This window comes from Chrysoperla carnea, chromosome 1 (assembly GCF_905475395.1).
Source record: "Chrysoperla carnea chromosome 1, inChrCarn1.1, whole genome shotgun sequence".
Taxonomy (NCBI): Eukaryota; Metazoa; Arthropoda; class Insecta; order Neuroptera; family Chrysopidae; genus Chrysoperla; species Chrysoperla carnea.
The window spans coordinates 79,050,268-79,194,446 of NC_058337.1; the positions used below are offsets into that span (position 1 = coordinate 79,050,268).

At 28.6% G+C, this 144,179-nt stretch overlaps 6 protein-coding genes across 6 annotated transcripts; 2 read left to right on the forward strand and 4 right to left on the reverse strand.

Moving 5' to 3' along the window:
* The first annotated feature begins 31,843 nt into the window (after nucleotides 1-31,843).
* Nucleotides 31,844-32,758, forward strand: LOC123291215. Its single transcript, XM_044871609.1, has one exon. The coding sequence runs from the start codon at nucleotides 31,844-31,846 to the stop codon at nucleotides 32,756-32,758; it is 915 nt and encodes a 304-aa protein (XP_044727544.1).
* A 3,716-nt stretch (nucleotides 32,759-36,474) lies between these two features.
* On the forward strand, nucleotides 36,475-38,149 carry LOC123291231. The gene is made up of 4 exons (XM_044871610.1): nucleotides 36,475-36,531; nucleotides 36,629-36,694; nucleotides 37,488-37,670; nucleotides 37,931-38,149. The coding sequence occupies exons 1-4, from the start codon at nucleotides 36,487-36,489 to the stop codon at nucleotides 38,147-38,149; spliced, it is 513 nt and encodes a 170-aa protein (XP_044727545.1). The 5' UTR covers nucleotides 36,475-36,486.
* A 1,441-nt stretch (nucleotides 38,150-39,590) lies between these two features.
* On the reverse strand, nucleotides 39,591-58,868 carry LOC123291247. The gene is made up of 7 exons (XM_044871611.1): nucleotides 58,582-58,868; nucleotides 56,482-56,663; nucleotides 53,442-53,665; nucleotides 51,398-51,689; nucleotides 43,319-43,421; nucleotides 42,177-42,523; nucleotides 39,591-40,003 (listed from the first exon to the last, which is right to left on the reverse strand). The coding sequence occupies exons 1-7, from the start codon at nucleotides 58,866-58,868 to the stop codon at nucleotides 39,591-39,593; spliced, it is 1,848 nt and encodes a 615-aa protein (XP_044727546.1).
* Nucleotides 58,869-62,145: 3,277 nt separating this feature from the next.
* On the reverse strand, nucleotides 62,146-67,282 carry LOC123291263 (the record flags this gene model as incomplete). The annotated part of the gene is made up of 4 exons (XM_044871613.1): nucleotides 62,146-62,372; nucleotides 62,494-62,699; nucleotides 64,008-64,305; nucleotides 67,166-67,282. Coding segments are annotated over 4 exons (747 nt in total), but the record flags the coding sequence as incomplete, so codon positions are not given.
* Nucleotides 67,283-79,588: 12,306 nt separating this feature from the next.
* Nucleotides 79,589-84,497, reverse strand: LOC123305594 (myrosinase 1-like). The gene is made up of 8 exons (XM_044887365.1): nucleotides 84,416-84,497; nucleotides 84,029-84,156; nucleotides 83,381-83,959; nucleotides 82,102-82,196; nucleotides 80,307-80,645; nucleotides 80,115-80,252; nucleotides 79,944-80,050; nucleotides 79,589-79,883 (listed from the first exon to the last, which is right to left on the reverse strand). Exons 1-8 carry the CDS (start codon nucleotides 84,457-84,459, stop codon nucleotides 79,781-79,783), a joined length of 1,533 nt encoding a protein of 510 aa, XP_044743300.1. The 5' UTR covers nucleotides 84,460-84,497; the 3' UTR covers nucleotides 79,589-79,780.
* Nucleotides 84,498-99,014: 14,517 nt separating this feature from the next.
* LOC123305596 lies at nucleotides 99,015-100,138 on the reverse strand. Its single transcript, XM_044887366.1, has 2 exons — nucleotides 99,657-100,138; nucleotides 99,015-99,430 (listed from the first exon to the last, which is right to left on the reverse strand). Exons 1-2 carry the CDS (start codon nucleotides 100,092-100,094, stop codon nucleotides 99,053-99,055), a joined length of 816 nt encoding a protein of 271 aa, XP_044743301.1. The 5' UTR covers nucleotides 100,095-100,138; the 3' UTR covers nucleotides 99,015-99,052.
* Nucleotides 100,139-144,179: the final 44,041 nt, after the last annotated feature.

A 144,179-nucleotide genomic window follows, 5' to 3' on the forward strand; every position in this document is an offset into this window, starting at 1 on the left:
TATAACAATCATTCTTAAATCAATATCCAAATGATGGTCAAGGACATCAGATGAGATTAAAGGGATAGTTCGAGAGCTGTCATTTTTTGAGAACATTTTTTGAAAATATTTTAATTGAAATCGAAATATTTGAATTGACTTTGTTTGTTCTTTTGAATTATTGCTTTGAATTACTTAATTATTTTACCATTTCACTTTTCGAAATGAATTGAGCCAGGTTTATTTGACCATTCATTTATGTTCATAGTAATTATTTATAGATTAAAATTATTTGTCATGCCTTTTCCAAACTGAATCGATTTTGATAGCTATAATAACATATCAAGACAATACATTTTTATTTAAATATGGATTTAAAAGTACATTATAATAGATTAAATGCTGAGTTAAATTTAGATAAAAAATCGTGAGGGCAGCTATTCGAAAGATACGGTCTCGTAGTTGCCCTGCCAAGTAAGAATTCATGGTTTTGGTATACATAACAATTCCTTTTTTTCCATTTTTTTCACAATAACAAAAGTTGCTTCACAAAAGACGCTCTATCTCACAAACTAATTGACTTACAGACGTCAAATTTTGACACGAATCATTTGAAGGTTGGTACTATATAAAAATAATATGCATTTAATACTAGCGACGCCATTTATGTGTCAGACCGGGGACTTATCAGCCAACCTATTATGAAGAAATCAATTATAATTAATATATATTCATCTCACGTCTACAATCACAAAATATAGCCTGCTATCCTCTTTATATCATGTAGATACTACACTTCAGCTCAAAATCATCTTTAAATGGATGTTAACAAACAATTTAAATAAGCAAACACATTGATAGTCAAGCAAATACAGGATATTTAGACAATTAACTCTTTGCTCATACAATCTGTACACATTATGTGTTGTTGTTTGATGAATGTAACAAGACTTTAATGAGTATACACAGTTTAATTTAATTATAAAATTTACATGATTATTTACACTGTTATAATAATAAATTTGTATGTAATGTACCTACTCTGCTCTTTCGATGCAATGAAATTAATTATTAATGAATAAACAAATCTTAATTTATACATATTAAAATGTTTTAAAACTTTACTAAATGAAAACTTTACTTATTCATGAACGAATCTTTATAAAAACTAAGAAAGTTTGCACTTCTGCGAAAATTATCATAATTCATTTGAATAGCACCTGGAATGAGCACCGTATCCAGTGTCGTTTTGTATCAAATATTATAATGTTTTGAGTCACATACAATATAGGATAGTTGAAACCTTGTTATAGGTCATTTTATAGACATAGAATATCATGTTTGATGTACGGCTTCGCCATAATCATGATTGTTAATTGTATGCTATTAGCGATTATCTACGATTAATTAATTTAGGTTGACTATATTTGGATATATTCTTTTTGGTTTGTTTTGATAGCCGAAAAAAATCGAAAAAAAATGCTTTTAAATAAGATGTTGCTGTGTAGCTGAATGTAATTCATTGAATAATATTTTACATAAATATCCTAAAGCAGAAAAACAAATGGATAATTTATAAGCCGAAGGGAAACTTAGTATGAGATTCTGTTCAATCCATTTTATGCAAAGTGATTTTACCACCACCAAAAATTAAATTCAAAGAGATGAAGCAGAATATTATGCAATGTTATACGTTTCGCACCCTTCAACGCATTCTACAATCGTTCTTTAATCTTTTTATTCAATGACAAGTGAAATTTACAAAATTTTAAAAACCCTCGGCAAATTTTTCGGCTACGGAACCCTAAGCTCACACTTGAAACATATCTAAGAATACTCTCCATTAAATTACCCTTGAAAAGAAACTAAAAAAATCAAAATCGGTTCATCCTTTTAGGCGCTATGATGCAGGCAGACACACACACACATAGCGGTCAAAATAACACCTCTGTCTTTAGTTCATGGGTTAAAAAGGATTAGCTGAGTGACCTAGCGGCGCTGAGACCATAAAAATATACTGGAATTATTTGTTGGATTAGATTATTTTCTATTGGCTGTCAACGAGGGATACGCTTAGGCCATAGTGTCCTTTATGATACTATCTCTCCGCTGATAAACCGCTCCTCAAGTATTTTGAGAGGTTGAGTACAACTCAGAATTAGCTGTAAGTAAAACCACGGTTTTCTCCTGAAATTCTCAGATACTATGTAGATTTTTCGTTATTTTATATTTGTCTAATGCTTATTTTTTGCTTAAATCCACTGAAGTATACAGTCCCGCCCACGTATTTAAAAATATCATGTATGGGGAAGTTTCAAACACTACTGAACAACTATAGTTGGAATGCTCAAAACAAATATCGCAAATTCGGTACATTCGTATTTTGTATACAACTTTCGTAACATTTCAAAAAATTCAGACATTTTTTCAAACCATAATCAAAGTTTGGGCTCTCACAATGTATTTGTGTCCTTACACGAAATATTTTCACGTTCTTTTAAACTTTTACAAAACTTATCATCTAGCCCGTTTTGCCTTTCTTGCACCTGGAATAAAAACAGAATATTACAACGTTATAATGAATGTTAACAAAAACAACGAATTTCGTTTTCACACATGTTAATTATTTATTTAATATTTATTTATTTAATTAATAGTTTTGTATTAAATTACTAGGTTTATAAAAATGATAATTAATTAGGTTTATAAAAATGAAATTCACGATTAATAGTTAATTTAAAGTTCTATTAAAATCATTAAGGTGTGAATTATTTAAAGCTTGCATAAGATTATATAACACTGTGTCCAAAAATAAGGTGTCATTTGAATTTAAACTGCGCGCGTTTGTTGTGCCCGGCCAAACAGTCAACAAGGAATATTATTTGAACGTTATGCGTCATTTGCGAAACGCTATCCGCCTAAAAAGGCCTAGAATATATTTCTCAATTTTTCATCATATTTCCTATATTTTTCAATTCCTTCAATCTTATTTCAAGAATTATTTCGCTAATGTATACATATGGAAGAAATATGTGTATTTTTGTAATAAACTTTTTTTTTTCTAATCGCATAAGGGTGTTTTGAATTTAATTTTTAACACGTTTCTATTACAAATTTTTATACCATGTATACATGAAATATACATGGTATATTAAGTCTAGTTCCAAGTTTGTTACGCTTAAAAATATTGATGCTACCCAAAAAAATTTGGTATAGATGTTCATAGAATCACCTAATTAGTCCATTTCTGGTTGTCTGTCCGTCTGTCTGTCAACACGATAAGTTAAAAACGAAAACAGATATCAAGCTTTTAACAGCGCACTCAGGACGTAAAAAGTACCTATCTTGTAAACCGTCAGAGATAGAACAAAAGTTTAAATATAAAAATGTTCCTTATTAAAAAATAAACAACTTTTGTTTGAAACATTTTTTTGTAAACATCACTGTTTACTCAAGATGGCACAAATTAGATGCAAATATAGTATGTATTAAGATGGGATTGATTATATCAGGTATGTTTGTGTGACATGTATAGGTATATGTGTAAGGTGATAGATTAATCAACAATGTTTTTGCATGGTATTTCTACAATTAACTCAGTCAATTGTTTGTTTTCACTTGTTTTATTTCGATTTTAACTACCAAATGTTGATAGAATCGTATATTTTATTTTTCAATGTTCAAACTTTAATAAATAAACAAATTAGCATCTGCATCGACTTGAAATTCTGATATTGCATTTACATGCAATTCTTCTGTGAATTTAAAGTTAATGCAAAATGTCTCAAGCGAATCTATACGTTTTCATTAAATAATTTGTGGGTGGCCTTTAATGTAAAAGTAAATATAAAACGTATTTTCATGCTTATAAAACTATGTCATTTCCTGTTTATGGAAAGTCAATATCATTATGAGTTTGAAATACATAATATTTAAATAATTTTATCATGATAAAATTATTCACTTAATTATGAGACCATAAATATGTGTGGTTTTTAGAATTGCTACTTGGCTTTAAAAACCATAGCAAATATGAATAATAATTAAACGAATAGGATATGTTGTTTAAGTTCTGCTTAAAAAAATTGAATTATAGTTATTTAAAAATGCACACGCATTGCATTTTTTATTCATTTGAGCATATAAATTTATTCTATTTGTACAATATTGGAAATTTATATAATATGAATGCCAGATTTACGCACAGGTATACGAAGCAGAAAAGGTTTACTGAAGCTCTCATTTTCAAAGCTAAAACATTATAATCAGAAAGCGTTTTAAAATTTATATTCAAATGCACATCCTTCGGTTCATATAATGTTATTCAATATAGTTTCTAAGAAACGATATTTTGTTTATTGCGGAGTTTTTATAAGGAAGGAATGTACGTTTGACATCAAGAAATCAGTGTCAACGTTGGGTCGTTTATAAAAAAATATTAAAATCCATTTTCCCTAGAAATTAATCACATAATTTTTTTCGAGTAGTTATTAATAAAACACGGATCCGTAGAAAATGCAAATTGGCCTTGATTTGCTCTTAAACATGAGCTTCCAGGTCAAAGTCTAGGTCCCAGTTTTTTGATCAGATATGGACCTTAACTTTTCCTTTAATAACGGATTGGGGAAATATCATCGACCTTTTGTAGTTGCTATCACCACCTCAGAATGTAAATCGGTCGGTCGCTTACCACGAAACTTATTGTATACATGAGAAGAAAGAACATTTGGTTAGGCTTTTGTTTAAAATTGTTGACATCTACCTCCATAACGATACTGACATCCTAATAAAAAATCCAAATCGGTGGAAACTTCTAAAACCGTTTGTTTTAAAATTACAGCCCCTAAGATAGCCATAAGCCCAATTTTTGAATTTATGGATAACTAGCCCGATGTACTCGTCCGATTCGCTGGATTCTTCTTGCTCTCACTTATTCCCCTTCCATAAACCTGAAATAGAAATTGGGATTGTTTCTCACAGGTAAAATTCGATTGGATAGATGGCCAAAAATTGTATCTCGTTCACCTTTTTTACATAAATCTGTAATATATGCTTTGTAATGGTGTTCAAAGATAGCACAGTGAAATGTCAAAATAATAAATTTAATTAATTTTATTATTTTTTATATCTTTATAAATTATAGCTCATGTGTAATCGAGATGTATAAGCTATACTATTGTAAAGTTTCATTAAATCGATTGAGTAGTTTTGTAGTTAAAGCGTTACAAACACACAAACAAACAAAAAAACACACTTTCAAATATAAATATACGATACCTACTTAGTTTTCTATTACTGGGTTAATTTTTCCGAAACGAATGGTTTTAGAGGGGTTCATTCATTTGTACTTTTGATCTGGACGACAATATGGTTCTGTATAAATATCTTCTAGAAAATGTACGCTGTCGATTCATTTTTTTCTAAAAATCTGATGGACCAACTCTGGCTATCATTGTTCCAACCACAATGGTGATCGGCAAGGAAATTGCAAGTTACTTGAGAAGACTTACTGTATATACTAAGTCAAATTACGATAGAAAAAAAAATTAAAAAAGTTGCAGTGAGACGATCTACGGAGTGGGCCTCTTTTGATTACTTTCATGAACATTTAGGACATCTTACATGGAGGCTATTATTTTAAGCCTGCATTCCAATTTTGTTTACACTTTTTCTTGTCTATATTTATCAAGTGATAAAATTATCTATTTAATTTTATCAATAGATAAGTGGTAACAATCATCACCAAACTGACAATCTTCTCTAAAACTTTAATACATTTACATGTCAGTAATTATGAGTATCATAATCACTAGTTCTTTTGTTCGAAGAAACAGAAGGAAAAAACTTAATTGCATTAATTTGTCTTTGATCTTCTTAAATAATTTCCCATACTGTACACATATAAGGCATACAATTCAATTAATAATTCCACTTTTAATAACACAAAATAAGTATACCAACAAGAATATTTACAATAATTTTTTCTTCTTCAATTGTATATTTTTATTATTTCATATTTTTTTGCAATTACAAGTTCAAACGCCTAATTTCTCTTTATGACATCTATTCCCGGGTCAAGTTAAACAACAACAACAAACAAGTCAGCAAATCAGACAGTTGTATTTATAAACCATATATACATTGTTTTAATGTTGATAAATAATATTACAAAAAAAAAAACAATAATAAATTGTTAATGTTTATTAAGAAACTAACCAGAAAATTGTTATTATTTTACTATACCAAGAGCCAGGTTTGTCAAATTTTGATCGTACAATGAACTTCTTATATGGGCTCGGATTGATAAGGCGGTTTATACTTGGTCTACATGTAATTACAGGTAACAAAAGTGAAGAAGTTTGATTCTATCAAGTCAAGGTATTCGGCCTTACAAACATATTTTAGCTATAGAATTTTATCCAGTTATGGAAACAGCGAACCAATTCTTTTAGTTTTGACTTTGATAGATTTTTTATGGAACTGTTTTTGTACCATTCAATTTTGTTCTATGCCTGTAAAACTCCCAAAAGTCCCAACTCCCAAACTCCCAAGTCCCAACTCTCAAATATTTAAAATAAAGTAAAGTATGATATATTGAAAATGTAAGTTCTTGAATTAATTTTACTCAAAACTAAAGAATAACGCAGATTGTAAACCTTACGCCTCTTACGTCATCTACCTTATTGACATATGCTTACGAGATAAGACTAAACCTAGAAAGACAGGCTGTTGGTGTAAATAATATTAGCTGATATCTAACGCAAAATTATCAATTTACTATCTAAATGCAGGTTGGTGTTGATGAGAGATAATAACAGATTATTATTTAGATATAAATTTCATAAATTATATGTTAAATTTTTTCTATCAATGCATGTATGTTTGATATTAAACCTTCATTTCTTGACGATAATTTTTATGTAGAATCTCATTGTGGGTGTTAACTTTAATCATTACATATTTATCAAAATAATATATGTAATGTTATGATATTAGAATTTTCTTAAGGGTAATGAATCATGAAATTATTTCTCGACGAATATTGTTCAATTTTTGCAACCACTGCAGCTATTTGAAAAAATAGATTCATACAGAATATATTCGAATATATTAAACAGAATTTACAATTTTTAGTACATCATTATAATAATCTTTTTTTTTTAATAAAAGAGAATGTAAATGAATTAAGAGTATTGCAAAGGAATTTCCACCCTTCACCCCACTTTTATTTGAGATTTTTCTTTGACAAAACACACACTCAATAATTTCGGCTACCAATGCTACCTAAAACCTCTTAAAGTTTCCTTTAATAGTGTAGCATTGGTTCTATATGAAATATAGGTCGGACGAAACGTTGAGATACCGATACTTGAATTACTTTCAAAATATTCGTTGATCTAGATCTCGTATACCTTTTAAAGAACTTTTCTAGAATTTTTTGAGATCCTCTAAGAATTTGTTGCTTTCTCAGCATGACTGGTGCTTAACATTATACACAATTCTATGTGTTCGTAAGAGTTTTGGAATCTTCATGTTTTGAAATAAATATTTACAAAAGCGAAAACTATTTCGAAAGTCCTTCAATAAGCTATAAAAGATATTGAAAAAAAAAAACAAAAAATGCTGAAACTTTTAAAAACTGTTTTTTTTAATAAAGTGTAAAATATTTTTATAATAGTTTAAAATTATGAAAGAATTTAAGAAAAAATCAATTTGAACCTACGTGACACAAATAGAAATTAAATTTTTTGATAGGCTTTTGTGGCATTATTGGTGTTTTTCGTTTATTTTAAGATTTGAAATATCTAGAGTATCAGAGTATCTAAAAGAAGGAAAACAAAACGTTTTTCGTTTCGATAAACTCAAAAAATAGGTGGCTCAGTTGCCTATAGTGTGCCATCTGCCGTACAAAATTTACCAAAATCTGAGGACTCAATTTCCACCGTCACAACAAAAAATTATAGTTATAATGTGATACTAAACTGGGGGAAAATAACTAAAACATTGTCAGCGAAAAGTAGGTGTTGCGTTATCACGTAGACAATCATTACAACCAACCAATCAATTTTGATTAAATACGTCAATATGATTGCATTAGTTTGTTGTTATTGAGATCTTAAAAATTAATATCAAATTGAATTTCCATTTGAAAACCATGAAAATTGCAATAATAAAATTGATATGTTCCTCAAAAAAGTGAATCAATCAACACTACTTTTTTATCAACAGTAAAAATTATCTTTCTAAAGATAAACTTTCCAATATTGTGCTGCACTTTATTACTCATACTCTCTGAGAAAGTAAAATTTAAATACGCATAAAATTTTACATAGTTTTTTAACTTGTTTTTTGTTAAATAATTCACAGTATTTTAACAAAAAAAAAAGGTTTTATTTTTACTCTGAACAAAAGATTAAAACACAAAAAATTTGAAACAAATTAAAGAAGAAGAATATGAATATCTACCTAATAATATAATTTAAAAATTTCTCTTTATATCATTTCGCATCATCCTCATATCTATTGTCGAAGCAAAGAATCTGTTTTTGGATGTGCTGTTTTAAAATATATTATTTTCACTCTCACAATAATATCTTATTATTATTATTATTTTTTGTTTATTAAAGTTAGGTAGTATAACGGTAATTTGTAAGTTGCATTGTAATAATAATCTTTGACGTCTTTGTATATGAATCGTAATTATTTTACTCCGATTGAAATGAAATACTTGCATATTTATATCGTGATTTTAACATTAAAGTAGAAGAATCATAATAGTGATTTCGAATTATGTTCGAAAATGGTTTGAGTTATATAGGTTATATTCACTTTATCTATGTTTTTCAAACTTGGAAAATATTCGCCAACATAACCGCTTACGTCGTTATCACAATAAATAACGGTAGCTCTTTGTCACTTTATAGGACTACTATAGCAGTTCAAAGTAATTTAGACTAAATTAGACGGTTATATTACTACTGGCTTGAAATTTCTAAGGGAGAAATCAAAGGAATAGTTGTCAGGGTACCGAAATTAGTAACGTTAGTCTATCTGCTAGGCAATTATATTTATACCAAATTTTATAAGAATAAAGCATTTCATTTGGTTCTTCTGGACTTTGAAAAAGCTTTTGTTCACCTACATTCTCAAATTCTAAAATTTACTTATTTCAAAGTAAAAAGAAGAAGTTCTGTCTCAAAAGCAGTTTTCTTCAAAACTTCGTGTTAGTTATTCGGGATTTCTATGCAATACAAGCTATATAATATCAACTAAACACAATTTCAACTAAATTTCTTCATTTTTCGAAAAGCTATTAGAAAAAATTAATAATATGAGGTAACTGCGGTTTTATTGAGATTTTGACCTAATTTTTCTATGGTCAGGGTTCGATAGCATGCAAGGTCGATACAGAAATTCATAACAAACAATTCTTTTTATTTATACGCTTCAATCCGATCAATGGATATTCAAGGAAACGTCAGCAAGGAAAACAATATAGGGATAAATTATCTCTAAACCGGTTCTGGAACAATGTAGGGATAAATTATCTCAAAACCGGTACAGAACCGGATAACTCGTTTTCTGTATTTCTTGCAACAAAAGAAACCTATTTAAAATAAAATTAGCAGTCTCCCAAAATTTTTTTTATTGATTATGAAAATCCAGTATATTTACCCAACTAGATACAATGTTTTTTATTATTAAGTTTCTCTCTAACTTCGACCGTCTAGTAATATGGTAGTATTACAAAAAAGTGTTACAAAATGTAAATACATGTACACATTATATGAGCTATCTAGATGTTCTTGAGCTGGAAACGAGATATATATGTGTGGTGTTATGTGTGATACATTGTGCGGGTATATACAGCGTGCATATAGCTCTTAGCGAAATATCGACAGTTTCGTTTTCAAAGATATATTTTAGTATTTCAAAGGATTTTTTTTAATGGATTGCTTTCAAGAAGTTTTACTACGAAAGCATCGCTTAAAGGGGGTTGTGTTGTGTGTTTTTTTCTTTAAAAACAGTTTGACATCGAAAAGTTGAAAACCATGAGTTGATTGAACAAGTTTTATTATTCATTTGAAACTACAATAATAATAATAACATGTAGTCACAAAAATAAAGTTCATGAAATAACAAAAAATTATTATTATACAGTTAAGAAGTTATGTCTCATTTAGCGTTACATTGTTTCAACGGAAAAGTCAGTCGTGCTAGCCCTTCGTATTATCTTACTGAAATGAAAATTTATTGATACACTAGTAGAGCATTTTTCTAAAAGATCTAACCAAATAGCCAATAACTTTTAAGTTTTCAGAAAGTCTGCACATATGCTTGCTAAGACTGAGATAATTTTTGTATATATAGGAAGTTTCTATTAGGATTCTGAATCTGTGGCGTCGTAAAAATTTTTAGTTTTTAGAAATTATAATGGGTATTACTGCCTCTTGCACTTGTATTGTGGGAGCTTGGAATAGTAGCGTCGTTCGCCATGCGATAAGAATGTAAAAGGTAATATTTTTAATAAGGTAAGTTTTAAAAAGGAGACTACTTCACAACGTAACAGTATCCTCAATGACGTTTAAATATGCGGTGTTTTTTTTTTTGCAGTTTTGATAGCGATCAAGAACATGAATCTGAATCAATGATTTTCTATGTTGATGAAGATCACTAGCAGGTGTAAAGCCGGTGAGAGGTCCAATTCTAAATTATTGTATTATGTTCTAAATACCAAATACAATCATCACCAAGTCAACCTGCTCAATGAATCATCCGGCAAACAGTCTTTGACGACCTACCAATTTGAAATTGAAAAAGAACCATTTTTACAGATACTTGTCGAACAATTAACTTAATTGCTTGTTTAATTAACTCAATTGTCAGTAGAGTAAATAAACTTAAATTTTCCTTGTGCTATCAGATCAAGTCCACGCGTTTACCAACTACGCTTTACTACCACTTGTATCATCTCGGATTTTAGGTGTACTAGAGGTAATAATTATATTATTTATTAAATTTCTCACAAATCGTCACAGACTCATAGCCTAATTCGTAGCCCCTGTGTCCAGTCACTTAACGTAACCGACGTCGAAAGACAAAGTTCTTTAATGAGAAAAATCAGAACATGCAAATTCCTTCATTAGTTATAAGCTAAGTTGTGAGGAAAAAAACTTACAACAATCATCTGTCAATTGTCCAAGGAAAATAACTAAGCCAGTGGAACATGTCCTTAAATTATTTCGTTGATATTTTTGAAAGAGTTGTAATTTTCTTATTCTCATTGCACTGAAGACGCTCACATTGACTGCGTCGTTGCATAGTGAAGTTTGACCTACTGAAGTTGTAATAATAATAAATATATGTATGTATGTGCATACAGTATTACGCTTTATATGCTGGCTTGTATTGCTTGTTCTTTTTGGTTTGACTCATCTTTTTATGATAATATGTGATCTTACAAACTTATATTACGTTCGCTCTACGCTGGTTTGTGCAGCATTGCATTGCATTTTACATTCATGTAGGTATGTATGTACTTTTATTACTATAATAATTATTTGCTTACAGGCACGTACTTTTAATAATGAGTAATTATAAGCCTGCATTTTAAATTTTCACATTAATGCAAGCAACCACATTTTCTAAAACTTTAGGATATATTTTCAAGTTTTCAACAAATAAATGTAAATGTGATGTTTATTTTATCAAAAATAGTACTATTACGCTTTTTTGGTTACATACTTACAGGAATTAGATGAGCTCTCGTCCACAGACTTATTTTAAGTCATTTACTGAATTTAAATTTTGTATCAGATTTTTTGAATAATTTTCTTAAATAATTCGTTGGAAATTAGATATTGAAATGAAATTTATCAGAACATGAAATTAACTTACACCCTTTAGCATATTTGTTTTAAAAATAATCAAGCTCTGAAAATACATAAATTACACAAATAATAGAAAATTGATATAACACCGTCACGGGCTTATTCATTCAAACCTCCTATGAGATGTCTTCATCTCTGCAAATTACTCCACAAATTCTGCAAATAACTCTCTAATTTTAAAGCATCTCTAATAGGTAAACTTTCATTTTAAAACTTTTATAAAACATAGTCAAACCTATTAACTGCATGATACTAACATTTATGATTTTAGAACTTAATAAGAACGCTATTTATTTACCTCTAGCTTCCTAAGGTTATTCCTTGAACTGATTTTTTACTTAAAGATTTATTCTGATTATTAAAACCATATATTGAGTTCGGCGAATCAAAGCGAAGGTCAGAAGACAAAGAGAGGTGAGACCTTATTTATAGGGGCTTCGTAAGTGGCGAACATGAAATAGTTTTCATCATAACTGATGCATTCGACGCGATAGAAAAATTTAGCTGATTATTCTGGACGTCAAAATCGTAATTTATACCAAATAATTTCGATAAATACATTTTATAAGTCAAAGACTATATAATTTCCATATAAATTCCTACATTAAGAGTGCATAGTAATTGCAGGTATTTTAATGTAACGCCTTTTGTTTCTACAAAGATGATAATAATAAACCTGCATTAACAAAACAAAATCTGTAAAGAGTGAATGAATATGAATGTAAAAATTCCGTTGTTTGTTAAAAATGTTTCGTTTTAGTTCAAATGGCATCACTAATCCTTGATAAAAAATGCCAACAAGAATTTTAAATTACAAATCAAACTATGTTTCGATATGTAGTTTTTTAATAAACTCTTTAAGTTTCAAGTTAATTATCAATGTAGATGTAACATTTTGCTTGAAGTAGCGGTAAAGTTTATCAGTTTTGATTTGAATGAGCAAAAAGTTTCATGGTTCCGCTTGACTTACATATCGAAAAAAAGTTTTCCTGGTAATTATAAAAACATAAAAATGTAAACTGCTAAGACTTGAAATAAGGATCTAATTGTTAAAATAATCGATTCGTTTGTATTTGGATCGTCATTCTCCTTGAAACTTTCGATTAAGATGCTACGATCAACAATATCTCGCATTATTAGCAAATTTGACCAACAACCATTCTCGTAAAATTAGTGCGGGGCCCTTTTCCATTGATATCTGTAAATTTAATTAAGATTCTTATCAACAGGTTCGAGCTCTTATATTGTTAAATCGCCAATATATGCTTAATTTCGACAAATATGTAACATATACAACTTATAAGTTTTATACATTTAAAAAATATATGCTGCTTATTATGAAAATTCAACAACATACTCTGCAGGTAAATCAAAATGAAGTTTTTCAATCTTCATTCTCATAAATGGAAGTAATTTTGTACTTATGGTGCCAATAAAATTTGTATTAACGTGCATCGTATAAATTGCAATAAAATTAGAATATTTTGCATTAAAAGTAATTAACCATTGCAAATAAAATTTTATTAAAAAATTTTATAATACTCTAAACAGTATTGAACCTGAACTAGACCCACAAACTCAAATGAATGAATGTAGCCAGCTAATGTTTAAAAATAATTTATTTATTTCTTTATTCATATAAAATATATAATTACTACAAATAAAATTAATATTAACCTATAGCTGTTTTAATTTCTTTAATTATATTATTTAAATTTTTTTTAATTAACATTTAATATCTATTATTAAGTTTGAGTACGTACACTTTTTGTAAGTGTAAGTGTAAGTTCCAGGATACAGTATGAAATTACTTACAAAATATTCTAAAAAATGATTTAAAAAACTTATATATTAGATATATTAGGATCTTAGGCCAAAAGGCTTCCTGGCGTATGTGATTAAAAGTCCGAAAATTTTGTTATAAAAGCCTTTTGCTATAGTGTCTATTGAAATGTTACATTTTTTCGAATTTACCGTGTAAAAGTCAGAGAAAGCAGTTTAATTTTCGTTTTTTTTCAAGAGGGCGTTAGTGTAAAGGGCGTCAGTGCAAATATTATTGATATTTGTGGGGTCACAAAGGTTGTACCGCAGCTCCTATCTTGTTAATAATGTGCAAATTTAAAAAAATTTTGTTTCAAATTAAATTCTCTTCGACTTAGCAACAGTTGTTTAACCAAAAAATCAGAAAGTTATGATAGAAAATAGATAATATGATATAATCTTTATGAAGTTGGTTCAATCACATATGGACTAGACATGATAGATATGCGATCATAATAACCAAATAGTCTATTCAAAGCAAACGAAAAGAAATTTCTTTTATTCTTCGATTCGCATTATTTACACGATTATATATTCCATCTAAGTAAAATTTTATTTTCCATCAATAAAATCCATGACTTTTAATTAAAACCAATCTCTATCATAGAACTAATGATTTTGTTTATTTAACTTCAGTGATTTTGTATCAATGAATTCATATTTTAAATTCAATGCCATTATATTGTTAATACAAATATTTAGCTTTACTTTATTTCATTATTTATTTATTTATTTCATCATAGTATTTTTACCTTATTTCAATATGAAACGGCCAACTTCAGAATGAGGTTGTCAATATTTTAACTTTTTTTCAGTGTGTAAAATTGATTATAATTGGGCTGCTTTTTTTTTTTTTTTTTTTTTTTTTTGAGTAAATTTATCCGAAATAAGTTTTCAACTAAAACATTAATGTATGCTCTTATTTTTCGCGTAAAAGAAAAATTTTACCTTTAACAAGGAATGAAATAAAATACATATAAAGATGTTTTTCAGTTTTATTTTGTAATCTAGGCTTAAACTTAAAGATAATGTGACCCAATTTAGTTGTTTTAGTAAAACATAACTAAAAATATAATCATTCTTGCGTAACTGTTTTTTGATGGTTTTGATCGTATGTCATTTTTTATGTTAGAAGAGAAAAAAACGCAAAAATTATGCCGCCGAGTTTCTTAAAAGATTAATCACCATCTCATTATAAAATTTCAAACAAATAATTCGATAAGCAATTATAATCAAAGACATGTTATTTAATAGGCGTGTACTGTAGAAAATTTTATAATAATAACTTGGTTCATTAATTATCGATAATTGATCGATGTACTGTGTGTAATAATAAGTTTTTATCTTCAATTAGATTTGTAACTATTTTTCAATGTATTTGGCATAGATAGTGATAATCTGAAAGTTTCTCAATAGAGTTTGCAAAATGGAAACAAGGGGAGTAACATTCGTGTTTGATTTTATATTAGCAGCTCCTCTCAGAAATATAAATCTGAAAAACTTTTTTGTTTCTAGACAGTTATTTATCATTAACGACTTGGTACGGGTCCTTCTCCTTTTTTTCTTTCAATTAATAATAATGCACTTTTGAATCTACACAATTTTTTTTTTCAACAACCATCTCTACCAGAGGCCTGAGACACCTTTTTTGTCCTTATCCTTATGTTACATTTAAATAAAACTAATGTTTTGAGTGGCAATAACAACGGTAACCTAAAGTTAGTGAAGCAACCTGGCAAAAAACCATCACGAGCATAGCCGCTAATTTCCTCTTGTATACGCCATAACAGTTTACTAAATTCAAAGACACCAGCCTTAGTACTGTCAGCTACGCGACTAGTTCTTTGGGCAAACACTGTAGGTCGTAGTTTTCTAACCTATTTTTGCTTGACAGATGAATTTTTCATGGTTATAATGATTATGATATTTTGGGAAAATAAAAGATAAAATCAAGATGCTTGGACTCTTTTTTGACGAAATGTCTACATATTCTGGTGTTTAATGGTTTCGTAAAGTAGATACGTCTTGTCAAATAATAAATCTTAAAAAAATATGCGGCATTATTTCATGATCGATAACTATCGATTCAGTTTTTATCGATTGGTATATTTTTCTTTGTTTCCTTTCTATTTCATTGGAATACTTCCGCGATTAGTAGTAATACTGGCACCCTGAGGAGAATGAGTTTATAATTTAACTGTTACAATTATAGATAAAAATATTTTACTTTAATTTTCACACTATAATTTTAATAATCGATTTATTGTTTCTGATAACTAAACAATAACTTTCAAACATAATAATTTTAAAATAATTATAGTAAAATACAACTCTGTCTATAATATAAAAGTTATAACTAGCTAATCGTGATTGGTTTAGCGTGAGATATGCGACTTTAACTTACCTAAATACCTACATTCAAAAAGTAAAATGTATACAATAATTTATTTCGATAATTCTTATAATCTCTTATTTTTTATTTTCCATCGCAATATTCTTTTAAGCTTCAACAAAAAAAAAAAAAATTATTTTCAAAAAAGATATTACATAAACAGCTCAAATCATAAAAGTTATTAGAAATGAAAGCTCCTGAATAAATAAAATCAATAATCTAAAATAAATTATTTCGAAAATCCCTAAAATTAAACCAATCATATATAAACAAATTATTACCTAGTAAATTAATTAATATAAACATGAAAGTAAAACTAATGAAAGTGTCATTAAAAAGTGTGAAATTTATTTTAATATTACATTAAATTTATTTCATTTACAGGCTATATTATAAAACGAACGAAACAAAATCTTCAAGAGCAGCCTGTAGATTTTCAACTTTCCAGAGGAAGTTAATGTATTTGGGCCGATTTTTAAAATATCCAGTTTTACATAGTTCCACGGTTTCAAGGTCGCAATATCCGAATCAAACCTTTTCAATGTGCTGTTTGTGTGTGTGCGTGTGTACGTATGTGAGTATGTTCGTTCGGATTCTTTCGCCTCGATTATCTCGTTTTATCAGTTATGACATTAACACGTAACTGGGCTTATTCGACGCGTAATCGCGTATTTAAGAGCTGAAAGAGTTGACAGAATTAGTTGAGCCGTTTTTAAATGGTAATAAAAAAACAGGAAAACTCCGAAAAAACAGAATCTGAAAAGTGGATAAAACACATCATGTATCTATGGGGGTAATGATCGTTCCAGCATAAGCTGCAGTACATGTTGCTGCAGTATGAAGAATAACCTATAATGCCTTTGTCTTAATGTTTTTCCCCTCTGGGGAGTTAGTCGCGTGGACTACAGAGATCGCACTCACACGACTTTAGTACCACTGCACCGACTACATACTGCCAATTTCCTTCTGAAAACAATACACTTTTACAAACCGTAAAAATTTTTCAAACATGTAAATTAAAATGATATTTGAATTTTTTACGCGTGTTTTGAAACTTTTTTCTTTCATACTCGCCGTCTTCAACATTAGATCGCATTTTGTGAGCTAGAGGAACTTCAAAATAAATTATTAAAAAATATAAATAATTTGCATTGTTTTTGCAATTATTGACTATTGGAGATTTATTTCCAATGTTTCTGCTTTGACCCATAACTGAAGACATAAGTCTTATTATAAACTAATGAATTCTTGTATCATATCAAATACGACCTAGATAACTCTCATCCTTATAAATTTTGGTTCTGTGATAAAATAAATAATAGTTCAAAAACTCTTTAGAAGTAAGAAAATAATTTTTAAGAACTACCCTTTTCTTTAGGATGAAATGATTTTTTTCTCAATCAATCTTTTTTCATAGAAATTATTTTTCACTTTTTAGTTCATCTGGTTATAAGTACGTTTTTTTTTTTCGTTTTTTTTTAACAATTTTTTTTCTACTTTGTCACTGTTCTTAAACAGCTCCAAATGGTTCATGGAGTAGTGGCTGGTGATGGGCTAATCTTTTTTCAGTATCACAACGGACCATATGTTCTAAGTTTGTCCCACCCCAGGACAGCTACTCTTACCTAACCTTAGCTAAACTTAACCTAGTTAAGTCTTTAATCCTAAAGATCCTGATCAGAATAATCGGACAAACTCTTTAAATGATTGTCCTTGATAAGTGTACGATGTTTCAATTCAATTCGACGTATTGAAGTTGGTCAAAATGACGTTCAAAGATTTTGTTAGATAGATACTTACCAAGCTTATAAAAGCGTGTTAAAACCTTTCATTACCTGCTTTTTTTTGGATGACCTAGCAAGACGATTTAAAAAAAAATTAAATAAACTAGATACAAAATTTAATAAATTCTATCCACGAATTTTTTACTCGTCATTAATTTTCTAATTTAAAAATAGAAAAAAAAAAAAAAAACTTTCGCTTGTCTGCAATTTTTTATGGACATAAAAAGATAAAATTTAAAAAAATGAGTTTAAGAGTAAAATCTAATTTCTTTTATGTAAATAAAATAAATACTTATTCATTGTTGGTTTTTGTAATTTATAAAAAAAAATAATAATATTTTAATAGTAAATGTAATTTACAATTGCCGTTATAAACATTACCATTAATAATAGTAATCTAACTATTAATAGTTACTTAAATACTATAATTATGTTAAATAATTATTTTTTATTGAACTTAATTTTTTGTATTTATTAGTTCAATTAATCGAACTCCAACTAATACAATATTGACTAAAACAATATTCAAATACAAAAAAAGTAATACAAAACAAGTGAAAACAAATAATATACCTTTTGCTCACGCCACAATCGCAAGAGTAGGTACCTTTTTTTCGGACTGGCAGTAATAAGTTAGATTTTGATAAAATAAATTTGCTTTACATTTTATCACTTTGATTATTAATCATTTCACCCGGAATAAAAGTGAATCGTAATTTTTTTATGAAAAGCCACATTGATTGAATTAATTGTTTAAATACCATGCATATACAGTGTTGATAATGCAATCGTTTGTTTCTTTATGCTTTATGTTATGTTTCTTTGTAAGTAAAGAAAGATAGCCACTTTTGCACACAAATTTATAACATAATTTTTCTGCTCACTTCTTCAGCGAGTATTATTTGCTATAAACAAGCACATAAATATACCACATATAACAAATACAGTAAATTTATACCTAATAAAATACATGCGTCCTATATAATACCTAATTTACCCCTTCACGAGTAAACAGTGATGTTTACGAAAAAATGTTTCAATCAAAAGTTTTTTTTATTTTATTTTTATTTTTTTTATAAGGAATTTTTTTAACGCTGTGGCCCTACAAACCCAAGACTCAACTGACTTATGTTGCTCATTTATTACTACACACTTTTACCAAAATTATGTTCGTAGCATCAATATTTTAGGCGTTACAAACTTGGGACTAAAGACAAAATATCTTGACATATTTCATATAATATACATTGTATAAAAGTTTATCGATAACACATTTATAAAATTGGAATTTATACATATATTTTTTACTATACATTATACATTATTAATTCCATTATATATTATAAATTATATATTCCTAATATATTATACATTATACATTCCATTATACATATATGATACATTCAATTGAAATTTTGATCTAGTATAAAAAACTAAAATATAGAAAGAAACTTTTTTTTTTAACAAAAAAAAGCTAATTTTAAAGTTGCACATGTTGAAAAATGTTCAATTAGACAAAATTTGTTTTTACGAAACCAAATTCACGATGGTCAGTGCAACTCTTAAGGTGCAATTCCACTGAAGCAACACTGGATAGACGATGACACTGTTCAACTCAAAGATGTTCAACTTGTGGCATACGGCAAGGAGACATATTTTTTGTCGCTTTGTGGTCCCTCTATCTCTATTTGAATGACTATGTGTAGCATACATCAATGCCGCATGCTACATGTTGCCTCAGTGGAATTGCGCCTTTCTAATGCACATGCACTATCATCTTGCCACTTAATTACTACAGTTAAATATGAAACTCGAAAATATTCATATTTATTGTATCATATAATATAACAGTCCAGAAAAGAGAATAGGATGATAAATCGCAGTAACATTCATTTTCAACAGTATTGTTAACTATCGAAATTTACCAATAATAAGCGACAAACTTTTGAATTTGTTTCTCCCGCTCACCTTCCTCAAGTTCTTGGCTTCATTTTTCAAAGTCAACCTTTTCTGTATATCTCAACATTATTCACGAATGACACAAATACGGGATATATTTCACTCTGTAGAATGCAGTATCGAAATCTCTAATCGAGCCGTCTTCTCTAAGCACGACAGCAACAAAACTTTGAACATTAATAACTCGAAGAGTTAGAAAGGGATTACACTGAGATATGAAAGACTTATCTCGGATCTTATAAGCACTTGCCCCAAAATCCTGCATACTAATTCAAGCCAAAATATTCTCTCATTGCATTTATTAGCTAATTTATTCGAGAACAGCAATGTAAAATATTTTCTTTACTCTACTAGTTGTTCCTGATTAGTTGCGCTCCAAAAAAAAGGCCTACTTTTTCGTCCACGGATTTTTCAATTCTTTTTCAAAATTAAACAAGGATAATTTATCAATATTGACAGTTTACACTAACGCGATTGAGCTATTCAGCTAGTTTTTTTCATAACAATCTTCTATAAAGATTCCACTCTAAGCTCAGCTGAGTATTATTAGTGTACCATTTCAGAGAATGTGCATCATATAGCCACCTCCATTTTCAAGGTTTAATAAATCGTGTCCATAGTTCACATGGAAGACAGTCTTACGGAACGTATCTATTGATAGAAGTTTATAGATTATTTTTTATCTTCCAGGTCTCACAATCATACAGAAGCACATCCTTTTCATTAAACAATCAGTCAATATTTTATGACACATTGAATTTCCTTCGATTTCCCCTTAGACCAGGCTTCAGAAAATGTTTTTCTTGTAAACCTGTAAACGTCCGCATCTATTCCCTCATTAGAAGAATGATTTATCATACTTCTAAGGTATCGGAACTAGTCAACCCTTTCAAGTACTTGTTCATCAATGGTTTAATTTTCTTGGCTTTGGTCATTCACCCCTTATTTCAGTGAGAAGTATAATACATTCTATGTTTTGTCGTTATGTATTTCTCGCTATAATAGTTCGTTCGTATAAATTTTATTCACATGTTGTAATAATCTCATTAATAAATTGTATTATAAATTAATAAAAATGTTATTAATTTCAAGAGAGCAATGCCATTATTAATTAAAAATATAAATAGTATAATTAAAACAATAGCAATAATAAGGTTAAATATTTGAAGAAGAGTTGATCAAACAAATTATAAAAGAAGTTTTGAAAAAAAATTTTTAACTATTCCATGTTGTATCTTTTTATACATATGTTATGGTTCCATGTTACACTTGGCCCATTGTTTAGATAAAATTTTTAAAATAATAACCTTTTAATTATGCACTTGCTACTAAATTTAAAGAAACAACAATTGGATGACATTCTCAGAGTAATAATTTTATTATTTCGTGTCGAAAATTCTTTTTAAGTATGTATAAATAACCTTAAAATTATTGTATTAAGTGCCTTTAAACTTCAAAATCACACCAATTGTTAAATCACACAAAACAGTTTTTTTTGATTTAACAAAAAAGTTTTATTTAATATAACATTTAAAAAATACATTGTACCTTTTTTTAATTGGCATATGTTTGAAACTCGAAATTAAGGTTTATCGATAAAATTGCTTCAAAGTGTTGGTTCTATAGACACACATCTTACGCAGACTTTAAACTTTATCCCGGTTTCTAGCTTCAAAAAAAAAGCTCGCTCTATGCCATACCTAGTGATAGATAGATGAAATTAGAAAGTTTTTATAGATTAAAATCAATAATTTTTCTATTAGTAAAGAATAACAGATAACGAAACACTGTCATTCAATGTAAACTAAACGAAACTTGAACCTAACTGCGAGCCTCAGATCACTCCAACTTCGTTTGTTCACGCTTTTTGTCATTTTGATCAAAAATCCGTTTCATCAAATATCTATACAATATCATATACCTACCTATAATGAACTTGAACATAAGTAAAATTGCACAAAAGAATAACATTGATACCACTAAAATACTTATAATAATATTAACAATAAAAGTAATGTTCATAGTTTACTTATTGTAGAAATATTCTTCTTCATAAACTTATTTCATTTCCTGTTTTCATATTATCGAAACCCACTAATGTTCTTTATTCTTTATTCGTTTCTTCTTTTTATTTTAAATCTGCATGATACTATAATTGTTTAGGAATTACTTCAGTAGTTGATAGACTCAACTCTCTGATGTTAATACATTGTTCATATGTTCTTCAATGCTTACTTTCGTATATCTCAACACATGAATCTTTGTACTGAGTGTAGAGAGCTAATTTATAGTTTTTCATCATTAAAATTGATGCAAGCTAGCAAAAGTATTGAAAATAGCTTTTAGAAAATATTGGAAATAAAAATAACCAGGTAAATTGAAAACATTTAATTAATAAATAATCTTTTTTGCCCCAATTTCCTTGATCAATTTTTTGTACTATATAAATACGTATTTCGACTACCAAATGGTCATCACCAATATGAATTAGCTAATCGCAGTTACTCTTACTGGGTGTCGTACTCTTTGTTAATTTGATGGCGAACTGCTCATTCATAGTTTCATGTACCTACAATTTATACTGTTCTTGGTATCTGTCAAATTGTGATGTCAGTCATATCAGCCAATCAGCATCGTTTAAGTTCTAACAACTCAAGCCAAAAATTCATTTAAGTGAAAAAGTCAGGTGAATAAAAATTATTTAATAATGGAAACATTTCGAAACCATTATGTATGAACTGGCTCATACATATAAATGCTGGAATATGGACAGGAAATAACAACAACCATTTGACGTATTTAAGTCCACTTTCTGTGGGTAATTGGTTGTTTGTGTAACCCAAGTAATATGTACGAGATGGTAAACATGGATCTCATTGATCTTGAATACGATCAATGAGAAATAAGAATCACCAGCCCGTTACAAAATACGGAAGGTTTTTTGGTTAAATCACGATATTTTTTTTTTTAAATACAATATCATTTTTTTCCAAATGGCAGAAATCATTTGGAAACAATGAATTGGTGCCGTGTTCATAAATCTGATCTCAACTTTATTTCTGTATCCGTTGCTTCTGTAACTACACTCTTGAAAATTTTCAATTCATTTCAGAGTTTTGAATCACAATGGTCAACTTTTGACTTTTTGCACACCCAATATCATGCCTATCTCTTATAAAATGTTTTCTGAAAGTGATTAATTCTTTTTGACCAATGTGATTGTCAACTTTGGATCAAACTCCATATCGATAAAATTAAGATTTAAAAATTTTGAACATTATGATTTTGTATTTTAGTAAAAATATTTGGGAACCAGTAAAATGATATTTTGTTCCAGGCTTGTGATTTGTGTAGGATAGATTCTTTGTGGAATCAGTGATCTAGTCTTATAAAAAACATCATTGAATATGCATTTCAACGTATTGGAATTGATGAAACATTCTGGTAGCATACAACTCAGCTTCTTCACACAAATACATGCATTTAATATTACCTACATATTTTTTTCCTTCGTTTGTATCCGAGCCAGTAGCGAATCAAAAATCATTTTCATATTTTTATAAGAAGGTATTAAAAAAACAAAAAATATTTAAAATTAAAGATTTTATTTGAAGTGGTAAGAACCGTGTCGATTTTATCTAGGCGAGGAATTTGTGTGGTCAGTCACATCGTCAAATGTAAGGTTAATTTCAATAATTTTTGTAAGCAGAGACATATATTTATTTGGTATTCTTAATATTTTTGTCCATAGAAGGCATCATTTTTGATAGTGTTCTAAATTAAAACATAGTATTTTTATTGCAAGAACGACGATTATTAATTCAGCCCTAAATACTCTATTTCCATGCGCCCGCTACTGATCCAAGCACACAGTTCTATGCTTTACAACTAATATACACAAATAGAATTAGATGTACAATGACCTTATTTAAATTGAATTTAATACATAGTCGTGTAGACTATTGAACTGTTTATGAGATTTATAAACAGTTCGAAATGCATATTATGTTAACATTTCTTAGGAACATAGAGATGGATTGCCCAAATTTATTTATTTCAGGATGTCATAAAATTCGATAATATTGTTAAGGATACCATACGTCATGAAAATGCATAGTTTCACGCGTTTCTTGGTAATTATGTTGCGAATTGGTAAGAGGAAATTGTTGGTTTTGTTTCCAGAACTGGCTGGCAGAAATTTAAAAGTCTTAATTCCACACATCCATCATAAAGTGGTGTTGATACATTGCCCTGGATATAAAACGTAAGGACTGGCTAAAACTTCCTTAATCTGGGAAATTAATAAATGAATCGATAAAATTTTTATTGATTTTTGATAAATGTATATTTTGAAATGAATATTTACGTATGAATTATGGAGCTCAGAAAATATTTAGTGAAATTAATTTCTCTATGAATCTCTTTCATCTATATTTTAAAATCCTATAAAAAAACAATTGACTGAGTTAATTGTTTAAATACCATGTATATACATTGAAGATTTCGCAATCGTTTATTTTTTTACGTCAAGTAAGTAACGAAAGATATCCACTCCTTTTACACACAAATACCCCTTTCCCCTAATATCGCGGCGGTTAAAACTTAAAAATTTTGCTTTAAACCATATAAACCTCTTTTAAAAATAGTTTTCTGACGGCAAAGCAAAAAATACCCCCTCAAAGCCAGTCCATACACCCTCCAAACAATGATTTCCAGAAAGTGTTAAATTTTCCGTTTTTCGCAAAAATATGGATCAAGGAGTCATTTTACGAGTAAGCAACTTATTATAAAATCGAAAGATATATATAAATATTAATTCTTTAAAAAACAAAAACAATAATAGACTTTTATTGAATCATTTTATTGAGTCCGAATATGAGCACAAATTGCTTTTTAATAAAATTACCGAAATTAACGAAGAAAATATCTATTATAACTAATAACTCAATGGTATTCAAAAGGCTACATAAAATATATGCTAGTGACCTGATTCCCGCTATTTGCTTAGATTATAATTTTATATTTTTATATCATAGAATTTATTTGCATCAAATGAAAAATGTATCTTCTTTTAAATATGTTTGTACACTACCTATCTAGTGGAAGGTAGATATGCACATTATAATAATAACTAACAGGTTTCAATCATGGCAAAAAACATATACTTTGCAATGAAATACAGGTGGAAGCGCAAACTAGAAATAAAAACAAATGAAAAAAACAATTGACAAGTTAATTGTTGAAATACCATATATAGAGTGGGTTGATTACTCTGTCACATTACACATACATACATGTCACACTCATATAACTGATGTACCCATGTAAGACTACAATTTGCGCATATTATGCTCTCTCACGGGTAAACAGTGATGTTTACGAAAAAATGTTTCAAACAAAAGTTGTTTATTTTTTTATATGAAACACTTTTTCTAGTTAAACTTTTGTTCTATCTCTAACGGTTTACAAGATGGGTCTTGCGGACTCAAGAGCCAATTGCCTTGCTCACTTACGAACTCGACGTTACTTTTTACGTCATCAGCACGCTATAAAAATTTCAGCTTGATATCTCTTTTTGTTTTTGAGTAATCGTGATGACAGACGGACAGACGACAGACAGACAACCGGAAATGGACTAATTAGGTGATTTTATGAACACCTATACCAAACTTTGTTCACAATATTTGCATCAATATTTTTATCCGTTACAAACTTGGGACTAAACTTAATATACCTTGGTATATTTCATATACATGGTATAATAATTATACTTTTTTAAGGAAGCAGCTAAAAACTTTATTTAATCATCTTCTATGTAGTATTCTGAACTGCTTGTTACAGTTTGTAAATAAACTTCTTTTTGGTGGTATGGTACCACATAATGGTAGAATGCTCAAGTTGTCTCAACTCGACGTGGAATTATCTAAACTTCACAAAAATGTAACTTTCAAAAGAAGTTTCTTCCTACAGAAATGACTAAGTATGCTCAAAAATAACCATTTTATTTTTATGCATATTCTAAGTCACCTCCAGGCATAGAACGCTGCAGTTTTTTCATTCCACGAATACTTTGAAAAACTTTCGAAAATTATCGAAACTCTCAATTCAATCCAAATTTCCGTACGTCTGAAAGGTATATAGGTAGTAAATTGTGAAAAAACTAGGGCTTGGGTAAAACAAAGCAATTTCCACATGTAAAAATATTCAGGAGTAATAGGCTTCTTCAAATTTATTAAAAATATTTATGGTGGTAAAATATGTTTATGGTGTTATTAATTTTATCTATCCTACAGGGAAGCCTTGTGTAAGGAGGTAACCAGACCTTTATTAAAAAAGCAAGAGTAGTATAAGGTCCGCTCAGAAAGTTTAAAATGTCAAACAGACTTAATGAGGTTTGCTACGCTGAAAATGGAAACGCTAAAGCAAATGAGGTACTAAGACTGCCTAGCAGTTCATTAAAGTAGCTGAAACAAAGACTGCAGCATCGCGGAAGGAAAAAAGTCTTCTCCTATCAATATCTTAATCAGACTATGAAATGTCGATGAAGGGAGATATGAGTAAGGTTTGTTTTCCTTGCATTGGACATCCTGTAGAACGAATGCGTTCGTCATTATGAGTTGATAATGTTTATATAAAAATCATACAAAATACTTTTACTTATAAATTTCCTTTGGCATTACTAACTTTAATAATTATATTTTATCAGTTTTTCCAAACTTTTATAATCAAAATTTCTTTTAATACTTTTAGAGTTCCCAATCTGTATTTACTTTTAATACTTTTATGATCTGTCTCGATTAGAATTGACATTCAATTATGTCTATTTCATTCTTTTTAGGTCAACAATAGTACAGCTACAAAAGAAAGAATAAGAAGAAATATTCTTTGTTTTAATGTGTCAAATTGTTTTAATCGTGTTAGCCTCTAGGTAAATTTAATTAAAGATGTTTTATTTTCAAAATCTTTTTATATATGCCAATTTTAATTCATTCGTCTATAAAAGTTGTAACATTTTCATTTAGTGTTAATATTCCATTTTAGGACAAATTTTTTTAATGGTTTTCAGGTATTTGTTGTTACAATGCGACTTGACCAGAAATAATATGGGTAATTTTTTTAGAAAATGAAAAAAGAAAATTTCTAAATGATCATCCACTTTTATAAGAACCATCAAAATACACAAACCAACTTTTATCCAAACCATAAATATTTTTCTATTCTTAGATTTAATTTTCTCAGTTCAATCAAGTTCAGTAACACTTTCTTCCAGAACACACTCTTTTCTTAACAAATATATTTTTCAGAACAAGGGATTATGAGATCATTTTATGAAGTAATTAGAGTTAATTAAAAAAAATACAAAAAATACAATGGTTTCAGAGATATCCAACAGATAATCAGTTTATCTTTTTCTCGTAGTCTTATTTTTCATCGAAATGGCGAGAGTTAATTCTATAATAAAGAATTTAATAATATATTCAATGATTATTTTAGTTTTATTTTTTATTTAAAAATTCCAACAGCGCGAAATCACACAGTTTTAATAGTCTGTCAATGGAACGAAAGACCGTTTCTTGCGCTGGACACTTAGCGTCTTGTTCCTCTAACAAAATGTTCTCGAGATCAATACCTTCGAATATCATACCAAATTTCTGTCAATCTGTTATATGTAGTCTGGTTCACATTTACGATTTTTTTTAACTTTTTTGCATATTCTCCGAAAATTACGAAATAGGTGTCTTTCGATTCGTAATTTTATGTAGAAAGTTTACTGAAAAATCCGAAATGGCGCTGTAAAAAATTGCCAAAGTTATAAACAGTTAAGTGAAAAAGAAAATAGGGGGCTCAGTATTTTTGAAAAAGATCCAAAAAGATGAAGAAATTTCCTAAAATAAAGTTACGACTGCCGGAATTGTATCTTTAATATTTAAAACTTTTACAGAGCAATGAAAATAGATCAAAATGCGGCAAGTCTGGCCTACCAACCAAAAAGATTATTTAAACATATAAAATATGAATATTAAGAAATAAAAAAATTAATGTAGTTTTGAATGTAAATTAATGTAGACATGAATAAACAATAATCCGTGGTTGAAAAATTTTAATCGCAATTTTTCCATTAGTTATGTAATTGTTAACTAACAATAATTGTTTCTATACAGAATGTTAACATTAAATCTCCGATTAAACTTATTAAACTAAAACCCCAGAATTTTTTTCCATGAAGGTATTCTTAATAGGCTTACAAATAAATTGCCGTTTATAAAATTTTAAAATTTTGATTTTCAATTTGTTATTAACATTTGAAAATTAACAAATGAAAAAAAGTAATGAAAAAAATTTTTTTTTAATTTTAATTCACCTACAATTATCGATAAACTTTATGCGTATTTTTTCAATTTAATGCAATAATGACATATTTTTCGAAGTCGAATTTTCTCCGAAAGCTAACGTTTTTCAAATGTCCCACTCTATCGGTATATTTTTCAATAAGATCGAAAAACTACTTTTAGAAACAATTTTTTGCTTACAATCCAGCCGGAAATGCAAAATCTGAAATTTCCATTTCAACTCTATTCATGAATAAGCATTTAAGATTCGGTTCTTTTTTAATTCGATATGGAATGAAGTCAAATTAAGGGATTATTCGAATAATAATAATATCTGCATAACTAGCTCCATCCCCAAAAATAATAAAAACACTCCCCAAAACTACCCGTTTTACTTACTTATAAAACTTGCAAGATGGACAATTTTCAAAACTTTTGTTTTCTCATCTCCATTCACCTGGAAAAAACATCCCTCACAGTACCTTTCCTACATCTTTAGTATTTAGAAATTATCTCATATGATTTTTTTCTGTGCTGCAGAGCTAGGGCCGTTCCGATGCAAAGTGAGTATATTTCATTCACGAATGCATGTCATGCCGGTAATTACTTATTTTATAAACAATAATTATCATATAAAATCCCTCTTATAATTACCTATATATTATTGATCTCTATAAATCTGGTAAAGAAAAATTTGCACTAGTTACTATAATCTATTTAACACAAAATCAACAATTAAAATTTTAATTACTATACACACGGAAATATATCTAGAAAGCCTATAAATACAATAATCAATGATTTGTATTTTAAAATATTTTACACGTTTTTATAACAATTATTAGTATTATTTATACAGTGGCGTTTTAAAATAGATTTTTTTTTAATCCTAAATCGTATTTTCTACGATAAATAATTTATAAAAGTGATATTTACAAAATTAAAAAAATCCCCGACAATACACTTTGAACTTATAACACTCCTTCTCATATCAATATCAAAATGATGGTCAAGGACATCAGATGAGATGAAAAGGATACTAAGAGAGCTATCATTTTTTGGGACAAATTTTTGGATATATTTCAATTGAAATTGAAACATTTGAGTTGACTTTGTCCTTCTGAGTAATTGTTTTGAATTACTTAATTGTTTTACCATTTCACTTTTCGAAGGCAGGATTATTTGACCATTCATTTCCATAGTAATAATTATTTATATGTTTAAATTATAACATCCAAACTGAATTGATTTTGAAAATCATCGCCAATTTTTAGTTTTTTCGGGTACGGAAGACCAATTTCGCACTTGAAGATTAGATACTCCCCGTTAAATTGCCTTTCAAACGAAACCAAAAAAATTAAAATCGGTTCATCCATTTAGGCGCTACGATGCCACCGACAGACAAACACACATAGCGGTCAAACTAAAAGTTTTTTTTCAGAACCCTGTCGAAAATTTGAGCTTTGGACTCTTATTAAATTTATTTATTCTTAAGGATAAAAGCCAGTACCTATAGTATAAACTTTCTAGAAGGGAAATTAATAATCCATCTTAACAATGTAAAAAAGTTCTATTTTTTGGTACGGGGAAAGCGTCACCGAACACTGACACATACATACACACGCATGGGTATACGTAGGCATCAACTTAAAAGTGGGAATAAATTGTTCTGACCATCAAACGTAAGGATGTGCTAAAGCATATCATATTTTTATGCATATCTTTACGATTGAAGGTCAGGGTTCAGAATTCAGGACGATGATCAATTTGGATTTTCGAACCGATTACAAGAAATTTCTCATACTGAGACGCTAACAAACAATGAGTTTACTTATACATGAATTCCTAGATTTACTATAGGTAAGGCTAGGTTAGGTCTACGTGGTTGTCCTGGCATGTAACACACTTAGACCATAGAGTCCGTTGTGATACCAAAAAGTGGGTTAGCTCTTTCCTAGGCACTACTCCATGTAGCAATTGGAGCTGTTTAAGAATCGAAAGAGTATTTTGACCAAAAGACTTCAATCGGAGAAGTCGTCAAAGAAAGGCTGACTCAAATCAAGCTTAAAATAGTAAGAGCTTTCTTCCTTCTCCTTACTGTGATAGCACTTTGAATAATCGGGACGCAGTAATTACTGTATGCCTCAATGTCTCAGTATATTTACTATATTTTGCCTGTTTATTTTCGCAAAAATAAATTTGTAAAAACTGCGCCAATGAAAAAAGAAACAAATTGATTCGATTAAAAAAAAGTACATTTTTTATTATCATATTTAAAATTCTCTTATCCTTCATTTAAAAGCAATCTTTGTTAGAAGATATTTATGCATTGCCAAGCGAAACATTTTAGACATTTATGTTATTAAGATATGACTTCTTTTGATATATGTTATGCTGTATATACTACCGTGTGTACAAGAGAGGCTGTTAATTTAAAAGGTTTTACTACTTTTAATTCTTAAATAATCTATTGCGTTAATAAGATGAATTGTTTATATATATCACAGTACCCCAAGGTAGATACGAACTTCGATTTGTATAATGGAAGAATATATTTAAAGGGTATTGGAAAACAATTCGTTTTGGGAAAATTTTTAAATTATGTATTATTTAGCGGACAATTTTCCTCAAAAATTCTCTATGTACGGTGAACAAAAAGTTGGCTAGTAGTGTGCATTCAGGTTAACTTATTAACGCAATAGATGTGAGTGTCAAAAAACGCTTTCAGTCTTATTTTCCCAAAAAATATAGACTTATACAATGTATTTTAAGTCGCCCTATTAGCTCAGTTGGTTAAGGCGTAACCGCCGTCGCAACAAAATTAATTTAATTAATAGTTGTGATGAGAGCCCATTGTGATACCACACATATATGGTATCACAATGAGCTCTATAGCCTGAGTGTGTCTTTCGTGGACAGCTAATATGACCTAACCTAACCTAACAATGTATTGGAGATCGAAAAAGTCGGAGAAATTCTTAAGACGAGGGGTACAACATGTGGCAAATCAATTTTGAAACACAATGATCACATTCACAATTGAGATTGAAACTAGCAAACGGAATGTCCGTTGTCTCAAATTTGAATATTTAAAAAATTATAGTACTTTATAGACAGCGAAAAGATTTGCCTAGTCCCATTTTTACGACTCGGCTATATATCGGAGCCAGCTAGTTGGAAAAACATTCTAGTTGCAAAAACGAATACTCGTCTCTACCTTAAACTATCACTTTTACAAATTTATAGCTTTTTATATGTGTTAAATTCCGAAAAAGTTTCCAACAAAAGTATTAAGACACATATTTCTCAACCTTTTAAATTCTGGCCATTTTAACAAACAATAAATATTCAGATACCAAACAAAAAAAATTAAGTAGGCTTTTCATCGAAAATTAAAAATAGCCACTCTGTGGAAGTGCGATGAGGGATACGGAAATGAATTATTTCCAGTAAATATTTCTCGACCACCCTGTACTAATAAAAATGTCGTGTTTAACAAAATCAATACTATATTGTTCTTAAGAAAGGTAAACGCATGCATTACGCATATATTAAGTATTTAAAACATGCATCAATTTGATGCAATGTTGAACAAATTGCATCTAAAATGCATAATGATGATAGTAAAAAACAATCTTACATGATATTACATATTTTTGCACGCTCTGAAAACATGAATTTTCTCAAATGGAAACATTTAAATGCTGTGGTATAATCAATATAAAACCACATTTTAAGACAACACTTCAGAGTAAACAAACCCATAAACAAACCAGAAAAAAACAAATTATTCGTTACCCAACAATGAAACGTAAATTGAGTGTTTTAGTGTTAATTTTTGTGATTGGTTCAACAGCAGCTAATTATGATGGCAGCAATAGTGACTCAACAATAAGCGGCTTAAAAATGTTGCAACGATTATACCATTATTGTGAACAAAGTGATGATTTAATTAAATGTTTAAAAATACATGCTTTAAAATTCACCGATCGTGCATTAAAATCAAAACAGATCAGTCTTTTTGATGGTATTGCTTTTATACGTGACGAAAGTGACAAATATTCTCGAGCTTATCATAATGATGAAAAGTTAACCGAAAATCTACAATCGTTATCAACACATGAAATAGATCGATTACTCATCGATCGTACTCAACGCTTTTTGGATACTCACAAAGTTCAACTCTCAGTTCCACGTTTATTCGCTGATGAAAATGATAGTGAAAGTCGTGGCCATAAACATATGAAAAAATACATAGGCCCATTGTTAGCAGCGCTTACATTGAAATCTGGTTTACTAGCAATGTCATTCAAAGCAGTTGCTTTATTAGCTGGAAAAGCGTTACTTGTTGGAAAAATTGCATTGGTACTAACCGCAATTTTAGGTTTGAAAAAGTTATTATCACATGAGGGTCATGAAAAAACGACATATGAGATTGTAAAACATCCACATGTATCTCATGCTCAAACGTACTCAAGCAGTAATTATGGTGGTGGGGAGTATGAAACAAGTGGGGTAGGAGGACATTATCATCGAAGTATTAATGAAAATCAAAGCCAAGACCGAGCATATCGTAGTTATATTCCTAATACATTTCAATAAAGCATTGTAGTTCCAGACACAAATTCTGAATTAGAAGTAGAGTGTTTTTTAAAATGAGAAAACATAGTTGTTTCGTAAAACAACTGCAATATAAACTGCGTTTGCTCAGATCCAAAAATATTCAAAAACATTGATTCTCAGAGTTTCTGAATACTTTTGGATCAGAAAATAATTTATAAGAAAGTCAATTTATAAAAGGTAAAAAACCTTATGAGTCCTAATAATTAAAAATTACCTGATATAGCAGATGGGAATACTACAAAAGTAGTGTTTTTTAAATTGTCACATAAATTCAAAAATTTTACACAAAAAAATCTTTCAAACCATACATAAGGCCAATTTTGCATAATTTATTTATATTTCATGTAAACTGTCAGAAAGATATTTGACTTAATTTAGAAAACGATTCAAAATGTTTAATTATAAAAGATACATTTTCGTTTATGTTTATCCGACTTGAAGAACCATAAACTGAATCAAACAAGATATTAAAATATGTTTGTGGGGGTAAAAAAGAAGCTAACCGATTTTATTAAAAAGTCAACCATTTTCTGAAATATTTCCAATGTTATTGTATTGTAGAATAACTGTGTTAATATCCTATTTTTCACTAAACTAGCCTTTTTTATCCCCACCATCGAACTATTTTGATAACATCATGAAGTTATACAAATTTTGTTTTGAACTAATTATAAAGCTTACAACTACAGAATTACAGTTTATTTCCTGTATGAACTGAAGTTGTACCTATACCTAAAATCAGTAATCGTTTCTTCTGTAGTTTTCAAATCAGACATTTTCAAGGGAAATTTTTTAATTTATAGTTTAAATAATTAGCGGATTACACAGTCGGTTGTTGAATTTTGAAATAATTATATAACTTTTGTTTATTTATTTATTTATTTATTTATTCATTTATTTATTTGTTATAGATTTTAAGTTTTGTACATTTAATAAATAGGAATAAGTAAAATAGTTTAATATTTATTTTATACTTACTATTTACAAGCTTGTCATAACGATTGCCGTGCGTAAACAAACATCAGTTAAAAACAATTTTAAATTCTATACTGGTGAAAAATTTTACTTTACATTTTTGTTTTTTTAAATTATTTTATTTAACTGTGATCTATGACCAATTAGTTAAATATATATCTTTTAAATTGAGAACCGGGTCTAAAATACCAACTGTATACTGAATAACCTGTAAATTTTATCTAAACATCATTTTTTAGTCAGCCCTCAATCACCAAAAAACTAAAAACTGAATTTGTTTAGCTAATCTCATTTAATTTAAAGAATTTCAATTTATTGTTTCTTAATATTATGTAATTTTTTTCACAAAGCCATTATGATGCGCCTTTAATATAATAGGGATCGTTGTAATTGTTTTTAGCATAAGATTTGTAACTGATGACAATTATGTAATGCTAAACCTTAATAATACTTTTTCATTAAATAAAATTAAAAAAATTATAATAACCTTTTACTAACATCCTGCACTTACAGAATTTTACTCCTTTTAAGTTCATTTTGAAATAATTGATGATTTTAAACATCTATAGTTAATGGTAAAATTACTCTCGGCCCTTTTAATCTAAATCCGTTTTGTAGCCCCTTAAATACTACTTATGGGGCTTACAGGATGTGTAATATGTATTTATGTGTACTGTGTGTTCAAAAAGTTCAAGACGCCGCACTTGCCCACCGAATTTAAGACAGTAATGTTTGAAAAAAATGGCCAAGACAAAAAGAATTCTTGAAGAATTGTAAGATTTCGCTTGCACTGACGTTGAATTTGTCCTTTCAAGTTAAAGCAGATTTTTTAAATCACTTTTTGCACAATGGGTTCCATATTAGTTTAATAATTCTTTCATAATATTGATTCTAAGCTAATGTTCCCTTAAGCTGAGAATTGACTCTATGATACAGAAATCTCCTATGAACGGAATAAAATATCATTTTTAATTGAAAACTGTGTAAGTTTGATCATAATTATTCAGTTCATAAATTATTTCTGTATCGTAAAGTAAAAAAAGATAATATCTATGTTGTTATCACTTGATTGCCTCTATTGAAGCTTGGGTCTTAAAATACCAATCCGCTCGCCAATTATTGTTGGGTTTGAAAATGTGTTTAAAAAAAATATTAATTTATGTTCAAAAGGTATAATTTTAACGAAGAAATTTATTCAACTTCAATACGGCCTGAAAAGAGTATTCATTTTGAACAACACTATGAATATTCTCTGATCCAAATTATGTGTCATTTTAAGTTTGAAATCAACATTTTGTCGGGTAACAAAAATGCAAACCATGCTTTAAACACTGATTTTTTCACTGAATAAAAAGACAAAAGATGCCTACTCCATTATACATTTAAATAAGCTGTGTCATATTTTTTCTCCGAGTTTTTTATATTTGCGATAGTTTTCCTGTTTTTCATATAAACTTTGTAGTTTGTTTTTTCATACAAAAGGAACTTAAATTTTATAATTTTTTGTTTTTGATTTACATTTTTAGTTTTAATTTTATAGTTGTGTATGAAATTTTTATTACCTGAAATTTATGAAAAATTAACTCGCGTTTTAGTTTTTTAAACGACATAATGACCCAAATTAAAAGAAAAACAATTATTTTAATGTCTTATATAATTTCTTATCAAAATTTCTGTTGTAAAAATAGTTGCTTTTTTTTATATGTTTATGGTATGTGCGTATGTTTTACAAGATTTTAAACACACATTTTCATTAAATATTATGTTTTTTAAATTTGATCCCGTTAAAGGCTAGAATGCCTAACCAACATAATATGGTAGGTGTATATGCATATTTTTACTTATCAGGATGTCGAGATGTCCGTACTTTCTGGTATACCAGGCTTCTATATTACTAACTTTTATTTTTTTTTGAAAATTTAATGTTACCTACTTAAATAAGTTGTTAGACTTTGATGGTTAACGTTGAAACGTTTCCTCAATAAATCTATTGTGTCGAGACTATTTTTATTTACTCTCATACAGACAAAGCCAATTTTCTTTTCAATCTTTGCTTTTTTAATAACGTAACGAGCCACTGTTTCGACAATATCATTGAAATCGATTCGCACTGACTATCTTATTTGGCAATAAGCATAGTTAGCTGTAAGTGTCATTTAAATGATTTTGAAAAATATATTATTTATTAATCTTATCTTATATATTTAAACGAGCAATTCTTGTATATATATATTTACGATCTTGGAAATGGCTCCAACGATTTTCATGAAAATGAGTATGTAAGGGTTTTTTGGGGCGAAAAATCGATCTAACAAGGTTTCATTTTAAACAAACGTCGTTTTATTCGTTTTTTCATGAAAAATTGAAACCGGCAATGCAAATTATAACTCTTCCTGACATCTATTGGTGTATATCGTAGTTAATGAAATACAATGCAAATTATAACTCTTCCTGACATCTATTGGTGTATATCGTAGTTAATGATTCAAATTGGTATTTGTGTGGAGACATTTAAAACGGTCTTCTATTAGTGATAAAATTTGTGTCTTTTTAAGAACACCGAGCAAAGCTCGGTCATCCAGATATTAGTAATTAAGAAAACTAATCAGCTCACTGTAAAATTAATTAACACAAATAGATAAAAGCATCATTAAATTTTCCCATTAATAACCATATAAATAAGTATGAACATCGTAAATTCATCCAAGTACGTAATTTATCGGTTAAAAATTATGCAATCAATCACAAGTGTAATTTTCATTGTTGCCTATTGCTGTGTAAGTATAAAAATTTTTATATTTTTGATTTTTAAGTAAATAATTGCATAATTTCTTGCTTGCTTCGTTGTTGATGGCTTTTTGTTTTATTTTTAAGGCTTTTGTAGTGGCACATAGTGTACCAGAAAGAAATGTAATTGAAAATGGGAGCCACAAAGCACTCGTGAGTATATTTTCATTCGTCTGTGAGTAAGTTTTCCAAGCAATCCGTAATTTGATTATACTAATTCTCTGATTCCAACATCACTGAGCAAGAATGCCAAACATCTGTAGATTTCAAATGTGAGTTTATAACTGAATTGTTGGCTATGAATATCCGCTTTTAGTTATTCTAAAAAAGATAAATAAATAAAACAAAATGCGCAAGAACTACTCGACAAACCATTTTTGCCTTTTGTATTTATCTTGATATTCATAATTATCAAGGTGCTTTGGGGAAAACATTGACTTGCTTTGTAAGAACTTAAAAAAACAGGATTGTCTCAAAGCCTTTCTTTAAAGTGCATTATTGAGAACTTAGTACTTGGCTTCGGTTGTACGCAAACCAACCTACAGAATTTATAATAATCAAACTTAATCATTTAATTAATTTTTTCTTTAAATACAATTTTTTGAAATATAAAATTGGTGAACAATGTGCGACGCCAGGGAAGATAGAAGAAAAGAAAAACAATATAATCTAATTTCAATGAAAGGCTTCTTAATAATAAACCAGTAACGTTCTACTCGAAAATTAAAAACTGCTGGTCGCAAAAAACCTAAAACAAGCCATTAAAATGATTAAAACCTTTGTGGTCTACAATGTAAACTTATTAGTGGGTAATTAGGTACAAGTAGAAGTTAAAAGTTATAAATATCTCGGTAATTATTAGATTTAGAATACAGAATGTCTATGTTAAACTCGAAAACTAAAAAATGTCGTTTTTAGAATATATTCGTCAATCGTGCAATTACAGATTGTGCAGCAGAATTTCAAAAAAGGATCACAGGGCTTATTATTATTTATATTTGCTCAAATTGAAGCCCAAATACAAAAGGAATGTGGAAACATTGTTATTTTCATTGAAAGGTTTTTATGTGCCGAACCTATTTTAGTATCACAAATATTTGCAAATGTATTGGCCATTTTTTATGAATATGTAGGTAAACTTATAAAATTTTTATTCAAGAAATGATGTTGAAATGATGAAAGTTGAAACAATTAAAATATATTTATATAGAATTTGGCATTTAATTAAATCAAAGTGGTTTCTAAGCAATTGTGATGATTTGATTTGAAAATCTATTCACCATAGAATACCATTTCTGTTATTTTCTTTTGTTTACGTTAGCATTATTATTATTGTTTTACTCCGAAATATATTTGAATATCGATTACTAAAACTTTTTTTAATTTTAGAATACATTCGATAATCGTGCAACAACAGATTGTGCAGCGGAATTTCGGAAAAAAATTCCAGCAATATTTACAAAAATTGTAGACAGAATAGAAAAAGAATGCGGAAACATTTCGCTTCTTCTTGGCAAATTATCATGTGCAAAACCAATTTTGGTATCAGAAATATTGTCCAATGTATTAACCATATTTGATGATTGTGTAGGAAACTTTATCAAATAAATTGTAGTTAAAAAAATTTTGTTGAAATTATGAAAATTGAAAACGAATAAAATTATTAAAACATATTTTTAAAGATTTGAGTTTTTCAATTAAAATTTCATCGCCATAAAGTCAGAAAGTAAATGATTTTTATCGGATTCATTTTAAGTAATACCAGTTAACGCCATTTACTTTAGGTTCTTTGGGTCATTTAACGTTAAAAAGGCTCTTTGTGTTTAATAAAATTAGATTTTTGAGTTTAACAAAATTCATAAACAATGTTTGCACATTCTTTAAAAAAGTTCTGAAGAGTAATACAGGTTATTTCATTCTAGAGGCTCAATTTTCAATTCTTAAAAAGATGTTCCCATTATTAACAATGAGTACGACAGAGGTTCTAAATATTTCAGTATTACACACTAAACATTAAACTGTTGACATCTCGAAAACTAAACCTTAACGAAAAAATCACAAAGAGCCTCTTTGACGTTAAATAACCCAAAAACCTAGAGTAACTTTTACTTGCTTCAAAAAATGTCATTTAACTGTTTCTGTGAAGGGGGGAGAGGATATGCAAAAATTGGACCATTATGGTTTCTGGCAAGATCCAGAATATTAATCTATAAGCTTTACTAAAACATGGATCATGTGACAAAATGCGGTACTCATATTTTGCAAACTCAACCCTATCCAGCGTCCGCACTAATATAACTTCCATAAAGACTTGAGGATGCAGCTATTACTGAAACTTCGCAGATTTGCAGATTGCAGATTGTATTTGTGTAATTAAAATTTTGTCTATAGATATATAATAGGCTTCCCGACCATTAGTCATGAATCGCTTTCTTACTTATGATACTATTGCCATCAACTTGAAAAGGTAACTGATTACACAGAAAAATTCAAAGCTGTAGTTATTTTTCAAACAAAATTTTTTGAAATTTGTGTAATAAGGTCATGTTTATAGCAAATCAATCAGAAATAACTATTGTTTATAGAAATTCAAATTAATGTAATACGAGTAATTTTTTATACTATGTTGTAAATTTTTAACTGGGTAAAGAAGTTTTTGTATTTCGCCAGCGCAGTAATAATATGTGACATTTTACTGTTTCATATTGCCTGAACGATTAACTAAAAAATATTGTTCCTATCAAAATGTAGACACTCTTATTTTGTTCCTTTATTAATGATCGATAGATTTTCGTTGTGCATTATATTGTTGAAAATATTATGCTGTTACTTGTAGATCACCCAGATTTTATCACTTCGTCAGTTACTTCTTAGCTCATTGTGCAAATATATGTTAAAAAAGTTATTCTTTACTCGTTTTTTAAAAAGAGATCATTTTTAATACTGTTTTTTTTTCGTACAAATTTAAAACAATTATTTATGTTTTAAAATTAAATAAATAAATAAATAAATATTAATTAATAAATTTAAATAAAAAAATTAATGAATATTATTTCTTCTTCTTGGTTTCATTTTCCGTATAGTTAATGTTGTCATTTAATTTTTCTACAATTGGATAGTATGCTTTGTATGCTAACATATTTGCAGCATTCTGTGATGAGGGAGCTAATCCTACAGCATCTAAGCTTCTGGACCATCCACCTCCGCCTCCATATCCACCATGACCATGATCACTGGATGGTGCAGCCGCTGTTACTACAACATGCTCAGAACCACCTGAACTACCCACTAACTTTTTTAGCCCAATTATCGATGACATTAATAAGGCCATTTTTGCCACTAACAATGCTGTACCAGCTATAAATGCAATTTTCCCCATTGCCATTTGTGCCATCATACCAGCCATGGCTAAACCACCTGCTAACATCATACCACCATATTTGTCTTTCTTTTTACCACGACCTGTAACAAAAATTTTTTTATGTTATAAATATGTAAAGTGTTGCACGCTTTCAAGTCAGGAAAATCTACTTTTATCTAGCCTACGAGTGTTCCTAACAAAAACCTGCAAACTTACACCGCAAGGATATATACATTTGACAATCTGACCTCTTAAAGAATTTTTTTAAATATATTATTAACAGGAAACAAATTTCAATCAAAACATCATCATTAATTATTTCGGCAGCTGCCTGGATTAAATTTTTGTAAATGTCTCCGTAAAAAAGTCCACAAGAGTCTAGTCTCTAGTCGAATAGCGGGAAATTGATTCTAAAAGTTATGATCTTGATTTACGAATCCTTAGAATGAGCCTTATATCAATTTTATTTCTAAAAACAAAATTGACGTAATTGACAAAAGTAATTTGACAAGATATTTAAGAAAATTATATGATTATTCCGCTTCAGAATTTGTTAAAATGTCTAGTACCGTTATGTAAAAAATACTGAATCTAAAAAGAATATGCATTCGTTTAGAACTGTAATAGGTTGTTATTATTAAATATATTAAATAATATACGATTAAATTTATTATTTTAGTGCCAATATAGTTTTAAAGTGCAAATATTTATATTATTAAACAGGAGAGCAAAACATAATGAGGCTGATTCCTTATATTAGGTCAAAAAAAATAGATTTTGTAACGTCACAAAGATTCCGTGTAAAATAGCTAAGAACTGAAAGTTTATAGATATTCAAATTTAAATTTTCTTAATTTCATAGATAAAAAAATTGTATTGTAATACGTAGGTATCAACCTTTTTATCAGTATGAAAAAACAAATAGTAATTAAATAATCCTCAAGGAAGCATTTCAGTTTTTATCAGTTTCCAGAGTATCAGGAATTTCAAATTATCAGAAATTTACTTTCATTTCTATCAAGTTTTATTTTTAGCATTAGTTTTATAATAATCGTTCTTTTTGCTTTTCATTAGCTATCAAAATTAAGCCCACTAATTATGTTTCACCCTCTATATTAGTAAGAAATTGTTAGTAATTACATCGAAATGGAAAATTATTAATAAAATTTCCAATTTTGAATAATTGTTTTTGAATATTTGTACATTTTTAATAATGTCGTTTGTACTTTATCGACAACACTAGCAACCCTTTTTTGAAATCCACGTAATGTTTTTACTGTAAATCTAACTCCACCTGTAACAATTTATTCAAAAAGAAACACAAAAATGCTCAAAATAAAATATAAATACTTTTCATATTATTCGATAAATTTTTTGAAGTCTAATTGCAAAAAATACTGAAAGTTTATGGAAAATTAACGATAGTTGCTAATACATTCGATTGTGAATTTTAGTATAGTTTATAGATAAGAGATTTAACAGACAGATATAAGTTAGTTTTTGTTATTAGATGACAAGCCTTACTTTTTTTAAATAAGCTAGCTTCATGTTTGCTTTGTACATAAAGTCAAAAAACATATTCTTTAAAAAATACTAAATATCTCTTATTTTTGTTAAATAAGCTCTTGTATGACAAAGATAAAGGACCTTTGGTATTTTAGACAATATTACTTTTTTTTAATATTCATCCAAAACAAAACGAGTCGTAATTCAGACAAGAAGGTGTCGAATTTTTGTTATGTTATTAATATTATTTTTAAGTAATTAATTCTGTTATTAATAGTCGGTGACAGTTTCGATTATATGAATTCACTTTGTTATAAAAGCATACAGAAAATTGAAAGCCATTCTCTAAATTCCATTTTACCGTAGAGTCCTTACGAATATAAATTAATATAATATCAAATTGTTTCTTAATGAATCCCAGATTTTGAATTGTCAGACTATCAATTTGTAAACAAAGTTTTATTTGTGAGGTGAGTTGGTTTAACTCCCGTCACACTCCTTGCCTGACTGACAATTATGTGAACTTGGAACAGCTTTCAACGATTTTTCTTAACTCTTGATTACAACGATTACATACACCCGAAATTATACAGAACCATACGAAATATAAAATTATAAAATAACAAAAATACCTAAAATAAATGATTTTCTGTCTTATCTATGCTATCTGATTTATCCTTTCTACATCACTATGATACATAATATATTAAATAGTTACTAAAACAGTAATGGAATAATGATTTTAAAGTATGCGAATAATTCCTTTACCTTCAATCACTGGTGCAAAATTTATTTTTAAACTACGTGACTCTAAAAATTGCTCCAATTTATCAGTAATTAATTCATCTAATACAATATTCTTTTCCGTTTGATTTTTTATCGTATCTAATTGGTGTAATTTATTGTCATTTAATTTATCCTCTTCTTTTAAATGATAATTTTGATCCTTAACAATATCAAAATAACTTGATACAGATATTGTTTTGTCATTAACAATTGCATCATTTAACAATGTCACTGTATATTCTTTTAAGCATACAAAACTATCACCATTATGTAAACATTCAGAAATTTTTTTAAATACTGATTTTTTCTCATCGATATTACGTGATGGACTTGAATGAACACCGTAACAATAACATATTAAAAATAAATACAAAATAATTTTTATTTTCATTTTATAAAATTTTCCTAAACACACTATAAGAATTTTATTGGAACTGATTTGATTATGTTTTGAAGACTGATCTCTACATGAGATGTGTCCAAACTTATATACACTTCTGTGGATGGTATACTTTTACATATGTATGCGCTTTGGAGCATATCAGTTTGGCGGAAGATGTTTAGATATAAATAATATTATAAAAATAATCATAATAACAAAAAAAAATTATATGATTATTTTTTTTAAACAAAATTGTTTAATGAATTTGTAGGTTAAAACCTCTTTAATTCCGGTAAAGACATTTAAAATAATTATTTAAACTATTTTTTAATTGTTTTAACTGTTGTTTTCATGTATGAAATACATAGGTACATCGTTGTAGGTGTTATTAAGTTTATTAATAGTTTTGTACAGAATGGGATTAATTTTTGTAGAGTAAAATTTGGAAAACCACTAAATTTAATAAAACTACCACGAAATCGTATATACTTAAATAGATTACACAAAACATGATTTTTTATTAAAACCTTAAAACAGTTTTTTCGAAATTATAAAAAGTTTAATTCAAGTTTTTGGTTTCTGTCTGCATAAAACGTTGCAATCAAAATATAGTAATTATAACCGAGTTTTGAGAGTTTACGTAAGTACAGATATGACTCTGATAAATTTTAAAAGTTGTAATTTTTTTAATCAGACTACATAGTGAAACTCGAAACAAAATATAAATTGGATGATTGGAAACCTAAACTGGCCATATATAATATTATCATCGAATAATAACGTCGTTTTAACGTTGGATCCCTGATATTGATTGGGCCGAGTCCAATTTTCGACTCTCGTCAATCCTGAATTCAGGTAAAAGAAATTTTAATTTTGCTTTTGTAATCATAATGCTTTTACTTACCCTGAATTTTATATTATTGTATATATTATACGAGTTTACATTTGCTGTGATATGAGACAAATAATGTCCTTGTAAGTCAAGTACGTTTGTTCACACGGCCATCCTCTCATAAGTAAGAACAAATTTCGACGAGCGAACAAAATTGTACGCTCTTAATTAAGTCTTCTATTTGGACCAATACCTATATACTTTTTTATGGTAGAACACAGTCTACCTTAAAACGTTTTATCACTTTCGAAAAGAAGTGAACTAAAATTGTAAGCTAAGCGATCCCAGTGAAGAAAATTACACTATTACACTACAGTTAGTCGAAGGCCAAATCAGGCTGAAAGGCCAAATCTATTTGATCTCCCCTGTCTTGGCTATTCTCTAGTGATGTGATAACTGGGAGTATAGATACCGCATTATCTTTCTTTGTGTAAAGAACCTTAATATCTTAGAACATCTTTGTGTAAAGAACCTTAAAACCAAACCGACGACTTCCTTGATATAGCCTATTTGTGTTAACATGACCCTGGTATGTGAATCCTTGCCCCAGTCCTGATATAATGTTACTTATGTTTTCTTTATATTATGGTAGTAACGAGAATGATGTAAAGGCAGCAAGGACAAAAACTGTCTCAAATTTCTGCAGTGGTAAAACCCGTATGAAAAATCATGATAACATGAACGAAGTAAATTTCTTTTAATTACATTCAGGCTTTGTAAAAGGTCTGAGTCCTTATTCGCCCAATCAATATCCAGCGTTAGGTTCAATCAGACTTTATCTAATATTTGCCCGTTGAAGATATGTTACCATGATCTCCCTTTAAGGGTCAAAGACTAAGTTACTATACCACAAGCCATGTAACTATGGCATATTATTTGCCCGTTGAAGATATGTTACCATGATCTCCCTTTAAGGGTCAAAGAAGTTACTATACCACAATTTTTATTAAAAATTTTCGTGAACAATCATTTTGACCCTTAATGGTTTACCGTTTCAGAACACAACAAATCTCAAGAGCCATTCTGTATATTTGTAGTACAGAAACATGAATTTGTTGTAAGTTTAATATAAATTAAAAATTATTACATGGAACTTTGATCATAGAGGGCAAGTTTTGTTATAAAATACTCATCAAATTCAGATGATATCATTTTTTAAATTGGCAGTATATATAACATATATTTGATGTAATATTTCGCACCTAATACTTAAATATAATTTTATTTCGTGTGATGATTATGAGATAATTTTTGGTTACATTTATGGTATTTCTTATAACGTAACTGTGACAATCTTTTAGAATAAAAGAAATGTAAATTTTACATTTTACAATAGTCGAACTACAGAAACATCAATTTATTAAGTATCTAGCTAAAGCCAATAGTATCTGAGAATCGATTATAATTAAGGAAGAAAAAGAGACAAAGGAAGTGTACATCAAATTTAATTTGGCAAAGAAATACAAAGTTTTCCGGGATCAAAGCTTTAGTAGTGCATCCAATTCGAACCAATTGTTATCCCTATATATTTGATGTTTCCCTATAGGTGTTTGTTTGTTACGCTTTTAATTAATTAATTTAACTCAAAAACTACCAAATGGATTTGAATGAAACTGTAGAATAGTATAGCTCATACATCAGAATAACACATCAGCTATAATTTATAAAAATATATTTAAAAATTATAAAAATTAAAATATTCTGAAATTTTACATCTCCATTTATGATTTTCATTTTTAACCATAAATTAACGATATCTGTAATAATTTATAATAGTCAAACAATTTATAGCCTTCTTTTCTGATATACTCAATGAATTATGACTATTTCACACTTAAAAAATTGAAAAATGTAGGTATATTTTAGCTGAGTAAAACAACCCCTGCGAGTGTTATAGAAGGAGGTTAAGTGCCATCAAGAAAGCTATAGGCTATAAAGTGGTGGTCACTTTTAAGCCCATTGAAGTGGGTGGGTATTAAGCTAGTACTTTGTAATTGGGTACTTCTTGCGTTTAGGTGTCCCAAACCCTTTAATAAGTATGGATATTCAATGAGAATGAAATTTGGTACCTATAAAGTGGTGACTTATGGCGTGGAAGAAGTATGAATTTTTGAAAGTTTTTTTTTTTTGTCTTTCAATGTACGACTACGTTCTTTCTTCCTAACTGCGTAGAGTCCTTTTCTTATGAAGTTTTCCATCATAAATGTTGATCTTTGTATAAGCATATAATAAAATTCTTGCACATGCAAGAAAAACTTCATTCATTCATATTTGATGATATACTTAACCTACAATTTCATTTATTTTCTAACATTAATATTTCACTTTAATTATTCGATAACGGCAAACAGTTTCCATATGTATGAATTTAATCTTTATAGTAAGAAAATAAATTAAAAATTGTAGGTCCATGCAACATTTATTAGAAATTCGTTCTACTAAATTTATTAAAAATTATATATTTTTTTAAATTTTATACATGTAGAAAAACTGCCCAAAATATTAATAATATACATAATCTCATATGTATATCATTATTTATTTTTTTTTTAAATTAAATAAATAATAGTAAAATTTAAAAATTATAATTTAACATTAATAAAATTGTAATAATACATACAAAAATAAAAATAAAATAATGTGAACAATATCTATTTCAATAAATATAATTTCCTTTAATAAAAGAACTATAATATATATATATATTTTTTTTATAAATTAAAATTTAACAATCCATGTCATTTGTGAAAATAATTATATATATTTAAAAAAATTTAATATTGAAAACAAATTTTTTTTCTGTATGTTTGGATTGGAGTCAGTCCGAATATAGGTGAATAGGTTTGACAAAGAAAAAGTATGTGAAAATTGTCGCTTTTGTTAAAGTGCAATTTCTTTCTATCACGTAAGATGTTCATGAAAATCTCATTAAAAATTTTAAAACTCAGAAATTAAATTAATTTATGGATAGATGGTACCATCTCTTTAATTGTAAGTTTATCTTTTTCTTTTCTTTTCTTCTTAATGCATCTCCGAGCTCGTATTCGCTTCTTATCATCTTTTTCAAAAATTGGTTATCACAAATTTATCAGGTCTCGTAAATTTGTTATGATGTGATTATCTGACAATTTCTAAAATACTACGATGTGTCTTTTTTTATGTAATTTTTATTTTGGATGTTTTTAAAATATATTAAAAATAGAGAAAAGGCAAAAAAACAGTAACTTAGAGCTACTTTCGGTCACTGCGCGGGAGCAGCATGCTACAGCTCTCCTCAGCTGGGTACCAATGAAGCTGATACGGATAATGACAGTGAGATCACCACTGTCCTCTCTTTTTCTCCTGCACCAAAAATTCATGAAGAAGACAAGCCCATAGACTCGGACCCGGACCTATAGGGTCCGACAGTCCCCAGCGGTCACAGATTTTCTTTACATGATGTGTTACCTCTATGAGACATTTAATTATTTAACCCTATTTATTTATAATTATCTCCTAAATTATGTTTTTTTGTAAATTTTTTCTACCAACAATTTATAGCCAGAAAAATATTTACGTTTAAGAAAGTTTTGATCCCTCGCGGCCTATCCATTGCGGGTCAGAAAGCAGGTTTTTAGGAAGTGTTACAGTTGAGAGGTCTAAGAAAGTTTTACCTGTATGAAAACGGAGTACAAAACGATTTGTGTTCTTGCACGGCGAGTCAAACAAACCATATACTGAAATGATAAAATTAACCCTTTATGAGAAAAATTTTGAAGGCAAGCAAAACACGATTAAAGCTACACTATAATATTAACATTGACAAAAATAGGGCTACAGTATTGAAACTATGGTGAGAAATTTAGATTAGCTCTCTTTATATTATTCAAAGTATTAAAAAACAACTTAATCAAGTGTTTTGCTATAAAATATTCAGAAATTAATATTTTATCAAATATAAATGAAATCACACTTTTCGTTTACTCAAATTTAAGTTTAAACTAAGGAAAGTTCTTGTAGATTGAAAAAAGAAATTATAAATGGTTTACGAAGCCATTAAAAATGAACAATTTCTGGCAAGGTATTTTTCGACTTGTATGAGTAAAATTATAAGAAATTTTTAAAAACTTCGATACAAAACGCAAATTTTTTATGAATTTTTTTTTTCAACCTACAAGTACTTACCCTAGCTAGCTGGCTATAACTTATATTTGAGTAATTATTCTTATTATTTTTTTAATGAAAAAAATAATAACAAAGTTAATTACGCTATCAATTAAATGACCTTTTTATCATTGTAATAAATGTTTTTAAAAACAACTAGAACGTCTAATTTTTTATACTATGCAATGAATTTTTTTTTGTAATTATTATTTTTAATTATATTTAATTGTAATCCAAAAAGTTAAGCTTATATATACGATGTACGTTATATATTTTTATGGTGTCATGGTCCATATATTACTATGCGTTGTTGCGTGGAAAATAATAATTTTCGTTTTCTATAGTAGTTTAAATTAAAACAATCATCATGGGAATTCACCTGCCATAGAATGTAAGGAAGGTAATCTTGTAATTAATAATCGCTTTGTTAAAAAATATTTTGATGACTTTTCATTCTATTGGTATAAATGTCATTAAAAACGGTAAAAGTGCGCGTGTTTTAGATCAGATATTATTCTCTTATTATTGGATGAGGAAGAAGAAAACGTCGCAAGGTATCAAAATTGAGCCATTAAGGCAAAAGTGAACTGGCTTTTTATTATTCGAATATGTTACTTTTGTCCTGCAAAATGTAACTGTAGAAACATACAACAATTATACAATTTCATAAAAACTGTTAGAGACTATCCTTATAATACACCAATTAAATTTTTGTCTTTTTTAAACCTCCTCTCCTCCCATTTTGTCACATTGAGTCACGCTTAGCACGCCTCTTATAAACAAGTGAACCCTTAAACCGCATTTGAAACATATCTAAGAACACTCTCGATTAAATTGCCTTTTTCCTCAAAACCTTTTCCAAACTGAGACGATTTGGAAGATCATTGCCAATTTTTTCCGATACGGAACCCTAAATTCGCACTTGAAACTAAACACTCTTCATTAAATAACCTTTCAAACAAAACCAAAAAATTAAAATCGGTTCATCCGTTTAGGCGCTACGATGGCACAGGCAGACACACAGATAGACACACACACATAGCTTTCAAACTTATAACATCCCTTTCTTTTAGTTCGAGGGTTAATAAAACGTCACTATTTATAAACAACCTCCACTTCCCTATAAATACGCTACAATTTACTAAACAACAACAAGCTAAGGCAAAAATTTAAATTAAATTGGCTACGAACCGTAAACGTCATGATTTCTTGAAGACCCTTACGTTAAGAAAAATTACCTCTCTCTGTTTATTTAACGTATTTTTTTAATAACCCTTTACGTATTTTCTTAAGCTTACATATCAACACTACACCTCCCAATCTTCCCGGTCAAACGTTACAGTACCATTTCGTTAAGTCTAGAGTAATTTTCTCAGAGATATAGCCCGATATCTGAAGAAATGAAAATACTTACCAGAAAAATAGGACAAACCGCAAAAGCCACTTCCTGTACAATGTGTCCAATTAAGTCTGCAAAATATGGACAATTTTTTTATTATTTGTTTAGTGAAAAATGCCAGTATTGATAAAAAGTTCTACATGGTCTAGAACCCAACATGAAATAATCAGATAATATATTTTTTGCATTCGTATACGAGGTTTGACGGAAAATTTTAATTTTGTCTAAGAGATATTTCTTTCAAAGATATATGCCGATATCTGAATAAATAAAAATATTTACCAGAAAAAATGGACAAAACTCAAAAGTCACTTCTTATACAGTGTGACTAATTAAGGGGGCATCATATAATTTTTATAATTATTTGTCTTATAAAAAAGACTTAGTCTTGATAGAAAGTTCTACTTGGTCTCGCAACATGAAATAATCAGATATCATATTCGCATTCGTGTACGAGATTTATCAAAAAATTTAAATTTCTCCCAAGAGTAATACATTTATTTTCATTATATCTTTATTTTTTACACTATCGATCTACAATATTAACAATATTTATTGAGAAAAGTTTATTCTTATTGAAAATTATGGTTAGATATCCAACCATGGTAACCAGATATCTACCATGGAAAAACAAATAAATAGTTTACTAACTATTCTTTATTAGAATTGATAATTTATGCCTACAGACCGATATTTAAGCAAAAATTCTGTAGATCAAATGTAGACGTTTAGTTTTGATAAATCGGTACTACACAAAATTTGTCAGAACAATTTGTCTTATATTAAATGTCGATCTGTAAACATAAATTTTCTATGTTTATATAGTGAAGAGTTAGTAAAAATAAAAAAATCTCTTGTTACATAGTAGATGGATAATATTGAATATCTGACCGTAGTTTTCAATAAGAATCAACTTTTTTCGACAATACTTACGAAATAATGTAAGACAGTATTGTAAGAAATAAAGATACTTTATTTACTCCTGAACAAAATATAAATTTTTGGTCAAAACCTCAAATAGGATACTAAAAATTGATATCATATAATTTCATTTTCCGTTTTAGAACATGCAGAACTTTTTATCAAGAAGACATAACTTTTTTTATAAAACAAGTCGAGGTAGGATCTGGTGCGATACACGAATAACTTCCTAGCATATTAAATAGTTCCTAGCATAATAGAAAAAAACTCTCCAGACTCGAACCGAATGTTATGAAATTTCTTTTGGATCATATTGCCTTTAAAACGCTTCCATCAACACCTCAACGAAATCGATATCATTTTTTGTTCGGCGATATCGATCAGGAAAGAATTAAAAAAAAAAAAAACTCCCTGAAATGGAAACGACTGGAAACGAATGTTGTGAAGTTTGTTTTGGACTATATTGCCGTTAATACGCTTCGATCGTCACCTCAACGAAATCGATATCATTTTTTGTTCGGCGATATCGATCAGATAAGAATTAAAAAAAAAAAAAACTTTCCGGACTCGAAACAACTCGAAGGAACGTTAAGAAATTCCTTTCGGATCTTATTGCCAATGTGGGTTATTCTTATTTAATTTCTGAAGTATTATTCAAATCTATGCAGTAGTTTTATTCAATTCTAAAAGTTGAAAAAAATATTATAGGAAAAGGAGAAAAGGGATTGTTATAAAGTTTCATTCACATCCATTCAGTAGCAGGCAAACAAACGAACTCGCTTTTGAATTTATAATACATGGAGCAGGGACTTTTTTCAGAGCTGTTGAGAAAAATGAATCTTCATTGAGCAAAATAGAATGTACTTGGTAAAAGTAATACCAATAAACAAATTACTGTTAAAATAACTTTAAAGAGGCTTATTTCTATAACATAAAATGTTAGTATTATGTAAAAAAATTTATTTAAATATTAATAAACATTACTGTACAAATGCAAAATAAAAAAAATATATATATATTATACAATAATCCTTGAAACGAATATAATCCTTGAAATTTTTACAACGTGTTTCTATAAATAAATATAAAATACTTAAAATACTATCTGTGAGAATACGGCTGTGATTTTTTAAGTATGGAAAAACAACGTAAAGGGATTTATGAAGTACTATCAATTGTTTATCAAAAATATTTCTGTTCAGTCCTTGTTTTCTCTACATCAAAACAAGTTATTCTTGTTAAAAGTTTTGGTATTTTTTCAAAAAACGTATAAGGGACAAAACCCTCCACTGTTATTATTATTATTATTATTAATTTTCTTATAAAATTAACACCAAAACATTTTTTTTGACTTCTGTTTGTTTGAAGGACTCTGTGTGTATTTTAAGGGGATTTATTTTCTGTATCATTCCACGCAAAATTCCTGCCTGTTTTATTTTTCCTTTTTTCATTATTGCTAATGCTACCTCCACCTCGTGTCGTATATATATCCTGTAGACGTCCGCCAAGCGTCAATTCATCAGTATCATCACTGCCATCATTTCCGTTCACTTGGCCTCGATATATTGTTTCAGTGTATGCCGGAGAGGGTGACAGCGGTGAATGGTGATTTGGATCCGGCTGTGAGCTCTTCATCAAATTAATATTATCTCCTTTATAATGATGATGAAAATGTCCACTACCACCGACATTTAAAGGATGAGCACTAAATCGATCTGAGTAATGAACACCATTATGCCCCCCGAAACCAAAAGGTGGCTAAAAATAAAAATTGAATTTTTAAACCGATGTGAATTTCAATTTTTTTTTTTCAATAAACAATCTTTGATACCACTGGAACATGGTTATTTCAAGAGCAAATTGTTTTAGACCCCTGACGAAAAAAAGTTGTAGGATTGATATGATTGTGCGTTTGTGTTTCTCTAGCATAATTATTTAAGACTCCTAAATGAATTGCTGATTTCAATGTCATTTTTCATTTGAAAGGTCCTGCCGAAATAGTGCAAGTAGCATTTCTGTTTTTGATGAAAATTTGATCGGCTGATTTCAAATTAAAATTATTTCAACCAGGATATTATAAAGCCGCCCAGTTTCGTTCTGGGATGCCTAAGCTATGTATGTGCAATTGATCTAAAAGGGCACATCACTGCATGGACAAACTTGTACTCAGTTATCGGGATTTGAACAGGCTTGCAGCTATGTGTATTAAACAAATACGAAAATCGATATGCTAGAATACATTACGCTGCTTTTCTGCACTGACATATTAAGTGAGGAGTATTTAACGATAGGTAGAATATGGACTAGGTGTGTCAGGGTTTATCCTGGAGAAGATATTTTTAATAATTACCAGTATATTGCACTTCCATGGAAATTAATTTGTAAGAGACCGTTTTATTGTAAATTTTATCTATTTTCATAAAAATTTGGTGTGATAACTCTTATCGTGAGTCGTAGAAAGGTCTGTCACGGTCTCTAATTTTCTTTTAAAATTTGTTCTCTTTGATTTTTTATTTTGGAAATACCTCAATACTTTACCAAAATATCTGTAACACCATTAAAAAAAAAAAATCGTGGTAAAAAATATTTTGGCCAGGATAAACTCTGGATCGCCTAATCTATATTGTACCTATCGTAAAATAATATTGATTCATATGCGAAATTTCGAAATGCGTGTAAGTGCAGTTTTTCTGTCACCGGTGCCAAATCTATATAGATATGCCGATATCTATAGAATGTGTTTAGCTAAGCTGTTAAACTAATTTCGCTTACTAAATTCAAATATAGTAAATTGTACCTACTCCTGTTTCCAGCACTATTTTAGTAAGAGCTTAAAGTGGCACATTTATCTTTATAATTTATTTCTTATTTAAAAATATTGAAAGTATGGTTTATCTCTTTTAAGATTGAAAGCTATTTTTTATTAGAGCTATTTTCTCCCTTCTTTGTATCCTCTTTTTCATTCGTAGATAGTATTCAAAGAATTTTTAGAAACAGTCATTCAATTAATTATTACATATTTTTCTCGATTCAATAGACCCCCAAAATTTACTTCATCTTTACCCGATTATTAAGGAGTGCTAATGTACTATTATATATATATATGTATATATAGGATACAGGAATAATAAATTGGTTTTAAAAATTTTAATATAGTATAATAAGAGGGTTTTTTTCGTACAGGGACTCGTTAACACAAAGTCTAAAAGCAAATAAATAATTCAAAAAAATAAAAAACCCGACTGCGTTAAAAAAATCTGTAAAGAAGGACACAAGTCTAGTAGTTTACATAGTTTACATGGCGACTTTAACAGTTCAGAACTACCTTTTACAAAATTTTTAATTTATTTAGTTATCTAGGTATACTATTAGAATTCCAAAGCATCTTTTCCTACATACTTAATGAATTTTTAAGGAATGATTATCATTTAATAAAGTTGTTAGTTGTTGAATTTTTAAGGAATGATTATCAAAATAAGTTGAAAAATAGCAAACTTTTCGTTATCTTACTTGCTGTCCATATCCTCCAAACCCTGCCGGGCCTCCTCCACCAGCTCCAAACAATAAACTGCCAAGTCCTAAAGCACTTGATATTACCAATGCCAATTTACTGATTATGACAGCTTTTTTAGCTAATAAAGCAAGTATTCCAAATAAAATTGGCACTAAAGTTGCTGTATTAAATTTAAAACCCAATAAAAACGGCACCAATAGTTGTCGAGTCAAAAGTCTAGCTGAAACACAAAACACAAAGATATTTATTAAATAAAAAGTCATTCATGTTAAAGCATGCAAAATCTCTCACAGCGCCTACGACATATTAACTTAAAATTAAATATTCCTATACAAATTTCCCTTAAAATCTCCAAGCGGATGTCGTGCAAAAAAAATTCATTGTTCCTGTTTTTAACGCCCGAACCAAAAAAAGAGGTGCTATAAGTTTGACCACTATTTCTTTTTATTTTTTTCGTTTGAAAGATAATTTAATGGGGAATGTTCTTAGCTGTGCTTCAATTCCGAAATATCAGAAATATTGCGATATCTCGGCCTCCAATCATTAAATTAACCTGATTTTTATACTTTTTGCATCAAAATTACCCTAGCAACTCAGTTTCATCAAATTCCAAAACAAAATTTTATTTCGCATTTTTCTCGATTTTTTCAAAGGGGTACGTACCCCTTAAAAAAATGCAAAAAATCGAAACATTTTTTTAATCTCCAATCTCGATAAAACTCAGTATATAAGGTAATTTTGACCCAAAAAGTACAAAAATCGGGTGCATTTGTTGACTGGTCGATTAGTTTTTGAGATACGTACTAAAATCGATCCAAATAATGCGATATCTCAGAAACTCGGCCTCCAATCATTAAATTAACCTGATTTTTATACTTTTTGCATCAGAATTACTTCCTCCATCAAGTTTCATCGAATTCCAAAACATAATTTTTTTTGCGTTTTTCTCGATTTTTACAAAATTAAAAAATTAAAAAATTAAAAAAATTGCAAAAAATCGAAATATTTTTAAATCTCCAATCTCGATAACTCAGTATATAAAGTAATTTTTACGTAAAAAGTATAAAAATCGGATGCATTTGTTGACTGGTCGATTAGTTTAAGATACGGACTAAAATCGATCCAAATATTGCGATATCTCAGAAACTCGGCATCCAATCATTAAATTAGCCTTATTATACCATGCATTTATGTAATATAAGGTATACTAAGTTTAGTCCCAAGTTTGTAACGCTTAAAAATATTGATGCTACCAACAAAATTTTTGTATAGGTATACATAAAATCACCTAATTAGTCTATTTCCGGTTGTCCGTCCGTCCGTCCGTCTGTGGGCTCAATAACTCAAAAACGAAAAAACATATCAAGCTGAAATTTTTACAGCGTACTCAGGACGTAAAAAGTGAGGTCGAGTTCGTAAATGAGCAACATAGGTCAATTGGGTCTTGACCTATGGGTAAGTAGGACCCATCATGTAAACCGTTAGAGATAGAACAAAAGTTTAAGTGTCAAAAATGTTCCTTATAAAAAAATTTCAAACAACTTTTGTTTGAAACATTTTTTTGTAAACATCACTGTTTACCCGTGAGGGCGCAAATTAGGCGTAAATTGTAAAGTATGTATTATATAAATTGTATATGTATGTGCAATGTGATAGAGTAATCATCACTATTTATGCATGATATTTCAACAATTAACTCAGTCAATTGTTTGTTTTCACTTGTTTTTATACTTTTTGCATCAAAATAACCCCATCCACCAAGTTTCATCAAATTCAAAAAGCAAATTCAAACAAAATTTTATTTTGCGTTTTTCTCGATTTTTGTAACCCCTAAAAAAAATTGCAAAACCCCGCTTGTTGGTTTGAGTCTTGAGAAAGTATGCCTAGAGTCAACTGCGCTTTTTTAAATTCAAATAAAAATGAATTAAATGATTCAGCCATACTTAAATGATTCTTTATGATTTCTTCACGTGTTCATTCTTTATTAATAAATTACCTTGATCTTGACGAAGAGCCATCTTTGTGTATAGTAATAAACTTGTTGTTCTTAACTTATTAAGTCATTGACAGTGTCTTAAATATGCTAAGTTCATGGTTTTCAAACAGAGAGCAGTATGATAGTTTTAATACACGGTTACCTGCTGCTTCGGATGCGATCATAACTTTATTATTTATTTGACACTATTCATCAGATTTGGGATTCTGAGTTTGTTTGCAACCGTTTATAATAGCTTATGACAGCTTTCACTTTTACTTACACCATTTTCATACATAAAAAAACTTTTAAAAAAAATTCTGCAAATGATACCTTTTTGGAGTCGATGTCAGTCAGTTTGAACAGAACAGAACAGTTTGCTCCATTAGCTTGGCTTACACCGACTCCAAAAATAACAACAATTTAAAGTACATTATATTATCGTTATTTTTTTTACTTTTTAGTGCATATTAATTTGTTTTGAAAAAGTTTTTCTTTTAAAGTCGGTTTTATTTTTGATAAAATTTTTTTATTTTGTGATCTTTAGTGAATCGGAACCACACTAAATAATTTCTCACTAAAAAAAGAATAATCAAAACCGGTTGGCGTGATATTGAGTTATTCTTCGTGCGTACTTAATGCCATTTTAAGACTTTTATGGTTTCTTCCGAAAATTTTGAGGTAACACATAAAAAAAAATACAGTAGAATTGATAACTTTCTCCTTTTTTGTTTGAAGTCGGTTAAAAATGCATAACATTGTACTGTTTAATATCCGTTACAAATCATTCTGTATATAAAACACCTATAATTTATCAGTATTACAACTATAATATTGTCACACAAGTCTATTACGTGTGGAAAAAATAAGATAAAATATATGTTATATGAGAATAGAAACACAATCTCTACACGTAAATGCTATTTTATAGCATAATTTTTCATTACTAAAACCAGAAATTTTATTTTTAAGATTTTTGGTCATTCTTCATCATAAAATAAAGCTTACTGCTATTATTTAACTTCCAAAGTCATATAAAAAATTACTGTGTATATATTTACCTGTCGAACTAGTTTCTTTTACGCTACCCATAGTTTCTCGTATAGGATCCAAAACAAATTCTAGGACACCGCTTGCACCATAACTCGGACCCAAACGTAGTCCAAGTCCAGGATATATAGTACTCATATCCCAATGCATAGATCGTTGTGACAATGCTGTTCCAACGGCATCAAAAATTCCCCTGTGAAAAATAGCAGCCTTTAACTTTTTTCTTTCATTTATGTACATTTGTAATCATTTCTTGAAAAAAAAAAGTAAATTAAGATTCAATAGTCTTTTGTCTTTAGTATTAACAGTTTTCATTCTTAAAAAATCAAATTTTATATTATTTTTAAACAAATCTAAAAGTGTTTAATCGATAAATATTAGTTCTTAGTGGTTGATAACCATTTGTTTCTGATGAAATATAAAACCAATTTTTGTATCAATCAATTTAAGTAACATTTTCTATTACAAGATAGAAACATTTTTTTTTTTTTTAATAAATTATATTCATAAGAAAACCTTGTTTGTCTTCTTTATTTGACTTATATTTCATTCAAATGCTATTCTTCGTTCTCGAGATATGAGAGCAATCATCTAATTTGTATAAAACCGGTAAGATAACAGTCGTAAACATTTAAAAATACACAGCTCTTTTCCAGTTTTTTTCGATTTTTATGGAAAATCGAAGTTATATAATAAGTTTTAATACAGACCTTTTATGCAGAGAATTTAACGCTTATTAAAATAATAAAATATCTTTTATTGAAACTTTTATTGAGATTTTTGAAGATATTTGAAGATATCAAAGTTTATCTGGACAGAAAAGCCTCAAAATTTGCATATTCCACCTCCAATCCGGATGTAAAGTTTTTTTTTTTTTTTTTTTTTTAAATTTGGATTTATTTATCGATTATTAAGTATAACAAGTTTTGACAAAGTAAGTAAGTTTTGACAAAGTTTACCTTGTTTGAATTTTTTGAGATGAAACCCCAAGCTCATTTTACTAAATCTTATTTATAAACAATTTTTTTTTGCAAAAATAATGTGTATTGCAGATGTTGACATTGGGAAGTTATAAATATTGTTATGTAAACCATAAGATGAGAAAAAAGTAAGAAGTGCTTGGTTTTTGAATCAATTTATGAAAAATGATTTCGTTTTCGCCATATTCCCCAGTTATTCTGTTGACATGGCATGAGAACTATGAAGCATATGTGTAGCTTTTAAATAAGGTACCAATCGTGGAAGTTTAGATTTCATACTTACCAAAGTGTACAAACCTTACCCTTTCATTATATCATGGTTAAAACTATTTCATAATTTATGCAATAGCTAGAGAAACATATTCTATATGGACTATTTTGTTTTTATGAATTAGTTATATTTTTAATTTTTTTCTTTTCATTTTTCTGTAACTTATACGAAATAAAGTAATCTAACACAGCTAATATCGAGGAATGGAGTGGCAATCATATGTCAGAGATAGGAACATAACATATAGTGCATTCATAGGAGAAACTTATTCAACTTAAAAATAAAAATATTAAAATGAAATAGAAAAATATTACGAATTTCAATCACCATATGTCTGAAAGTTGCTAAAGTAATCAATTCTAGGTTGACATTATAAAGCATGTAAAAAATTGATATAAATTTAGACTTTGATTTCCTTTATATCTCAGATTCCCCACGTAATTCATTCACTTTTTGGTATAAATTTCATTTAACCCCACAACGAAGTACTTTAATCGCAATTTCTTTCAGAAATTTATTTCGCAAGTGGCCCAATGTTACCTAGAATGACTGACTGATCCTATTCTAATGTATTTATATTAAACATATACGGTGTATACTCCGTTATATTTATTCTGTCAATAAGCTTTTGACGAATCATTTATAAGATTTGTATTTTTAACTCCTGACACTAAAAAATCGATACAACCTATTTGGACCATGACAATGTTATTCTTCACTCAGTTTATTGAAAATCATCGAAGTAAACTTTTACCTATAAAAAAGGTAATTCAACAACAAACTAAACTATGAAAATCAAAACACAAGGAAAGTGAAAATAAAACTTTGAACCTTTCATTTGTATTAATTAACGAACTTACCTAAAATCAGATGGATCGCGTTCCAATATTGGAATCCCTCTAGTATGTTGTTGTTCATTATTATTAATATCATTAATTAATGTAAAGCCATCTACTAATGTATAACTTTGTTCACTTTGTAAACTTTGTAATTTATTTAATGCTGTTAGACCAGCACATGCCATTACAGATTGAGCTTGACCAGTACGTAAACATTCGGTAAATGTTGATTCATCTTGTTCGAAACTTCGTTGTATAGATAACACAATTTTTATTACACATAATAATATTAGACAAATATTATACATGATTGTTATTAAGGAACACTTCCAATTATTTTACACTGTTTATTATTCTGTCATTTGTATGATGATAAACTAAACCTTCTTTCAAGTGTGCAAATTGTTATATAGAAAATTTTTTTTTGCATTTCTATGTTCCAGAAGTTATTATATTTTATTAGCGTATCTCTATTGTTATTAATTTTGTTGTTGTAGGAGGATTAAGGTGAATGATTTTTGCAAAAAAAGTGAAAGGTTTTTGACAGCATCCTCACATTGTTATAATTTAAATGTGTGATTTTTATATGTACATTTTTTTTTTTTGAATTAATGTACTATCAAAACTCAATTGTTTTGTTCTAATTGTGAGAATTTTAGTTTACAGTGTCAGTACATTTATAAAGATTTAAATAAAAAAATTAATCGAAATTGTCTTTAATCAAGCTCTTATTCAATTCATCCAATTATGTAAAAAACATAGTTTCAAAAAACAAAGAAGAGACACTTTATAAACATGTGGACTAAGAATATTTGTACTTCTTAATCAGATACAAATGCGACAGAATTATGAGTGTACAATTCGGTAGCCTTTTGATATGATCAATCGAAATTTGATCTCAAAATTGCTCCAGCACGCCACGCTTTCCAGCTCGGCGCTAAAAGCTCGCTTTTGCCCTCGCACTAAAAATAAAGACCTATAAAATTGTGATCACAAGGAGGTAATGAGCAAAGGAAGTGAAGGCTATAACGCGGATGCCTTTGTATTTACCTGTTGAAATTGCCCAGAAAACGAGAGTAGAAAACAACTAGTTTTATCAAATAAATTTTGGAAATAGATAATCAACGTTTAGATATAGAGTAATACACTGAAATTATCTGCATATTGACAGTAAGTGCTTAGATTAAATCTGAAACAGAAGACAAAATTGATTTTATAATTTCGCCACTGGTTTACTGTATGGTTTTGGTCTAATAAGTTAGAAAAAATTATATATATGTTCGATTAAAATAAAAAAGACTTTCACTCATTTAAAGTAAGTAAATGGCTACTCTAAATTTATAAATAATTTCGTGTGAATTCTAAATAAAAAAACGTTAATTGTATTTAAAGTTTATAACAAACAATTTGATTAAGATAATAAAATAATCATTTTTCTTATTTAATTTATCATAATTAATGCAAGCTGACATTTTTTTAATCAAAATAATTTTATTAATTTTTTATACATTTATTTTTGAGTAGGGTGATCATTTTTCACTAACATAATAATTAATCAATCAAACGAACATACCTGTAACGAAGTTTGATTGGAATCATTAGAGAGCTCTTTTTTCGAGATGATTACAATGTAGTACCGCTGGTGACAAGTAGCTGTACTACATTGTAATTTCGAAGAAAAAGTGCTCAAGATATGATTATAAATTAAATTTATTGAAAAATTACAGTAAGAATGGGAATATTTTCACTTAATTTAAAACAAATGTGTTTGACATTTCCTTCAGAGGGTCATATATTTTATCGCAAATTAATCATTATTCATATACAGGGGCGAATTGAGAACTGAAACAAGTGACAACAAACAACTGACTGAGTTAATTGTTGAAATACCATGTATCGACAGTGTTGATGACGCAATCGTTTGTTTTTTGAAGTCACGTAAATAAAGAAAGATACCCACTCTTAAATAGCCACACACACATAACTGATATTCCCGTATTAATACACACTATAAAATTTGCACCTAATTAGCGCCCTCGTGGGTAAACAGTGATGTTTACAAAAAAATGTTTCAAGCAAAAGTTGTTTATGTTTTATAAGGACAGACGGACAGACGAACAGGTGTGCAGACAACCGGAAATGGACTAATTAGGTGATTCTATGAAAACATTTTTTTCGTAGCATAAATATCAATTATACACATTTATAGAAACGCGCCTATTAAAGTAAATCTGTAAATGGAATAAACATTTCTTTGAGTGTTTTTTGACGAAGTTCCTTAACGCGGCTTGCCATTGTGAACAAACTGTCCAAATTCATCAAATTTATATGTCATATGCTTTCTGTTTGTAACTAGTTTTGAATGATAGTAGTACAAAAATGACGAAATTCGTATATTAGAAATATGTCTCCAAATTCATTACTATTCTATTAGCTGATAAACGAACATAAATTTATTTAGCTAAGCAAACAAAAACAGATTATATACATTAGAAAAAAGTAAATTTATTAACAAAAGTAAGTTAATAAAATTGTAGATAATATTTATTTAACGTAAATTTGTTTTCACACAGGTTTTATAAGGTACTTCATTCCTAACTGGGGCCCACGACCGCAATCTTTTATTTTTTAATATTTTAAACTTTTAACTAAAATATTAAAATTTTGAAACTTTTTTTAAAAAACTTTCACTTTTTCTGTATAAAAAAAACCAAAACAATTTTGAATGTCAAAACTATTACATAAGACTAGGTAATAGTAAGAAAGATCAAAACTTTAATTTGTATGAAATCCATACGCCAGAAAAATGATTTCTTTGAGATACGTGTTTATTACCTAATTAGTAAAAATCTATCATTCTTTAAAATGTGGTGAAAACTTTTAAAATTTGTTTCTAATGCAGTATATCTTAATACAAGCATCTCGTCTTGGTAAAGACAGAAATTTGTTAGTCTAGGATTTTAAAATTTATAGTTGAGGTCGAGATATATTCTCAAAAGATAAAAGAAATGTTTGAAGTTTCTGCAAATTATTGTACAAGATTCTGATGCTATACATAGTTTGGGTGTCCGGTGTTTATTAATGTGCCACTACAAATTGTCATGTGCCTTAATTACAATAAATTTACTAACATAGAGTCGTCAATTTCATGATAACCTTTTACGTTACTAAACAAAGCAAGATAAAATATACAATAAAACCGAAGCGCTTTTGATTGCTAATAAAGTTATATAATAACAAAGCGAAGAACAAAAAAACTTAGCAACAAAAACAAATGAAGTATGTATGTGCTAAACAAAAATGAACGATAAAATATTTTACGTTTTAAAAGCTACAGGGAAAGTGATTCTCTGGAAAACGAAAATTTTGGTCCTTAGCCATATGAGAATTTTCAATATTGCTACATTCGAATTTCCAAAACTCTATTGGCCTCGCCAGTATATTGGAAATTAGCTGCCAAACTTATTGATAGATTAATGGAGAAGTATCAACTGAAAAATTATTAATTAAAGAAATTTTTTTTATAATGAATATTTATTTAGAGAAAATAAATTAAATAAATTATTATGTACATTTTTTTTTTAATTACAATCATTCTTTTCCGAAAATTCCAGAATATTAAGTAGTTAAATTTCCCTATTGTAGTTAATGCTTCCATGGTTTCAAAATTTGTATTTAACAAGAAGTTAAGGCTTAACTTCAGTCACATGTGCTGAATATGCCAGGTTTTGTGCTTTATCTTCCATTGACCTTCCATAGTGTCCATGATCATCGTACGTGCTTGAATAAGTATGGTGAGGATGCGCTACCACCTAGCAAAAAAAAAAAAATAATTGTATTGTTCATGAGGTTAAAATAAAATAGTAAAATCTCTGATTAACAAATTTTATAAACGTTTAGAAATCCAGGATCATACTAAATATATTTTCTTACCTCATAACTTTGTGAGTGATGTTCTTGGGCGCTCAATATTTTCTTTAATGCAATTAATCCTGAGATAAGTAAAGCAATTTTTCCTAAAAGTAATGCTTTAAATGCTAATAAAGCCAATGCACCCAAAATTACTGGTATTAATATAGCAGCTTTCAGTTTTAACAGCAAAAGTATGGGTAGTAGCAGCTTCTTTTTCTTTTTGCGTCCTAAAAACAATTATTATATTTTGTTTTAAGCATTTTATTCTCGGAGTGCATATTTAAATCGATTTATGTTACTTTCAAATCGATTATTTGCATATTTAAGGTTATTCGATTCTTTTATTTAGTATTGGAAGATGACATATTTTTCTGCATACACGTTGTCGTGTTTATTTTCACTACTAGATGGCGGACTACCACTTAATAAAGTAAATAGAATAATTTAAAGGTTTTAGTGAAATTATTAATTTTCTAATTTTAATTGTCATGTAAAGTGATTATGTCCGTCAGGTGGTTGTGAAAATAAAGACGAAATCGTGCGTGCATACGACTGCAGAACCCGAAAGACGCAGATTTAAAAACCCGGAATCTTGTTTGACCGTTTTTTAAAGTGTATAATCATAAGGCAGAAGTTCTTTTGAAATTGAAAACGTCATATTAAATCTTGACTTGGAGTTCGTAAAATGTATGCCTGAGAAAATTTTTTCTATTAGATTTGTTTAAATTTGTTTTTATCAGAACGATGAAAGTGGATTTCGGGTATTTTTTGCTCGTATTTAGGACGGTACCTTATTTTATATTATAACACAGATGACAAACGACTGGGTGAATTTTATTTATTTTTACATTTTGAAATGAAACGAAATTTTTTGACTTGTTTATTGTTTGACGTCATATACTTTATTCGGCTCACGAGTTAAAAAAAAACCAAAATTAAGATTGTTTCTTTAAAAACAAACTTTACATGCTTGTTTAATAGCAATTAAAATGAAAATACGAATAATGTCTAAAAACGACTTTACTGGTGATGTGCCTGCTTTACTACACGAATTGTTGTAAATTTTGTCTTATTCCAAGAAAAGCCATATTCACACGGTCAAAAATTTTTAGGCTTAAAGATTATGAAATAAAGTTATCAAAAATAACTTATAGAAAGTGAATTCAATTTAAAATGCTCCCCTGGCTTTTGAGAGACCTTGTATATTTAACAAAATTTTCTATAATGTAAATATTCAACGTTTAATCATTTAAGTGCTCGCAAATTCCTGTATTTTAATTTCCTTCGATTATTTCATATCTATAATTTAACGTTACAAAAACTGAATTTAAATTTTTATTTAGGGAGGTACTCGAACAACCTTAAAAATAAATAAATAATTTCTATATATATAAAAAAAAAAAAAAAAAAAAACATAAGAAAAACCTTAATAATTTGTCTGTTTAATTAATTAGAATACACCCTGAAAACTTTCAAAATTATTTTATATGAAAGTAACTAGAGAATTTTAAAATTAACAATCAATTTAATTATACCTTCTTCAACAGACTGCTTCACATCATCGAGGGTGGTTTTTGGCACACGAAATTGTATTGTATATGTACCTAGGAAACGTGCTAGTCTATCTACCAGGAGATTATCTACAACATTTTCACGTTCACTTGTTGGTAGTTTATCGATTGATTCGAGTGGTGGCAACGACCGATGATATGATGCTGTTGTATCAGTGTTGGTGGTTGTTGGCGCCAAAGCATCCGATGAACGTAATAATTTTATACCTGATACAATTTCATAGTCTCCTGGTATGCTGTCGATAAATCGAACTGCTTTCTCCTATAACCAATTATCGAAAATAAATCAATATTCGATAATACTATCCATAATAATTTTCCTATCGTTATTATTTACTAAAATATTTTATTTTTTAATTTTCCAAACCAATACTCAATATATAGTTTACTCTTCGTCTCTCTCTCTCTTATATATAACATAGCGTTATATACAGTAACACATTGGCGCCGACTCCGTGATGCAAAATATTTTCATAATAAACCATATGCCCTCATACAGATTTTTTCTGAATATGTAGAACATTCATAAAACGATTCATACTTTCAATAATTTCATGACTGAATTGACTTTTTGGAAATTTTATTATTTTATTTATTGCGATTTCCGTAGTTGATGATATTTGAGTCTTTTGAACGCAATAAAATGTGTCAACAGCTAACATCAAAAAGGAAAAAATGTGACTAACCAACTGCAAATTCGTCATCTCGTGAGGATGGCCTAGATCTGTATTTATTTGATATTTTCTATTGAAATGTAGATAGCTTGTCCAATATAAAATGTAGGTCTCAAAAAATATATTGAACTGCTTAAAAAGTATTGTTGTAGCGTTATTCAGATAAAGTGAATTCTTTCGAACAATTTTTTACCTTCATTTTCCCTTCGTTTGGAAGTTTTCGTGAATGTTGATGTAAATGTAAATATAAGTATTCAAAAGGCGAATCTTGTGCCGCTGGCTTTAAATATTTAAAAACAAAATTTGAAAAAACATGTTTGGAATAGCATATTACGAAAAATTGGCAAATTATTATTGCATTGCTGAAGTGTAGTTATTACAATAACGGAGGTAGAATATCATTGTAGGCAGATAATAAAAGATATTTAAATGTAAGAAATATGTTTTTTTTATACGTGCAATTCGCAGCAGGTTATCTTTAATGGAGCCTCTTGTTTGAAATGTATTTTCATAAATATCTTTTTTCCCGGTGTTGTCTGGAGTAGTTCAAAACTTAAATTTCCATTTGCTTAAAAACCATAGGAGATAGATAGTTGAAAATTTCTATGCAGCTTCAAATAGCGAGTCAATTTGTTTTATTTTCGTACTAAATCCATCAGCTAATATAAGGATATCATCATGGGCGATTTTGCGGAAAACATTTTGTTTGTTTAAAATTTTCTTGCAAAATTTTCGAAACTTTCGATGGGCGGCGGGTGAATGGACACTATTTTATGTATTATAATCAACACTGTCTAAATAGGGTATTTCAACAATTAACTAAATTAACGTGTTTCATAAATGATATTTTAGGAGTATGCTTTTTAAGGAGTAAGCAATAATTATTCATTGCGAATTTGGTTTGATGGTGTTTACCATTAAAGCAGAAAAATCTGATCGGGACAATTTTGAATCTACAATGTTTGTGTGTAGGAAGGTCATGCCTTAAAATTTCAATAACCGATGGCAATATAATAATAAGTTTTTTTGATTATCCTAATTAGCATTTTCAGGAATAACGATTTCCCTATCTGAAAAATAAACATTGATTTGTGCTCCCACCATATTTATACTGAATTTTTGATAAATAAATAATAGTCTAAAAAACTAAAAACACAAAATAAATAATAATTTAAAAAACTAATAAACACGTTTTTGTAACTACCTGAACTAAAAGGTAGAAAATAATTTCTGTAAATTCAAAAAAATCCTTTAATCGTTAAAAATGTGGGGTGCTTTTAAAGATATTTTATAAATTTTTTTACTTTTACCAATATCTGTCTACAAAAAACATTTACAATAATTAAAATTTAGCACTCCATACCGCTTTTTTACGATAAAATGATTTTTTTGAGTTTATAGAAATTATTTGCTACTTTTTAGTTCAGCTAGTTACAAAAGTGTGTTTTTTAATTTTTAAAATCTATTATTTTTTACCTTTGAACTTTTGTTCTATCTCTAATGGTTTACAAGACTAACTTTTTTTGCCTGAGTACGATATAAAAATTTCATATTGATATCTCTTCTCGTTTTTGAGTTATCGTGTTTACTCACAGACGGACTGGCGGATAAACATCCGGAAATTGGCTAATTAAGACTTATTTTATGAACGCCTAAACCAAAATGTTGTTTGTAGCATCAATATTTTTAAGCAATACAAATTTGGGACTATACTTAGTATACCTTGATATATATTTCGTATATACAGGGTATAAAAAACAATTCAGCGTATCATCGTAAATTTTATTTTATTTTGAAGCTTAGAAATATAGTTATATATGCACAAGAAATCGTTCAAATGTCCTCTATCAATTTTGTGACCTGATACGTGCAATAATGATTAAAAAAAACCCAAATTAGTCCAACTTGTCAATTCAGATATTACAAAAAACTCTGAATGCAGTCGCGTTAAATGAGTAGTTTACATTTTTAAGATATTTTGTTCACCACAAATCTTCGATGTCTGATGTTCAAACTCAAGCATAAATTACTTTATAACGTTGAGTTGGTTTTTATTTTGAGTTCAAATTTTCATAGTCGATTCACAAAACTATTTAATTCAAAAAACAAATTCTATCATCATTCCATGAAATAAATAAAATTTTATTAATGGGTTATGTGAGATGAGAGACGAAAATTTTGAGTAATTTTTTTAAATGTTCTGTTAAATACTTGTTTAAAAATTTATTCGTGAGAATTAATATTATTTACTTAGAGTATGGTTGTCTTAGAGTATTTTTTTATCAATACCGATTTACATTGGTTCCTCTTTGAATATTTTGTGTTTTAGACACTAAAATGTAACATATCTATTCATAAATTATAAAATATTCTTAGACTAAATTTATATCTTTAGATTAAACTGCACCAAACACTTAAATAATACAAAAATTATAAAAATATATAAACCTTTAAACATAGCATAAAATCATGATCTGCACACTTATTTATTAAACCAAAAGTTAAATCCACAATATCTCCACTAAACAAATTTTTATTTGCCGTATTTTCTTGGGTATTTACAAATGAAATTAATAAAAAAATTAAATAAATTTTACACAAATGATCATGGAATACAGAACGTTTAAAATACTCCATGTTTTTTTTAAGCAATCAAAAGCACACAAATTTAGACAATTTTTTTATATTTTTTTGGTGAATGTTTTTCAACGATGACATTCAATAAAATGTTATCAATACGAATAGATCATTGCCGTTTTATTGACGTCTGATAATGATGGTTTCTAATGATGGTAGTATTATATGTTATTATTTTATTATATGGGGACATTTTTATTAACTTGATTATAAATGTAACTACTGTTTTGTTTTTGTTTTTTTTTTCTTCGCCTTATTCACTATTTCTATTCACACGTTAGCACGGTAATACCTCTTCGACACTGAATTAATTTTTATTTTATTTGTTGCGGAATAGTCCCCCTGATACTCTAGAGGGTATCAGGGGGACTGATACTTTAGAGGGTATGAAATACGAAAATAATTGTTTATTTTGAACTTATTCTTATAGTAATAATAAATTCCGGTAGCAGCTCTTAGAATGCTTGTAAGAATTTGTGATAATACCCGGTTGATATTAGTATTTCTTATACACCAATACAAAAATGGTCAATAATCTAAGGGAGGATAGGATACACCAAAAGAAGCATTTTGATATGTAAAATATGTGACCGGAAATGCTGCCTTTCATAAATACTTAACGCCCTTCTTACAAATATACTTGACAAGATTACGTCAAAATAGATTAAAAAATTTATCACTAAAAAAAATTATCATAAACAAAGTATAATACAATTTTTTATACTCTTTTGACGTGATCTTGTTAAGTAGGTAGTATATAAAAAAGCTCCGCAAAACCAAATAATTTTACATTGACGTAAATTGACGTATTTAAACATTTTTTGTAATTAACAGTTAACAATTCGAGATAGTTTTGTAAATTAACATTAGGAAAGATGCATGTTTTATTATTATTTTTTTTTTTTTCGAAATATTAATTTATTTTATTGTAATTTTATAATTGAAAATGGTTTTTCTAAACTATAAATTCAAACGGCAGTAACGTAACGGCAGTAACGTAAAAACTTCGCTCTCGTAACGCCATTGCATGGCGAAATGATAAAATATCATGAATAATGATAAATGCTTTGTCTCTCAGCTAGCTTTCACTATATTATAATGCAACTTTCCATAGAAACCGATTGATTCACAGCCTCAAGGGAGGTTAATATTATTTTTTAATAATTAGTAAAAAAAAACATGGCATTATTAATTTATTAAAATGTTTCTTGAATATACTTTAGAATCTAAATGTTAGTTAGGTATTATTCGTTTTTAAAGGTATTTAATATTAATTCAAAAATTTCAAACAATTATGGTGTAGTCTTGCCAGATTGAAAATTTATTATCGCTGGAAATTTATCTTAAAGATAATTATTCAAAAAGTTAGACAATAGAGAAGTTACATTATTTAATATGAGATACTCGTTTTTCACCATATTAGAATAATTTAAAAATGACGCAAAAAGACTATTTTCAGTGTTAGTGTAAATTATAAATAATAAAGTTAGATTTTCGAAAGTAGGATTTTTATATCGCAAATTTCCCCTTTGTTAAATTTTTTTTAAATAATAATATTTTGTAAAATGATTTCTAAGTTTTCGTAAAGGTCTAGCAGCTAAAACAACAATGTGTAAGTTTTATTCTTGAAAATAGCATAGGAGTTTTTACTTATACCTGTAGAAGAAGTGTTTGATCGTAGCATTTATCGAATAAGCAATGAACATATGCTATCGTGTAAGTAGACACTATTTTATTTTTTTATAAAGTGGTGAGTATAAGGTAATATCGAGTTCCATTATTATCAAGTAAGTTAAATCTTGATGGTTTTATTCATGTTATAATAATATCCAATTCACGTATTATTATTAAAAGTGTATAAAGGTGATCCGTAATGTTTTTGTGATCTCAAAGAGGGTATATTGTTATTGTTAAATTTTTATACCATGTATATATGAAATATACATAGTATATTAAGTTTCGTCCCAAGTTTGTAACGCTTAAAAATATTGATGCTACGAAAAAAATTTTGGTATAGGTGTTCATAGAATCACCTAATTAATCCATTTCCGGTTGTCCGTCCGTCCGTCCGTCTGTGGACCCGATAACTCAAAAACGAAAAAAGATATCGAGCTGAAATTTTTACAGCGTACTCAGGACGTAAAAAATAAGGTCAAGTACGTAAATGAGCATCATAGGTCAATTGGGTCTTGGGTCCGTAGGACCCATCTTGTAAACCGTTAGAGATAGAACAAAAGTTTAAATGTAAAAAATGTTTCTTATCAAAAATTAAACAACTTTTGTTTGAAACATTTTTTTGTAAACATCACTGTTTACCCACGAGGGCGTTAATTAGCTGCAAATTTTATAGTATGTATTAATATAGGAATATCAGTTGTGTGTGTGTCTATTTAAAAGTGAATATCTTTTGTTATTTACGTGACGTCAAAAAAACAAACGATTGCGCATCAACACTATGTATTATAGTACCTATGTATTAATATGGGATTATCAGTTATATATGTGTGACATGTATGTTTGTGTAATGTGATAGAGTAATCAACACTGTCTATACATGGTATTTCAACAATTAACTCAGTCAATTGTTTGTTTTCACTTGTTTATTATTTACCCTTGTCCCAATTGATCTTTTTTAAAATTATTTTTTGTGAGCAAATTTCCAGTTAAAAATTCCGAATAGTCATTTTCAGTTTTAGACATCATCGCATCAATTATTTGAGAATACTTGGAGCAAATTTTTTCGATAAAATCTACATCCAAACTGTAAAATTTTGAAACGTAATCAATTACTATGCAAATAATTTCAATTTTTGAATACAGAAGCAGAACATTAAAGTCGTTAATATTTAAGTGAATATAAGGCTTCTGGTCCTCAAATTATAAAAAATCGTTCCCCTATCAAAAAAAATTAAAGATACCCATACGCGGTATCAGATTGATTGCGAATTCGCATCCGTTATATTAGTGCAGTTGATTCAAATGCAATCGTAGGTCCAACATCATTCCTGTTTGACTGCATTCAATTGAATATGCCGACAAGAAATTAGAAATTCTAAAAAAGACGTAGCGCAGGAGCTGCGCCAGAGAGGCTACAGACACATCAATTATATTCTTGAAAAATAAAAAAATTGAATATTCCATTTTTAATTTTTAAAGAACTTTTAATTCGAAAACTATACGTCAAATAAGATCTTTTTGGAGGTTATCGAAGTTTATGCACACCCCATATATCATGTACAGACCTGTATGGATGAATGGTTACATATATTTTATCATCAAGTCACATATGATGAATGTTTATTAACATATGTATTAAAGTGTTACACATGTACCATGAATAATAATAGTTAACTTACTGATATGTTCTATGTTACGTTAATAAAGATTGGATAAACATGATACATAAATACTTAGGGCCGGGCAGAAAAAGTTACTTGCAAATAACCAAAGCCTGAAAAATTCTCTAGATATTAACATGGCCATAGTCTGTCACCTCATTGGCTTGGAATCGCCTTTTTGGAATTTAAATATATTTTGAGTCTAAATTTATACTGTCCTCGTAACATCATCCCTATTTTTACACTGTGGACAGGTTCTAGATACGATGGTCTTCGTCTTGTCTTCTACCTTCAACCATAGATTTTACTTTGCTTGCGAATATTGACAAAATATGCCTACTGTAAGTATTTGGTCTAGAATCTAGATTGTATTAAGTTTTAAAGAATTTTTAATAAATACCAATAAATTTTTAGAAAAAATGGTTTTATTGTTAAATCTTGAACTCAGTTTTTATAAACCAGCCATAGGAATAACCATTTACGGTCGCTACGAACCGTCTATAATCTATCCTATTACTGGCCTTGTGTGTAGGGGTACTATCCGTCTATTGTCCAACTGGATACTAGAAAACCCTTAACTGAAGCATTTTTGTTTGGCAGCCATTTCTGGACGTATCTGGGGTCATATTTGTAGAGTACTAGGTGAAAATAGAATTAAAAATATATATTAATATAATTTCAATACGTTTATAGTTCTGTAAGCCATGTGAATGAAATATACCATTTAATAGTTCAGTCCGATAAATGAAGTTCATAAAAGCCTTAGAAAATTGGCTACCGGCAGACAGTAAAACTAATGAAATGGCAGCCAGGACGGCCATCGTCTGACTGCCAAGTGTCCAGTCAATACTTTTTTTCTTGGTAGTACTGGGCATCCCTGGCTGAATACGCTTTGATAGTAAGTTCTAAAGGTAAAGGATATACAGAAAAAATTTAATTTCATAGGGACTCGAAGTCGGAATTCTTAATAATTTGATACGAAAACCTTGTTCAAAACTGATAGTATCTGAAATTTAATAGAAATTAGAAAACTAAAAAATTAGAAAAACTTTGGATCCAGAGACATCCAGTCTCTAGATTGTAAGTTACAATTAAAATTACCTACTAAAAAATGAGATGATAAGTAGTTTTATCGAAGGTGGAGTCCATATGGTATAAAGTAAACATTGCAATAATAAACACATAGACTGACTAACTATAAGTATATACAGATAGTATTTCAATAAAAACGGTTTTTAGGTTTTGTGTTACAATTATTTCTTTATATCATTGATTTTTTTATATTTTTCACATGCGTGTGCTACTAATTTTTGTAATGCATTTTATAAATAAATCAGTACTTTTAGTTTGTTTAAAGCATCTCACTCCTCTGTAATGTTTTTCTTTAGTATTGTACTAATCCTTTAACCTCCGTATTGGTGCATGGTTAATATATGTATGAGGTCATGATTTCCATTTAAAATCTGGCGATGAGTTTATAATGTGTTTTTAGCCCCCGAAATAAAAAAAAAGGGAAGTTGAACCTCTATGTGTGTGTATGTCTGTCTATGATTCGGTCTGTCTGTCTGTGGTATCGTAGAGCCTAGACGGATGAACCGATTTTAATTTTTTGGTTTCGTTTGAAAGGTAATTTAATGGAGAGTGTTCTTAGATGTTTCAAGTGCGAGTTAAGGGTTCCATTTCCAAAAAATTTGTCGGGGGTTTTTTTATTGTAAATTTTACTTATAGTTTAAATACAATATTTTTAGCCATATTAGTGTGTACGGAAGAACAACTATGAAAGATAAAAAAATAAAGTTTGATCATAAAATAGGCATGTAAAAATAACAATGTGAGATTTTAGATTCATCAGGAATATGTCAAAGAACGTTTTGATCGACACCATGAGAAATATCATGAAAGGGGGTTAAAACTGAAAAAAAAACTAGTTTGTAGATTTTTAAAAACTTTTGTGCACTTATTGAATATAAAAGCAAGAAAAATAAACTTACATTCCTTCGGTTAATCAATCGTACGATTCTATTACATATTATATCGACTATTTAAACCGAGAACCTGTCTGTATTAGTGGAGAACTAGCTAAATCCAATTTTTATTAAAAATTGTTAGTTCTTTTTTTTCTTATATATATGTATAGAGGTTCTGTTGCGTTCCATTCAGATTTTTTAAATGGAGCCTAAAAGAATTCAATATATTAAGAATTCAAGATAGTTTTTTTGTGCACAGCATTTAAAATTTAAATATTAATTTATATTCATGGCGAAAATTTTACCTAATTTTTTTATGAAATATTTAATCAGAATGATTCTTTTTTGAGATACAACGTCCTACATGAAACATGAAAGGATTTGCTTAGTATGGTCGAACAACGAGAATACAGTGTTTTTCAGAAGTCTTTAGCCACTCTTGAATAGACTTAGAAAAATCTTGCTATTTAAGTAAGAAGATCTAGAAGGTTAGGTTATATTGGCTGTCCACGAAGGACACACTTAGGCTATAGAGCCCATTGTGATACCTAGATCTAGAAGCTTTAGAGAAAATTAGTTAATATCAAAAGAGGCATTATTTTAATCGTTATTAACTTCAAATATTAAAGCTTAGCTCAAATTTTTGGCTTCAAAATAGCATTTAAAATTCCTATCTCATGACTACATAGAGTTCAAAATACCCACGCATTTTCGTATATAGAAAAATTTTTACATTCAATTTCTAATTGTATTTCAAAAAATATATTTACTTTTCAATCAAAAATTATATTTACTTATAAAGCGATCTTCTATTTCGTATCAGCTATGTGAGCAAGTTAAACTCAAACGATTGTAAGTCAGCTTGCAATTCAAAGTGCCAAGGAGATGGCCCCTTTTGAAACAAATTAATGTATTTTAAAAGAAAGATATTGATATAGGATAGCTAAAGAGTACTGGAACATATTGTATAACAAACTGTACACCCTTTATTTTGTGGAAGCCAAAAATTAAACTGTAGGTATCCCTTTCCACTAATATTGATTAATTTGTTTGAAATTAGTGACATGTTGCAATCACATTAAATTTATCCCTTGTTGGGTAAATGGGTTGTCGTTTGCATTTAAATTTTAATCATATTTTTCATTGAGCATTTGGAATTTTTTACTTTTCCTAAAATTGAATCATTATTATTTCTAATATGATATGGAACGATATTTTTCCTTGAATCATAACTACAAGGGTATTTTGAACCACCTTTGTATTGCATATGGAAATGTATAAAATGAGTTGTAATTTGAACTTACCGAACAAAAAAAAAAAAAAAAAAAAAAAAAACTAGTGGCAAAAAAATATGTTCTTAACACGATAGCAAACATATATTTTCTTGGTTCAAGAAAAACAACAACTTACTTATTTTCCAATTCCCTTAAGTTTACTCCACAGATGCATATCTTCGAATTACTAAAATAAAAATAGCAATAAGATTTGGGGCCACGTAATATGAAATTGGACGCCACTACTGAAGTGAATCCATTCCAAGATTCCATTTGCTTAATAATATTTTATTCTCGTATCCTGAGTTTATAGATTAAAAGACCAGTAATATTTTATTTATTTATTTATTTTTCAGAAGTATACATATACTATAGTAGTATAAACGTATCATATATATTAGAGATGATATAAAAAGGATAACAGGCTAAGAGATAAAATTTTTGTCCCTGGAAAGAATTTCATCTATTCTTTCCGTTATAAATAATAATCAAAACAATCACAAAGAATGCATAATTAATGTTGCAAGAAGGAGATGCAAAATTTCCAGGATATATTGATGAAAACCATCACAAATGAAGGTATTCGCGTTTTTAAAGAATAAGCGCACTGATAATCTTTATTCCGTGTGACCCAAGACGGAATGAAAAATTTTCAAATATACCCAAGTAGAGGGTAAAAAATAACAGAGCATGACGTGTACATTACAAAACTGTAACCCCTATGCACGGCGATATGGGAGAGGGGTGAAATTGATTATTTTGCCCAGCAAAGTGGGTAGTTCACAGCCAGCAAATAATATCTCCTTCGTTTTTTGTAAAAAAATCTTTGAATTTTCTCTTTATTCAGATCGAAATAACACCGTGTTTATGTTCTATGTCAAAATAACTTTTCTGAATTCAATATTGTCTACAATCCATTTTCATATACCTAGAAAAATAATTTCATGATGGAGATGCATTCAAGTATAATTTTATTTGAATAAATTAAATTACCTTATATTATTCATTAATCGAATTAAACGTAAACGTATGAATGCATTTTATAAAATTATAAAACATATTTTTTCCAAAAACTTCACATTATAGTAAGTTAGAAACTATTCATTAAAATCACCTCGTTAAATTATTTTATAATGGGAATAGAAGCATAAAATATAATTAAAGCTCATGCAATACTTTCTCATGCTACAGCTTTTAATTGTAAGTTGATCATTATGTAGGTACTAGAGTTAACATATAGAGCTAACATGATTTAACAAGCATCGAGAGACGTACCTAATGATAGTTGGAATCCTGATTTTCCAAAAATTAGATTTTCGTTCGAGAAGGTGGCAGTAAATACTCGAGATAAGAAAGTAATTTGTATAAAACCTTAAGACTCCTATTTTTTTCACTACTAATTGTTCTTGAAAACATTCGACAGACAGTGGTAATGAAAAATTTTATTAAAATGCTGGCTAGCTTACGGTATTCTAACAAAATCTGTATTTTTCGTCAATTATATTCTCTAATACCTGTTGTGCATAAAGTGGGGACTCATTTTTCTAGCCGGTATAGTACCTACTTATTGAGTCAGTAACCATAAGTGTAAAATTTTGACCGAGTTGAACAATGTAATAACAAGACTGAACCTTGAATATTTTGTGATACTCAATTGGTGAAAAATAATAGAGGCATCAAATCCATGACAAATACTTTGGAAAGTTTCGAAAAAATTAATAATTTGAGATATTATAAAGAAGAAAAGTTTCTTCGATATTTGATCCGACACACGGGTAAATAACTATTGATTAAAATGTGCAGCCAGTCAGAACCGTTCCACAACTTGAAGAAAAGGGAGGGGGTATTGAAAATAGTAAGAAACTACGAGAGTGAGACTCAAGAGCTTCATCGTCCGGTTTATTTAAAATTTTAATTTTCAATTGTTTACATGTAAATTTTATAGTAAATGTCAAATTGAACTCTGAAGGAGAAATTTTAAACATTCAATTCATTTGTTAATCAAAGTCGAAAGAGATTTTGGAAATAATATTTAAACAATATTTTTAGGAAATACACCCTATATCGTGTTTCCAAACTTTCCCAAGGAACTCCAAATTATTGAAATTAGTTTTATTGAAATATTTTAAACCAATATTAATCTCATAAAGTATATTTTAAAATTATCTTGAGAATTACACTTTTTTAACTGCGAGCTTAAGCTGCGTTATTAGTTTGCTAAGAAAACTTTCAAATTATCAGAATGCAGAAGTTCTTATGAAAAATTTATGAGTCACTATTAAGGCTAAATGCATTTTACAAATTAAATCTGTTCTACTTTTTGTTAAATGACCTACTTTAGAATATAGAAAAAAAAAGATTTTTTCAAACCATAGCCATCTTAATAAATATAAAAAAAAAATTATATAATTTGTGTACCTTATGTCACAGTTGAAAGAATGTTGAGGTCAGTAATATTATTACCTATTCGCTCCGAGCGTGAATTTCGTTTCCATGACAACGATACACTACTTTAATTATAGAATTAATGGATGCATATATAATTGTGTGGATTGCATTGAAAACTTACATTTAAAATTTAATATTCTTGTTTCACAAATTTAAATAAATAATTACGATAATTAACATTTGAAAAATAATATTTGTACAATTTGATTTCTTATTTTCACAATTTTTAATGCATTAAGTTTAATTAATTAGTGTTTTTCAATCATTTTAATTTGACAGTTTCTATATCATTAACATGTAAATAATTGCAAATTAGTCATAACAGCCCACTTTATCTCCAAAATTTTTCACTTAAAGCGCTGGCATCGATTTTATTATCCCCACCATGACTACGCACACAACGAATACATGCAAGATTCAATTCAAGTGCATTATCACGAGAGCAACGAACGCAATCAAAAATTGTAAAAGAACCACAGAACATCCATGTACAGCATATTTCACACCACTATTCGTAAAACTCGTTCTAAAACTATGAACAGTAGTTATTAAAAAAAAATTTTTTTTTGTCATAAAGCACACACGTCTATTAAATCGTAATAATGGAGTAATACATGTTTTGTAACGCCTCAATACAAAGTCGATAAGTCTTATTCTCATCGTATTTGTTTGATGATTATTCTCGAATTTGTTTGATGATTATTTATGAAGTTCCGATTGCTTAGGCAATTTTTCTCCGAATTTCCTCCGAAGGAAATGGAGATGTTTTGTATTTTCCTGATTATAGAATTTCAGAAAAATTATATTTATATCTATACGTATAACATGTTTTGTCCTGAATGACTGACGGATCATTGCACAGCCTAAACCGCTGATCGCTGAGACCTGCAACTTGGAGGGTGTGTTCGTTATATGACTTATTTGCCTTTTTTTATTTTACATGTAAGTATATTCTTTATTTTTCCAATTAAATTTTGTAAAGGCTAGGCAACGAAGATCCACCAAACTCGGTTATAAAACAGAATATGTATCGCAATCGCGTATGATATTTTAAAAAATATATTCTGTTTAAAAGAAACAATTCTCTTTGAATTAGTGTAACAAAACTATCATTGAGATTTGTTGTTAACATTATGATACTCCAAAAAATGTTTTACTTTTATAATGCCATGGCTCACGTCAAGGGTAAGTGCTGAAAGTCCCTCTGTCCTGGAAATTCTAAAATTTTCTTACAAATATACTATCATGTCTTGGAGAGTTATAAATCGGCAAAATGCTGTTTTCTGTTTCGTAAAACCTTTTCCCTCCAACGAACCAATTGTCTTAGTGCGAACCCGAACTTCGTTCAGGTCTTCAATTTTATTTTGAAGACTTTCCTACTATAAGGCAATAGTTTCATGCATAGAGGTAACAACAAACAATTGCTCATTATATTATTATTATAGACATAACCATCAATGTCTGCCTATATAATGTGAGTCTTGTCAAACTGGTTTTATCATTTATACCATATTCTAATAATAATCATTTGTAATCAAGAAAACAGAAATAGAATCCCTTAAAATTAAATAAAAAATTTATAGCTTAGTTCCAACACTTCTGATTCTATTTTTGAATATATCAAAGTTTTTGCATTGCAAGACTGTGTATAAGTAAACTCTTTTTATGTATAATTAAGCTGTATCCAATTTTTGTTACGAAAATCCCTATAACAGACAGAGAGGCAGCGTATGGAGGCTCACTAAAGTAATTTATATACAATGGATTAAAATCATCATTTGTGAAACGGGTGTTCAAATTCGCAATATCTGACGAGATTTGTTTATGACTTTACATTTAACAGTTTTCCATTTTATCAATTTGGAGTCGGTTATTGGAACTTTATCCCAGTTGTGAGTCTAATTGCCCGCCTTGCGGATTCATATACTTTTGTAAGCATAACTATTGTTAAATCTAACAGATTTAACTAACTTTGCACGGAGAGTTTTGTTTTTCGTACTTAAAACATGGTCCGCAATGCAAGATTTTTCGATACGATAGTTCTTGACATCGATTGTATGTTCCTTTTCACGAATCATCATTTGTATATCCGAGATAAAATTTATCACAATTGGAACAAGAAATATCTTAGTTACCCGATTTCTGTGAATCCAATATTGGATCCTGGGTTTGATCCAGAACGTGTTGCAGCTTCTGGCATCTAAAACCAACTTTAATCTCACGCTTGTTCAAAATTCTATCAATCCTGCTATTACTATTTTGGTTTAATATAACACCAGCCCTTTTCAGAAACTTTCTCACAGGAGGTGGTTATATCCCTGATTCCTTTACGCCATTGTCATTTTCGATGGATAAAATCTGCAAGATCAATTGAGTAACCATTGAAAATTTAACGGTTGAGCAACCATTAACATTTTTAATGTATTTTAAATCCTTAAGATAACAGGATTTGGAAAATGGAATATTTTTTCCCTATTAATTAGAGAATGTACAGCTGCAAATTTTTGACACTTGTGACAAGAAGAATCTGATTTGATGTATTTATCAGTATGAATTAACTTTCTTTAAATATCAAAACCGAATTTGTTTTTATAACGGTAAATTAAAAAATTTAAAAGCTTATAACACTCTCAATCAAATTAATTTTCAAACAAAGTACCAAAAAAAATTAAAATCGGTTCATCCAATTAGGAGCTATGATGCCTCAGAAAGACACTCAGATATACAGATACGCAGACACGATGGACCTATAATTTAAAAAAGATACTGGGATAAAAAGAAGATTGACTAATGCCTGCCGACTGAATAGTTTAAGAGAAATAAATAAGAAATAATTTTCAAAATACTTTAGTATCAAAAATTAAGAAAGCTAAATTGTTTTCTCTTTACTGCCACAATAACCAAAGAAAATTAAAAAATCTCTGAACGAGTTTGCATCCTCCATTTACAATACTATTGTAATGTCAACCATAAACTAGTCGTTAAGGTCAGTAGTTCATTTATTATAAATAATTTATATCTAAAACATCATTTGGATTATTAAATTTTTATAAAATTAAGTTTCTTTTAACCCACTACTAAAATACATTTTGTGTAAGTACCTTATTTAGAACAAAAAATGTTAATATAAAAGCCAAAGTCAAGGTGTTGAATACTTCTTGCATGGCTGAACCATATGGGGAACTAATTCTAAAAATTAACGTCACATTTACACTTGCTAATAAAGGTTGTATAATAGAAGCTTCTAAATTTCAATTTCATTCAACATTTTAATCAAGTAACAATAAGTAAAAATAAATTATTCGTTATCCCGTTAGAATTTTCTTCATTCCACTTTTCTTTACAAGAGCCAAGGATATTTGCTTAGGTCCGCAAATAATTTAACAACCATCAAAGTTTTTACTTAGCATCCAAAATTTCTTTTACAAAATATGCAGTTGCTTTTGGTTTTGTAGATCGTTTTTCGTCACTAAAATTCGTATGAAACAATCCAAATCGATGCCTGTAAATATCAACAAAATAAATCGTATTGCACAATAATTTTTGTAAAATTTTAATTTACGTGTATCCACTCTCCCATTCAAAGTTATCCATTAATCCCCACATTCCATATGCATGAATGTTACATCCTTCGTTAACCACTGCATCGTATATTGCATTTAAATGACCCTAAAATAATTTGACCATAATTATGAACTTTTTCCCCGACAATATTGTTTTTAGTATTAATCACCTTAAAGTATTCAATACATCCATCATTGTACAGAGTATCATGAAGGGTTCCACAGCCATTTTCCAGTATGAATACTTTTGGATTATTGTAGGCGTGTTTAATATACAGCAAAATGTTCTTTAAGCCTTCCGGAGAGTCCTTTAAACAAATTAAACCTTAGAATAATAATTGAAACTAAACAAAATCTTTTACCATTATTCGACTTATTTCCGTAGGTTTCCAAGTCGGATCTCGAGAAGCAACGTAATAATTCATGTCGTCAAAAAATGATGGTACTTTTACTTTGAATTCTAGTTGTGGTTCCAAATTTGTTTTTTCTTCGACTGGATTTTTATATATTCTAACTCGAGTATAATAACTAAGACCAAAAAAATCTGAGGTATTTCGTATATATTTGACTTCGTCCTTCGTTAGCAATTCTAAACGTGATACATGAAATCCTTGTTGTTTACTTTTTTTGGCTACGGTTTCTTTTACAATTTCTGGATAATCACCACCTTCCGAAAATATCGGATCACTGTATATTCCATACTAAAACATTGATTTTATGAAGCATATTCTTTTTCTGTAGGTACGTTTAAACTTTGAATATGATAAATATCAATAATAGATTAACATATTAATAAATAACTATTTTTAAAGAAATTATGTGCATTATTTAGGAAAACTTAATTAGAAAGGCAAAATTTGAATACAAAGAGAATGAAACACAACACACTTAGAACCGAAAACTAAATCTCTTATCAACTATGATATTGTGGGTAATTTTCTTTATCTTCCACTTTCAATCAAACTGTTCCTAACCACGATATATCGAAAACAGACAAATATCGCTGATTTCCAATAAAAAATATCTGCCAACTTTGCCAAGTTGAAGCTTTTAAGATGTAGAATAGAGCTACAATTTTCCACAATATTTTGCAATTTTCCCAAGCTATGTTTTTTGGAAAAATCTAAATATATATACAATTATTCGCGTTTGTGTAATTTTTGCAATTTTTCTCAAAAACTTCACTGTATGTGATATAGATATACATGTATTTGCTTAGCCCTTTCCAGTGGGGTAAAGTAAAAAAAAACGGAAAAATTAAAAAGACGAATCGATCTATAGGAAAATTACGCTTAACAACTGTGGAAAGTTTTTTTTTTGAGTAAATTGCAGTAATCTGCGAAAGAATGTCAAACATTATACAGGGCATTCATAAAGTATGGAAACAGTCGAAGAGCTCGAGAAAGGCATTTTGTTTAAAAAATGTTATCATGCAGTTGTTGATTTAACGTTGTTTTATTTTTTTTTTGAACTAAAATTAGGTACCGCTAAATTGCAGGAAGTATTTTTTCCATTTATAATGTTAACTAAGGCCAATCAATCGAATTTTTGAATATAATTAGCTTTTTGACAAAGAAAATCTTGTGTCTTTTTAATATTTGAAAACTGACTCATACGTCAGCCCAGAGGATTAACGAGAGAGAGGGAGTTTATTTCATTAGGTAAATTATTTTAAATATTGTGTCAATATTTTTTCCCTTTTACAAAACAAAGTGCCTTTCTGGAGTCCTTCGGTTGTTCTCATACTTTTCGAATGCCATGTATAAAAATTTAGACTTTTCCAAAAATATTTAACTCGCATAAATCAACATATATTGATCGAAAAGTACATATTGATTTAAATTTAAAGCTATTAAAGAAAATTTATCGCTATTTAATTTCGGACTGGTAAATTTTTTTTCTAAAATGCATTGTTTTAGGATAAATTGTAAAATACTTCAGATAAACGCAGGAAACTGAAGATTTTTTAGAAGATGTTACAAGCCAATAGCTACTGCTTGGCTTGCGTAATGTTTCTGCTTTTTTATTTTAGTAATTTACTCCTATTTTGAAACTTGCAATAGTACTACAGTTTTAGCAGACAACATATATTTTTATCGGGTGTAGTAATCTATATCAAACCTACTAATTAATTTTCCTTGAAATATTATTATTTACCATCATTTTCCGGAATGTTTTTATAAATTCCAAATCTTCAGTAGAATTCGTGGTCGGGTCATACCAATCCAGTTTCGTAATTATACCCATGATACCTTAAACCAATTTTTAAGTTAGGTTACTTATAAACAGAAATGATTTCGGGAATTCTGAAATCTGGGAAAAATTATTCCAAAAATATATCAGTGAACTAGTAGACTATAGCCCCATGCTAAAATTTTTCGGGTAAAATGACCCACCAGGAATCATGTGGAAAAAGATGCTCTTACATGTTAAAGCACCACGGCGTCAGTTTTGACGTGAGTATATGTGAGAATGTGAAGGTGACTCACTCCTGCACCAGTAAATATGTACAGCATTGCTAACAGGATACTTACTCGTTATAAGTATTCGAAGCTAATTACTTAAATTCCGTAGATAAATAAATCATGTAGGGTTTCGCAAATGGCCCGGAGATCAAAATTTTTTTCTTATTTCATAGTATTTAATTTTCCTAGAAATATTATTATTTACCACTTAGTATCCCGCAACGCCTTATTATTTGCTGGCGCAAGAATGAGACAATGAATGTGACATTCATATTCTCCCCCGTACTCACCTGCAACGTACAAAACATACGCCGGGCCGTGGTGCTTAAACTTACTTAAACATATAGGAGCATATTTTTATACCATGTATATATTAAATATATCTCGTTTATTTTTTATGTATATATGAAATATACTAAGTTTTGTCCAAAGTTTTAAACGAATAAAAATATTGATGCTGCTAACAAAACTTTGAGATACGGGTTTATAAAATCATCTAATTAGTCAATCTTTGTCTGCCCATCCGTCTGTCGACACGATAACCCAAAAATGAAGAGAGATATCAAGCTGAAATATTAATAGCGTGTTCAGAACGTAAAAAGCCAAATCGATTTCGTAAATGAGCAACACAGGTGAAGGTCTCGGATCCGTAGGCCCCATTTTGTAAACCGTTAGAGATAGAACAAAAGTGTAAATATAAAAAATTATCTTTATAAACAAATAAATAACTTTTGTTTGAAACATTTTTTCATAAACATCTCTAGTACCTACTGTTTATATTTTAAATTTATAGGTTATATTTGTTTGTTCATCACTTCATCCAAAATTCTGAAAATTTTAGCATGAGCTTGTAGTCTACAGAAGAGAGAATAAACTACCCTTTTCTCTTGTTCTTTCGTTCTTTTTTCAGAATTTTTTTCCCAAGGATTTGTAACGCCGTAACCGATACAATATTTCATCTCTATCTTTACCTTTATTTTTTAAATTATATTTATTTTTGTATAAATGATAAACTCTGGCATGAGCTAGGAGCATATTTCTTATACATAAATATACGGCAACACCCGATTCATCAATTACAGGTGGAAATAAATCAGATCCATAGTGTAATGTGCATGTATTATCAGATTGATTAATCGTAACCCAAATATCTACTTTATGAGCAAAATTATCGAATACAATGCGAGCAAAATGCACAAAATATTTAATTATCTTCGCATTTGTCCAACCTCCAAGATCACTAACACTTTTGGGCATATCATAATGAAACAGTTCTAATATTGGTGTAATATTATTCGCTTTTAATTGATCAATTAAGTTATGGTAGTATTTTAACGCCTCCTGGCTCACGCCATCGTGTAAAATAGGTGAGGGTAACAGGCGTGCCCATGAAATAGAAAATCGATAAAATTTTACTCCCAGAAATTTTAACATGTTGATATCTCGTTCGAGATTATGATACGAATCACAAGCGACATGAGCATTTGAATGATCTGGGATTCTCTCTGGATAATCGATGGTATAACGTCCCCACATAGTTTCACCTGTACCTGAAAGAAGAACAAATTTGTTTCACTAAACATAAATGAAATGACTTTAATAAAAAATAAACTAGTTACCCGATTCATTCCATGCTCCTTCAATTTGAAATGCCGATGAAGATACACCAAACTTAAAATTATATTTTTGTGTAAGTTCTTGAATTATGGCTTTCGTTTCCGGGTACCTTTCAGCGTTAGAAGCTTCCCTAAAATATTGTAAAATAAATTAAAAATAGCTCCTAATAAATATTATACATTTTTTTCAAAACTCCTTAAAAAGGTTTAATTTTTTTAAGATTTAAGTTATACTAATCCGACAACAAAAACATTAAAAAACAAAAAAAACATTACTGAACGTTTCTATTAACTTTCGTTTTTTCAGATCGCTTATTTTTCTTTGAATAATAGTTCCTATTTTGAATTATCGTAATTTTAATTAAAAAGAATGAATGAAAATGTAATTACGTTAATATCCAGAATAAAATTAAATTTTGTATTGGAAATTTCATTTTATGGAAACAAATCTTCTGTTTGCGAATAAAAAACAAAACTGGTGACTAAAATATTTTTGTAGAAAAACATTTAGGTATACTAAACCTTATCTTTTTAAATTATTTATGATAGGAAAGTTTAAAATTGATGCTGGTTTTATTGCACGTTTTACGTAATGAATATACGTGTCTGTTTTTGAGTAAACAGTTTTAGACACGGTTTCGACAAGGCCCCATCATATTTACATTCTTTCTGAATTGACTATCAAATACTGCTTGTGGTTTTAACGAATAGTGAAAAAATATAATTATTTTTATTTTCTAAGCTTCATTATAAATAAAAAGTATATTTGGAAAAATATTTAAAATAAACTGTTTGTTAAAAATTGCTCATCAAGGAAAGGAAGAAATGAAATTAAATTTTTCAACAAAATCATTCATTCGTTACCAAAAACTGCTACATGTGAATAAAGCAAATGAAGCAGAAGAAATTCTTATTACACGTCAGAGTATTCATGAGATCTGGTGAAATGTGTTTGAGATATTTATAAAATTGTCTCGCAATAAATGTCCTTCTTTAGGGGCTAAAATTGAGCAACAAAGCTTCTAAAACTATGTGTTTATTAAAAAAAAAATTGCAGAAAAAAGTTGTACCCAACGTGATTCCGCACAATTTTATACGTATATCATAAAAATTGGTGATACAGCCGTCTCAAATTGATCCCATCTTCTTGGATTTGTACTGAATCAGTTAGATTTTCGAAAAACAATTTTTAGCATAATTTTTCAAAATTTCTACAGATGAACCATAAATCAGAAATGATGCGTGAAAAATGTATTTGCGTTTGTATTTCCTAATAGGGCCATTTTGCAGCCTAATTTCATGTGAACTTTTTTTAATGTTTTTATATTAATAACAAGTGCCTAAAGCGGATAAAATAATTAATTTGTACAAATTAATTAAAAACTTTGCGTAAATTATACGAATATTTAATTCATTAAAAACTTTCCGAAAATAATAATACGAATAGTGTGCACAAAAATTTACTGTGGTATGCTTCTATGATAACCATTTTTTAACACGCTTATATTAGCTTTATACGTATGTTAGTATGCTATTATGTAACGGAAACTTTGAACATTATTTTGACCATCTTCAACACGTTGGATTAACTCGAAATTTGGCATACTTATCAAGGACAGATGACAAAAAAATTATTTAATAAGTAATATTTGATTATCCTGATCAGCATTTTCAGGATTAACTATTTCCATATCAGCAAAATATACATTTATTTGCGCTTCCACCATATTTACACTGAAATTTAGATAAATAAGTAATAGTGTACAAATCAAAAAAACGCAAAATGAATAACAGTTTAAAAAACTCAAAAATGCTTTTGCAACTAGCTGAACTGAAAAGTAGAAAATAATTTCTGTAAATTCAAAAAAATTATTTTATCGTAAAAAAGCGCAGGGCGCATTTACTTTTTTGTCTATAAAATATTTACAATAATTGAAATTTAGCACCCTACGCTTTTTGCGATAAAATAATTTTTTTGAATTAACAAAGATTATTTTCAACCTTTTTGTTCAGCTAGTAACAAAAGCGTGTTATTTAGTTTTCTTAAATTATTATTTTTTCCATTTTATTACAATGGTGAACATGGGCCGGAAAACGTTCAACTTCAAAGGTACCAGCATTTTACTCTTTATTGTGGATTTATGGCTAATCTATTGGGTTATCGTGAAAACCGAAACGTTTTATGTAAAAATGTTATCATTAAGAATGTTAACAGTTCATATGCTAAACCTTACAAATCCGAAAGAAGGAGATAAATCAGTCTTACTTGTATCTCAGCCAATTTTTTGTGCTAGAAAATCGTACAAAAAGCGATGATATATTGATGATAAAACGATGAAACCGTTATCGTCAGACAATCTTATAAACACCCCAAGCCACCTACATCATACCAGGTTTCATCAAATATATGACGAGTAATAAAAACTCCTAGACGTTTTATTTTGTTGGCCAGATTAACAATCAACGTTCAACGAACGATATTAACTGTCATTTATTTACTTTTGTATGTATTGATGTCAAGGATAAATATTATTTATTATAAGCTATAATATTTTTATGTTGAAAAAAAATCAGGCATAAAGTGACTCTCAGATTTTGTTCATAATTGGGACAAAATTGGCTTGTAGTCATGTGTATTGTAAAATAGAATTCAAATATTAATTTTCTAGGTTTCTGTATTCAAATTGTAGGGAAACGAAAACATGCAAGGAAGCAGTCACCTTTCCACCCTTCCCTGCTCGGAACGCTCATGAAATGACAAAATAGATAGATTATATTATAAAAATTATATACTAGAGTAATCGAATTGTTCATATCACATAATATAAGTCTAGAAATATACCGTTCATAATCTCACTTCCGTTCAAATAAAACTTACTTGAGCCCACAGACGACCTTGAACCTTGGTCAGAACATAATTTTCCTTGATTCCGTGAAATCATGAATGTGAACAACAAGGAAAAACAGGGAACATAGAATATTTTCGATGTATTTCGACAAAACCATAAAATGCTACCATGTATTTGAAATTATTTATGTATGTGCGTTCGATGGAAGTGAGAAGTTATCTGACCTCTAGGCATCCAGAAACGAGCATACCACCTCGCCCAGCGTTTTGACGAGTTGGTTACACCTGAATCATAATCGGCATATCTCATTCTTCTCTTTAAATCATAAAATAAATACATAATTTTAGGCGGCGATTTTCATGTTACTGGAATTTAAATTTCTTACAAGTGATACAAGATTTGTATCGGCTATATATTCAGTAACAAGCAGTATGGTAAAAAAGGGAATTTTAATTTGATAATTGGGTTAAAATCAAATAACATTTCGAACGAATAACAACACCACTTACAGTCGCCATGTTGCAAAAAAAAGTCTGAAAGTGTGATATATAATACTAACCAAATGGTAGCTGAAACCGTAAACGAACTTTTATAAAATCTGCTTTGGTAAGCTTGAAATCGGCTTTTCGGCTGTAATGCGTATTAATTTAATAAACATAGCTATATGTAGGTAAAAATTCAACTAAACTTCTATTTATAAATATACGCAACTGTTAAAACAGAACTGACAAACAAGTTGACTATCCGCTACGATTTGTTTTATAAAACGTTGTTAACAAAGATACTGATTGAAGGCTGAATGTAAGTCAATATTTTCTAATTCCCTACCTTCTTCGGTTACTTCCAATGTTGGATGATCCGTGAAAAATAATTATTGTATCGTGACCGAAAAATTATTGTACTTTCAATAAAATTATTATATGATTTTCTCAAAATTATGAAATTATTACGCTTGAAGATTGGTGATGAAGATTGGGGGCAGGAATATCATCCTAGGCCACTTCATTGCCTTTAGTAGAATCCCTGGTAAAGCCAAAAGAACTAGTTCAACAGAGTTGCAAGCATGCATTGTGTTTTGTTATTATAAAAATTATAGTGTTATTTTTTTCGATTGTACAATTTTATTACCTTTGAAGGTTTGAAATAAAGTACTTCAGTCGCATATTTTTATTGACTCTAGCCGCAAATAGAGCATTTTAATAAGTTAAGCGTGTATATCTGTGTGTTTTTATTAGAAAGATGACTTGATCGAGAGTTCTAAGCTATGTTTTTAGAAAAGCTGTTAAGGTATTCCCCAGGAAAAAACCGCATTTTGTGGTGTTTTAGATACCTTGCTCTTCTCCTCCAAATTGGAATAGAGCGATTATTCTTTTTGATATATGCTTCCTGGTTTCATTAATTAAAATATGAAGTTTTCTCGTTCTTTCATATATATTTTGTGAATTTCATTTGTTTTAAGCCACTAGAAGTAACTTTCTAATGAATGAGTTATAGTTAGTATGAGGCTGGTGTATATTTTTTTGAAATTATTCCCAATAAGAAAAAAAATTGTGAGAACCTAGTCAGTATGTATCCACATAGAAATTGATAAATATCTGCTTTTTTTTCTTACCCCAATAAGAATATAATCGATATTTCGACATTGGCTGTCACTGAATGAAGCAACATTGCTTGAAGCTTTTGATATTTCAGGCGTTTTCCTGTATGTTGACAGTGCTGCGGATTATATTTTCATAATAAAAAAGCATATATTCATCAATTTTAAGCTGGCGACGTAATTACAGCTTTATCCAACTTAAAAACGTGTCTATTTAAATAACACTTGTTCTCAGTGGAGTTGACTAACGAAAGACGCCCACATAAATTTTTAACTTCAATTTAATGTAGAAATAATTATCAAAAAGTACTCTAATACTCAAGGAAAAAAGGCGTAGTTATTTTTTGGAGAGGCTCTTTATTCATTAATTGTATTAACAGGTATTCAAAATGGAACATAAGTATTCACTTTCAATATGGATCGTCAAATATAAATAATAATGCTGATAATAACTTTATTGTTTGAGATGGAGGTATAATATAAAAGAATTAATTCAACATAATATAATATCTGGACCGATAGTTTGAAAGTAAAATTTGTAATAGTTTGCATTGTCTGAAATGAAAGGTTCAAAAGGTTACAATACCTATTTTATTCACAACTTTGTATAGAAATAAAACTTTCATTTATATGTATATTATCAAATGAGTATAATTTTGTTTTCATTTTCTATAAAATAATTATAATTAACTACTGTTTCCTAAACTAACAATTTGGTAAAATTTGAAGGAAAGTAAAATTGTCATTAGCCATGGAATTTAAATGAAGATCATTTCGAATCGTCTCACGTTTAAGAACGCCCGATCGCTATAGTTTGAAAACGCTGAAAGATGTTTGTCTGTTATTGCTATTCGATGGCTATTTTGGGTATTATTTATTTTGGTTATTTTGGCTGGCATGAATACCAGGGTTGAACAGGCTTTCTAGGGTTCGCCACTATTGTGATGGATCGTGTGGGCGTTTTTGCCGAATAGTTGCCGACTACGAACGTTGCCGGACAGCTGACTAGTCGGAACATCACTTATATAGACTAATAGTGACAATACCACTCTTTTGCGCCACGCAGCCTGATAAAAAGTTTATAATGTCAACTTTAAAATTTTTAGTTCTTAGTAGTTAGTATAATGAATAAGACTTTGCACTGCCTGTCCTTAGGTTGACAGCATTCGGATCATAGTATAAGTACAGAAATAAATTGCCTGAATCAAATTTTAATATCGTTATTTCTTTCCTCTCACTTATATGTGACTGCTGTAGCCAGTGAAACTGCCTTTTTATACGCAACCAACATTACATTCTATTAAGAATACTTGCATAAAAATTAATTGAAATATAGTATCTTAGTCATTTAATTAGATATTTTGTGTGTATACATTTATTACATACTTTATAATTTATGAAACGGTAATTGAATAATGAATGCTATGCATATCTTAAGACTATTCGTTTTTATAAACCATGACATTTAAATACAGGAGCGCATCCTTCAGTGTCTTAGACCAGTTGATATTTTAGCTATTCCGAACGTTCTCATGGAACGAGCATAGGGTTGGTGCCTAAAATTTTTTATTGCCTTAATCAACGATTCAAAACATTGTGTGAAATCAATTTATAGATAACATAAAAACTACGAAAATATGAAGGATTTAAATGTACAAATAGAAAGAGGGGATAATAGCACGTGGTGATGTCATTACTTGCGCCTGTCCTAAAGACTACATATCAAAAGTTGTTTTACAAGAAAAATATAGATAAAATTATTAAAATTGTTTATACTTTTCATGTTTATAAATCGATTTTAATTTCATATAACCGATCATTTCAGGCAACTATCGTATTGTATAAAATATTATTTGATCAATACTTTAATCAATTTGAAACTCCCTAATCTAATTAATCCATTTTAATCCATTTAATCCATTTTCGGTTGTCTGTCTGTCTGTCTGTCGTCTGTTATCTGTCCATCTGTCATCAAGATTACTCAAAAATGAAAACAGATATCAGCTTTTATAGCGTGCTTAGGACGTAAAAAGTGAGGTCGAGTTCGTAAATGAGCAACATAGGTCAATTGGGTAAGACCCATCAGGTAAACCGTTAGAGATAGAACAAAAGTTCAAATGTAATAAATGTTCCTTATAAAAAAATAAACAACTTGTTTGAAACATTTTTTCGTAAACATCACTGTTTAACCGTGAGAGCGCAAATTATGCGCAAATTGTATAGTATTTATTATATGAGAACATCAGTTATGTATGTGTGACATGTATATATGTGTAATGTGACAGAGTAATCTACACTGTCTAAACATGGTATTTTAACAATTAACTCAGTCAATTGCTTGTTTTCACTTGTTTACTTCTAACATTCGAACGCCTCATAAATAATACACACATGGACAATTAAATAATATCTTTTATTATAATTTCATTAACTGTATATAGTTTTTTTACAAACTGATTATACCTACACGTATATACACAACAATATACCCAAGTACAAACAGCACGCGTAGTTTATTTGTTTGTTGTGTTTATTTGTTTGCATTTATCATATTAAAAGTATTATTACCATTTGTTTTAAGTGTAGTAAATAATTTTATATACTTAGGTCTTATTTCTAGGGCAATAAACTGATATGTACTTGACATTTGTTACATTGATTCAAAAGTACATTTTATTACCTTAGTGCATACATGAATTTTATTTATTTTACTATTTTTAATTTTATTATTTTTATTGGAAATATATTTTCACAAGAATAGGCAGAAACTCTTGTGGATAACTTTGCCTCTAATGTAAATAATTTAATGAGTGTTATATTTTCTCGCTCAGATACCAACCATATCAATAAGGTATGCAAGATTTTGTTGTACTGCTTGATTAGTATTCATCAATCTCTGTGAAGCTCTAGTTTCAGTGAGTTTCTTGATGCTTTATTCCGGTCTATCTCCTGCTATTTGTCTGTACGATTTGGTCGATAGATAATAATTTTTAAAATAGGGAAATGGTATCGATAAGTTCATTATCCCCAAACGATATTTTCTCGCATCTTGTCTTACCAGATTACTCGCTTCCATCGATCAATCTAATCCTGAGCTTAAACTGATCAAAAAAAAAAGTTTGAATTAATAGATATTGTTGACGTGTATTTTCTAAAGTAACTTACTACAGGAGTTTTCAATGCTTCAAGTTTATGTCAAAAATCAAGCGAATTTATATGATTTGCATTTTGCTGTGTTTGTAAATGTAATCGTTCAACAATTTAAGACAGCAAATATAGGCTAGAACTGTTGTAGACCATAACTTTTAGAGCCAGAATGGCTTTGCTGTTTCGAAACCAGTACTTTGGATCGTAAATTTGAGAAGCAGAGACTTCCCATCGAATTGTGCAATGCAATGGTTCAAAAAATAATTATAACAACAATGTCTTTGGTAGTATGTACAATATACAGCCACTGCAATTAAAATACTGGCCACTATGCTACTGGGCACTTATTACTGGCCTTATTATATACGTGTAATTAAAATAAAACAAGTGAAAACAAACAATAGACTGTGTTGATTACACTGTTACATTACACATACATATATGTCACACATACGTAGCTACTATTACCATATAATACATACTATATAAGCTGCGCCTAATTTGCACTCTCGCTGGTAACCGGTGATGTTTACGAAAAAATGTTTCAAACAAAAGTTGTTTATTTTTTTATAAGAAACTTTTTTTACATTGATTTTTTGTTCTATCTCTAACGGTTTTCAAAATGAGTCCCATGGGCCCAAGACTCATTTGACCTATGTTGCCCATTTACGAACTCAACCTCACTTTTTATGTCCTGAGCACGCTGTAAGAATTTCAGCTTGATATCATTTTTCGTTTTTGAGTTATCAACACCTATACCAAAATTTTTTTCGTAGCATCAATATTTTTAAGCGTTACAAACTTGGAACTAAACTTAATATAATATATATTATTTTATATATAAATTGTATAATAATATACTTCACTGTCATAGAATATACCTTAGCAGAATTTTGAGTATTACGCACAATGCAAATATTTTTAACAAAAACTAGATATATTTGCAAAGAAACTATCGATAAATTAATTTTAATGGTAGGTATTCTCTATAAATTAATTTTTAGTTTATTTAGAAATGTAAATTACTTCCTTTAGTTTGTGGTACAACAAATAATTGTTGTGACACTAAAAATCTGCTCTAGTTTTTATAATTCAATTTATTTCAATGTTACCTGTCTATTTTTTTTTTTTGTAGAATCAATTTCAATATGTTCATTGCAATACATGAAAACGTGTTTTATTGGTAAAGAATGTTGTCGTTTTATTGTAAAGATAGATCCAAAAGTTTTCTATGTATTTAAAATCTTTTGGAGAAGTTTCGCATTCATATAATTTTCTTTTAGCTTAACTTGATGATTCTGTACCCTCTTGTTAAATATTTGTGATAAATTGACCACATTTTGGGAAAAATGCCTGCAAGATTTTATTTACCTAAAATAATTCATTAAAAAAATTGTGGAGGGCTTCTAGGTGGTTGACATAATGGAAGTAGATATAAGAACGGAACGGATATATGCTCGAAATGGTCATAGAGTTATTAAGTGTATACTTCTTAATCTTTCAAATCCACAAATATGTATTATTTTTTTACATCTTTGCAAAAGCTTTTAATGAAAGGAGCTAGGCAGTAGCAGATTGGTGACTCATGGAATTGATGGTGCACTTTACTAAACCAATTAGTCTAATATATTACTTTTCTTACCTGTTTTTCTGTCAAAAAAAGAAATTTTACGTATAAATTTGTCTTACCATAGATCATAAGCAGTAAAATAAGTATTTTTGCTACGAAATAGCTTTTACATCGCCATAAGTCTTTGTTAAACGATTCATTTGATCACGTGGAAGCCATCTAACCATAAATATACTAGATGGCTTTTATGGTTCTCTTAAAAAAACCAGGGATCATTATAGAGCATTTTCTCCTACAGCCACCCCTGGTGGAACTTTATTCTATTCTACATGGAAAAACCAATACTATATTACAAGCTTATCAATAGGATTAAATTTAAGACTATTACACAAAGTCTTAAGGACTGTTTTAGAAGTGGGAACAGGCTGGGTCTTTTGCGTGGCTGAGAAATGTTGGGAAGAATACCCGATCATGTTATGGGTACCTTTAAAATAATATGTAGCAGGGTTCCATTCCAGATTATCCAGCTTGCAGATGACCACCGTAAATAAAGAGGTATCCCAGGCCACCTTTTAATAGAGAGGTATGGAATATAATGGAGTAGAAGCTACCTAGGGGCAAAATTAGGCTATTAATGTAGTGCACATAATCTTGTATATATTAAGAAAACCTATAGTTTTATTATTCAGAAAGCTCAGAAAACGTGATAAATTAAAGCTGAACTTATTGAAGCTCAACTGCACTTTCGCCAAAAACTATAAAAATACCTTATAAATGTTTTTTATATAGTTTTATGCTTTTGTAAATCTGATTAAATTTAACAATACAGGTACTTTTACTTTATAAGGAAATTCCTTTAATCGGTCTGAAAATCTAAATTGAAATTTCCAGTATACCTATTTTAACGTTTCATGATCAGGACAATGTATTAATACCGCTCTTAGATTAACGCCTCTGAGTACCTACGCATGTGTGTATGTAATTTTAGATACTTTTTTTGTCCTCGATTTTCTCATTGAACTTGAAATTTGTCTGTTATTAGTAAAATACTGGAACTTTTTATAACTCGTAAAGTTGTCCAAATAAATTTAAAAAATCACTTATTTTCTGAGCTATTTTCTATAAAAATAATATATTCATGTATATTAATGATAGTTGACATTTATTGACATTATTAATATCTCAGTACCTACTTTTTTATGGAAAGCGCAAATTTAGGCTCTACGCTACGAATCTGTGTTAAAATAGAATAACTAATATAGCAGTGTTTAGGCACTAAAAATGTTTGTTTTTTATAATCTGGGAAATGTGGACCATTGGATCGCATTCCCACGTACAATTTGTGGAATAAGATGAGAAAAAGATAAAACTGAAAGATATTGTCAAACTTTAACACTTTGGGAAATTTTTTTAAATCATATTCTTAGAACAAACGTATTCGTGGCCACTCTGATCTATTCCAGCTCCTTGAAAAACGGTAAATTAATCACAACGACGTATTGTATTTGGATAATGAAGTGGCTTTAGATCGAAACCATGTAATATTGTTAGAAAATATTCTTCGAAACTTAGTGAAACTAAAAACAAAAGTTACCATGAGTATAATACTTAATTCTTTATCATACACATGCGTTTCTATTGCTTGACATGAAAACGACTGTTTATTGTTAAAAGTACCTATATATTTTGCACTTGAGGTTTTTGGGAGGTAACGTAGCCTTATAGGGAAGTCCACATAAAAAGGCATGAAATTCCGGTTAATTTTGTTCTATGGGAAATTCTTTTTTCGACAGTTCATTATATTTCGACTAATCCATAAAGAAACCCTTTTCATAGGTTTTAAAAAATACAGTACCCTTAAAAAAATCATTTCAACTTTTTCTATAGTTTTCCAATATCTTTAAATTGTTATTTTTATACATTTAGTGTGATCAAATAAAAAAAAATGGCGTCAATTTTTAGATAATTCTGAGTTTGGAGAAAAAAATTGAATTTAGTAGATCATTATGATACAAACTGAAGAAACTAAAATCTAACATTTTTTGATGGTCGGAAAGGGTAAAAAAAGATGGTAAAGTGGTCTAATCCGGTCTTTCACGTCAGACACCGTCGGGTTAAGTTAAAAAAAAAAAAAAAATTTAATGAGCTTAAGCGCCGTAAAAAGGCGAAAAGAATGAGCAGCGAATGAACCCGATTGGTCCATCGATGTACCCACAAATTGCAAAAGACCATCGATTTTGCTCGAAATTTCAAAACTTCATAACTCTTGTTGTTTTAAAGATTCAAAGCTGAGATTCAAATGGATTGTAGCTTTTGTGCCCATGAAGTATCACACACAATTTCAGCAATATCGAATGTATACTTTTTGCAAACCGCACCTGAATGCAAAAAACAGGACTTTTGTAAAATATCCCTAAAAAAGTTGTGGTGCGGTAACGCGCTATTTTTTTTACGCGATCATATGCTTCAATAGTTAAAGTAATACCTACTAAAGTGCCAACCTCTTATCTTTAGTAAAAGTTACTAAAATATTAATTTTAAATTACTATTATTTTAAATTATAACATTAAAAATAGGATGGGAGTAATGGGAGCAATTATTAAGAGACAGAAGTTACGTGACATTATTATATGCATTTAATATTGTGATGCACTTACTATATTGAACTTTTGCTGCCATTTAGCTGCCTTGATGGATTATGTTTTGCTCTTTCGTAAGGCAAGAGTAAAAATTTTATCGTATAATACCTTTTTGTAACTGTATTTAACACATATTCTTTGCATGTGAATTTAATTGTTGCATTTGCCGTTAACAGTTTGAATAATTCCTAGTACTTTCATAAGTGACTGTTAAATATAATTCAATTTTTATATTAATTAAGTTACCTATGTAACTTACTATACTATTAATTGAGTTGATTACTGTCAATTAAATTGCAAGTTACATAATTAATTTTCGAACATTATATTGCAAAATATTTCTTCTATTATAATATTGTGTTTTTGTTTGGAGATTTATTTGTAAAGTATGGCTGATACTACTATCGATTGTGCAATCTGCGGCAAGGACGCTTCTATTGGTTCCGTTGCTATTAAGAATCGCGGAATAAAATCGCTAATTATTGCTAGCCATCGTCGTAAAGATAAGATGTACTGGAAGTTGAAGAAGCAATGCCCCATTATCGTTCACAATTCTTGCAGAGCATCATATTTACGTGAATCAAATATCAAGCTGGCCCTGAAGAAGCAGAAAAGTGCTAGTACATCATCTCGATTAGATCATCCCGAGCCGAAATTTAGTTTCGATTATGAAAATCTGTGTCTATTTTGCACTGAAGATGCATCACCCGAGTATGAGAAAATTGTTACTCTTGCCTTACGAAAGAGCAAAACATAATCCATCAAGCAGCTAAATAGCAGCAAAAGTTCAATATAGTAAGTGCATCACAATATTAAATGCATATAATAATGTCACGTAACTTCTGTCTCTTAATAATTGCTCCTATTACTCCCATCCTATTTTTAATGTTATAATTTAAAATAATAGTAATTTAAAATTAATATTTTAGTAACTTTTACTAAAGATAAGAGGTTGGCACTTTAGTATTTATAACTTTAACTATTGAAGCATATGATCGCGTAAAAAAAATAGCGCGTTACCGCACAACAAATTTTTTAGGGATATTTTACAAAAGTCCTGTTTTTTGCATTCAGCTGCGGTTTGCAAAAAGTATACATTCGATATTGCTGAAATTGTGTGTGATACTTCATGGGCACAAAAACTACAATCCATTTTCTCAGCTTTGAATCTTTAAAACAACAAGAGTTATGAAGTTTTGAAATTTCGAGCAAAATCGATGGTCTTTTGCAATTTGTGGGTACATCGATGGACCAATCGGGTTCATTCGCTGCTCATTCTTTTCGCCTTTTTACGGCGCTTAAGCTCATTAAATTTTTTTTTTATTTTTAACTTAACCCGACGGTGTCTGACGTGAAAGACCGGATTAGGCCACTTTACCATTTTTTTTGGACCCTTTCCGACCATCAAAAAATGTTAGATTTTAGTTTCTTCAGTTTGTATCATAATGATCTACTAAATTCAATTTTTTTCTCCGAACTCAGAATTAAAAAATTCAAAAATTTAATTTGATCATACTAATTATGTTGTGAGTGACTTTCTTAATAAACATAAAAGACAAATTAATGCAAGAAAATACAATAAAAAAGTCTCGATTGTTATTATCAAACTAAAGCTTATAAAAGTGTACAAACGTATAGTTGCAGTTAATAGGTGTATGGTGTTGGCGGAAGTAAAAATTTTGTAAAAAATTGACATAGAACTTTTATTCAAAAATGTAATTATAATTTAAGTTTTTGTGAAAACTCGTATATAAGAACAAAAGTAAAGTATATTTTTAGGCCAAAATGCCCAAGGAATTATATCCAATTAATTTATGATTAAATAAACTCACTAATTATTTTATTAAAACCGTTCTTAATTTTAACTATTCATTTCAATACCAGATAAAAATCGTAATATACTTACTTAAAAGTGTATCATTTTTTGGTATTCATTTAAAATTCCAAACAAATCCGTTGTAAACTTTACATATATTGATAGTTTAGTAAACCAAGGTAATGATAAACCAAATCATATACCTAACATAAGTGTGTCGACATATGTTTTGCACAAATGTGTGTAAAATGATTTTTTATTAATACAAAGAAGATCAGCAAATAACAATTAATAAACTTAATTAAGGAAAAAAGAAGAGGTAACAATCTGTTATTGAAAATTTTTTCTTTTAATAAAAATAAATTAAATATAAAATCTGTTTAATTTGTTTCGATTTAATGTTTATTAAAAATGATTGACAGATTATTGATTGGAACGTTTTTGTCGGCTACTGTACACGAATTTTGTTTTTTTAAGAAAACTTTCTTTTGTGTATTTATAATATCGAAATAAATCTTTACTTAACTGTTTTAACAAAGAAATTCTCAGTGAAATTATAATTTAAAAAATATTCTTCCAAACCTGTTTTTTTGAATGTTGATTGGTTACTTTTCATTTCTGAGAATTTTTTTATTGTACTTTTCGAATGAATTGAACACCAAATTGCTTAAAAATTAAATATGTAATTCTATCCTTTTTCACAAAAATTGTCTAAAACAAAATTATGGCCTTAGTTTTAGTTTCCAAATTATTTATTTTTTTCTTTATCTATTAGATAGTTATATATTAGTTTCTTTTTTTTAGCGATTTAGATATTTTCTATAATTTTCGACTAAATTGTCATTATGTAATTTTCTCCAGTATTTAACTTAAAATTACATAAATTTATTTGATCTTATATTTGATATTTTAAATAAATGGGTACTTTTTCCTTTAGGATAATAAAATAAAAAAGTGAAAAATTTTATTTTATAAAAATTTTATTATAAAAATTTGTTTCGATTTTTTTTCTTATTTTTTGTTGGTTTTTCAAACCAATTTTCATACAAGTTTCATACACAATTTTTTTTTTCAAAATTAAATAACAATTTCAATAATTTATGAGCAAAATAATAAATTAAATATAATTAAACTTATCGAAAAAGAAAAGCAAAAAAATGTATAATAAATATTAAATAATATGTTATAATAATCCTTTTTGAAAGGATTATTATTTTACGACAAATTTATAATTTCGATTTTAATCTTGTTTAATTATATAAAATCACCTGAGGAAAAGAGCTTTTTGTTCGTATCCATTCATGCCTATTTTCATTCGTCTAGATTTTTTTCTCTTTACGAAAATAGAAAAATAAATTAATTATCCTATTATACACATCAGTCGACAAAAATAAATTAAATAATTATTTTTATTGTGTATTTTGTTGAGCTGCAGCATGTGCTCTGTAGGCAAGATTTTGTGCTTCTTCGGCTTTATTGAATGATCGTCCCCAACCACCGCCTCCATGTCCTCCGGCTACAACTTCGACATGTCCACTTTCATGACCACCATGGCTACCGCTCAATAATTTTTTCAATCCAATAATACCGGCTAATACAAGTGCTAATTTTGATACAATTAAAGCTTTACCAGCTAACAAAGCTAATGCACCAAAAGCCAATGGAATCAAGGTACCACCAATCATCAATGGAACCAATAATAAACCACCCATTTTCTTCTTTTTACCACGTCCTTCAGCGGCATCATTGAATGATCGTTCTAAGTCAGTGGCGGTTGGTAATTTAATCTATAATTTGAAATTCAGTAACCGTATTAAAATAGTTATAACAGTATTTATTTTAGTTTCAGATCGATAAATTAATAAAGTAAAATACAATTAATTATTAATTTGATCTAAATTACAAACCTAGTTTATCTTTAAATGTAATATCACCTTCCGGGAGATTACACACAAATCAAAACCTTGTCAATCAACTTTTGAAAAAGGTAACTAAAAAAGTGTAATACTTTACCTGTAAGGTATGTGATTGGAAGAAATCAATAATTTTTTCAAAAATTAATCCATTTAATGTATCTTCACGATCTGCTAACGATCTTGGTAAAGATGCTTCTAATTCAGCTTCATTTTTGATTGGTGCTGATGTATCGATGGTGTTTGGGTCCTTAACGAAATTCACTCCATCGAATAATGGAACTGAAGAATATGAACGTGCTACACGATCAATTGCTGTGACTAACTTTAATTTTAAGCACGATGATAAATCAGTTGCCGAACATTCTTGATACACTTTGTATAAAAATCTGATATCACCCATATATGATGTAATATCTGATGATCCACGCGGTGTTTCGACAGCATCTGGTATCGCATTTTGTTGAGTATTTTGTGTTGATCGTGCACTCACAATTGTTGCCACTAAACAGGCAGTTAACAAACACTTAAGATACATTGTTTTAAGTTACTTTTTTTTAAAACTAAATATTTTTTAGTTGATGTTACTAAGTAACTTACAAAATTATTAATGATTATGAAAACAAAATATACGCTCAATTTATACACATTGTGGATGTTACGTTAGAGTTTGATTTTAAATTTCCCCCTCGCTCGTCTCGAGAAAGCCTTTTTTCGGTTCAATTCATCAAAATACACACATATACAATATAACTTCCCCTTCTTTTTAGTTTATTTCTTTCTTTGTCACGGTTAAGTGGTATTTAGTCAAGTTGGTATGGATGTAATTTTTTTAATTTAATTTTTGTTCCTTTTTAGAGTAGATTATGTATGTATGGTATGTATATATGTATGCATGTATATATGCATACAGGTGTATATTACTTATACTATACGCGCATACCATCAAAAAAATAATAATGTAATTCTTTTTCTAGTGTTGGAATATGTAAACATGTATTTCAACCAATCGTGAGTCAAACTATATTATATCAATCATTTCTTACCGATGTTTTATATGTCTATCTCTTGATTTTTATTATAGATTTTGTATTTGACGATCTCTTTTTTAAATATTTATTTCGTATAGTTAGAAGGCATTTCAATTGGCCTATGTTACACGAACATATTAAAATACTTTTAATCTTTAGTCAGTGAGATGAAATTTTTTGTGAGTAGGGACAGTCTGTAGTAAAAGGCTACTTGTTTCGGCTTTACTGTCGTTAAAATACCTTTGACATGTTTGCCTTTATTATCATAAAAATTTAAAAATTGCAAAATAAAAAGATTAAAAAATATTTATATTTTGAATAAACCAAAGCACAAATTAACATAGATGATCCACTTCACTTTTAGACCCATAATTTTAAATGAAATACATGAATTAATCGAATACTCATATTAATCGAGCTTTTTATATTTTACATTTTTAATTTTCGTAATGCCACTAATGTCTATCTGGAGTTCCTTATTTACGATGAATTTTTTTCGTAAACACTGGAGAATTTGCAAACTTAGAAGAATATCTTGAGGCAGATATCTTGACTGTAAAAATAAACAGCTCTTAGCGAAACAGTTAATCTGAGGTTATTAAGGTAATTATTTTATCTTAAACGTGAAATAAAACTTATGAAAAACTTTTGTTTAGATCACGCTTTTATAGCACTTATTTTTAACTATAACTTTTCGATCTTCAATATGCCATCAAGAGTTAACGATGGCAATGATTTCTAAACATGATATCGAATATTACTGACTAAAGGAAATAGAAATACATAAATGAAACAAGCAGGCTTTCAATTTTTATCAATCTGTATCAATTTTTGAGCCCACAACTAAACTACCCCTTTCATAAATGTAGGTATTATTGCGAGCTAATATTTGACGTTGTATATCTTCGTTTGTATTCCACTATGTTTCCAATATAAGAAGTTTAAATTAGGTAAGGTTTTTTAAGTTAAAATTAAAGGCACGAATCATTATCGAATTTTGTACAAAAACTGGAGTTTGTTCATATTCATTATTTTGAAATTGAACTACAACAGACGCATTTAAAAATTTATAATATAAACTTCATCAAGTATTTTTGAACAACCATTAGTTTTAAAGAGAACGCGGAAACGCCCAAGCCAAAATGATTTATTTTTCATTAGGATTCACAAAACATAGACATGCTGTAAGCGTACTAAAAAATTTGCTTTCGCAAATTTTTTAAACTAGCCACTCAATAAGTTTTTCATAACACGTACGATTGCTTAGTTTGGAGAATTTTGCTTCCATTCACAATATTTTTGTGTTTATGAAGAAAATGACAGAAGTCTTCGAAATTGTTTAATAATGACATGCCTGATTTAAATTCAAAGAAGGCTTCCGGATTTTTGCACTAAGACTTATTGAATTTTGTGGATTGCCTTAATTTATTATTTTGACAGTGGCCTCCAGTACCTAGTATTTTAATAGAAGAAAACCTAACTTTTAAATCCAAACTCAGCATTCATAACGGAAAAATATTTAAATTAGAATGCAATTTGTTTAGTGAATGCAAGATTCGCTTATGGATTGTCTTAAACAAACTTTACACATTAAAAATTGATTCGATTCAAGCAAATTGATTATTTCGCTTATATTTCAAGTGTTTTTATACAATATTATTATTTTTAATATTATTACAATAAAAAAAATTGAAAATAGGAATGATTTTCAGATGAGTTTGTTTTATTTAAAGATAAAAATTTATTAATTTTAATCGCTAATTGAATAATAATTTGTAACCAGTATCATATGCGTATACCTAAATACTTAATCGTTCCCTTTACCATATGTTTTTCATATGTTGTTGGATCAATTTATTTGACAGACTTTTATTACCTCTATGTATTACCTCTATGAATATTTATTTTGTTACCTCTTAGAAAAAAGAAAGACTAGTTGTATGTCTTGTTCTTTGTATTGGCCTTGCAACAACAGCAAGGAGTCTCAATTTTTACTTAATCACAATAAAGTCGATTTTAAAGACCTAGAATTCAAATATCTGGAATTAATTTACATATTTGTGAGGAATACATGGCATTGTTTGAATACATGGCTATAATCCTAATTTTATGATGATCCAATGACATAAAGAAATAAGGAACGAAATATAAAAATGTATGAGCTCATGTAATCTGATCAGAGCGGCTAATAAAAAGCGCAAATTTGTTCTTTATCGGCGAACAATGAAATTTATTTTCTAATATTTTATATTTATAAATTTAGAATATTTAAAATTCAAATTATAATAATAAATATTAAGACAAAATTTTTGAGTTTTCTGATCAAAAAAATCTGTGTTAAAACAGAAAAAAGTAGGGTGAATTTACATTTGCAAGAGTCTTTCAAGAATATATAGTTTTGGTGTAGGTCTTGTGTTGGTTCAAGATTACTCTCTGCCTTGGTTATGTTAGTTTTGTGAGATCAAAGCCAAGACTTGTTTTTCCATCAATACTCCGTACAGAATAGAACGTAGTTTAATAGAAGCTTCAATGTAAGAATTGCCATGGTTTTATTTACAAAATATACGTTTTCGTATTTTTTCCGTGTGCGCTAAAATGTGCTGATAAAATATTGTCCTTGCAACGAATATTTTGCCTCTCTAAATCGAGCCACAAGCTTCGTGGCATGAGCCTTAATCCAGCACTTTGTCCTATTCGAAATTTTTGTTTTAATTATTTAAATAAAGAATTGATGGTTTTTCTTGATAGAAAATTTTGACTTTATCAATACTCATGAGATTTAAGACCATTGGGCTATTTAATTTCTTTTTTACAAATCTGTTCGTCTGCCCTACGCACGTCCCCCTACATTTAAGGTTAGTACATTTTTAATTTTTGATCGAGGTACTAAGGCTTCCTTATTACTAGTTGATTGCCTTTCTTGTTTCAATTTCAAAATATTACAAACTGTGACATTATAGCTTGTATACACTGGTTGTGTGGCGTGCTCGTTGTATATTTTTGAGAGTGAACCACATTTTTTTTAAAAATAGTTTTATAGTCTAATGAAAGATTTTCACTCTTTTTGTTTTAGTTTTAGTGGTTTACACAACAAAATGTTCTCAATAAGTTTGTGTCAATTATTTAAACAATTTTATGAATAAATGTGAGTGAGTCAAAAATATTTAGAATTCCGTTTCAAATTAAATTGACTGTCAATTTGATAATTGGAATTTATAAATTTTTGTTGATAATTTATGGAAACTGTATTATATACCGGAGAATCATTTTAATAAAGCCAGATACCTATCTTAAAGAAGTACACCGATTTTTTTAAATGCTTCGAGCTAAAGTTCTGTAATTTAGAGGGAGAAATACATTCCCGATATCAAGTTATTCATAAGAAGCCGGTTTCATGGTCAAATGAAGGTCAACTTATTTTTTAAAATGAAAATCCTTATCTTTTTAAACAAATTAACTTCTTTGGTAAAAATATGAAATTTTGGTTCTAAACATTCTTATCCTAGGCTTAAATTTTTTGAATTTACTAGTAATTTTAGAATTACGATTATATTTTTCATTGTAGAATGCTAATAATTTTTAATTTTTGGTAAATCATCTTAAAATTAATAAAAACTGAATAAACGAATTTTTATATTTTATAGAAAATTTATAAAAAACAAGTATAAGCATTCTAAAAGTAAAATTTGGAAAATCTATATAAATATATTACCAAAAAGTTGAATTGTTTAAAGCTGGATTTAATTTATGAAAAAAATTCATAAAATGGAAGCCTAAAAAAAATTATTTCAAACAAATATTACCTACGTATATTGTTTGTTTGCCAAGGAAAATTAATCTATTAACAATAATACCTATGATTTTCCCTTTCAAAAAATTAATTTGTTCAGCATTTAACTATTAAATAGTCCACATATTAAAAACCTCATAATGGGAATGTATTCGGCCTTCGGAGACTTTTAAACGAAAATAATTTTGTCAATATATTCTTAAAATAAATAAATCGGAATCAATTAAAATAAATCACCCTATATAATCAAATACGAAATGATTATACTGCTTCAATTTGCTTTGTATCTGAAAAATGATACATTTAATAACTTCTTATTTAAAACCCAGAGCTTTTTACGGGATAATTTGTGATTGCGTCTGTATGGTGCATTCTGCCCTTCCCACAAAATAGCCGAAGTTAATGAGATGTTTATCTTGAATTGTAAAATTATAACCAAATTATTTAATTTTCAAGGATGATAATTCTTATTAACTTAAGAAAATTTTATCTCTTTCAATCTTTCTCAATGGGAAAATATTATAAATTAACATCAAACATAATAGGTTGGCTGATAAGTCCCCGGTCTGACACATAAATGGCGTCGCTAGTATTAAATGCATATTATTTTTATATAGTACCAACCTTCAAATGATTCGTGTCAAAATTTGACGTCTGTAAGTCAATTAGTTTGTGAGATAGAGCGTCTTTTGTGAAGCAACTTTTGTTATTGTGAAAAAAATGGAAAAAAAGGAATTTCGTGTTTTGATAAAATACTGTTTTCTGAAGGGAAAAAATACAGTGGAAGCAAAAACTTGGCTTGATAATGAGTTTCCGGACTCTGTATTTTTTCCCTTCAGAAAACAGTATTTTATCAAAACACGAAATTCCTTTTTTTCCATTTTTTTCACAATAACAAAAGTTGCTTCACAAAAGACGCTCTATCTCACAAACTAATTGACTTACAGACGTCAAATTTTGACACGAATCATTTGAAGGTTGGTACTATATAAAAATAATATGCATTTAATACTAGCGACGCCATTTATGTGTCAGACCGGGGACTTATCAGCCAACCGTTTATATTTGTATACAATACCATTTTTTATTAGGTTAATTTTACTTCAAGCATACATTAAGCCTTTAACTACATTTTCTCGATTATAATTCACTTCACCAAAAAGTTAATTTTGAAATATATTTATCATTAAATAGGTAAAAATATATTAAGTTTTAATTTCCTTTGGGAAATCAAAACATTTTTCATATATGTGTAATGTAATCTTATATTAGACCGTGAGCCCAGTAATGTTATATTAGACCATAAGTTTATATATATTAGAGAGAATTTCTTTGATTAATTTTCATTCTTTTGTAGGTATCATTCAATCTTGCATACTGTAAGGTTTCGTAATCAATATAAATAAATATATAATATATTTATACTTGGGTGGTTTTATTGAGGCAAATTTTTTGAAATTTAAAGTGTGTTCGAACCTAATAGTACAATATAATTTCTTCGAATTTATATTTTTGCTAAATATAAGTTATTTTAATTCTGAATTAATAGATCGCATTTCTTAAATTAAACGGTGTACTTTAAAAATGTAGTTTTTTTTTTCAATATTGGCTTCGATAAAATAACTCAATTATATAGAATTTAATTGCATTCTAAGTGTTACCATAATGGAATTTCAGTTTTCATATTTTCACGCCTTTTGGCGCTTTTTTCTCTCTCATATTGTAAAAAAGTCATTGATAACACAAGATATTCAGCATGTACAAAAATGACAAAATGTTTACAAATTTCGAAGGTCAAAGAAGTTATAAAATTTTTTGTTTGTTTTAGTTTTTTCCAGTTTTTACGCGTTGTTGTAATATTTTTCATCGAACAAATAAAGTACACACGAAATATCGCCGAAACAGTCGAAAATCTTAATTTTCGTGAAGGGGAAAGTGGGCCACTTTCGTGGGCCACGGTATAATCTCAATTTCTTTACTATCAACCCAATTTGTATCAAAATCAGACAAAATTCTTTATAGATTTGAAAGTTCGTTATGCACTTACGATCAATATATTGTAAATGGAAAAACGTGATACTCTGCCCTCATATATACGGTAGTCCAAGTTCTAATAGCAGGACTTCAGCAAAAGGTAGATAACGTCAAAATAAGATCGATTTCTAAATAAACTTATCCCTGAAAAAGTGTTCTGTTCTAAGTAACATGAGCTACGAATCCTTCATGAAAAATTACGAAAACCTACGTTAGAGATATGGGTGTGCCATCACCCCATTTCGAGAAAAACTCATCTACTATTTGATGAGTCCTGCTGGTATAGCTTGGACCATCCTGTATATCATAAATATTGTTTATTGGAAGGTATTGGAAATAAAAGACATTGATTTATTAGAAATGCAAATTTTTTATTATAATATACAATTTTTTTATTTTGTAATTTACGAATGTAACACCTTTGCACTTGTTTGAATTATTGCATGGAAAAACCATACCAGTTTCAAGCGTTGTTACTGAAAAATAAATAATGCGACAAAAACAATTCACTTGCATGGTACAACAATTCAACGAGTTTTCTATAACTTAGACATATAAGTAATATATGTATTCATTGGAAACTTGCCCTCATACCGTCTAATTTTTTCTCATATATTTCAAAAAAAAGTACTCATTCTGAGTAATTAGAAAAACAAAACGCAAGAAAAAAAAACTTGATAGGAAGCATCTGTTTAACAAGATGATACCTTCATATAAGAGTTAAGTCGTGCATTTTCAAAGCAATACAGCATAAATCAAACCGATGTCAATTAGACGAATCACGTTTAAGAGTTGCCTTTAAGTTCCCTTTTGTTATCATTTTCATTCAATCTCTCCGTAGTGATTCTGCCAACTAATCTAGACAAATTTCAGCTTCAAACAAAATATATATTTTTAGAATAGATAGGTACTTATGGTTATCGAACAAAGCAAGAATTGAACTATTTATACAAAAAAATATGGAGACTATTTGTTAAAATGTTTCATTGTTTTCGGTTCAAATCGATAGAAAATATATGTACCTATTTGTGCATAACATCACTTTTGAATCACAGAATACCTACCTACATTAATGGACAAATAACGTTAAATACTCACTAAATTAATTAGTTAGCAAAGTAAATGAAGACTAACTTTCCAACTACCAAACAAGCAATTTGAGGAAACTTTTATTTATAAAGTCAAAATAAGGTACATAGGTTAAAGTTTAAATATATTTAAACAATTTATTTAACTAGAATGAATTTGAATAATTTAAAAAAGTATGACAGACCAAGAGCCAGCACAATAAAGAGTTAATATATACTAACTTACCGTGAAGTGTTGACCATCCGAGTGTTGACCATATTTTATAGTTTTTGTAAGAGCCTACTCTTCAAAGAGGTTCAAATATTTATAGGCGTTAATAGAATATGGGAGATATTACTAGTTTACAAAAAGGTTTTTCCTTTCCGGCAGGACCTGGCGGAGGTCTGACTTGTTATCAATCCAGCTGAAAAGGATTAATAATCAACTTTTGAGGGTTACATTAGCAAGAACAAAAGACAATAGGTTTGTTGTAAACTTATCCGCCCATGTACTTACCCTAACTTTTATTTACATATTTTGTGTGAAAAGATGCACAATAGACTTGCAAGCAGCAGATACCCTTTAAACAATTTCACTTCAGGTACATTTTTGAAAATAGACATTTTATTATAAAAAAATATTCAAAAAATTTCTGTCTGAGTTTCTCTTGAGTGGTCAGTACGAGATCCCATGCAAGTTTAGACTTGTGGTAAAAATTATTAGTGCCTTACTTTCAACTTTGATGAATAATTTTGATATAACTTCAAAAATGTAGACGAATAAGAATAAAATTGTTCGATATCTGCCTTGGTTTTCGAAACATCGAAAGCTGGATAATTAAACAAAATTTTGCGATTTTCGACATTTTGAAAATTACTCCAGATATCGAAAAATGATATTCTTACTTTTCGTTTTATATGCTCAAGTTAAGTAAAACCCAAGAAAAAGAATATTACGGCTATAAGGTGTCATACCTAATGTTTACTAAGTTTTTACTGTGCCTTTGGAGAAACTTGGGTGAATTTCGTATAGCAAAAAATAAATTAATTCCGGAAAAAACTTTTCGCATAACGAATCTTGACAGCCATAATGTTTACCGCCATTTAACGCCTTAATGGATTTATGCTAAGATACATAGAAACCAAATGACAGTTTAAATGTAATAGTAAAGATGACTTGATCATATACCGGACGTAAACAACTCAGTTATATAATCGGATTTTACCCTTTTTCCAACAAACAAGCCTTCGCCAGAATCGTCAAACAGCTCGCGCTAAACGCCTATTTAATATAACAGTCTATTCTTTCGATACTTTACACCTTTCAGAATTAAAAGCCACTCACGCCCCGGCTTATCGAACACCGTTTTTAAAAATTTTGTTAGTCTGGTTCTTGTTCTTATATATATTGTGTTACTCAAATAATATGAATAGTATAAATTATTATTAAATACGGTTATTAGTTTTTATTTTAATAATTAGCTTTACCTACAGAAAAAAATTTACTTTTTTTTATAGTTAGTTAAAATGTGTAAATAATAATTATTATAACACGCATTTTTCCTTGAATTTGATCTACTTTATATAAAATTATCAAATAATAGGATTCAGAACCATAAAAATAAGTAATTTTAATTTCTCTTTAATAATATAAAACAATTATCTGTCTGCCTGCTTATCTGTTTCTGTATTTCTTCCTCTCACACAAAGGCTAGCCTTCCTCGTACACAAAGACTGATTCTGGCGTAATTTGATGAATAACTACACTGAAAAACTGGTATCTATTGTAGTTTTTCTCGCTACATGAACGGTGGATACAGCCATAAAACAACATATACGCATGCATTTTAAACTCAATATTTATACTAACTTGCGACCGAAGCCAATGTTTTTTCCGTAACTTGTTGGATTTAAAGCTCGTGATGAATGAACGAACTAAGCAGAGGCTAGTGAATTGAGGGATATAATATGGTAATATTTATTTTGAAAGTTGACATTGGTGACTTTGCAGTTTTTATGAAGGGTGGAGGGGTTGGTGAGATTAATTGAGGTAACGGATTATTATGTGGTATATGTTGTTAAATTTGGAAGCTAGCGGGTAGCGGCTTGTTTATTTATAAAATGACATTAAATAAAAAAGGTTACCTTTATTTTTCTAAGAGTATATTTATTATAGCAAAAGGCGACCAACTGTTGGTACTAACTATTGCAAATCTGCTACTTTACAGTTAAAAAAGAAAAAGTTAAATAGATGCACATAAAGATAAATTGGGAAAGTATCTTTAAATAAGGATTAAAAGCGTATTGGTTTAAAACTCGTAAATGTTATGTATATACTTTTCGGTATCCGTACTTATTGATTCAGTAGTAGCGGTAGATTTATGGTATCTAATTTTCACATAGTCTGGATAAAGTATACTTTTTATGTGAACCTTCCAAGACAAAATTAAGCAATATTACTTAGCTTATACATATGATCATCCAAAGCCAATTATAGAAAATGGTGCCCTGCCAGGCCGTCAAGAGAGTGATGAAAGTTGTCTTCTTACACAATCAAACATTGTTTGAAAATAATTTGAAAACCATGCGTTAACAGAATAACTGTCTTGAGTAAAGGTAATATTAACAGAAAAAAGTATACCTGACAAAATTCTGCATATTTTTAGTCTCGTTTCACACAGCATTGGTAGACGATAAACCCCAAGCCTATTCTGAGGTTTTGGATACAACACTTGATAATAATAAAAAATCCCTTAAAGGGTTTGGGATTCAATGAAAAGTGGCTCCTAAATAGAACGGTCAGGAATAACGAATTATTTATTTTTATCCACATCCAAATTCAATATTCAGAACCTTTGAAATAAGAGTCTTAATGCCAACTTGATCATCATTTATGTTTAAATAAAAATTTATTAATAAGAAACAAATTCAACATCGCCCTTGACCGCTGAAATTTATAAATATATATTTTTTTTAGTTGCATGTAGTAAGATGATGTAAGAAATATGAGTTATCCACCATGGCATCCATACAAGTGAGATCAACTATCACTCATGTCTCTTAAGTCGTCTTGTTTATTCATAATGAAAAAGACAAATTAAGACAGATTACTAGAAGAGAAATTCTTTTCGTCATTACAAATAATGAATTTTATTCATAGTTTGTCAGCTTAGTCATAACTTTTTAAGGTATTTAAATATTATTTGTAACTATATGAGGTATCCCCAGTTATTTGTTTTATTAATATTTGACCACAAAAGTAAACTTTGGAAACTATTTTTTTTCTTTACAAAACAACAAATTTTTAATCAATGAACGAATATTTACTTGGTCAAGTGAAATCGATACAAAAATTATTTCACATATTTTTTTCAATGTAAATATGCGGTAAGAGTGATCAATAACGCGTAACGACCAGGATATTCATAATTATTTAAAATTGTAAAATCATTTTTATTGATCAAATATTCAGAATATGTTTCTTAATTTAAAATTTTATCACACATTATTGTAAACTGAGCAGATAATACGTGGTAGGGGATTATCGTTGAGACGGTTAAACATAACCGTTCGTCTCTCCCGTTGAAAAATCATGAAGGGTTGCAATTATCAAAATTAATACTAATATATATTTCTTCTTACGTGGAGGTATCCAATCCATGATCAATCACTTTTGGTATCTGAGCTAAGTGAATGTGGATTGAACTATTTACTTGTTGGCCTTTTTTGGTGGCTCGCATTAAAAGACTGAATTACAGAATGCCTCCTTAATATTCGGCCATTATGATCCCATGGTAGAAAATCTGTCTTCGGGTATTAAAAACGTACTACAACTGGAACAGAAGCAAACCGTAAGTACCGAATATTGAGTAACGGTTTCTCCATAAAGTATCGAGTACTGAAACGTTACTCAAATAATGTATCTCGTTAGAATATATATACTTTGACTTCTACAGTTGAACAATACGTGACGAACCTAAGGTAATATGTATTTAAAAAAAACGAGTAACGTAACGCTATGATAGTAACGGGTACTGATTATTTGAGTAACGAATAAATACGGGTACTCAATTTCTCGTTACTTTCACAGCACTAACTACAACGTTCATGCATAAATGCAAATAAATGGAACATAATGTATTTTCATAAATTACTAGTTATATTGAAAGCATAAAATATTTTTCAATATTCTAATATAAAAGTAAGTTTTGCTTGTATAAAGTCACGGTTTTTACTAGAATATGAAGTGTCGCTTGTAACATGTTAAGTATAATTAAGAGATCCATAAACGAAATCCGAGTTTAGAAAAGAAGTTCGCAAAGAATTCATGTATTATATTAAGTGGTTAGGTGTTATTTTATTATTGACCCCGGAATAAAATATAAGAAATATTCATAAAAATACATTACTTCCTAGCTGTATTCCGCCACACTTCACTGTGGGACATTATGGCCGCATGGACATAGTAAATTTTATGAAATTTGACACACAACCGATAAAAGAATTCACAAATTTTAAACGACTGGAGTATTTTTCATATTACTTACAGTTTCTTAATGTACACATCCTGTCCTTTTATTTGTTACCAGACTTGGGTATGGTATATTTGAAAATATTCGATCAATCTTCCCCACTTTCATTCTGGGGTTTTTTGGCGTTGTTTTCAGCATTCCTTGTGAATTTAAGTTATTCGATGAGTATAAGTTTAAGCAATAGATTTAATTTTTAAAATAACGCCCAATATCTATACATACAAAATGCTTTGTCCCGAATAACTGACTGACTAATGGATCAACGCAGAACTTAAGCCACTGAACATAGAGACCTGTAACTTGGAAGGTATGCTCATTGTATGACGTAGACAGGCGATAAGAAAGGATTTTCCGAAATTCTATCCTTAAAGGGGGAAAAATGGAAGCAAATTTTAAATGGGATAACGTGAATGAAACGAGACAACAAGGAATGTTCCAATCAACTTCAAATTTTGTATGAAAATTCTTTAACAGAATTTATTGAAGTACTTGCATGTATTTAAAATTCAACCTACCCAGGGAAGCAGCTGTATAATTTCTAGTTGGAAATATATAAATACTAATATAAAGTTGCTTTACCAGGCTGACCATTCAAAATCGTATATGCACTATAATTAAATTTAGATTAGTTAAAAATATAGGTTTATTTGGTAAAAATATGGCTATAATTGGATTCCACAATTTATTTTACATATTCACGTATTTATTTACTTTTCTCATTACACATTTATGCAATTTATTAATTAAAAATTTTACACCCACTAAAGTTTGTTATTGATAGCGTCATTTATAAAATTAAATATTTTTATCTGTATCTACGAAAAGTTATTAACAGCTATGAGTTTTTTACTTAAGCATAAATAAAGTATATTAATCATGCAAGAAATAATTTTTGGGGATTCCTCAATATGTTTATATCATGTTTTAAGTCGTAATTGTTTTAAAAAAGATAAATTTGAAATTTAAGAAAAACTATATGATTTTGATGTCTTATTGATCCATTTTTTGCTCAATTTTCATTATATCTGTGCGTATAGCAATTTGTGAACACACCGTTAGACTGTGTTGGAAATACAATGGAGAATATACTTCTTGAATAATAAGAAGAATCCTGTTGTTTTTTAGTCAAATTGGACGATGTTAGGGGTAGTTTATAGAAGACCCAACATTGAAAACTTATAGATGGTGCGGGGTACAGAAAACTTTTAAGAACAGAAACTGTTTGCTTGATAAAAAAGAAAAAAAAATTTTGTTTGATATTGTTTTTTCATTTCGTGCACAGTATATACGTGGTCATCGAATTATATTAAGGTACAACGAATATGGAGCGAACTACCTTTGACCGCTGTACTATTTTAGGAGACTTAGCTAACAATAAGAGTATATTTTGTTAATATTTGAAAAATGAATCACTATTATAAGTGATTTATTTATGTTATAAGTGCGTATATAAAGATTATTGCTACCTAATTAAAACAATATACGTTAATTAAATTATTAATTGGAGTAGAAAAATTATTAATTATTTCTATAAAGTACATACAAAAATAATGAATTATTATAATAAAAACTGCGTGCTTAGTGATAATTAGATGTAAATATTATTAAAAAATACCAAGTATGGTATTACTATTAACATAGAAACAAGAAATGTTTTGTAAATAATATAAGTATATAGGTACAAGATGTTCAAACAGTAATACTTTGTAACTTAAGAGCCTTAAACAAATATATAGAGAATGCATTGAGTGTTTACTAAATAAGCTGTATAAATACGAAAAAGAATCTATGAGAGAGATAAAGCGAATATACGGCCAGTCGTTGTGTCTTTCTAGAATTTCTACAGACCTATAAAAATGTGAAGAAGACCTATAGAAATGTGATCTTTAAAAAAAATTAATAAGGTGCTTGTTTCAAGTAAAACTAGATGTATAGAAAAAATATCAATAAGCAATTCACAATCAAGTATTTGAATATTATATCATTCAATACAAAATATTTTCATATTAGGTTAGGTTATATTGGCTGCCCTCGAAGGACCCACTTAGGCTATAGAGCCCATGATGATACCATATATGTGTTTTACCACCTTATTCGCTGATATTTTCATTTATCAACTCCTCAATTATTTTCAGAGACTGAGTGCACCTTCTTCATACATATACCATGCACTCTACCAGCCAATCACAATTATTAATTAAATTAATTTTTGTTGTAACGGCGGGAATCAAATCCGCTACCTTAGGCGTACCGCGAACGGAATTGGTTACGCCTTAACCAACTGAACAGCTTGGGTAAATTCCTTTCAGGTGAAACTCAAAATTATTTAACAAATGTTAAAATTAAATAAAGTAATTTCAAAGTGTAAAAGTCTTATTCTATAGCCATCGGGTGGGTTAAATTAAACTTTTAGTGCTCTACCCCCCCCCCCCACATGAGATAACACCAGATGAAATGGCGTTTGAATAATAATTTATCCAACGAGTATTCATAATAATTGTGATCGTTATAAAAAGTTACACTTTGGTTAAACTCAGAAATTCTTATGCTGGTGCATTGATGCTGAAAAAAAGAGATGTACTACTCGACGTTGTAACAAACGGTTTTGCGTTATATGAAGTACATACGTAATCATAATGGATTACAGGATGCTTGAAATGAATAACCCATACTGGATATTCTTCGCGATTAGGATACATCCTTTACTACGCTCAAAACATTTAAGGGAGTACTGTTTTCAGGGATTTACTGTGGTAGACATTCATTTAATTGACAATGTTTTTGGTGCATTGTGTATCAGTAGTAACGATTTTCAAATCCGGATTTGAATGAAAAACAAGAAGTGTGAACGTCCGTCCATACATAAAGAGTCATGGTCAATGAATGTGGAGGATAGCTTTTTTTTCTTAAACTACAATAAATTGCTTCACTTATTTAACACAATATACATATAAATATAATAGATATAGTTTACTTAGTTTACTACTTTACTTACTATTCACATAGCTGTTATGTGTATTTTAACACAGGCCAATGCGTTGTATTCATTAATTTTTAGTAAATTTTAGCAAAATTAATTTGCTAAAAATCATTTGTTAATCGGGTGCAATGGAGTCGGTATTGTTTTTCGAAATTTGAAAGCTGATTAATAACCGCCTAAGATTTTTTTTCGTTTTTTTCGGCACTAAAGGAAAATTCTTGTTTTCCTGTGTCTTTTATCGTATTCCTAATAGGCTTTTGTCCACTAAGAATAAATCGGTTGCATAAAAATTTAGATAATTCATGCTATTTAGATAACAAAACACAAAAATTATTTTTATAAAATATATGAATGAAAATAATTTTTTTTTAAATAAATTCTATAATATTATACATCCGGTCATGTGACAGCAAACACCAATCAGATTATTATTTAGTATTTTGGAGGTACTGCGTCATCAAAGGCTATGTAAGCTTGCAAATACAAAAACATGTAAACTTTACAAATACTTGTAACTTGCATATACAAAAATGATTGTATGTCACGTAATGATATCATTCAAGACGCCATGATACTCTACACTGTTTTAGAAGTGAATTTGAATTTGTTTTTTAAAATGCAAAATACATACTGTAAATACTTTACCTATTATGCCTTTTATGATGCGATTATAATAAAACATTGATAAACAAAATTAAATATTTATTTTTAAATTAATAGATACAAAAGTCTTATACAATTTAAAGTCAAAAAGTTTTATAAATTCGGAAGTCAATGATAATGTTCTAATGAATTCTCCGTTTAATATCTAAATACGGATATCACTTTCAATGTTTAAAAGTAAAGTGTGAAAAATTTACAAAAATCCGGACGGATGATAGACATTCAAGTTTCTATTTTTTATTAATCGAAAGAAAATTTATTCATTGAAAAATGATTTGGCATTTTCATCTTATTAATTTTTGTTACAAAAATGAATTCTGCATTTTCCAAATTATAAAGTTTTGGGTCTAAAACCATGACGTTTATAGAAGGTATTTGTCAGGACAAACAGAATTGTATACCTGTCAAGGCCTGATAGAATTTTGATTCTATTTGCGCAAAACACAAAATTTGGAATATTTTCAAAATAAAAATTTTTGTTTATTTTTTTTTATCAGTTTTAAGTAAAATAGTACTTTTCTGATTTTTTCTCTAGACGTTCAGTTTTCGAAATACAAATTCTTGAAAAACTTAATACTCGATTTTAAGAAAAAGGTATTATTTTTTTTCAATTTCTGAAGGAATTCGCTTAGCTGACGGCGCTCCTGTGCTACTCATTTTTGAAGTTTTGATATGCCTCTTATAAATACGTTACCTTATTCAAAATTTTGTAAATCGTTACTGTTTTGTTGGTAATGTTTTGCTTATTTATTTTTAATTTTGTGTAAAATGTTGGTAATGTGTTATATGAAAATTTTTGCTACTGACGATGATTGCGTTGCAATCGAAATATCGATATTTAGCGACGTGTAAGTCCGTGATTGTTTTTTAATTGTATTTTTTAAATAGAATTTCTTAATATACAATTTTATTTCGAGTATCGTGAATTTATTTCAATAACTATGCCTCAACTCGAAGTCAACAAGAATTCATCCTTATAAAATCTACTGTGTTAAAGTACAACACAATTCATACAGCATAACTAATAATAAAATATAATTTAAAAAAAAAGCACTCTCTGATATTTTATTAGAATTATGTGACAGTTTTTATTTTTTATTTAATATTTTTGTTACACCTGCCAATTTCACAATTCATTGCCAAGAGCAACCAACATCTTTCAATATATCTTTTAAAATCACAATAAATAACAATCATAATATTAAATTTATTTTATTTAAAAATCAATTGTCTTTAAATGTTACCTAGTATGATCTTTAACAAGTGAAATGGGTCGTGCGATCAATTTTAAAAATATTTGTTAAAAATAAAATAATAAAATAAAATAATATAAAAACCATAACATAAACGTTCAATATTTCAAATCCATTGTTCCATTATATTGATCAAATAATAGTTGACTACCATCAATGATTATTTGTTTATTTTTTATTACGATCTATTGAATTTATATAAATATCGACTACCTATATTTTTATACCTTGGATATATGTAATATGCAAGGTATACTAAGTTTAGTCCCAATCTTGTAACGCTTAAAAATATTGATGCTAAGCAAAAAATTTTGGTATAAGTGTTCATAAAATCACCTAATTAGTCCATTTTCGGTTGGTTGCCTGTCTGTCGTCTGTCATCACGATTACTCAAAAACGAAGAAAGATATCAAGCTGAAATTTTTATAACGTTCTTAGAACGTAAAAAGTGAGGTCGAGTTCGAAAATGAGTAACATAGGTCAATTGGGTCTTGTAAACCGTTAAGGATAGAACAAAAGTTTAAATATAAAAAATATTCCTTATAAAAAAATAACCCACTTTTGTTTGAAATATTTTTTCGTAAATATCACTGTTTACTCGTGAGGGCGCAAATTAGGCGTAGATTGTATAGTATGCAATTATGGGAATATCAGTTATATGTGTGTGTAATGTGATAGATCATCAACACTGTCTATGCATGGTCAGCATTTCAACAATTAACTCAGTCTATTGTTTGTTTTCACTTATTATCTTCTGGTTTAATACAGATTTAATACAATTTTTATATAGAAATCAAATTTAATTTAAAATCAATAAATTGTACCGACAATATTGATATGCGAGATTACTGTACCTTGTATCACAATTTACTTTTTTTTAGGCAAGCAATTTTTCAGGCTCATGTTCTCCGAAAATATAGACTCATGCACTACATTGAAGGTCAACAGGGAGTTGTTAAGGTGGTTTATAAATCCGTTTCATGACCCTCACAACACAATTTATGTGCTTTTAGAAATTTCTTATAAAGCAGTGAAAGTTCGGTAGGAAAGGTTGGTTGCCAGGCAAATCGAAAATAAAAAAGCCGGAGGTCATTTCAGCTTGGAGGAGATTTACAAGGAATTCTCAAATAATCTAATCGCTTTTTCAAATTAGTTCTTTCGACATTTGTTCTTTCAAGGTTGTGCTATTTGGTTATAGTATCAACCCCTCTTCTTTTTCGTGGTTTTTATGGGTTTGCAAACATCTCCAGTGGCTTTAATCTGAGTTAGAAGATTAAAAACAGCTAGATTAGTTTATTTAATTAAAAGCATGATGTCTTTTGTTGGTATAAAGTTCTCAAACTCCTATTTTCAAACTTATATACTACAAATTGTTTAAAAAACACAAAAAAATTTTATGTTTAGAGGAAAGACAAAAAGCTTCATTCAATTCAATAAAAAGCATAAAAGTAAGAAATATTAAATGAGGGGGTGAATATGACTTTATTGATGAAGCTCTGCTATCGAATTTTTTTTAAATATAACAAATATAAAAAATTGACTCTATTTATGGGATCAATATTCTTATACCCGATGAACTTGTAACTTTTATCACAATTTACCTTTCTTAATGAATTTATATAGCCTGAAATAAACTTGTATGGGTTAGTAAAACTAAATTGTGGAATAATTATTCATAAAACTCAATTAGTACATCTGTCCGTCCGCCCAAGATGACGAAAGCTCAAAAATGAAAAGAGATTTCGAACAGAAATTTTTATATCGCATTTCGGAAGTAGAGACTTCGAGTTCGAAAAGGAGCACTTTTGGTCAATTTGATGACGAATCCGTACTACACACCATTTTAACCGTAACATATATAATAAGTTTAAATAGACGCTTAGTTTTCGAAATAAAAATTCTTGGAAAACTAAGAATGCAATCTTCGATTTATAGAAAAATGTGTTACTTTTCAATCTCTGAGGAATTCGCACAGCTAACTTAGGTTCTGCGCTACGAATTTTGCATATTCATTCAATTGAGGCAGCTAGGAATGTGACTCTGATTTATAATTCCACTCTTATACCGCGCATATCATTTCCACATGTTTTGCAGCATCTTTGGCTTAATTGAAATATTTTTTACTTGTGTAAAAAGTATAATAACAAAATTTTAATAAATCACCTCTATACAAAGATTACATGGCAGAAGCCTTAAAAACACCACGAAAAAGTCTTGACTTTACGACGGCCAGATTTTTATATTTATTTTCTTAGACAGTTTAATGAATTAAAAAAATGACTTTTTAAATTTCATGAGTCGCAGAAGTGTACAGAAGCTTTAGCCGCTCAAAATCCACATTCTATTAAACGAAATATGATTTTGTGACTCTATTAAATCCGAATTTATCAAGTCTAACACAAAGGAAACAAGTTGCTCTGATTAATTTTTTTCCCATGTGTGTAAGATTGTAATTTCAAATAAATTAAATATTTTGAACACTGATCACAAAATAAGCAAACATTGCACAATACACTTTATCTCCTATGACTATCCTTCAAATTTCCCATGCTCAAGTAAGGAAAATGTACGGCTAAAACATGAGATCTGTTAAATATACAGATTTACAGATACATTCAATGCATAGAGGTTATGTGACTATCAAAATATTTTCATACAGTGAATCATACATGAATGATTTCATCAAAAATATCCGCCTTTAAACACTAAAATTATTTGACCCAGTTAATATTATTAATTTATTATAAAACTGTTTTCTAACAATTTCATTTCAAATTAAGTAAATTAATTAGTTACAATAACTGTGTAATATTCTGTAGGTACACGGACATGGATAGCTATCACTTTCTTTGATGCGACGAAATTCTTTAGTAAGTAGTTTAAAATATGCGAGTTTTAATACAGCAGAAAAACAGAAGTTAATCGTATAATTGAGAACAAAATAATTTAATTGGTAATATTTTTATATTATATTTAAGGTATTATATGTTTAAAATTTTATCAACTAAGAAAGCTTAGAATAATAAATTTAAATGAAACATTTTTTTTTTATTAAATTTTGTGAGTGCGACCCCTGTAGTCCACACGACTTACTTCCCAGAAGGGGGAAAGTATTAAAAAATAGGTCTTGTTACCCTTCATAGATGATTCTTCGAACATGTACTGCAGTTTATACTGGAACGATCATTATATCCATAAATCAATGATGTGATGTATCCACTTTTCAGATTCTGTTTATTCAGTTTGTTCCAGTTTTTTTTATTACCATTAAAAAACGGTTCAACTAATTCTGCTTAAAACTTTTTCAGTTCTTTAATACGACGCGATTACGCGTCGAAAAAGCCCAGTCACATGTAAATTTCATAAATGGTTCGAGAGATAATCGAGGCGAAAGAATCCAAACAAACATACCACCATATGCACATAGGTACACTCACACACACATACATCACATTTAAAGGGTTTAATTCGGATATTAGGGCCTTGTAACTGCTGAAATATGTAAAACTGGAGATTTTAAGAATCGGCCCTAATACATTAACTTCCTCCGGGAAGTTAAAAATAAACATTCTGTATAAACCTAAATAATAGCCATGAACATTTTGATAATACAAAGCGGAATAAATTTCCACTCATTAATCATTGCAATGTTGGTGCAGAAAAGATCATAAATATGAAATGAACTGTACTGCCGTTATTATCAACCATGAAGAGAAAATACATTATATATCATATGTGAATAGATAAATCTTATTCCTGTTCTTGGTATCGAATTGTAGTGTATTATATGAACTTTGCTCATTCAAGTGTAATTGATGTGGCTACATTTAGATTCACTGGGAGATAGATATCTTTACACTTATCTCTATATTATGTAAGTCCTGTGTCACTTGGCTTAAAATATCTTAAAATATAGTATTTGATGTGGTTAAATTTATTTATACAACACGGATTACTTATGTGTAGTAAGTAATTAACTAAGCATTTCCTTAACTATCGTCACAGTCTACTTTTAGAGAATTAATAAAAGGAAAAACTTACTTGCATCCAGGATTACAGAAGTGTGTAATTTTGAAAACGCAATAAAAGGAAATCTAATTGGTTCAAAATTATTACAAAAAAAGCATATGGGAACATGGAAAACTAAGGAAATTTCCTTATAATTCCGGCTGGCAGGTGTTCGGTTGGCTGGCTAAGGTTTGGGAAACTATTTTTAACATTACTTTTAACACTTTGACAAAACATCAGCTACGTACCTTGCAACGGACGAATGGTTTATTTTTGCATGTTTGGCTCTCCTCTCACATACTCCATGAGGTAAAGATGGATAATATTTGTTTGTTAAGATAGTTTCCAGCTAACTTGTTAGCAAACTATCTAGATTTTTCAAAAAGCAAACAAACGAAAAAAATTAAAATTGCAAATTTTCTAGGTACTGAAGCTTGAAAATATTATTTTAATAACGAAGGTTGTGATACGTTTATTGAATACTAAGTTATGGGACTAATCCGATTTTTTTTTAAATGAGCATCAAAATTAAGAGTTTTCTCATCCGCTAAAGCTGGGAAGATCATCAAGTAGTACGGTAACTTTCTGTTATAAATAAATTACAGGTAAAACGTAATATACAACGCAAAAGTATTAAAGGCCAACTTTTTAAACCAAATATTGCGGAGATGATTGTATCTGGATCTTCAATGGTACCTTCGAAAGTTGGCTTCAAAATATTGAGAATTAGATTCAAAAACTAAAACGTACAAGCTTTCGATTGAAGGTCCAGATTCTATGATTTTTCACAGTTATTTAAAATTTCGGTAAACTTTTGGTGTTCTTCAGTACTTTTTCGGAGTATCTATGTAGTAAGTGTTTTGAATTAGTGTTCATAACTTCTATATATGATTGTGGGCTATAATTTTAACACAACAATTTTATTTAATTTCTTCTTATTAATACTATTATTATATTTTACGGTTTAAGAATTAATTTTATAAATTGTATATTAAAATTAAGTGCTCATAATTAATTATTATTAACTATAAAATTTGTGTGATGAATAAAACAAAATATAATGTTTATAGTTATGTATAGGTAGGTACTTGTAATTAATTTAGATATAAAGTTTATATTAATAAAATAAATAAATTTAAAGTGATTTCAACCATAACAATTTTACTAATTATCAGAGTCAAATAAATAATCATGTTAAAAAACATATTTACAGTTTTACTACACATAGCTTCAGCAAACAAATTTTATACTTTATATTATTAATTGAATTGTTTATTAGTTAAGTAGTTTAAAATTTACACTTAATTTAGAATATTTAATACATCATATTTACTTCCATGAGAGTATCCGTTTTTTATTTTTTATTTTTTATTTTTTAATTAAAATTTATATTTTGGTGTTTTGTTTTAGATAGGCGTTTTTTTATTCCCACTCGAAAATTTTGTTGGAAATGTGATAAATAGTGTATAGTTTTCCTTTTTCCTCCTAGGAATTTTCAAACATACGAAAAATTACTTGAAAATTTTCGTCATTTATTCTTAACCTCATTTGTTCTTAGTTACTTTATGTAATTGCAATGTTTGTGCCATATATTATGAATAGCGGTCATTTATACCTCTCCATAATATTTTCCTTAATTTTGTGATATATTTCCTTGTTCAAGAAATTCAGGCAATTGTCGATTCACCACGTGGACAAAGTTAAACTAGACACTGTAGCTGGCAACCCTAACGAATTATCCGTGTTATTTTTTACAAATTTAGGAAAAAATTAGATTTCTTCGAATCAGATTTGAACCAGCGAATTATGGATTACTATTGATTTTAATGTCTTAACTCCACCTCTGTACCAACTGCGCTACCGTACTATGTACGTACAAAAATATGCTATATATTATAAAAATGTTCAAAAAGTTTATTTCAAACTCTCTGTAAATAAGTCAACTACAATCTTCATGTAGTTGAATCAACCTCACATTGGCTAGGCAGGTATATATATATATATATATATATATATATATATATATATATATATATATATATATATATTCGTAGAAACCAAATCGTATATTTAAAGCAAACGTAAAGATATGTTCTTTGAATTCACCTATTCGCTTTATTTACACGATTATATATTTATATATTCCGACTAAGTACAATTTTATTTTCCATCAATAAAATGCATGACTTAAAACTAAAATCAAAATTTTTCATAGAAGTAATGATTTAGTTTATTTGACTTTATTAATTTTGTATCAATAAATTCATATTTTAAATTCAATCCCATTCTATTTTAAATACAAATATTTGGCTGTACTTATTCCAATCATTAGGAAATTGTTTGAAAGTATTTTTACTTAATTTCAATATGAAACTTCCCGATGTTGTTGTCATTCTTTAATTTTCTTCAGTTTTTTGTTTCTAGAAGTGCATGCTTTGGAAATGTACAGTTGACCAATTTTACTACTGGGTTTTTAAGTGGATTCGTTGAAGGTTTCTTCTAATTCTAGAAAGATGATCTTCTATGAATTATTATTAAGATTGCTAGATATATAGGATTCAAGTTTTTTTGGCTGTGATTTACAAGCAAAAAAAGATTAGAACATTATATCGTTTTTTTTTTATATTATTTTCGAAAACAATACAATAATCCACTCCCAATATTAAAGGCATTAAATATTTTAAAATAACAATAAACATAATATGTAGACTAATTGATATAATTTATATTCAAATAGTCCATGACAAAATATATAGTTATGATATTACTGTGAAAAATTTATAATAAATTATATTGGAAGTGTTATAAAAAACTTATAGAAACGGTGTTTTATTTGTGTGCTGAGATATATATTTAGAATAACAATTACCAATTATAGTAAAATGTTTTGTTATTATTAACCTCTATTTTGTTTATAAAAACACATAAATTAATATTCATTTAATATAAGTGCTTAGAATTAGAATTATTCCAGATACACAACCGTCAACAAACTATTGTTGACAATATGAAAAAATTTTAATACCTTGAATTGCTATTATATGGGCGAACATATCTGAGACAGAGAGATAAAATCCAATAGGGTATTATCGTTAGTCAAAAATAAATTATGAAATTTGAAAAAAGCTAAAATTTATTTTCGAGTCATAAAAGAACATTTTCTTTTATAATTTTAAAATTAAAAATCGTAATTTTTAAACTGTATATCGCGTGACCTAAACGCGGGCAAGCCCTGGTGTGATGTCCTATCGGTATGAACCATAGACCATCAGTTAGTTCAGTGTAGACAGCTGGGTATAATATATCCATAGATAATAAGTATTTATATTTATTATAATCAGTTGTCTATGAATATATCTGTCAAACTTATTTGTGTTATTTTGTATAATGATACCGATATTACGTCATCAAATTGGATGCCCGCGTTTTTGACAGTTTAAAAAAAGGTTTAAAATTTAATTTAAGTTTTTGGCAAGAAAGCGTGTGTATTCTTCCGAAATAAATTTTTGGTGGCTTTCTTTTAGCAAAATCAACATTTTGAAGTACTTTTTCAAAAATAGTAGAATACCGTATTATTATTATTATTTATTATGAAACCGAATGGTGATTTTTAAAGAATGTGCATCTGACTGTCCAGAAATCGTTTGTCTTAAAGCATGCGTGCCACTTTTCAAAAAGTTTTTAAACCAAACAATATTACTAAATGAAATATTTCCAAAACATAATTGTGGATCCACTCTAAACGTACTAGAATAAAAACTTTTATCTGCGCAGCAGCTTTGTGCAAACTTCTTTCAATCAATTTTTGTATATATCTGTGCATAGTGTGATGGACTTACCTTACAGTACTTTTGTAAGTTATTGTAGATTTTTTACTATTGGTTAATTTTTCGGATGCTATTTTCCGAAGCTCGAGCTTTGCCACTCATACTTTTTTTACGATCAGCAATAACATAGGCCTATAATCCCAACATATTCATATCGAAAGGAAATCATGACGTATTTTTTACTTTTTATTACGCTTATAATAATAAATTACTTAATATAAAACTAATAATAAATTACGCTTATAAAGTTACTTTTTATTACGCTTACATCACTTCTAACATGCTAACAATGTAATAAAATGTAAATTTTACCTCTAATTGTCCCATGAATTAGAAAATCACACGCCTCAAAGATACAATAATCTAATAATTTTATTCCAACTGATCTGTACAAACGGTAGTTAGGGTTCCCACTCTTCATACAAAAGGTCGTCAGTTCGAATCCAATATATGTTAATAAATTTTTTTTTCTACTTTGTAACCCTAATAGTACACAATCTTTAGCTTTGCGAAACAAAATTTAATGGACAATAATTTAATTGTATTGTAAAATTAAGAGCGTGGAGTGGCCACTATCTGCTTACTCAATAAATTTAAGAAGTCTATTTAGATATCAGCCCGTGCGATGAATGTTACATTACAATTAAAATTTGTATCTACAATTTAGTGAAATAATGTGTTTTTTAATTGTTTTCGGCTATAATTTATTATACGGGACCAAGTCTACCTACTATAAAGAAAAGGTATTGCTTCAAAAAGGTTTGAAATTTAATTGAGCTATTCCATTTCTACAAGAGGATCATAATTTGGTTTTTAAATTTATATTTTCGAAATAAACAATTAAAATCTTATCAGCACTATAAAACTTCTTTTCAATTAAAATCCAGTAAAGTTTTCAAAACTTTCGAGAGTCTATTCCTTTACTAATAGTAGAAGCTAAGCAAACGTTTTATTATTGAAACTGAAATTGAATGAATTTTCGTAAAAAATTACAGCTCAAACAAATCTTATTAAATGTAAATTTCAAAAGGAAAATCGAAATTAAAAAAATTATTGTTAACTCACAAAATCAATCAATTTCGAAAGTTACAACGTAGTAACAAAAGTAACAAATACCTAAAATGATTAAAGCAAATAAAAAATAAAAAATAAATAATCCATTTAATTGATAACAATAATTAGCGATAAATATTTTAAATAAACAAAATTATTACAATCAATTCATTCTTTTATGCAGAAAAAAGAAATACAATTTCTACTTGTAAAATGAAAGTGACATTGATAATGAATAAGAAGAGATTTAAAAATATAATTAAAAAAATTCGAACATATCCGGTAACACAACTGACTTTAGATTATTAAATTGTTGCTGCTCTGTTGTGTGTTTCAGCATTTAATTGTTCGTTCAGTTTAGCATATATCTATAGGTACTGGTCGGAGATGAGCCTTCCATAACCAGGGAGCAGGTTTTGTATTTGTGAAGTATAGGGACCATTAAATTCTAGCGAGACGGTTTTGTATAGATATATTTTTAATGTTCTACTACAAACCCCACCAAGTATGCAACCGGCTTACTTTTATCTAGGCACACGACCCGTATCGCTGTGCTTAAAAGTCAAGACCACCGCGTCAAACCCTTCACCTCCCTTGCTGACACTTATCGCCCTTCCATAACACTTGAAATAGGGATAAGGGATTGTTTTACCCACGTAAAATATAAACATAAAAATGAAACAGTATGTCTTTACACAAAGTATTTTGTTTGTTGCCATCAGACCCTGATAAAAGTTTTTGAAAATGGTTGTACAGGCCGAAATGTGTCATAATATTATAAATTTTTAAAGTATTAATCAAGGAGAGAAATTGCGCATATTAAAAAAATTTGAAGATTTCTTCAGCTCTTGTTTTCTGTCATGTTTAAACAAAACGATTCTTTTACAACATCTTTCAAGCAATTATTTATTTTACTATTTTCTGTTTTGTTTTCCAATGCTTCATCAGTACGTAAATTGTTCCTACTAAATGTTCGCAAAAATCAAAGGTTCTTTGGATAACAATCTAAAAAAATTAAGATTTTAATATTTGGGGTAGTTGCAGATTTTCAACGATTTTAGTACTGAAACAAAATGTTTTGCTGTGATTTAGCCACTAACGGGGCCTTAATAATATTTTTGTGAAGGCATTGTAAGAAAAGCGCAAAAGTAAAATTATGTTAATTGTAGATATGTTTTCATATACGTGCGGCTTTTCATGAACATTAACGATCCAAAGAAAATCTTACTCTCTGCATTTTTGCATACTCAGCCCAAGCAAGATCTTACATAATTAGCACTTTCTGCATGGAGTGATAAAACATTGTGTGCGGCCATGAACACTATTCACCATACCGGCCGGCAATTTGTTCAAGTTATTTTATTAATGAATAAAATACCACTCTATACAGTTTGCTTAAAAAGTAGCCTACCTATGTAATTAAAGAAATACTTGATTAACAACATTAAAAAGAGACAAACAGACTCGTTGGGGTCTTTGCCATTGCTGACTACGGTAATTCAATAAAAACCACTTCAAGTGTATAATATTATAATATAAGAGTGTAGCGGGTCATTAATACTACCAATAAGAAATGTATAGGTGTATTGTACATTCACATGCAAAAATCATCTTTAAATGTAGGTCAAGATTAATGCAGGTGCGTATTTATAAGGGGAGATATGAAAAAATTTATTATTTCTACCATATTAATTTTTTTTTAGGCGAGTTTATTTCAAAATTTACCGGATTATTATCTTGTGTGATTTAGTGAAATGGAGATCAAGTTTATTTTTCATAAAAGAACATGATATATTTGATTTAATATTTTTACTCTACCACAAACAATAGTTATCTTTAACAAATGCATAAGTTTTCGCGTTTAAAATCCCCTATGCCTCAAAAAGTATAGTTTATATATGTACTAGCTTAAAACCCGCTCGCTTCGCTATGTGTAAATGTAAATAACACCATGTTATAGCCTCCACTTCCCTTGCTCTTACTTATCCTTCTTCTATTGCACTCGAAACAGGGGTAGGAATTGTTTTACATAAGTACAAATTTCAATTTTTTTTAAATGTTATGTACTCTTAATTCATTGAGTGTATCGGAGCAGGTGACCGTGAATTGAATCTTGTTCACCATTTTTACAGAAATCTTTAGTTTATATTTCAAAATGATGCGCATAGATGGCGAAGCTATATTTCAAATTTAGCTTTTTTTGTAAAATATCTTTATCAATTGTTGCTGATGTGTTATTCTGATGTCTTTATAAATTGTTGTTTCATTTAATTCCATTCAGTATTATCTACAATTATAAATAAAAATGTAATTTATTGAAAATACAGATAATATTGTTACATAAGTGAAAATGAAAAGATATTTAGCCCAATATATTTTATACGTCACACCACACTTCATAACAAATATTATAAAATGACCTAGCAAAAACTCAGTCAAGGCAGTTCAATTTTCCATATACGCTTACTCCATTTTGTTTTTCGTTAATAGATTTTTTTTGAAATCTATTTTGAAAGAAGAAAATAAGCTTTTATCTGCGCTTCCACCAAAAAGATTTTTTGGATAATCGTCGATGCTGCAGGTCCTGATCTGAAGATCCTGAATCGGAATTATCAAATTATTGTATCATCATCGGTCCTTGACAAGTGCGTGAAATTTCAATTCAATCCAACGTTTTGAAGTTAGTGAAAATCACGGAAAAAGATTCCGTTACATAGATACATGGATACATAGCTGCATACCAAGCTAATATAAGCATCTTAAAAAGTGAATATTAATTTCGATTTTAATGTAAAATTCAAAGCATCGTTTGGTCTCTACATCCATTCTTCAAATTAGTTGATATTACCACCCCGCGCTTTGAATTACACATTGCAATTGGAGTTATTATCCAATTTTTAGCACAATAAAGCGAATTTTTTTAATTTTTTAAACAAAATTATTCAAATATTCTTTTCTTTATTCTAAAGTTAAAGAGAAGGTTTAATAGCTTGCAACGTATTAAATAGTATACAAATCTTTTTAATTTAGGATCTATGGAAGCTTATTAAGAATAGTTAATTTGTCTCTTTTGGTGAAGATTATCAAAATGGTTAAGGATTGTCGAAATAGGTTTGAACACTTTGGATAGTGAATTATTTCTTCCATGATATGCAAGTGTTTGACGAAGCACTGGTTCGTACGAGAGTTATCGTGCGGTTCTTACCCATACTATAGTGGTAAATATAAGGTAGCTGAAAAGGTATACCAACTTGCAAATATAAACCAGGCTACAAAAAAACATCAATATTACCATATTTTGTTACTACTATGTCCAAGATTTTGAAGTCGTATGGGTTATTTCTTCACTTTAACAATTAAAGAACATTATCTGCAAACTAATGTATCTACTTACTCCACACTTGTTTTTATTTTTTTTTTTTTTTTTTAAATTTAATAAAAAATATTTAATAAATTAAATTAATACTTACTTAAGTGTACCTATATTTTGAATGAATAAATAATGTAAAAATAACTTTTTAATTAGATTTTTTTACGAATATATCAATATTTTTAACGCATAATATACAAAAATTGTAAATTTATTACTAAGTATGAATTATTAATTGATACCCTATTAAATTTTTCTTCGGTTTCTCTAAATAAATGAATATATAATATAATAATTTTGAATGAATATTTATTAATCTATATAAAACACATTATCTTATTAATTCAACTTGAAATAGTCGTTGGTTGTTTCATCAGTTACGGCTTATAAAGTTAATATTACAGTTTATCAGATGTATTAATTTTACTTTCTCAATTATATATTTTATGTGGTAATTATTTAGGGAAAGTTTTTTATCATAAGTAAAAAGTTTTGTCTTTAGTAATAATCATTATGTGAATTGTTTTAAATTCATAAATATATCCTGTTTTAAAATAATATCATATATTTATTTATTTTAATAAATGATCATTTCATAATTATTGTATTTTAAATATTAAGAGAAACGTGAAGACTAATTTTTTTGTATTCTTTTGATAGTGAAAAAAATGATAATTTGAGCAGGTATGTAAAAAGAAATGAAATTCCGTTTAACTATAATTTAAATCGTATCCTAAGATGTCGATCCAAGGTTAAGATAAAAACCGTAATAATTAACAAATGAAAGTTTTTATTAAAAAATGAAAAAGCTGAGAAAATGTACTCAGTTATTCGAAGATCACCACTTCTTTTGGAGTTGTTGACGAAGCGGTATAAGCATTATTCACAGAGAAAAGAGGTCTTCAAACGGAGGAGCAGATTTTATTGAAAGGTAGCTAAGTACACTGTCTATCAAATTACTATTAAAAAAAAAACAAATTTAATCGGTTCACTTTTTTAGGAACTACGATACTACAATCCACAAAATCAGATATGTGGAAGTAATTATACACAAAAGGTATTTATGAAATGAAATTACAACTATAATATATTAACAGATTTTGAGATTTCTTAAAAATTTTTATATATGAAGTAAAAGTAAGCCCCTTTGGTGTCCGGGTAAGTTCCATTTTGGGGCTACTCATATAAGAACAAATATAGTAAAAAGATATTTAAATTTACAACTCTTCAAATTTACAATAGTTAATCATGGAACTCTTGAGACAACACAAAGTAATTTTTTGTTGGCTGTTGGTCGTACCCAAAATCCAACATGATTAGGCACACAGCCTGATCATACATATTATTATTCTTTTTAACTTGTTCTCGATAATAATTTAAATTATTAATCTGGCTAAAAACATTAATTATTGTCTTAACTACTACTCACTTCTTCCTAAAGTTGTCTCGAACACAGTAAATTAATATCTCAAAAACAGTAAACTAATATAAGGTAATATTTAGTTGCTCGGAAACTATTTGAAGACTAAATGTATTTATCAGAAGACAAGAATCCTCGAAAATTGCTGCCTATGTTTTTCAAATAAGTTTTGTTTGTTAATCAGTATCCACCTAAGTCATTGGTTATTGTAGGAGTAACTGTCTTATTTCAGCTTTAAATTTTGGCAAAGGAAAATATTAGATTGAAAAGACATTCAATTATGTATATACATTGTATCCAAACAACGTATCACTTATCCGTTCTATTGAATCAATAATTTATAATAGACCTTTTTTTTGGAACACTTATTTAAAGACAATTATTATTTAGTGAACGTTTCGAAGTTTATTATTTCGAAGTCAGCTCTAATTAATAAAAACCCCATCGAAAATCGCCAATATGTACAATTTTATATTAAAGAGAAAGTGTATGCATGTGTACTCATGTTTACCACGATTGCTGAAATAGTGTTCAATTCAAGTTTCAATGATAACTGATCGTTAAAACCGAAAAATGAGTTGATAATGTTCAAAAAAAACCGAATAAGGCTACAGAGAAAGTTTATAAAGTTTAAAACAGTATTTTGATGTTGTTTTGTTAAATTTAAAAATTATGTACTTATATATGTGTGTATTTTTCGATCGATATAATAACCGGTATGTCGTTATATTTGATGATTTTATAATTGATTCATTCTCGAAAGTAAACTATGAAGATTAAATATTAAAGAAATCGTCTCCAGATACAGTAAGATGATCCTATGTAAGAAGGAAAACAATGATATTGTACCAAGTTGAACTATTCTTGCGCCATGACTCACAGGCTTTAATCGATAGCTTTTGGAATTCTTAAAACTAAAATTCTTAAGAAAACACAACATTAAAATTATTTAAAAAACTATAAACCTTCGATAATATACTTTGTTCTATAACTTCCATTTACCCTTTCTACCCGTCTGCAAACAAGAGTTGTTCTGTTATTAGAAGAACGGTTAATATTGCAACCATGCATTATTTTTCAAAACTGGCTAGAAATTTTATGCAAAAGTATGGTTAGAATTTTGCATTAAACTTTTTTCATCAATTATAGTAGTTTTCTAAAATAAAGGAGTTAAAACTACGTCCAGGTTTAGTAAAGCTATCATGGATTAGCATTTGCTTCACGCTTCTTAGGTGTTTCTTTTCTAATAATGGTAAAACTTATCTAATCCTAGTATTTTACTTTAATTTATTTGCGTTTGGTTTTAAAACATGAAAACCTTTTCGATTAATATTTAAAGAAAACAAGGTGAGATTATCCACAAATAGGTTTATAAATAATACAAACCTATTATAGGTATATTTTGCTGTTGAAAGTAGTGTGTAGATGAAATTGTTGAAAATCTTATGACTTCTCATCCTAAAAAGCTAGTTCTTCTCTGATAGTATGAAAAACTTTTCGAAAAATATACCTATATAATATATATATATATATATACTTTTGGGAGACATAAGTCACACGTGGAGATTAGACTTAACCCAGGTTAATCTCACCCGAGTTTATATTTCCATATTAATGCACTAGTTTTGAAATTTATTTTCATTCAAAATTTTGATATAATACTTTAATTTTCGTTTTGTGACGATAGATAAGGTATATGTTTAGGAATATATGACGATATATAAGGTATATTGTATTTATATACAATTTTTTTTGTCAAAAAAGACTTAATATAAAGTTGTGTGAACTTATTAGGGTGATAGTAATAATGGCAAAACTGAAAATACGTTTTCATTAATTTCTTAGATACATCGCCCAAAGGTACTCATAGTTCTTAGTTTTCTCATTATATTATGCGTGTAATACGGCGAGTGCCGTATCTATATAAAAAAAATTTTAAATTCAGTGACTTCTTAATTGTTTTACACATTTTTAAAACCGGGTAGGTAATGACTTCCTAATTGGAGAGTGAATTCTCTCACCCAGGCATGAGCACGGCCACTCGAGAATACTATAAATATTTTAAAATAAAATAATATAAAGAAAGTGCCATATCGGTCGGCGATCATGATGAAATAAAAAAAGGGTGAACAAATACTGTTACAAACAAATATATTGAACTAAGTAAATCAATAGTTAATGAGAAAAGAAAACAATATTTTAAGGTAGAAAAACCTAAATAAAATAATTATTAAAAAGCTAAATAAATTATAAACAAAAATAAAATTTGTTGCTTAAACCATAGCTTATTTAAGTTCCGCTCTGCAGATTTTCCAGAAATTCTAGAGACTTTTTATTAAAATCATCCTTAATGTCATCGTTTTCGTTTGAGTTACTGCTTTCTTTTTCACTCATATTACTTGTTTTGTTTATGAATTTTGACAAACTATTATCTGACATTTTATATCACGTTCTTATTCATCACCCCTAATTAAATATCATATAATTTTGAATGTTTGTCATAGACTCTAATCTTTGACCCGCTGCGTTGATAAAAGCAACCCGTTTATGCAATTTTTCGTGTTGAAGTTCAGTGTAAACCAATCCAATAGGCAACCCAGCTGCGACATTTATACATTAGAATAGTAAATATTCATGAAATGACTTAGATATGTTTATACTTGTTTCTTCGTCCATCTGTTTGACAGTCAATCCGTGCATCATCATTACAGCTTAAAGTCACAAAAATATAACTTTAATTGTCTAAAGCATTAAAAGCAATAAAAGGAAGAGTTTATGAACGAGAAAAATATATCTTTTTGGGGTTAGTAAAAAATGAACCATAAAAATGGATTTATTAAACTCTAGTAGATCTACAATTGTGGGAAAAATTTAAAAATCATAAACCGATTATTAATTATGTGAATACTTTTTCTGTTGATAATCTTCGGTTAACATTGGGTTTATTCATCAAATTTACGTAAATCATAATTTGGAGGACAAACACATTCTATTGTATAAATTAAAGAGAGATGAAGATTGTGTTCAAAATAAAGAACATGAACCTTCATAAGGAAATCGAAACATTAAATTCTAGATTTTATTTAAACCGATTAAAAAAAATATTTTTCGTATTAAATAAATTTTTATGGAATTACACATTTATTTCGAAATCCTTTTAAAAGTGTAGGGTAAAATTAGAACTTAAAGTCATAATAAACCTTTAAATAATATTTTAAGTTATTTTAAACTATTCCGTTTTGATAATCCACTTCGACACTCACCCCAAAAGGCTACTATTATGAACTTTATTTGCAATCCTTATTGTAAAATTCCAAATTACATTTTGTAGGTTTCTAAATATATGCATATAATGTTAGCATTATTTATTTCAAGTAACATGTTACAACCTCGAGAGTATAATGTTAACATTTTTCAAGTTTCAATTTGAGTCTTTGTATGATCGAAACGGACAGTTTCTTTCAAAATTTTTGTTTTGTTTTACATTCTTTACATAAAACGTTCACTCCTGAAAACAAACATATTAAGAAATTAGTACATTATAGTTTTCTGGAATGAAAATTAAAAAATAAAACTTCAAATGGGTAAACAAATTGAAGGAAGTAGTTTATTCAAATAACAGATTAAAAAAATGTATGATAGAAGTAAAAAGAAACACAATATAAAATTTATAAAATTCTAATATAAAGTTTTCGCTGAATACGAAAGAAAATTCTAAAGTCTTTTTAATTATATTTGTTTTTGATTTGTCAGTTTCTAAACGTAGAATTAGGAAACAATTACGACAGTTCTCAGAAATAATTTCAAAAACATCAAATAAAATTAAAAAAGTATTTAAAATCGAAGAAAGAACTAAAAAAAATTATAAAACCTCAACAAACGCATATAATAATAAACACACAATCTAAGTGAAAGAATTCTATACAACATATGACCATGAATAATATATTTATCATGGTTTTATATATACATAAACCCACTACAAACTTGAAACAAACATCAAGTTAATCGTCTCTGGGTCAAATGGCCATTGAACTACATCCAATATAAACAACATATGAACATACATTTTTTTATGTAGAGTACTAGGTATCTGTTATATGTTCTTGACATGGTATGTGTATGTTTTTCATGGTGAGAAGTCGTGTTAACTTTCACCAGAATACACTCTACACTACCATCATATACACATACCATACCTACTACCATGATTACAAATATGGTATTTATAAAAAAACAAACCATTACAAATATTATATTTTAATATAAAAGAAAGTAATAATCTCTTATTTATTTTATTATATTGAGTACAACCAACATCCCACCCTAATCAGTTGTTGTTTTTTAAAAAAAGTATGTTTTTTATTTTTGAGTATTCATTGATTTAATGGATGAAGCTACATCCGCCTCAGAAATATAATATAAATATCAAAACGAAATGTGTTTTAATTATTATAATTTGTACATGGCTGTAAGAAGACCATGTACGTCTATATATGAGTATCAGAGATATGTATCGGTAATTATTCCTTTGTAATTACGTACCGGGTACATATTCGAAGATCTTCAACGTGTTTACTAGAAAATTCTAAAAAATATATTTTTCTTATGGTTGTTAACCGTACTAGCTCACTTTCGTACGCAGTATTCCTAGGGTAGTGAGTTCTATACAGCTTTTCATTTACAAAATGATTCTTTTTTGTTTCGGACTGTTTTCAATCAAGTAAAGACATATCTTATATTTTTTATCCTTGTCAAAAAGCGCTGCTTGAAAAAGATAAAATATATTTAACTTTCTTAGCTTGAATAGTTTTTTGAAAACTTTCCGAAACAAAAACAAATCGATTGAAAGGTCTACTACCGCTGCCACAACAAAAAATAAATTTAATTAATGGTTGTGATGACCAGGTGTACTTTATTGTATATACATGAAGGAGGTGCACTAAGTCTCTAAAAATAATTGAGGAGCTGATAAATGAAATTATCAGCGGAAAAGGTGGAAAAACACATATATGGTATAACAATAAGCCCTACGGCCTAAGTTCATCTCTCGTTGACAGCCAAGATAACCTTACCTATAAACTGTGTTGATTAGAAATTTTAAGAAGTAACATTTGCTAACCAATTCGTTACTGTTGTTTTAGATTTCTGAATTTGTAATAAAATTATTTATATTTTTAATCGTTAACTTGAGAAAAAATAAAAAAATTAACAAAATAATAATATGAAAATAGCATAGATTATTCTCAGAATTATAAATGCAAGCATTTTGACGGCCCGTTAAAAACTACAAATATAATTTTTTTTTTCATCGAAATGTATGTTAAAGTTTTTTAGAGAAAAACTACAGCAGCTTTTAAATGAACGAGAGAACTTTTTTTTGAGCTTTGGAAAAAATTATAAAAAAGTTAAATCGTAAACTTAATATTTTAAAAAGTATCTGTTTTCCAATGATATTTATATTAAGTGAAAAAGATTCTATTCAGTTAAAACTCCTCCTGAATAAAAGACATATAGATACGTTCAAATACAAGGATATTTGGACGTTTTTGAAGAGGTTGTATTTTATGAACCAACAAAAAAAGGTGAGGAATTTTCATCCAAATCATTTATATTAACGTATATGACAAATATCTCAGAGTTTCGATTACAAGGAAGATATTTTTTTAAGACTTCCTTTTTACTAATTAAGTGTAAAAAATCTTCCTTATTAAAAAATAAACAACTTTTGTTTGAAATACTTTTTCGGAAACATCACTGTTTACCCGTGAGGGCGCAAATTAAGCGTAAATTGTATAGTATGTATTATATTGCGATATCAGTTACGTATTCACACATGTATGTATGTGTAATGTGATAGAGTAATCAACACAGTCTATGCATGGTATTTCAACAATTAACTCAGTTAATTGTTTGTTTTCACTTGGTTAAGCTTAATATAAATTTTGTTTTACAAAATGCGGAATTATCACAACATAATAAGAGAACCTCAATACAAATGAATATTTTAATTACACCTACCTGTTTGTATAACACATTAACTTTTCTTTCTACAAGTGGGAAATACTACCACATTGAACACCCCTGGAGATTCGTGTTCATAATTAGTTTTTATGTTATTCAAATAGTTTTTGTATCTACTGTAGAAAATAATAATAACAAACTCAATTATCTAGAACACAGATTGTTTATCCTTTTTTACCAAAATATTTAAAACTTGTTAGCTCTGCTTTGTAATTAAAGTCTCACTATACGTTTTGTCTGTACGTTTTATCGCCAGGACAAAGCATTTACACTAATTTGAAGAAAAAAAGTATGTGTTCGAATGCGTACACACACTTTTGGCGTGATCAACATCTCACGAACAAATAATGACACCGACTTATTAAAAGCAAAATTATCCGATAACATTCGGTCAAGTCGTTTTGGAGAAAATGGACACAAAAGTTTTTTCCTAATTTACGCCCTCATCGTTCCAAACAAATTTATTTATTTTTTTACAAGGAATATATTAATACTTTTTGTGGATCACAAGGGCCGCACCAGATCCACCCAACAACAAGGTTACTTATACAATTTAATATTTGTACCTCAATACCACAGTTAATAAACCATTTCATTTGGTAGTTTTGTAGGTAGTTGGGTTTGTGTGCATTCAGTAGACCATAAGTATATATGGCGTTCAGTGAAAATTTTTTTTGAAGCACCGCTTGCTTCCTTACCGTACGTGTGGGGAAGTATTATCAACGTCAAATTAATAATTTTTTTTTCAAAATATTTAATTTTTTTTCTATACAATTTATCTTTAGTAAATAAGAGTAATAATAGTTTAAAAAAACACGCTTTTGTTATTTAGCTGAACCTAAAAGTAGACAATAATTTCGATAGGTTAAAAAAAATAGAGGGATTAAGAAAAGAATAATTTTTTCGTAAAGCGTGGGAAGTTAAATTTTAATTATTGTAAATGTTTTTTTGATATTGATAAAATTTAAGTACTATATTCCAATCTTGTTTTGCTGTTTATTGAACTGATCCAAATTATTTTTTACTCTTTAGTTCAGCCAGTTTCAAAAGACGTGTTTCTTTACTTTTTTAAAACTATGATTATTTAATATTATGTTATCTGCGCTTCCACCATGAAATATTTTTTAATTAATCGTTAATAATGAAGATACTGGTCAGGATAATCGGACAAACTTATGATATTATTGTATTGCCATCCAACGTTTTAAAGTGAGTGAAAATCACGTTCATCGATTCCGTTGCATTGATAGATGCATAGATACATAACAAGCTAATCAAATCATGTTTAAAAAGAATAAGATGCTACTAAAATTGATATATTAAATACAAATTGTCGTACAAAAATGAGTTTGAGAGATGATTTGTGCTTCGAGGACCGTATGAAGAAAGTTATTTTTATATATATACTCCTTTTTTTAACAGGTTAAAAACGATTAATACTGTTATGGGAGAATTAATAAGTTACTTGAATTTAATTAAATAAATAAATTTTTAAATCATAGTATCTCAAAAACTATTAGACAAATGGACCTGTCTGTTAGCTTCAATTGTTTCAAATTTAATATTATTTAAAATGATAGTATCAAGTTATGTCAAAAGCCCATACTTTTTGAACTGGATTGCAAAAATTGAAAAAAGTACCAAAAATTTGGCAGTTTTTCACGGAGAACACAGGTAGCACTTTCGTGCGGGGTAAAATTTTGCAGTAACAAAAAATGTTTGCAACATTTATTTCAGTTTTACATCCTATAAAGTAATTTCGCACAAATTGATGTATAATTTTGTAGTATATTCGATACAAAGTATAAACTATTTTATTGTCAGATCTGTTATATCAGTTGCATACTAACATAAAATAGTTAGTTTATGGTTAACATAAATTGCAATCGATGCGATGTTCTATTCACAACAAAATATGTTTTGTTGCTTGTGTTGTTATGCGTTATATATGGTTCGTTTTATACACAACATCAATGTAATGCTATTGCCTGCGTAAGAGGAATAATTAGAACATTTCAACACTAATAATATTTACAATATTTGTTTACTAATAAATGATCAAATATATTTTCATGAATTTAAGAGTTAAAATCTGAATTTTGACGATGAATATTAACATTTAAACAAATTACAATCTGGTACAGGGGCGAGTCGAAAATATCCAGATTATAGCTAAGTAGAATGCAAAAGTGATCGAAATTGAAAAACAAAAACCATAAGAGCTTTTATTGTTAAAAACACGAAACGAGTTGATGATCTTCAAGCGGCTGAGCAGATTTTCTTGAAACATAGCTAACACTCTCGATCAAATTAGCTTTCCAACAAATTAAAACAAAAAATAAAAATATTTTGCTTATTGAAAGTCAAAAATGAGTTTTTATTAACAAAAGAAATGATGTAAATTGACAATAATTAGTTTTCGGAAGGTTATTTAATTATTTTTCGTATAATTTCTCTTAATTTTTCATCCGACTATTAATAAGTCACCCAAAGTATAAATTATATGTAACCAATAGCAGGTCCGTAACTAGGGTATGGCAAAGGAGGAAACCACTACCAGCGCAACGGAAATAGAGGCACAAAACAAAATGTATGGTTTATACGAAAAGAAAAAGTCAGTAAGGAATCATGTAAAAGGCGCTCATTAATTTCAATATTATAAATATCATAATTTGGTGAAAAAGTTATTAAATTCGAATCATCTTCGAAAATTCGAAGTCATTAAGTTAAAAAATTCGATTTTTTTGATGACGCAGGCAAATTTGCAAATTTCTTTTGAAACCCACTATTTTTGAGTTATTTTTTTCAGCTGCGATGTCAATTTTTATCCGATATTATTGGAATTTTTTTTGAAATTCACTAATTTTGGGTCATTAATTTCAGCTGTGATGTAAGTTATTCTAATGTGCCTAATTCCGGGACCAGGACTCCATATTCTTAAAACCTGTTAGAGCTAGGGTAATTTTGACCATAAATTTAAAAAGTATGGTCCAAATTTGGTAGGATTACAAGCTTGGTTTACGAAAATTGGATAAAATTTTGAATGTGATAGAGTAAAATCAAATTTTTTGGATTCTGATGACTAAAAAGTTAAAAAATTCTATTTTCATGATAACACAGGCAAATTTGATTCGATCTCACTGGAATTTGCCTTGAAACTAATAACCCACTAATTTTGGGACATTCTTTTCAGCTGCGAGGTCATTTCGCAGCTGAATGTCATTTCGCTAGCTACACTTATGTGTTAGAGTAAGCTTAATTTTGAAAAGTATGGCCCAAATTTAGTAGGATTACCTATTTGTTTTATCAAAATTATCAAAATGGTACTTGTTGCTACATTTTAATGAACACTACAATTTTGTTGTCAACAAAATTTCGATTTTGAAAGTAAATCAGTTCCTAATGCAGAATACCCCTCTATCGTTTAGGAAAGTAATGAGTTCCTTTAAAATAGGTTTTGCTCGGAAACTTTGAGTGAAATCAATACTTTAATTTGATACTTTAATTTGTTCATGTCCGGCCTATGTTTGGGCTCCGGCTAAAATCATTTTCAATTTGCTATCTTTGATAATTTGGTATCTAAGTCAACAATAATTAAATCCATTTGATGGATAAAAATATGGCCAATTTCTAGGCCACCAAGTTGGTGTAATTATTGTTTGCACGCTTATATGAATAGTCCAGCCATATGTAAATTTTGTGTTATGTCAGAAACAATTACTGAGGCATAAGTTTACCCAGGTCAACAGGCGCAAAATTTATGAGTTGCAAATCCAGCTTTAGGTTATAAATATTGTACGATTATGATATACGTGAAGATAAAATCTATAAATCTCAAGTGAATATTAAAAAAAAAAAAATCTCAAATGATCATAAGCAGTTATTGTTTCCAAACACATATTTCTTCGGTAACTAATATTTGAACAATAAATAATTTGTGTAAACTTTAATCTACAACTACGATCATTCTATGCAAATAATTGCTAAAGTGTTATCTAAAGTATTTATAGTTAACTGCTAGAATTTATAATTATTATATACATCACACGTAAGACGAATTTTATCTTCTGTTTTGTTTACGTAAACTCATCCATGTTTGATAAACAATACTATTATTATGTAGGTACAATGGCTTTATAAAAGATCCTTGGAAACGGATACTTACCTTTACGTAGTAAAGGTAAATCAAAGAGAGTTTAGGGTTTCAACAAATCAGAGGCAGTTTTTGTGGTCGTCTAAGAGAAGCGATAAGATTGTGGTGAAAATTGCGAAATTTAGAAGCAATTATAATATTTTCTGTATTATTAACTATTTGAAAATCACGGACCCTTAATAAATATCTGATCATTGAACTGGTTAAAAATAAAATTATGCTCAATTGAGATCAAGTTTTAATACATTGTCCAAGTGAAAACTTAAAAATATAACATAGTTTGAAATTTTGTATATTAAATGATTAAAGCTTAAAGACCGAAAAAATATATCTTATCTTACGTCGATGTGTTTGATCATTCGCCAATGTATGAGCACAATTGAGTTTCCATAAAGCTTCTTTTAAAAGCGTTTTCAAGCTTGACCGAAAAAAAAGAGTTTATTACAAAAATAAAAACTTTAACATGATTTTGGACCGATATCAAGGGAACCGATAACACACTTACCAACGATCGATAGCAATACATTTATTTCATATGTTTATTTGCTTATCCTGATCAGGGTTTACAGGATTCATGATTTTCATATATGAAAATATATACATTTATTTGCGCTCCCACCATATTTATATTGAATTTTTTATAAATAAATAATAGTCTAAAAAACTAAAAAACACGCTTTTGTAACTAGCTGAGTTAAAGAGTTGAAAATAATTTCTTTAAATTCTAAAGAAATCGTAAAAAAGCATGGAGGCTTTTCAAGATATTTTATAATGACTTTACTTTTACCAGTATCTGTCTATAAAATATTTACAATAATTGAAATTTGGTACCCGACGCTTTTTTACGATAATTTTTTTTTTATTTATTTAAAGAAATTATTTTCTTCGTTTAGTTCAGCTAGTTACAAAAGCGTATTTATTAGTTTTTTTAAAACTATTAATTATTATAATTCATCATCTTGAAATATTAATAATGCTCTCTATGAGGCAGGCCGTGGTTTTGTGGTTACAGTGCTGGTTGCTATGGAGGAAAGCTGCCAGGTCAGACGCCATCCACGTCAATAGTTTTTATCTTTAATGAGTTTTTTATCTTCATTGAATATCCTCAAAGAAGTTGTGGTCTTGTGATTACGGTGCTCGCTTCTCATGTAGGAGGTTGTCAGGTCAAAACTTATTCAAGTCAAATTATGAATTTAAAAAATTAAAAATATGTAATTATATCAAAAGACATAAACGTAGCTAATTTAAACTCTTGGTTCTTTTTGAAATTGGTTTGTTTTTTAAACTTTTGGCTTAAACCCCTTTGGTCTTAATTTAAACCATCAATATTTTAGAACGCTATGTAACAACATTTCATCTCGTAAATAGATACGTATTTATTATAGAAAATACAAACAAAACCGACTTTCCATCATATGTATGAGTCGGTACACAAAGTAAAGCACTTGTTAACATGACAGGAATATTAGATGAATTTTACGGTAAAACAAAATTATCAGTTTGTTTGATTGTTTCTGGTTTGTTGTTCCTGTTGTTGTGTGTATATTTACATTTTAATATACTCCAACATATTGTTTGTTCATAATTTTAACTACTCACTAATTTTAATTTACATTTTAACCGCATATGTATTTAATAATAATATACAAGCAAAATAGATACAGCCTGTTTTTTAAATTATAATATATACATACATAGTATATCGGTTAATTAGTGTAGAAAATTAAACAGTAAAATTTAAGAAAAAATTATTTTTAAAGTAAATGCTTTTATTACATTAAAAACAAGCAGAAACAATCAACTGACTGAGTTAATTGTTGAAATTCCATGCATGGACAGAGTTTATTACTCTGCCACATGACACATACATACATGTCACACATATATAACTGATATTTCCATATAATACATTCTATACAATTTGCTCTCTCACGGGTAAATACTGATGTTTTCGAAAAAATGTTTCAAACCAAAGTTGTTTGTATTTTTTATAAGAAACATTTTTTACATTTAAACTTTTGTTCTATCTCTAACGGTTCACAAGATGGGTCTTATCAAGATCCAAGACCCAACTGACCTTTGTTGCTCATTAACGAACTCGACCTCACTTGTTACGTCCTAAGCACGCTAAAAATTTCAGCTTGATATCTCTTTTCGTTTTTGAGTAATTGTGATGACAGACGGACAGACGACAGACATGGTAGAAAAATCTATAAGTTTTACTTTGAATTAGGCAATGGCTATACTAACATCTCGATAATGTAACATTTAATACAATACAGAGAATCTTTAAGTAGTGTAACAGAAAAATTAACGTTTAGAGTTCTCAAACAAAAATTATGATTTTTTCCGAATTTGATATTTCTTCGAGTAAATTTAATTTCTACAATTTGTCTGAAAAAATAATACTAAATACTTATGAAAATTTTTTTCTAATATTCGTTGAGAAATTCTAAAATTCAAAACGTTCATTCACGCAGTTAATCATAAACGTGACAGATCGAGAAATGCCAAAGAAATTTTCGTCTTAAAATACGGAGCCTAGAGACTACCAATTAGGCTACATCATATTACACAAACTTTTGCCTATTAATAAATAAATCAAATAGAAATTATAATATTGTATTTCATTAGGTAAAAAAAACATCGACCTTAAAGTGTGAGCATCTCAAGCTCTTATGTGCCTACATTAGGTCAAAGAGATCCTCATTTACTCTTTTGTAAAATCTATTTTTTATGGTATGTCGACACAAAAAAATGTTTGGCACAAAAATTGTTCGTATTCAAAGTCAATTCGTTTTTGTTACTGATAGAAGAAAACCGCTTTAGACAATTTCTTGAAACATAAATAGATTCGCCTGAAATTAAATGTAAAAATCTACTAAAATTTTTAAATTTTGTTTTCAATTTTCGATTTTGGAAAAATTTTAGAAAAAGGAGACATTAAAATTTAAACGGAAACCCCGAAAACTCTATCTCATGACAAAACAGAATTTTTTTAATAATTTTCAATTAAAAAAGAAACTAATAACTAACTAACTAATGAGTAATAAGTGAAACTAATTTACGAGAAAAAAATTCCTTAATTAAAGCGACTTTCTATCTCTTAACAGTAACGAAAATGAATTAGCCTTTACTAAAACTAAAAAAGCATTCAACATTCAATATGAGTGAAGCGATGGGAAGAATTTTATTACACCTGATTGATTAATGTTAAAATTTAGTCGAACAAACACAGAGACAAGCAATAATAAAAAGAGCTTAAAAAATAAATTCGAAAATATTTACGACATAAATATTTTTAATAAAATCAGGTGGAATAAATGCTAGTTCTAAAAGCAATATAGATAATAATTTGTATAAAACATCACGAAATATCTAGGAGAATTGTCTAATGATAATTCAGTATCCACAATAC

Bases quoted from the DNA above. Each gene is read 5' to 3' on its own strand.
- LOC123291215 (XM_044871609.1), top strand. From the start codon at position 31,844: ATGGAAACATTTAAATGCTGTGGTATAATCAATATAAAACCACATTTT.
- LOC123291231 (XM_044871610.1), top strand. From the start codon at position 36,487: ATGCAATCAATCACAAGTGTAATTTTCATTGTTGCCTATTGCTGT. The intron at 36,532-36,628 runs GTAAGTATAAAA...TTTATTTTTAAG, and splicing joins TCATTGTTGCCTATTGCTGT to GCTTTTGTAGTGGCACATAG. The intron at 36,695-37,487 runs GTGAGTATATTT...GTGCAATTACAG, and splicing joins ATGGGAGCCACAAAGCACTC to ATTGTGCAGCAGAATTTCAA.
- LOC123305596 (XM_044887366.1), bottom strand. From the start codon at position 100,094: ATGTATCTTAAGTGTTTGTTAACTGCCTGTTTAGTGGCAACAATTGTG. The intron at 99,431-99,656 runs GTAAAGTATTAC...TTCAAATTATAG, and splicing joins TCCAATCACATACCTTACAG to ATTAAATTACCAACCGCCAC.
- LOC123305594 (XM_044887365.1), bottom strand. From the start codon at position 84,459: ATGAAATTTCCAATACAAAATTTAATTTTATTCTGGATATTAAC. The intron at 84,157-84,415 runs GTAATTACATTT...ACAATATTTTAG, and splicing joins ATTTTATTCTGGATATTAAC to GGAAGCTTCTAACGCTGAAA. The intron at 80,051-80,114 runs GTGATTAATACT...AAATTATTTTAG, and splicing joins GATGTATTGAATACTTTAAG to GGTCATTTAAATGCAATATA.
- LOC123291247 (XM_044871611.1), bottom strand. From the start codon at position 58,868: ATGTATAATATTTGTCTAATATTATTATGTGTAATAAAAATTGTGTTA. The intron at 51,690-53,441 runs GTAAGATAACGA...TTTTATTTTTAG, and splicing joins TTGGAGGATATGGACAGCAA to CCACCTTTTGGTTTCGGGGG. The intron at 40,004-42,176 runs GTAAAGGAATTA...TTTTTGTTACAG, and splicing joins TTTTGCACCAGTGATTGAAG to GTCGTGGTAAAAAGAAAGAC.